The sequence below is a fragment of the Salmo salar genome, chromosome ssa14, assembly GCF_905237065.1.
Source record: "Salmo salar chromosome ssa14, Ssal_v3.1, whole genome shotgun sequence".
In the NCBI taxonomy this organism is placed as follows: domain Eukaryota; kingdom Metazoa; phylum Chordata; class Actinopteri; order Salmoniformes; family Salmonidae; genus Salmo; species Salmo salar.
In genome coordinates, this window is record NC_059455.1 from 10,593,957 (window position 1) to 10,738,135 (window position 144,179).

A 144,179-nucleotide genomic window follows, 5' to 3' on the forward strand; every position below is an offset into this window, starting at 1 on the left:
TCCCTTCCCTCCCTTTAGTAGGGGGGAATTTTTGTTTTGTTGTTGTTTGGGGTTGTTTTTCTTGTTTTTCTTAAGGTGCTTCCGGGGTTAGCACCTTTAAGGGGGGGGGGGGGTACTGTCACGTCCTGGCCAGTATAAGGGTTAATTGTCATTTTAGTTTGGTCAGGACGTGGCAGAGGGTATTTGTTTTATGTGGTTCAGGGTGGTGTATTAGTTAGGAGGGCGTTTGATTGATTCTTTCCGGGTTTTGAGTTATGGTCTATGTTGATGTATTTCTATGTGTAGTCTGGTTGATCTGTTTCTATGTTGAGTTAATTGGGGTGGACTTCCAATTGAAGGCAGCTGTGTGGTGTTGCCTTTGATTGGAAGTCCTATATTAGTTGGGTGTGTTTGTCTGTTTAATTGTGGGAGATTGTTCCGTGTTTAGTATGTGTAAACCTAACAGGACTGTCAGTGTATCGTGCGTTCGTTTTTTTTGTTATTTTGTATGTTCGTTTTGGAATGTATTAAAAGTTCAAAATGAACCATCTCAACTCTGCTGCATATTGGTCCTCATTTTCCGATGATGATTTCGCCATATCGTCCTCCGACGAAGAAATCCCTGACACTAATATAGATTTTTTTTAATCCTCAGCAATCTACACACAATACCCCATAACGATAAAGCGAAAACAGGTTTTAGAAATTTTAATAATAAAACTTAAAAACAGAAAAACAGAAATAACGTATTTAAATAAGTATTCAGACCCTTTGCTATGAGACTCGAAATTGAGCTCAGGTCCATCCTGTTTCCATTGATCATCTCTTACGTTCTCCCCTCGGGTGTAGCTCGTCTGAGGAGGAGACGTAAATGCCTGGGCCTAAACACACCAGGTAACACGGATGAAAAGGGAAGAAATGTGGGGTGCAATGAGCGATAAATAAATCAGACCACAACCAGAACTCAATTTTAACCCTCAGGGGATGTTTAGTGAATTAGTTAAATAAACAATATAAAAACACCCATAAATAAATCAGTAAGGAACAAAACCACAACAAGGGAAGGTAAGAGAAGGGAATGTTTGGGATCGGGGTCCAAGTAATGAAAATAAACAAAAGGTCCCTCCTCTTCTACACACCTAATCCTTCCTAACACATTCTACACCCTAACCCACTGTCCTACCTGGTTCCAAGAAAATATACAAGGGTGACACCCGCCCGGCTAACCTAGTGTATAAAACAATGGGTTATCTACGGGAGAATGTACACCCATGGGCAGATCTACCTTTTCCCTTCTCCAGGACCTAGGTAGGGTGGAGCGCCTCAGGAGGACAGGCTGAAACACAAAGAAATTAACACAAATAGTCAAACAAAAAACAAGTGTCCTCTCTCTCTCCCCCTCTCTCTTCTCTTCTCACATGGCAAACAGATATCCTCTCTGTAATCAGCTACAGCCACGCCCACCATCGTTAGCCGCAACTCGGTACACCTGTAATGCCCAAGACAAACACACCAACAGGGGAAAAATGGGGAACAAGAAAAACGTAACACGTAATATCATCCTTGAGATGTTTCTACAACTTGATTGGAGTCCACCTGTGGTAAAGTCAATTGATTGGACATGATTTTGGAAAGGCACACACCTGTCTGTCTATATAAGGTTCCACAGTTGACAGTGCATGTCAGAGCTAAAACCAAGGCATGAGGTCGAACCAATTGTCCGTAGAGCGCCGAGACAGGATTGTGTCGAGGCACAGATCTGGGGAAGGGCACCAAAGAATTTCTGCAGCATTGAAGGTCCCCAAGAACACAGTGGCCTCCATCATTCTTAAATGGAAGAAGTTTGGAACCACCAAGACTCTTCCTAGAGCTGTCCGCCTGGCCAAACCGAGCAATTGGGGGAGAAGGGCCTTGGTCAGGGAGGTAACCAAGAATCCGATGGTCACTCTGACAGAGCTACAGAGTTCTTCTGTGGAGATGGGAGAACCTTCCAGAAAGACATCAATCTCTGCAGCACTCCACCAATCAGACCTTTATGGTAGAGTGGCCAGACGGAAGCCACTCCTCAGTAAAAGGCACATGACCGCCTGCTTGGTGTTTGCCAAAAGGCACCTAAAGATTCTCAGACCATGAGAAACAAGATTATCTGGTCTGATGAAACCAAGATTGAACTCTTTGGCCTGAATGCCAAGCGTCACGTCTGGAGGAAACCTAGCACCATCCCTACGGTGAAGCATGGTGGTGGCAGAATCATGCTGTGGGGATGTTTTTCAGCAGCAGAGATTGGGAGACTTGTCAGGATCAAGGCAAAGATGAACGGAGCAAAGTACAAAGAAATCCTTGATGAAAACCGGCTCCAGAGCTCTCTGGACATCAGACTGGGTTGAAGGTTTACCTTCAACAGGACAATGACCCTAATCACACAGCCAAGACAACGCAGGACTGGCTTCGAAACAAGTCTCTGAATGTCCTTAAGTGGCCCAGCCAGAGCCCGGACTTAAACCTGATCGAACATCTCTGGAGAGACCTGAAAATAGCTGACAGAGCTTGAGAAGATCTGCAGAGCAGAAGGGGAGAAACTCCCCACATACAGGTGTGCCAAGCTTGTAGTGTCATACCCACGAAGACTTGAGGCTGTAATCGCTGCCAAAGGTGCTTCAACAAAGTAATGAGTAAAGGGTCTGAATACTTATATTCTACTTATATGTAATATTTCAGATTAAAATGTTTATAAATTAGCAAACATTTCTAAAAAACAGTTTTTGCTTTGTGATTATGAGGTATTGTGTGTAGATTGATGAGGGGAAAAAACTATTGAATCAATTTTAGAATAAGGCTGTTACCTAACAAAATGTGGAAAAAGTCAAGGGGTCTGAATACTTTCCGAAGGGAGTACCAGTACCATATCAATGTGCAGGGGTATGAGGTTGATATGTAGGCAGAGATAAAGTGACGATCAGGATAGAAAATAATAAGAGTAAAAAAGCAAAAAACAAAGTAGCAGGAGCGTATATAATGAGTGTATGTATAAATGTGTGAAAGTGAGTGTGTGTGTGTGTTTGTCATCAGTATGCGCGTGTGCGTGTGTGTGTGTGTGTGTGTGTGCGTGTGTGTGTGTGTGTGTGTGTGTGTGTGTGTGTGTGTGTGTGTGTGTGTGTGTGTGTGTGTGTAAGTGTGAGATGTTCAGTGTAAGTGTGTGTGGGTAGAGTCTCGTGAGTGTGCATAGAGTCAGTGCAAAATAGAGACAATGCAGATAATCCGGATAGCCACTTGATTAGCTATTCAGCAGTCTTATGGTTTAGGGATGAAAGCTGTCTCGTAGACTGTTGGTCCTAGAACCTATGCTCTGGGACCACTTGCCTGATGGTAGCAGAGAGAACAGCTCATGACTTGGGTGGCTGACATATTTGGCAATTTTTCGGGCCTCCTCTGACACTGCCTGATATGTACTGGGCCATCCGCACCATCCTCTGTAGCACCTTGATATGTATGTACTGGGCCGTCCGCACCACCCTCTGTAGCACCTTGCAGTCGATGACGGTGCAGTTGCCATACCAAACAGTGATGCAGCCATTCAAGATGCTCTCAATGCTGCAGCTATAGAACTTTTTGAGGATCTGAGGGCCCATGCCAAATCTTTTCAGCCTCCTGAGAGGGAAGAGGCGTTGTCGTGCCCTCTTCACGACTGTGCTGTTGTGTGTGGAGCATGTTAAGTTCTTATGATGTGGAAGCTAGGAACTAGAAGCTCTCAACCCGCTCCACTACAGCGCCGTCGATGTGGATTTTGAGTAGGAATAGCTATGATATCTAACATGTTAAATTATGAACAATTTTGCCCAGGTAACTGTTGGCTGTGTTTTTGTTTGTTGTGATGTACCAAATGCCTTTTACGTGTTAAATTTACTGTTATAGGCTAGCCTTAATATTTGTCTATACGTTTTCCAGTTGACACTATCAGAAAGTGTTTTGAACATTGAGAAAGAATGTTAGTTAAAGTTGTCATCCTTGCCAATGTTTTGTTTTTCACTGAAACCATAAGCACTGACTATCTAATAAGAGTGAGCACACTAACGGCAGTAAATACAATTGGCAAGTATAATAGCATTGCAGATTTTCAGTAAGAAGTGAGTCTTCCAACGCACAAATTGAACTCAAGAGAGAGCTATGAGAAGCACCTGCCTGTCTGGTGCTGCAGACCAGGTCCATGATTGATGGAGGTGATCCACACTAGCACAGTTTACTGAAGTTTCACACCTAATCAAATATTTGCTTTTGTAGTTTAATTATTTTCTTTACACAGTATATCTTAGTTAAAACCAAAAAAACACATATTTACCTAAATAAAGGGAGTTAGAAGTGCCCCGGGATTTATAACACCTCCAACAATTTTTCACCTGGAACCTTAATACATTGCAATAACGTAGCTTTCCGAGTGGGTCCGTGCTATCTGGGATCATTGGGACTTCCGAGGGACATGCCAAGGAACCCAGACAGCAATGACCGTTCCGAATGAGCACTTTCACATCATTCACACATTGTTGTCAGCAGCAACACATTTGATGTGATGGGGGTGTAAAGGGACTTACAAAATATAGTCAACAAAATTTAGATGAGGAATTAATGTCGGAGTGTGATTGAGGAACCACTCCCCCCTAACTGGGTTTTACAGCCATCCAATGGTAAGTGCCAAATGCCATCAAGAAACGTCATGTCCTAGCCAACGTTCGCTAGTAAGATGGCATCAGCAACAACAATAACTGATGCAGTACTAGCTAACGTTTTAAACTCCTACCGTCATGCTCATGTTTTTAGTACCAGCATCTGATCAACCTGGATGTTGGAAACAGTGCTCAAGTGCATGGAGCTTTCTTGGTTTACCTGGATTTTGCTGAACTAAGGTGAGTCAATCATGAATTGGATCCACGATCAACTAACAGTGTTCTGCGTCATCAAAACCCACTAGACCTCTCAGGTGAGTGCTACCGATGATATCAGTTGGATAAACCGAGGCTACATAAAATGTCAACTAAGTACTTTGCAATGACAACCCGTTATTAGCCAGGGGTACCTAGTGCCCGTGACGCATGCCCGGTGACTACCTAGTGCCCGTGACGCATGCCCGGGGGGGGGTGCTCTGAGCTGCGACTGGCGTCGCCGGAGGGAAGGGAGAAGGATGGAAAGCCCAGACGGTGCCCCCACTACCTGAACACAGAGGCCTGATCCACAGATGGTGAGATAAGGCTGGGTGTTTTTATTAAATAACCAACCCGTTATAAGACCTCTAAATGCAAGGAAGGTTTAAAGGAATGAATGTACAAGAAGACAACATAAGACTGATGCAAAGCTATACCGAGAATGAATTAGGCCACAGACTAAAAAATTGGCAACACTTGCGGAACACCCGTGGATCATGACCGCACCCCCAAAGGATGTAGGCGAACTGAAACTGGAGTGTACCTACAGTGTATATTCTTCAGCGTAAGATGATTTCTTTATACACATCAATGATTTGGTCCATCTCTGACCTCTTCTCCTCCCTCTCCCGATATGCAGTCAGTGCTGGTCAGAGGGTCGACCATGCTGCTGTGTGTGTTGGCATCTGACTCCAGCCTGGTGTACCAGAGGATGTGTGACGGCCTGCTGACCCCTGTACTAACCGTGGGCATCCTGGACCAGGGCCGCCGGCAGCACAGCAAGAGACGCCAGCAGGAGTGAACCGCAGGAGAACCAAAGTGACTATGGAAGTGACCGCTGTGTTCTCATTATTCATTCAGCAACGAACCACAGGAGACAGGGACTGTTAGTAGACTGCTATGGTCTGGTAATGAACACTTCAGTGACCAGAAGTGAACCACAGACAATGGCAGGCTGTTGTGGTCTCATAATGATGAACCAAAGTGCATCTGGGAGTTTATTGTTGAGAATTTTCCAGTGTTTTCCCTACCTCAAATTTGGCAGGGAGGGCCTCCCTAGCCTAGCTTTCGTTGCTCCCTACCTGAACTGTTTTTGGGAACCCGGGCATAGCAACTTTGATAGGGTCAATGGGTAGTCTACCAGACCTTTACTTCAACAACATAGCTCAGGCAGTAGTAAGCTCTCTCATCCATTTATATGCAAATGATACAGTCTTATACTCAACTGGCCCCTCTCCGGATTTTGTGTTAAACGCTCTACAACAAAGCTTTCTTAGTGTCCAACAAGCTTTCTCTGCCCTTAACCTTGTTCTGAACACCTCCAAAACAAAGGTCATGTGGTTTGGTAAGAAGAATGCCCCTCTCCCCACAGGTGTGATTGCTACCTCTGAGGGTTTAGAGTTTGAGGTAGTCACCTCATACAAGTACTTGTGAGTATGGCTAGTAGGTACACTGTCTTTCTCTCAGCACATATCAAAGCTGCAGGCTAAAGTTAAATCTAGACTTGGTTTCTTCTATTGTTATCGCTCCTCTTTCACCCCAGCTGCCAAACTAACCCTGATTCAGATGACCATCTTACCCATGCTAGATTACGGAGACATAATTTATAGATCGGCAGGTAAGGGTGCTCTCGAGCGGCTAGATGTTCTTTACCATTCGGCCATCAGATTTGCCACCAATGCTCCTTATAGGACACATCACTGCACTCTATACTCCTCTTCAGTTCGCTGCAGCTAGCGACTAGAAAGAGCTGCTTAAACTTAAACTGGACAGTTTTATCTCAATCTTTTCATTCAAAGACTCAATCATGAACACTCTTACTGACAGTTGTGGCTGCTTTGGTTGATGTATTGTTGTCTCTACCTTCTTGCCCTTTGTGCCGTTGTCTGTGCCCAATAATGTTTGTACCATGTTTTGTGCTGCTACCATGTTGTCATGTTGTGTTGCTACCATGTTGTTGTCATATTGTTTTGCTACCATGCTGTGTTGTCATGTGTTGCTGCCATGCTGCCATGTTGTCATCTTAGGTCTCTCTTTATGTAGTGTTGTGTTGTCTCTCTTGTCGTGATGTGTGTTTTGTCCTATATTTTTATTTCATTTATTTTTAATCCGAGCCCCCGTCCCCATAGGAGGCCTTTTGGTTTTTGGTAGTAAGTCATTGTAAATAAGAATTTGTTCTTAACTGACTTACCTAGTTAAATAAAGGTTAAATAAAAAAAGAAAAAGCCTACATAAAATATAACAGACACTGAGGCTGCGAAAATCTGAAATATGACGGAAATATTAAAACGGCCATAACTGCCTTCACAAGGTGCTACAGTCTCTGTGGGCCTGAGGGTTTGTGTTTTAACTTCTCTGACAATTGACACACAATCGATCATCAAAGACACTGTGAAATGCAGTTGGACATTACCCCTGAGAGGAATTGAATTGAATTAAATGTCCGTACAGTACCTCCATTAAGCAACAGGTTAATGTAGCAGACTGCAGTAGGCCACTACCAAATGGCACCACTCAGAACTTGTACAGTCCACTGTGAGAAACTAGCTATAATAACTGTAACACGACGTTTTGTTGTGTGATGTCTCGCTACCCATTTACTTTGCATTTTTAAACTGTAGAGGGCAGCATTAAACCTGCCGTGGATACTTCATTTATATCATTGCTACGCCATCATTTGACATTGACAGATAAAGACTACAGTAACAAAAAACTTGACTGTGCCTGTGCATCATTAGGCAATAGTAACACCACAAGAACTGTACGTGCAACCATTTTGTTGGACAAATTATAGTACGGTGACCTGAAAACATTTCTTGTTTTTTTAGTTGACTAAAATAAAAAAAATAAAAAATACATTTGAACATGGAAAAACAAGCACACAAAAATGACCATGACAACAAATGCAAAGACCATTGCATGATCCATGCTCCTAATACAGTATACTGCCTGTAGATTTAACACTGAGGTGGTCTTATTAACAGGTAAGAAGAACAGATAGTGACAGTAGGGTGCTAGGGAAATAACTGTGTGTGTGTGTGTACACAAATGGTACAACAAAGCCTAATGAAGAGGTAGGCTCGCCTACAAAAGACAATGACTAGAACACTTCAACCCTGAGCATTAAAATTAAACAAGAATACCCTACATGGTGAAGTAAGTAGACATAGACAGACTATGAATCGCATATGAACATACTGTAGAAAAGAAGATTCAAAAAGTGTCTTGGAATGCAGGAAGTAAGTAACCCCGGTTTCCCCTCCAAGGGTGTGTTCATTGGGGTGGCACGCTTGGAATGTTGCAGATAGATATACACTACATAGAGATAATGATATAATGCAATGATAAGGAGCATCAGCAGCTGTATTCGTGTTTCTATCTGCAATGCTCAACGTTTCAGCCACCTGGATCGCATTCATTAGGGAACACTGTAGAAAAAAAAAACATTTTGCTAATGGAAAATGTCAACTGCCACTTCTTTTTCGAAAGGCCCTCCCTGTTTCAGGACGTTTTCTTCCATTTGGTGCCTAATGAATACGACCCTGGAATAATTCCCAGATTCATTTTCCTCTGCTCTCCATTACCTCCACTGTTCATAATCCAATCAGAATCAGATAAGGATTGACAAATGTTCTTTGAGACCGATACCACCAGTCCATCATGGTGATTTGTCGTGGCTTTAGTCAATGACATGGGTTCAAAATGACTGGAAGTCCAGTGTCTTTTAAAGGACCACAGTCACAGAGTCTAGAGCAGCTGCTGTACTCAGTGTGAAGGGTAACCATGGCGACAGACTTGGAGAGTTGTTCAAAATGATATGCCTGGTGCATGGAAGTAGTCCCAGCCATGACTTGAAACATTGCTCCTTTGGGGGGGGGGGACATTGTCGCAATGGACTCAAACATCTGTTACGGGGAGACGGTTGTAGATATAGACAGTGTGGTAAGCAAAGGTGCTTGATTTTGGGTCAACGTGTCTCCCCCTCCATCCACGAAACGGGCCAGTCCAAAAGGAGGAGGGGCCATAGGGTAAGGTATATGTGGTACAGTCTGTCCATGCCATTGGAAAAATCCAGTGGAGGCAGGTGGAGGGAGAAATGGGAGGATGGGCTCATTGTAACGGCTGGAATGGAATGGCTCATCGTAATGGCTGAAATGACACCAGCCTCCATTGGACAAATCCTTCCTCTCAGGGGAGCAGATAGCGGACCTCAGTGCTATGTCATATCCTCTTCCTCTGAGCAGTAGTCCTGCCCCTGAAAAAGCAAAGCAGAAGATGGAGTTATCCCCAGACACTGACCCCCCCCCCCACATGATTTCAGCTCTGCCCCAGATCAGTTTGGCTGTCTTGCCAACCCCTACGGTCATTGTCATGCCGAAGTTAACAGATCTGGAACCAGGCTCTCTCTACTCACCTTTTCTATCTTCTCATCCAGCATCCTGAAGAACTCTTGCTGGCTCTCTGAAGAATGGATCCTGTGGAGAAAGAAACGAGTCATTCACACTAAAGGGTTATGGTCAGTTGCATTTCAACTCTGTTAGTTCAGGGACGGAAAAGGGACAGCAAACACTGCATTCATTTGTGTCACGATGACAACAAAAATAGTTAGTTCGACTCACTGTGTCTTCCCATTGCCATTTGATCCTGTGTCATCTGTACGTTGGACCCTAGTGAGCAAGGCAGTCTTCTCCTGAAACACACAGGGCCATCAAAAATCACTGGCAGAATCTTTTTGTAGGTGTACAGTATGTAGGTGTAGAGGTTAACCCTCGACTAACTTCCCTTACTAACTTTTAGAGGGTTCATAAAAAAATTGAATAAATAAAAAATATACAATTCTGGCCGTTCTCACCGTGCTGTCCTGGTTGCAGGTGTTCAGTCTTTCCTCTTCTCCATTGATATACTTGACCTTTTCCACTCCTTTTTTGTACTCGTCTGTAAAAAAAAACAAAAAATAAATAAATAAACTGTGAGCTATAGGAGGATGTGGCGCTAGTACTACAAATGAACACATCCCTTTCAGTCCGACTCCTGATGCAGAAGCTAAACGCAGTGTAGATGAGAACGGGTGGGTCTTCTAACGTTGGCATGCGTTAGCCAAGTTGCAATAAAGGCTTTCTAAATGTTCTACACGCGAGTGCCTTTATGTTTCTGTTCTTATGCGATTGTTAACACTACCAGCGACATCAACTTATTTTTGCTTGTGACAATACATTTTTACTCGATAGCTCCATGGAATTAGAGCAGCCACTCATGATATTCCCGATCCATTAGATTGACCAGGAATCGACTTGACAAAAATAATTACTTGATCAAATTAACAGTTGAAACAAAATCCCCCCCCATTGACTCTGTACCGGTACACCCCCCCGGTATATAGTCTCGCTATTGTTATTTACTGCTGCTCTTTAATTACATGTCACTTTTTTTTTCTTATTCTTATACATATTATTTGAAACTGCATTGTTGGTTAGGGGCTGGTACGTAACCATTTCACTGTAAGGTCTACACCTGTTGTATTGGGCGCACGTGACTAATAACATTTGATTATGAAGACTATAACCTTGGTAAGGGCGTTATGAGCACTTACATGTTAACTGTCTTGGAACTGTGGATAGCATGCTTGGGACCGAATGGTTTAGATGTATGACTCTCCTCTCAGACTACTCCCTGAGGTTGCTGCACTATCATTAGCAGCACCACCAGCCACTATTTAAGTAAAGCATGTGGGTAGGTATGCTAGTACTCAAGTGTGTTGTAAACTCAGCAAAAAAAGAAGCGTCCTCTCACTGTCAACTGCGTTTATTTTCAGCAAACTTGACAGGTGTAAATATCTGTATGAACATAACAAAATTCAACAACTGAGACATAATCTGAACAAGTTCCACAGACATGTGACTAATAGAAATTGAATAATGTGTCCCTGAACAGGGGGGGGGTCAAAATGAAAAGTAACAGTCAGTATCTGGTGTGGCCACCAGCTGCATTAAGTACTGCAGTGCATCTCCTCATGGACTGCGTCAGATTTGCCAGTTCTTGCTGTGAGATGTTACCCCACTCTTCCACCAAGGCACCTGCAAGTTCCCGGGCATTTCTGGGGGGAATGGCCCTATCCCTCACCCTCCGATCCAACAGGTTCCAGACATGCTCAATGGGATTGAGATCCGGGCTCTTCGCTGGCAATGGCAGAACACTGACATTCCTGTCTTGCAGGAAATCACGAGCAGTACGAGCAGTATGGCTGGTGGGATTGTCATGCTGGAGGGTCATGTCAGGATGAGCCTGCAGGAAGGGTACCACATGAGGGAGGAGGACGTCTTCCCTGTAACGCACAGCGTTGAGATTGCCTGCAATGACAACAAGCTCAGTGCGATGATGCTGTGACACACCGCCCCAGACCATAACGGACCCTCCACCTCCAAATCGATCCCGCTCCAGAGTACAGGCCTCGATGTAACGCTCATTCCTTTGACGATAAACGCAAATCCGACCGTTACCCCCGGTGAGACAAAACCACGACTCATCAGTGAAGAGCACTTTTTGCCAGTCTTGTCTGGACCAGCGATGGTGGGTTTGTGCCCATAGGCGACATCGTTGCCGGTGATGTCTGGTGAAGACCTGCCTTACAACAGGCCTACAAGTCCTCAGTCCAGCCTCTCTCAGCCTATTGCGGACAGTCTGAGCACTGATGGAGGGATTGTGCGTTCCTGGTGTAACTCAAGCAGTTGTTGTTGCCATCCTGTACCCGCAGGTATGATGTTCGGATGTACCAATCCTGTGCAGGTGTTGTTACACGTAGTCTGCCACAGCGAGGACAATCAGCTGTCCGTCCTGTCTACCTGTAGTGCTGTCTTAGGCGTCTCACAGTACGCACATTGCAATGTATTGCCCTGGCCACATCTGCACTCCTCATGCTTCCTTGCAGCATTGCCTAAGGGACCCTAGGCATCTTTCTTTTGGTGTTTTTCAGGGTCAGTAGAAAGGCCTCTTTAGTGTCCTAAGTTTTCAAAATTGTGACCTTAATTGCCTTCCGTCTGTAAGCTGTTAGTGTCTTAACGACCATTCCACATGTGCATGTTGATTAATTGTTTATGGTTAATTGAACAAGCATGGGAAACAGTGTTTAAACCCTTTACAATGAAGATCTGTGAAGTTATTTGGATTTTTACAAATTATCTTTGAAAGACAGGGTCCTGAAAAAAGGAAAATTATTTTTTGCTGAGTTTATGTCGAAACATTCCCAAAATGTGTACAAAAATGTAACAAATGAAGCTAACATACCATTCAACATTCTATTTTTCACACAAGCATATCTGTTTATTCCATTTGTGGCAGACACTTTCATCCAAAGTGACTTACAGTCATCTGCGCAGAAGCCTACATTTTAAGTGTGGGTGGCCCCATCAGGAATTGAACCCACAACCCTTAGCATGCTCTACCGACTGAGCCACACAGTAAAATACTGTCCCATATGAATGTTCATCTGAACATTCAAAACATTCATTAACCCTGCAGAATAGGCCCCATACAGGCCTCCAGGTGAATGTGTTCCCAGTACTGACCGGAAAGAAGGTCCCCATTACTGTAGGCTTTACTGCGGCCCTCCTCACCACTTGGCACTGCCGACACCTGCTTGGCCGAGGTGCAGCCCATCTCCTCACCCGCTTTCCTCCTCACCCACGCACATCACAGGCTGACCTAGAGGAAAGAAGGGATGGAGAGAGATTGGTTAGATAGGGAGGAGATTTTAAGGATATTAAGGATAAGGGAGTATCTGACCTTGTGTCAGTGGCAACATGCCTAGAAGCATTCCACCCAAATGAACACTCCACCATGATTAATTAAAAAAAAACATAAATATCTAGGAATAACCCACTGGCCAAGGCCTTTCACTAAGCCTGCCTAGTTTTGCGATGCGCAGTTGAGAACTACAATCACAACACACGATCGTACCAGCTGCACCTCACACAATAGGCCTTTCAAAAGCTCTCGCGATGCCAATGGTGCCAACGCACCGTATAATCTTCTGCGAACCGGTTAGATTGTTGGGCACCAGCGAATGGGGGACGTGACAAGTAAGACTATACGTTCGTGACCCAATCCATTTATCGTCCAAGTCTTGACATGGTAGACCGAGAGAGTATGCAAATAATAGCTTGTTGTGTGTGCTATTGAGGCATTATGGTTGTTAGTCAAGAGCAGATACATTTTCATAGCATAAGCCCTCGAATGGAGACTGGTCTGACGACCTGATTATTATTGGACAGACGGGTCTCTGGTTGAGCGCACTGATCTGATGAGCTGTGTCCAGCTGCGATGTCAGCTGACCGATTGGACTGTCATCACGTTCCGATATTCTACTGTATTCTACTGAGTTAGTGCGATGACATTAGAAAGCTATATGAAAATGTAGGCTATGTTATCATCATGCTATTTCAGTGCATCGATGATGCTATCAATTGAGCTTTATTTATAGGCAGGCAGCTGGCAGCATCCATTGCTATTTCATTTCATAACTGAAAACGGAAAAAACGGCACCAATATTGACTCGAATATCATCGAAAAACTGAAGGCTGAATGTTTGCTATTGACTGTAATAACAGAAAATGCAATAGAGCACGGTTCCATTGCACAACGATTCCCTATACAAAGATCCAGGAAACATCCATAAACAAACAAAACGACCAATACAAATATCCAATGTTATCCCAAGTACAAACATTAGCAAATTTACCATTTTTTACAGGATCTGTCCATGGTTCTGCCTGTATTGGTTCTTGGAGTTTCGACCGGATTCAAACGACAGGCGCCCGCATCGGGGACAGCATCTGCACCTCTCAATACACCGTCAGACATTAGCAATCGAGATGCTATCCGCCTGGCTCACTGTCTGGTCCGGTCTGGAGAATAATTAGTGAAAGTGATGACACAAATGGTTGTTTCTTGATGATTTTCAGACATTACCCAGAACATTTTTAAAAATGTAATCGAGCCTCACGAGACTTAACTATATTTTAATATTATGGCTGAAAGAACATTCACATAAAACATCTGACTTGTGTGTAGTTTCGGTGGAGGGTGTCGTTTCGGTGGAAAGAGCTGTGTGGGTCAATTGTGGGGATGCTGGGTATCAGAAATGTCCGGTGCAAGAGAGTCCGTTTGAGGTTGCCAGGTTTCGAGCAGTGCAGTCGGTGTTATGCTGAAGCAGTGAGGAAATTCTCCATGGTAATTAATTGTACCTCGTAGATGGAACGGAAAACCCAGAAGATTGATGAGGTAATAGCAGCAGCAGAGAAGCTTTGAGTGTCAGAGATTTTAGTGAAGAACTACATGGGGTTCTGAGAGAAGGGGTTCCGTAGGATCTGTTAGGGCCAAAAGAGTGGGAAAGGGTGGTGGGTTTGTTGGGGATAGTGGCGTTTATGTAAAGTTAGATGGTGGGGCAATTTCTTTTTCCCATTCCCCTTTTTTTGTGAAATCTGGAGGGTACAATTTTGAACAAATGTGCAATTCACACTCCGACCTGTGAAAGGCAGCTGGAAAACCAAACCAAGAATAATAAGAAAGTTTAGAGCATAGAGATAGATAGAGGGCTCGTCTTTGTATCTGTGCCATTATAATTTATGTGACAGCATGGGCAGCACCATTGAGGCTATCTCCATTTTAAAGTAGTCAATTTTCTTCTTCTCGATTCGCTGATCCCTTCTTATGTCCTGGAAGGACATGACTCCAACAGGGTCACCAGGAGGGCTCAGCCAATGAAGTTAGAAGTCTCACCCAGTTGACTACATTAAAATGGTGGAAGCACTCAATGGTGCTGCTCATGCTAAAAAGGGCTTTTGGCCACTACAGGCCTCTCTATCATTCTCTATGGTTGAGAGTTGCCGTCGGACCCAATTCCAGGGCGCAACAACAAGATCTTCCACTAGTTACCACAGCCACAAAGTCAAATTGGCTACATATTAAAAATGTATTAAAACTAAAATTCTCTTTTTGGTCTTAATTGCAGGTTAAGGCTAGGCATACGGTTAGCAGTGTGGTTAGGGTACGCTTTAAAATCAAAATGTAAAAAGATAAATTGTAGAAATAGGCGGGGTTTATGACTTTGTGGCTGTGATAACTAGTGACGACCTTTCGCGCATTGAGGGTTGTGTGACTTGAGGGAGTACACAGAGATATTGGAGAAATGTGAAGATAGGAATCCAATTGAGCCACAAATTGATAAACGTAACGCCTCACCGAACAGACGGTCGACCAATCGTGTCCACGTTGTCATGCTGCGTCACGCAGTTGCTAAGCTAATCGTATCGCAATCCCTTCTTGAAGTCAGTGTATGAGTCGAGAAACCTGTCTATTATCCTAAAAAAGTACGTAATATCACGATTCCAAAGCTATACGATATTACAGAGAACAATGTAATTATCTCGGAAAAGATTTGTAATGTTGTAATTATTGTAGACGAAATTCATGCTAATGTTGGGTTTTTGAGCTAGCGTCCAATTCACTCCCTGAAGGAGAGCTCTCCTTATCCCAGAATGCACCGCGCGGCCCATTGCCGACGCAAGGGCAACGTTCAGGAGTGAGTTAATACGATTCCAATCTCCTCAAAAGTAGCTCTGGAGTACAGCTACGACCAGAAGTGACTTTTCGTAGCAGGTTAGGAGAGCATTTTAGCTAAGTCTCCTAACCTGCCACGTTAATTGTCCTAACCTACTACGAAAAAGATAATTCCGGTCGTAGCTATACTCCGTCGAGTCATGCAGCGTTCACATGCTAGTTGGGGACTAGAAAAGTCTAAAGTGTTCAACCTGCTAACTGGTTGTAGTTATACACGTGCCGCGTTCAACGAATCAGCAAGTCGGAAATTGTGAACGCAGTATCAGAACCCGCATCGAGCTACCCGGGCGTCAGATTTGACAGCAGAAGCTACGCAGCCAAGTTTATTTGAAGTTTTTACACAGCCAGCAAAAACCTACGACTCAGTCTGTAGTGTGGATTGTAGAGGTTTCAATCAATATGATTTTACTGACAATGATCGCTCGAGTAGCAGATGGTCTGCCGCTTGCTGCATCGATGCAAGAAGACGAGCAGGTTTGAATGAATCACATTTTCTTCCTAGCGAACTTAACGGTTTACAAACACTATTTAGCTAGCTAAATTACATCATATTCTGCTGAATACTACTAACACTTATATTGCCTTGTTTTAGAGGCACTTCTATCAATTTTACATTTAAGTCATTTAGCAGACGCTCTTATCCAGAGCGACTTACAAATTGGTGCATTCACCTTATGATATCAAGTGGAACAACCACTTTACAATAGTGCATCTAAATCTTTTAAGGGGGGGGTTAGAAGGATTACTTTATCCTATCCTAGGTATTCCTTAAAGAGGTGGGGTTTCAGTTGTCTCCGGAAGGTGGTGATTGACTCCGCTGTCCCTTATCATCATCATCGTAGGTGTTTGTTTTAACTGAAAGAATGATTTCATAACCCTTTATCTCTCCGTATGTTTAGTCAGGAAGAGACTTGCAACATTACCAGAGCCAGGCTAAGCAGCTGTGCCGCAAACTAAATGCCCAGAGTCCCAATAGATGTACTCTGGAGGCTGGGGTCATGTCCTTCCAGTGAGTATGAACTCTATGGAGTCTTCTGTGCTAGTCTGTGTCATTAGTGCCGAGTTTCCAGTCCTAACAAGGCAAAACTCGGGTTTAATGCCACTTTAATAATGTTTACATATCCTACACTACTTATCTCATATGTATATACTGTATTTTAAACCACCTATTGCATCTTGCCAATGCCGCATGGCCATTGCGCATCCATATATTTATGTACATATTCTTTTTCAATCCCCTTACATTGTGTGTGTATAAGGTAGTCGTTGTGAATTTAAGATTACTTGTTAGCTATTACTGCACTGTCGGAACTAGAAGCACAAGCATTTCTCTACACTCACATTAACATCTGCTAACCATGTGTATGTGACCAATAAAATTTGATTTGGTTACGTGTTCAGGAAAAACGATAACCCCCTCGTCTGTGACTGGTCGGCCGCTGTGCTGTGTGTAGAAATCTTAATCGGCCTATTTGAGATAAACTGTAATGTATTAAGTGTTTCTTCCCACTAACGGTTCACATCTGTGTTTGTCTCGCCAGCTATGTAATAGAACATGGCGTGTGCTACTTGGCCTTGTGTGAAGCTGTGTTTCCCAAGAAACTGGTATTTGGGTACCTGGAAGACCTCCAGACAGAATTCAATGAACAGCATGGAAAGAAAGTCCCCACAGTCTCCAGGCCGTACTCTTTCATTGAGTTTGGTGAGAACTTTTCTTTTTTCAATCATCAACATCCAATTCAAGACACCCTAGGCAAACAAAACATATTTGAAGTAAGGGTGCATCATAGCTGACGTAAAAAAAAGACTACCATAATTTCCGGACTATAAGCCGCTACTTTTTTCCCACGCTTTGATCCTCGCGGCTTAAACAATGACGCGGCTAATATATGGATTTTTCCCGCTTTCAAATAATAAATAAAAAACACATTCCTTGACGTGCTCAGTTTTTTTGGCGGCATGAAGCTTTCATTAGACCAATGAAATTGCCGAACGGGTTAATGTCAAACAACTTTTTTTGTTTACTGTTTAGATTAAATCGAGTGCTCTCAAACTTCCCATCATTCTGATTACGGTAGTCATTTTGTCACCCTCATCATGGCAAAGACACGGAGAAATGCATATGATGCAGCTTTCAAGTTGAAGGCGATTGATCTGGCTGTTGGAAAAGGAAATAGAGCTGCTGCACGGGAGCTTGGTCTGGAGCAATGACTTTCTTGGTAGGCTACTGTTTACTGCTAATTTTAAAATTTTTGTTACAAGGCGTGTTTCGTTAAAGCCTGTGTAAAGTTAATTTGTTTCAATGTACCTGTGCGGCTTATATTCAGGTGCGCTCAATAGTCTGGAAATTACGGTAGATAAAACTGGCAAAGGAAAATCCCAGTAGACGTCCACCATATTGCGTTTCCCCATCCCTTGTTTTTCAATTCAGCGCAGATGTAAGTAATGACGAGCGGATGCCACATTAGACTTGAGATGCAGCCTAAACCAACACGTAGTGTGTTATGTGGATATTCCTTCCTCAGATGTGTACATCCAGAAGACAAAGAAGAACTACATTGACAGCAGGGCGCGGAGGAACCTGGGCAGCATCAACACAGAACTGCAGGACGTCCAGCGTATCATGGTGGCAAACATTGAAGAGGTCCTGCAACGAGGAGAGGCCTTATCTGGTAATCATCATACCTTGTATAATACACAGCCCCGGCATCAAACCTGCCATAGACATAAAATACACCTAATTCATTTAAAGGGATAGTTTAGCCCAAAATCTACAGTACCAGTCAAAAGTTTGGACACCTACTCATTCAAGGGATTTTCTTTATTTTTTACTATGTTCTACATTGTAGAGTAGTGAACTATGAAATGACGTATATACACAACGTAGAAAATATTAAAAATAAAGGAAAACCCTTGAATGAGTAGGTGTCCAAACTTTTGACTGGGACTGTAAGTTTGTCATGTTTTCATACATAAAGTTGTCAAACATTGAGCTGAGTCCATATTCAATACTATCAGTTGTTGAACCACAATATCAATGAAGGTAAAACTGCAGACCTCAATCCCAAATGAATGGAGAAGATGGGTAACATCTATTTACATATTTTTAAGTGGTGCCTATCTTTCCCATTTAAGATTGAAGCCTGCATTCGGAAAGTATTCAGACCCCTTCCCCACATTTTGTTAAGTTAGAACCTTATTCTAAAATGGATTAAATGAATAAAAAACTTAAATCTACACACAATACCCCATAATGACAAAGCGAAAACAGGTTTAGAAATAGCTTATTTGCATAAGCATTCAGACCCTTTGCTATGATACTTGAAATTGAGCTAAGGTGCATCCTGTTTCCATAAATCATCCTTGAGATGTTTCTACAACTTGGGAGTCCACCCGTGGTAAATTTCATTGATTAGACATGATTTAGAAAGGCACACACCTGTCTATATAAAAAGGTCCCACAGTTGACAGTGCATGTCAGAGCAAAAACCAAGCCATGAGGCCGGCGTCAGGATTGTGTCGAGGCACAGATCTGGGAAGGGTACCAAAAAATGTCTACAACATTGAAGGTCCCCAAAAACACAGTGGCCTCTATCATTCTTAAGTGGAAGAAGTTCGGAACCACCAAGACTCTTGCTAGGGCAGGCCACCTGGCCAAACTGAGCAATCGGGGGGAGAAGGGCCTTGGTCAGGGAGGTGATCAAAAACACGATGGTCACTATGACAGAGCTCTGGAGTTCCTCTGTGGAGATGGGAGAACCTTCCAGAAGGACAACCATCTCTGCAGAACTCCACCAATCAGGCCTTTATGGTGAGTGGCCAGACAAAAGCCACTCCTCAGTGAAAGGCACATGACAGTCGCTTGGAGTTTGCCAAATGCACCTAAAAGACTCTGACCATGAGAAACAAGATTCTCTGGTCTGATGAAACCACGATTGAACTCTTGCGCATGAATGCCAAGCATCACGTCTGGAGGAAACCTGGCACCATCTCTACGGTGAATCATGAGCGGCAGCATCATGCTGTGGGGATGTTTTTCAGTGGCAGGGACTGGGAGACTAGTCAGGAAAGATGAACGGAGCAAAGTATAGAGATCCTTGATGAAAACCTCCCCATACAACCTGACAGAGCTTGAGGATCTGCAGAGAAGAATGGGAGAAACTCCCCAAATACAGATGTGCCAAGCTTGTAGCGTCATACCCAAAAAGACTCAAGGCTGTAATCGCTGTCAAAGGTTCTTCAACAAAAGTACTGAGTAAAGGGTCTGAATACTTATCTAAATGTGATACTTAAAAAAATACATTTGCAAAATTGTCTTAACCCGTTTTTGCTTTGACATTGTGGTATTGTGTGGGGAAAAAAGCAATTTAATCCATTTTAGAATAAGGCCGTAACGTAACAATGTGGGAAAAGTCAAGGGGTCTGAATACTTTCCGAATGCACCCTAATACAGCTTTTATTGGTCACACTACAGTCGTCAAATTTTTGATTAATATTTTTCCCTCCAGCTCTCGACACCAAAGCCAGCAATCTGTCCAGCCTTTCAAAGAAGTACCGCAGCGATGCCAAGTACCTCAACACCCGATCCATCTATGCCAAGATAGCAGCCGGGGCAGTCTTCTTCATTACACTCATCGTCTATATGCGTTTCTGGTGGATCTGATGGATTGGCATAAGGACTTTGAAGTTAGTGATAGTCTGGATTCCCTTTTAAACATATTTAAACTCACTGGTACCTGTTAATTATAGGCTGCCATATTGGTGGTTTCTGTTAACAGCAAAGCTTAAGTTCCCACATTGATGCCTTAGGGAGAGACCTTGTAAGTATTGGATGAAACTGTGCCTTCAGCTTTGTCATGTCTCATGCCTAGGGCACTGTTTGATGAATCATGTCAAATAACCAGGATTTTAATTAGAAGCCTTTCCAGAAATGAGAATTAGACCAAAAAAATTAAAGCAATTGTCTGAGGATGGTGCTGGACCATCTGACAAAAATAAAGGGACAGATTGATTGGAAAAGGTTCAAATCCAGGTCATGTGACATGATTAACCAAACACAGGTTCCTTCACCTGTATAAAGATACTGCCCTGTGGTTGGTAATGTGAGCAAAGTGGAGCGTTCTGAATTCGTAGTGCTTGTATAATCCCATTTGCTGGAATATAAAAGGGATTGAAAATGCAATAGTTTAGTTTCTTTACAATGTCACTTTGAAGGACAATTCTATCTATATGCAAATGGTCATAAGTGTGAAACAACCCTTTACCATGGCAAAAAAGTTGTTTATTGTTTACGAAGGTTACATTACTTGAGAAAGTATTTGTTGAAATGTATATTTGTTTATAAAATTTTAAACACTACATGTTGAACACTCCTTCCCTCCAAAAACATTAGTCCCATACACACTCGCAGTCACACACACACCATGCTTAAACATGGGCTCGCTCATACTTGTAATGCACACACATGCAAGCCTCTTCACATTCCTCTTGTCCTTCCCATGGGTGATGAATGACCCGACCGACGGTGAATACTGTAGGTCTACACCACAAGATCAAAGTCATCCCTCTGGAAAACAAAGGGCACCAATGAGACAGTCAGAATCCCCATTTGTACAACAGGATTTACCATCAGACTAGACCAGCTTATCTTATATCCAAACAAATATGTCTGGGACCTTTGGGCTATTTAAACATAATCAAGAAGTCTGACAAAGATCAATTTGTTTATCTTAGACCGTGGTCTCTCTCACCTCCTCATTGTAGGTCATGACGTGCTGTTTGATCTTTGAAGAGTCAACCCATGTTACAAAGTCTTCCATATTTCTGATGAAATAAAACATTTAGGATTTTGGGGGACCTACGAGATGTCAGAAAGGAAGAAAAGTACCAAAAGTAGTCAGACAAAACCCAACTTACCTAGTGACAAGGAAAGCTGCATCTGTGACAATCTCTGGTCCCACACGCACATCTAAGGTACAGTCAAGGACACAAAGCACTACATAGATAGTCCAACACACAATAACAATCTAATTGACATTTCAGTCTATGATCCCTACAAGAGGGTAAAAAAACCACCATTGCCACAGCATGCGCACAGGCGCTACATCACTATTACTGTGACCGTATGAAGGATACGTCCCTGTTCGATGAAGGTGATGGCTGTCGTCAGGTTCTGAGCCATTCGTAAGCTTACCATTATGGTGGGTAGCCGCCTCCTGGAAATCAGAGAGATGGAGATAGGACACAATTGAGCCAGAAGTATTGCAAGCGATGGGTAGAACGCAACATCTACTTTTACTCTTACTATTGTTATTGAGAGATGGAATGGGTTTATTCACCTGCAGAATGAAGAGGCTGTGACTTTCTCTGTAAGAGCCAGGTTCTGTTTGGTGGGGATCAGCCCAGTACCGTACCTTTCAGAAGAGATGCCTAATGTTAGACACCATCATCACTCTGTAGTACATTTGTGTTACCCACGTTACTTTTAGAGGACAGACAGTTTCCTGTGGGCGCAGGGGCCAAATACGGTCACACTGATACTCACAGTTTCTCAAGTAGTTGACCTGTGCTGTGGGCTCTGAAGCCATCTCTCTCGTCCAGATCACGTATCTTCTGAGCAAGCTCTCTGATGTTACGGCTCAACTTATTGTACCTATGGATATAACGTTAGCAGACTGTGGCTAATCAAAAAACACTGAGGCTGCTGAGTAGGGACAGAGTTCTAGGGATTCTCCGTGTTCTAGGGGTTGTCAATGTGCTAAAAATGCCTCCACATAGAACAAATTTGTATACAATAGATGGAATTATATGATTGGATGTTCGCCCATATCGAAGCCATCATTGAACTAGAATGCAGCCTGTAGGTAGGCCTTTTTAGAATTAGGAATAGTCACCCTTATTATACTATATACCAAATGAACAATCAAAAACTAAACTGATTCACTTAAACACATTTTACATATAGCTGGAGACATTAAAAAAAGGGCCATAAAACCGCATATTCACTTGGTGTAGTCTTCTCTCTTCTCGATGTGATACTTCCGCAATACTTTCACCTCGTGCAGGTTGTTGTCTACCTCCCAGTTGATAAAGTCAACCTTCTTCAAAAGCTTCTGCTCATGAAATTTCAATTTTCGAACCATTTTGCCGAAATAATTTTGTAGCTAGAAAACTAACATTTATTTACCAAGATAAATTTACTTCCACGCTTTCCTGACCGAGAGGAAGCGCGTGTTTTTCTTCTTCGGCGACCTGGTGCTGATTCGCAAAGAAAGAGAATCCTACCGCCAAAAATAAATAAATCAATTGTGCGATACCGCCATCTACTGCGCAGGAGTATGTACTTGTAACTGCACGTATATGTCGCATGTGGCTAGTCGAACGCCGAACTCTTTATTGAGACCATGCAGAAACGCCAATCCTTGGAGGAATGAGTGCCACATTTTCATTTGTGCCAAAATCTAAATAAAAGAAAACGTGATCTTGCTAATTCAGCAGGCTATGGTGTGAAATAGGCTTGTTGAAGTGCTCTCTTCTTTTTATTATTACTTAATGTTAATAACGTGGTTGAGGTCCTTTGGTGTGCTTATCAATGCACAAGCACCCTTTTGCCCCACTCCTATCAATGTAATAATTGTATTAATTCCAGTGGTGTAAAGTACTTAAGTAAAAATACTTTAAAGTACTACTTATGTATTATTTTTGACTACTTTTACTTTTACTTCACTATATTCCTTAAGAAAATATTGTACTTTTTACTCCATACATTTCCCTTGACATCCAAAAGTACTAGTAAAAAAAAAAGGTCCAATTCACGCACTTATCATCAGAACATCCCTGGTCATCCCTACTGCCTCTGATCTGGCGGACTAACTAAACACACATGCTTCGTTTGTAAAGGATGTCTAAATGTTGGAGTGTGCCCCTGGCTATCCATAAATAAATTAAAACATACAAGAAATAGAGTTAGCCTGCCTGGGAGCAGATTATTTCTGAAGGATTTTTTTAATCATAGACAGTTGAGCCACTGTCTTGGTACCGGTTATCCCGTTATCCCGTTATCTCAGAGTTGACCAAAGTTACCTCACTAACTCCTCAAACTACATATTTAGTATAGGGCTCTGGGAATAGACTTCAAGACAATATAACGTGAGAGACTCAGCTACACTGCAGACCAGAGGAGGCTGGTGGGAGGAACTTTAGGAAGGCGGGCAAATCGTAATGGCAGGAATGGAATAAAGGGTTTCCATATGTTTGATTTGTTTGTTACTGTTCCATATATTCCATTCCAATCTTTACAATCAGCCGTCCTCCTATAGCTCCTCAAAGAGCCTCCTCTGCTGCAGACAGACAGTTCATGTTAACGTGCCACTCCAGAGTGGCATACTATAAAGCAAGCTAGATCTACTCAGGCTTTTCTAAAGATAGCCAGCTTCAGTTAGCTTCACATTCCAGATCAGGGTTCATCTGTACTACGACGGTGGGACGGTGGATATTGCTCGTCTGCCTGCTGCTAACTCTAACAGGCTTGTAACTGCGTGTGCATGTCACACATGGCTTGTTGAACGCCTAACTCTTCATTGAGACAATGCTGAAACATCAATCCATGGTCAAATAAGTGCCACATTTTCATTTATGCCGAAATGAAAATGAAAGAATTGTTATCTTGCTAATTCAGCAGGTTATGGTGTCAAATTGGCTTTTTGAAGTACTGTCTTTTGTTTGATTACTTATCGTTAATGCCGTCGTTGGTGTGTTTTTCCCACTGTGGCTTTTTGCCATACCTGCTTTTCACCATTCCTATCTGTAGAACAGCTTGTTGCATTGTGGCCATATACAGATAATCCACAGAAGAGTAGTGGAACCTCTAATCCTGGCAATTTGGCTGATAAACTCATGGTACACTATCAATGGCTACCAGTCTTGATTTGAATGGGAACTGCAATCTATGAATTATATGTGTATGGTTGGTTGTAGCTGTCAGGGCTTCCGTGGCTACCATGGCCACTGCCTGGGGGGGGGGTGATCTCTACTCGTTTCGCTACCAACAGGTTGCAGGAGGACCACAGTGCATCCTTCAGACACGTGAGGGTGGGCCAGAGCTTGGTGAAGGACTTCGGTGGAATAGGCCTGCGGCCCACCCCATACAGCATGAGCTAGGGCGTTAGGTCCTCCCATGCTGGAAGACACGGGGAGATCAGGGGGCCTGCTTCCTTCCACAGGTCCCTGGCGTCTCTGCACTCCCAGAACAAGTGCCCCACCGACTCATCTTTGCCGCAGCCTGGTCAGGGCCACGTGGGTGTCCTCGCTATGCCCCGGGAGTGCATAACGGCCCTGACCGGGAGGATCTCGTGGGCAACCATCCAGGACAGGTACCGGTACCGGTTCAGCAGAGCAGGATGGGCCACGTTGCGCCAAACCGTTGTGGGCTCACCTGTAGCAAGCCAGCGCACTGGACACACTGGTTCCCACTTCTGCACAAGAGAGAAGAGAGCGGTGTTTAATTAAAACTGTGACTGCGTCTTTATCCAGTTTTAAATGTCTTAAAAACGTTTGGAGCTGACGTTTGCCTGACCTCTACTTGTTCCTGGGCAGCCGCTACACAGCATTACATCTCACTCTTGCCACCTCCCCGGTCAACAACAAGACCCAGGCCCTCGAATGGTTCTGCCTGGGACCTTACCTCAGAACCCTGAGGCTGATCCCAGTCGACTTGCGAGCCCCAGTCTCTTTTCTTGCTCCACACACACTACGCCCAGCTCCAGAAGTTAAGACATTTTAAACTGGAGAAAGAAGCAGTCACAGTTTTAACTAAACACCGCTCTCTTCTCTCTCTTGTGCAGGAGTGAGAACCAGTGTGTCCAGTGCACAGGCCCCCTGATCTCCCCATGTCTGCCAGCAGGGGAGGACCTAACGCCCCAGCTCATGCTGTATGGGGTGGGCCGAAGGCCTATTCCACAAAAGACCTTCACCAAGCTCTGGCCCACCCTCACATGTCTGAAGGAAGCAATGTGGTCCTCCCGCAACCTGCTGGTAGCGAAACGAGTATAGAGCACCCCCCAGGCAGTGGCCATGGTAGCCACGGAAGCCCTGGGGTGGAACAGAAGAAAGGGGTTCTCGACCCCAAGTGAAGGGTCCCCCACAACACCCAAGGTCCCGACGTCCATGGCCTGACAGCGCTGCGGCACCTAGGGCGATGCGCCTATGGGAGGGATCTCCTCTGGGCCTGAAGTACAGGACGGTAATTGATTCGGAAGAGCAGGAGGAGGCGAGTTCGATAAGGACTCACCCCGCTCCTGTACAAAGGAAGGAAGATAGCTTTTTAACAAAGTTATTTTTTTTAACGTTTTCATGTCTTAAAAATGTTTTACTTTTGTTAAATCATTTGCACACATTTTAAATGGCTTTTACAGATTTGATGTTTTTACAAGGAAAAGTACTTTTATTAATGGTTGTTTCGATTGTTTTTAACAACATGTTGTCACAAATTAAGTCGTGGTGTTGCAGAGAGGAGGACCAAAACGCAGCGGGTATGTGGATATTCATTCTTTAATGAATAAAAAAACGAAAGCATCCACAGGGAAAAAAAACAAAAACAATGAACAGTACTCACGATACGACAGTGTAGCAGGCTAAACCAAAAAGCAGTGCTCACAAACAATTCCCCACCAAAAAACACAGACAAACACACCCAACTAATATAGGACTTCCAATCAAAGGCAACACCACACAGCTGCCTTCAATTGGAAGTCCACCCCAATTACCTCTACATAGAAACACCCAACCTAGACAGAACATAGAAAACACAACTTCTTCTGCCACGCCCTGACCAACACTTATACACCTACTCCACCTGCTGGTCAGGACGTGACACATGTACTTTTTAACAAATTTAAATGTAATATTCAAATACTGTGTTTAATGCTTTTATGCCATTTTTCTGTGTATAAAATGATGTTAAAAAAAATATGAGTTATATATATATATATTTTTTTTAAATCCCTCCCCATCAATTGGCTAAAAGAGCACTCCCACCAACCACCACCGTGCTCCATCTCACCACCATCTGTGGAGTCTTGATTAAAATGGCAACACCGTCATTTTCATTAAAATTTGATCCGCTCCAAATGGAAGGCCCGTGCTGCCACTTAGCCTCCCATTTCCTGTAAGAGGATACAAAGGGTAGACCACACTCCTGTAATAAAAACAAATCTGAATTAAACCTTTCTAAAAAGGATAAAACCGACTGTGCCCGTGTCTCTGTTTTTACACTCCTTACATTAATAGTGGTGATGTTAATAGCCATAAAAGGGGTGAGTAAAAACAGTGCTAAAAGAAAATAAGGCATTTGAACAGTTAAAAGGGGTTACTTTTCAGGTACAGTTCAAGTTGGAAGTTTACATACACTTAGGTTGGAATAATTAAAACTCGTTTTCAACCACTCCACAAATTTCTTGTTAACAAACTACAGTTTTGGCAAGTTGGTTTGGACATCTACTTTGTGCATGACACAAGTAATTTTTACCACAATTGTATACAGACAGATTATTTCACTTGTAATTCACTATATCACAATTCCAGTGGGTCAGAAGTTTACATACACTAACAGGCTGACTACACCGCTTGTGTCGCGTCCGCGAGCATTGCAAAATAAATTTTGAAATCTATATTATTCATTTATTGCACCTAAACTGCTTGCGTGCGCCAACGAGTGTCTGCGTTGCCAAGGGCTAAAATAGAAGTCAGTTCTATTTCTGACGCAGATCGCACTGCAAGTCCTGCCTCTCCCATCTCCTCATTGGTTTATAGAAGCAGGTACCCACGTGCCATCTCCTCATTGGTTATACCCACGTGGGTGACTGAAAGACGAACGAGGCCAGTGGCAGTAATGCACCTAATTTATAAAAGTTGCCAATCGCAATATAAAGTCAAGAGAAGAAAAGGCCTGGAAGGAGGAGAGATGACTAGAAATGAATCGGTTGACCGTTTTATGTGTGGATTAATTGGTGGAGTAGAGGACCTTGTGGATTTCAGGTAAAATAACAACTCAATGTTTATATCCCAGGACAAATTAGCTAGCAACAGTAAGCTAGATAAATAGGACATAATTAGCTAGCAAGTGCAAGCTTGCTAGCTAAATTGCCATAAATGTTTAATGCTTTTCGACCTGTCCCCCAATTAATATAATTAGATCAGAGTTTGTTTTGATATTTTAACCTGCGTATCGTGATGTTCGGTTTGGGGGGACAAAATACATTTATGCACGATGGCGCACGATTTGGTTTGCGTTCCGTGTAAGTTGACTGTGCCTTTAAACAGCTTGGAAATGGCTTTAGAAGAAATGTCATGGCTTTAGAAGCTTCTGATAGGCTAATTGACATCATTTGTGTCAATTGGAGGTGTACCTGTGGATGTATTTCAAGGCCTACCTTCAAACTCAGTGCCTCTTTGCTTGACATCATGGGGAAATCAAAAAAGATCAGCCAAGACCTCAGGATCTTTTTTTGTAGCCCTCCACAAGTCTGATTCATTCTTGGGAGCAATTTCCAAACGCCTGAAGGTACCACGTTCATCTGTACAAACAATAGTACGCAAGTATAAACACCATGGGACCATGCAACCATCATACCGCTCAGGAAGGAGACGTGTTCTGTCTCCTAGAGATGAACGCACTTTGGTGTGAAAAGTGCAAATCAATCTCAGAACAACAGCAAAGAACCTTGTGAAGATGCTGGAGGAAACAGGTACAAAAGTATCTATATCCACAGTAAAACAAGTCCTATATCGACATAACCTGAAAGGCCGCTCAGCAAGGAAGAAGCCACTGCTCCACAACCCCCATAAAAAAGCCAGACTACGGTTTGCAACTGCACATGGGGACAAAGATCATACTTTTTGGAGAAATGTCCTCTGGTCTGATGAAACAAAAATAGAATTGTTTGGCCATAATGACCATTGTATGTTTGGAGGAAAAAGGGGGAGGCTTGCAAGCCAAAGAACACCATCCCAACCGTGAAGCACAGGGGTGGCAGCATCATGTTGTGGGGGTGCTTTGCTGCAGGAGGGCCTGGTGCACTTCACAAAATAGATGGCTTCATGAGGCAGGAAAATTATATGGATATATTGAAGCAACATCTCAAGACATCAGTCAGGAAGTTAAAGCTTGGTCGCAAATGGGTTTTCCAAGTGGACATTGACCCCAAGCATACTTCCAAAGTTGTGGCAAAATGGCTTAAGGACAACAAAGTCAAGGTATTGGAGTGGCCATCACAAAGCCCTGACCTCAATCCTATAGAAAATGTGTGGGCAGAACTGAAAAAGCGTGTGTGAGCAAGGGGGCCTACAAACCTGACTCAGTTACACCAGCTCTGTCAGGAGGAATGGAGCAAAATTCACCCAACTTATTGTGGGAAGCTTGTGGAAGGCGACCCGAAAAACGTTTGACCCAAGTTAAACAATTTAAAGGCAATGCTATCAAATGCTAATTGAGTGTATGTAAACTTCTGACCCACTGGGAATGTGATGAAAGAAATAAAAGCTGAAATCAATAATTATCTCTGCTATTATTCTGACATTTCATATTCTTCAAATAAAGTTGTGATCCTAACTGACCTAAGACAGGGAATTTTTACTAGGATTAAATGTCAGGAATTGTGAAAACTGAGTTGAAATGTTTTTCGCTAAGGTGTATGTAAACTTCCGACTTCGACTGTACATACTGTACATATCAGAAGCTTTTCTGGAATTTTCCAAGCTGTTTAAAGGCACAGTCAACTTAGTGTATGAAAACTTCTGACCCACTGGAATTGTGATACAGTGAATTTTAAGTGAAATAATCTGTCTGTAAACAATTGTTGGAAAAATTACTTGTGTCATGCACAAAGTAGATGTCCTAACCGACTTGCCAAAACTATAGTTTGTTCACAAAAAATTTGTGGAATGGTTGAAAAACGAGTTTTAATGACTCCAACATAAGTGTATGTAAACTTCCGACTTCAACTCTGAGTTTACGAAACATTAGGAACTGCTGTTTCTATGACATACCGTAGACCGACCAGGTGAAAGCTATGATCCCTTATTGGTGTCACCTGTTATATCCTCTTCAATCAGTGTAGATAAAGGGGATTTTTAAACCTTGAGTCAATTGAGACAATGATTGTGTATGTGCCATTCAGAGGGTGAATGGACAAGACAAAAGATTGCAGTGCCTTTGAACAGGGTATGTTAGGAGGTGCCAGGCACGCCGGTTTGGTTGTGTCAAGAACTGCTACACTACAACAAGTTTTTCACATTCAACAGTTTCCTGTGTGTATCAAGAATGGTCCACCACCCAAAGGACATCCAGCCAAGTTGACACAACTGTATGAAGAATTGAAGGCAACATTGGCCAGCATCCCTGTGGAACGCTTTCGACACCTTGTAGAGTCCAAGCCCCGATGAATTGATGCTGTTCTGAGAGCAAAAGGGGGTGCAACTCAATATTAGGAAGGTGTTCCTAATGTTTTGTACACTCAGTGTATGTCACATTGCACACGGTCTCCCCCCTACATATTGCTGTTTAGGAGTTTGATTGACAAGGGGGATGAAGGAGTGCTTATACCTGTTCAGCTTACACTGAGGAACCATGTTGCGTCTGCCTGAGGGGAAAAGCTGAAACTCTGGGTGGAGTACATGAGAGAGGTCTGATATTACTTTCTTGGCCTGTCTCCGATTGTTTGATCAAAGACAGTCTGCAGTGACTGGTGCTACCTCACACCTATCACCTTCATGGCTGTCTGGACCAGGCCATTGATTTGTGATTTTAAGGTAACTGACAAGAATAGGAGCATGACCTTCTGTTTTACTCCAAAAGTCCTGAACCTATGTAGAAAATAAAGCCGTTGATGGACCCTAGAGCATTTGTAAGACTGGACCTGAGTAATGTCCACATTATAGACCACCACAGGTGAGTGGTCACCAACAGATTTGGGGTCAAAAACCATTTCCTCAGTTTGTTTGACCACTGCACAAACCTCTGTATCTCTGACCTATACACAGTTGTGTCAGTGTCTATTCATTAGACCCAGAATGGCAGTATCATCAGAAAACTGGACAACATAGTTATCAGGGTGTCTACTTGTACATTCATTTGTATACAGTGTGAATAGGATGGGTGAACTCTCAGCCTTGGGGGGCACCTTAATGACCTTGGGGCTCAGACAGGGTCTCATTTACTAGGACCTGCTGGGTCCTGTTGGTCAGAAATGAGTGATACCACCTGATGGTGTAGGGTTTGACTGACATCTGTCTGAGCTTACTGAGGAGGATGTGCGGCTGCAAGATGTTAAATGCTGAACTAAAATACACAAATAGCAGTCGAGCATAGGCCTTGAGGTTCTCCAGATGTTTCAGGACGAAATGCACTACGTTGAGGATTGCTTCATCCGTGCTACGTTTTGTATTTGGACGCGAACTGATACGGGTCCAACAGTGTGTTTTAGTCTGACTGAAGCTTACTCACCGTGATCTTTTCAAGACACTTCATTACAATAGAGGTCAGAGCAACAGGTCTACGGTCTTTGTTTTCTTTGGGAGATCGAAGGCTTTTGGGGAAGATGGGTGATGATTGGGAATGTACAGACCTCTAAAAGACAGGCACCCAGGCTAGTGTAAGTTCCTCAGGATAAAGCAGAGATGCAATCGGGTCCTGTTGCCAGTTTGCTTAAAGACTCTTGTGGCCTCTCTAGGGTTAAATTCTAACTTAGGGTCACAGCCATCTATAACAATGGTGTTGAGCATGTTAACACACTTGGCAGAGAAGTAAATATCAGTCAAACGTTATGTAGAAGTCATGAAGTTAATTTGCCATTGTCTTTTCATCTGTTGTGTACAGTAGTTTTCCGGTGGGAGTCATATTAGTGATGGATTTTATTGTTAACCCTTGTCCTTGAATACTCTTATTCTAAGCTGGTTTTCTGGCCAATTCTACAAGAGTAATTATACTGAGCCAAACACAATTTTATTGTCATCATCTGATTATAGTCAAATAAATGCCATGAGTTATAATAATTGGTAATGCTTCCTTTTAAGCAGTCCTTATTACAGTGCAATTACATGTGTAATTGCACTGTAACAAGTATTGTAGTCGACTGTAACCACTCATAGTTACAATGTAATAACATGTACCTGGTAGTAGTTGCAGTCTGTAATTACAGAAGTGTAACAACTAATGCTTGTTATCATGCTTGTTACAAATGGGCAGGTTTCCACTAAATTCAACGACTTATTGCTTCGCTTATTCTCAGCTGCATCCATTTCATGAACAACTGTGACAAAGGTTGGGATCCATTGTGGATGCGCTGGGTGTCTGAGAGATTATAGCCTATGCTCAATAGACTCTAATTACTTAACCATGAATATGCACTGTTCGAAATATACAGTATCTCCAGTCAACGTTGTTGCTAGCACTTTCCCCAAAAATATAGCATACCATCTAGATTAACTTGGTCGAGTTTATGAAAACAGATTATATACGAGAGTCATCCCAGGTGAGGATTAAGATGCTATTTCAAAGTATAGTACATTTAATGTTTGCCTAAGTACAATGTAATCACTAGTTGTAATTACTAATTAAAATGAAGTGTATCTTGCAGGGTACTTACTTGTAACTAATGTGTACTCATACCCATCCTGACAACCTGGCCTTCATTTTTTACATTTCTGGAAGCGCCATCCAACTGTGAGAATAAACACACTAGTACACCATAGAGTACATGCAATATTCACATAAGTATAATGTAATTACTAGTTGTTACACAGGATTTAGCTAGTTCAGATTAAGTATATCTTGAGGGGTACTTACTTGTAATTATAGTGTACCTGCAAAGTACGTTACCCAACCCGACAATCTAATCGTCAGCTTCTGAAAGCGCCATTCCAAGTGAAAAATAAAGACACTTGTCACGTCCTGGCCAGTATAAGGGTTAATTGTTATTGTAGTTTGGTCAGGACGTGGCAGAGAGTATTTGTTTTATGTGGTTCAGGGTGGTGTGTTAGTTAGGAGGGCGTTTGATTTATTATTTCCGGGTTTTGAGTTATGGTCTATGTTGATGTGTTTCTATGTGTAGTCTAGTGAGTGTGTTTCTATGTTGAGTTAATTGGGGTGGACTTCCAATTGAAGGCAGCTGTTTGGTGTTGCCTTTGATTGGAAGTCCTATATTAGTTGGGTGTGTTTGTCTTGTATTTGTGGGAGATTGTTTTTGCATTGCGTATGTATAGCCTGCAAAACTGCCAGCTACCCGTGGTTATATGGAGGAGCGTATGAGGTGGAGAGCGCCATGTTTCGCTGAGGAGCGCACTATCTCACCCATACGCACGCACAGTCCGGTGCGCGTTATTCCAGCCCCTCGCAGGTGCCGTGCTAGAGCGGGCATCCAGCCTGGTAGGAGGATGCCTGCGCAGCGCATCTGGTCGCCGGTACGCCTCCGAGGACCAGGCTACCCAACTCCCGCTCTACGCACGGCTACCATCAGGCCCCTGCACAACCCAGTCCCTGTACAAGCACCCCGCTCGTGCAGGGCTACTAGTTCCATCCATCCAGGACGGGTTGTGCAGGAGGTAAGATCAAGACCGCCTGTGCGCCTCCATAGCCCTGGGTTTCCAGCTCCTGTCTCTCGTGCGGACCCGGAAGTGTGTCAACCCAGTCCGACTCGTCCTGTTCCCGCTCCCCGCACTAGCCTGGGGGTGCGTGTTCCCAATCTGGTACGCCCAGTACCAGCACCACGCACCAGGCTTCAAGTGCGTAAACCCAGCCTCGCCAGTCAACAGTCACCAGAGCTGTCCGCCAGTCAACAGTCACCAGAGCTGCCCGCCAGTCAACAGTCACCAGAGCTGCCAGACTGGCCAGACTGCCCCGAGCTGCCAGACTGGCCAGACTGCCCCGAGCTGCCAGACTGGCCAGACTGCCCCGAGCTGCCAGACTGGCCAGACTGCCCCGAGCTGCCAGACTGGCCAGACTGCCCCGAGCTGCCAGACTGCCCCGAGCTGCCAGACTGGCCAGACTGCCCCGAGCTGCCAGACTGGCCAGACTGCCCCGAGCTGCCAGACTGGCCAGACTGCCCCGAGCTGCCAGAGTGGCCCGACTGCCCCGAGCTGCCAGAGTGGCCCGACTGCCCCGAGCTGCCAGAGTGGCCCGACTGCCCCGAGCTGCCAGAGTGGCCCGACTGCCCCGAGCTGCCAGAGTGGCCCGACTGCCCCGAGCTGCCAGAGTGGCCCGACTGCCCCGAGCTGCCAGAGTGGCCCGACTGCCCCGAGCTGCTAGACTGCCCAGACTGCCCCGAGCTGCCAGACTGCCCCGAGCTGCCAGAGTGGCCCGACTGCCTGGAACGGCCAGAACCGGAGCCACCTCCTGATATAGGTGGGTTGGGGAGGGGGGGTGTAGCACAGTGCCGTCGTTGACGGCAGCCACCCTCCCTTCCCTCCCTTTTAGTAGAGGGGAATTTTTGTTTTGTTGTTTGGGGTTGTGTTTGTTTTTTGTTTTTAAGGTGCTTCCGGGGTTAGCACCTTTAAGGGGGGGGGGTACTGTCACGTCCTGGCCAGTATAAGGGTTAATTGTTATTGTAGTTTGGTCAGGACGTGGCAGAGGGTATTTGTTTTATGTGGTTCAGGGTGGTGTGTTAGTTAGGAGGGCGTTTGATTTATTATTTCCGGGTTTTGAGTTATGGTCTATGTTTATGTGTTTCTATGTGTAGTCTAGTGAGTGTGTTTCTATGTTGAGTTAATTGGGGTGGACTTCCAATTGAAGGCAGCTGTTTGGTGTTGCCTTTGATTGGAAGTCCTATATTAGTTGGGTGTGTTTGTCTTGTATTTGTGGGAGATTGTTTTTGCATTGCGTATGTATAGCCTGCAAAACTGTCATTTGTCGTGCTTATTGTTTTCTTGTTTTTCCGTGTTCAACGTTCGTTAATAAATTAAGAAAATGAACACCAACTCTGCTGCATATTGGTCCACCTTTTCAGACGACGATTTCGCTATATCGTCCTCCGACGAAGAAAGCCGTGACAACACTAGTACACCAGAGTACATGTAATATCTACATAAGTACAATGTAGTTACTAGGTGTTACACAGGATTGAGCTATTTCAAAAGTATTCAGACCCCTTGATTTTTCCCACATTTTCTTACATTACAGCCTCATTCTAAAATGGATTAAATAAAAACAAGTCTCATCAATCTACACACAAATACCCCATAATCACAAAGCGAAAACAGGTTTTAAGAAATGTTTGAAAATGTATTACAAATAAAAAACTAAAATACCTTGTTTACATAAGTATTCAGACGCTTTGCTATGAGCCTCGAAATTGAGCTCAGGTGCATCCTGTTTCCATTGATCATCCTTGAGATGTTTGTACAACTAAATTGGAGTCCACCTGTGGTATATTTAATTGATTGGACATGATTTGGAATGGCACACACCAGTCTATATAAGGCTCCACAGTTGACAGTGCATGTCAGAGCAAAAACCAAGCCATGAGGTCAAAGGAATTGTCCGAAGAGCTCTGAGACAGGATTATGTTGAGGCACAGATCTGGGGAAGGGTACCAAAAAATGTCTGCAGCATTGAAGGTCCCTGAGAACACAGGGGCCTCCATCATTCTTAAATGGAAGAAGTTTGGAACCACCAAGGCTCTTCCTAAAGCTGGCCGTCCGGCCAAACTGAGCAATTGGTGGAGAAGGGACTTGTTCAGGGAGGTGACCTAGAACCCGTTGGTCACTCTGAAAAAAGCTCCTGAGTTCATCTGTGGAGATGGGAGAACCTTCCAGAAGGACAACCATCTTTGCAGAACTCCACCAATCAGGCTTTTATGGTAGAGTGGCCAGAGGCTAATGGACTCTCAGACCATGAGAAACAAGATCCTCTTGTCTGATGAAACCAAGACTGAACTGATGAAACCAAGATTGAGTCACGTCTGGAGGAAACCTGGCACCATCCCCACCACCAAAGATGTTTACAACTAACCCAAGATAGACCACACCTTAATGTTTCCAATGGGACACTTGTGAGTTGAGTTGGCAGAACAAGCAAGGAGGTGGGCAGACCCAAGCATGAGCTAGCAAGATCCTATTGGCACATTCTAGTATGTATTTCCATATTTCCACTAGGGAACACCTAGTCTGTGAAGTGCACATGCGCAATAACTCAATTCGCTATTGCACTAAAATATTCTACTTTTTCTTTAGCAGCAATATATACTGCTCAAAAAATAAAGGGAACACTTAAACAACACATCCTAGATCTGAATGAAAGAAATAATCTTATTAAATACCTTTTTCTTTACATAGTTGAATGTGCTGACAACAAAATCACACAAAAATAATCAATGGAAATCCAATTTATCAACCCATGGAGGTCTGGATTTGGAGTCACACTCAAAATTAAAGTGGAAAACCACACTACAGGCTGATCCAACTTTGATGTAATGTCCTTAAAACAAGTCAAAATGAGGCTCAGTAGTGTGTGTGGCCTCCACGTGCCTGTATGACCTCCCTACAACGCCTGGGCATGCTCCTGATGAGGTGGCGGATCTCCTCCCAGACCTGGTCTAAAGCATCCGCCAACTCCTGGACAGTCTGTGGTGCAACGTGGCGTTGGTGGATGGTGCGAGACATGATGTCCCAGATGTGCTCAATTGGATTCAGGTCTGGGGAACGGGCGGGCCAGTCCATAGCATCAATGCCTTCCTCTTGCAGGAACTGCTGACACACTCCAGCCACATGAGGTCTAGCATTGTCTTGCATTAGGAGGAACCCAGGGCCAACCGCACCAGCATATGGTCTCACGAGGGGTCTGAAGATCTCATCTCGGTACCTAATGGCAGTCAGGCTACCATGACACCATGACTGACCCACCGTCAAACCGGTCATGCTGGAGGATGTTGCAGGCAGCAGAACGTTCTCCACGGCGTCTCCAGACTCTGTCACGTCTGTCACGTGCTCAGTGTGAACCTGCTTTCATCTGTGAAGAGCACAGGGCGCCAGTGGCGAATTTGCCAATCTTGGTGTTCTCTTGCAAATGCCAAACGTCCTGCACGGTGTTGGGCTGTAAGCACAACCCCCACCTGTGGACGTCGGGCCCTCATACCACCCTCATGGAGTCTGTTTCTGACCATTTAAGCAGACACATGCACATTTGTGGCCTGCTGGAGGTCATTTTGCAGGGCTCTGGCAGTGCTTCTCCTGCTCCTCCTTGCACAAAGGCGGAGGTAGCGGTCCTGCTGCTGGGTTGTTGCCCTCCTACGGCCTCCTCCACGTCTCCTGATGTACTGGCCTGTCTCCTGGTAGTGCCTCCATGCTCTGGACACTACGCTGACAGACACAGCAAACCTTCTTGCCACAGCTCGCATTGATGTGCCATCCTGGATGAGCTGCACTACCTGCGCCACTTGTGTGGGTTGTAGACTCCGTCTCATGCTACCACTAGAGTGAAAGCACCGCCAGCATTCAAAAGTGACCAAAACATCAGCCAGGAAGCATCGGAACTGAGAAGTGGTCTTTGGTCCCCACCTGCAGAACCACTCCTTTATTGGGGGTGTCTTGCTAATTGCCTATAATTTCCACCTGTTGTCTATTCCATTTGCACAACAGCATGTGAAATGTATTGTCAATCAGTGTTGCTTCCTAAGTGGACAGTTTGATTTCACAGAAGTGTGATTGACTTGGAGTTACATTGTGTTGTTTAAGTGTTCCCTTTATTTTTTTGAGCAGTGTATAATATATGGATTTTGCACACTGACCTTCTTGACCCTGTTCTTTTACAAAGGGACATGTTCAAGGTCATCGTTATTTCGAGCATGTTGCACAGATGGGCAGACATTAAGCCTTAATTCCATGACATTATATAATTCTTGGGATAAATAAATTATTTCACCATTGCATCACATCCAAAAGTGATCATGTTCAACATTGCAAGGTTACATGATTGAATAATGAATCGGATGCAGCTGAGAAGCAAAACACTAAGTTGTTGAATTTAGTGGAAACCTGCTCATTTGTAACAAGCATGATAACAAGCATTAGTTGTTACACTTGTTACAGAGTGCAACTACTACCAGGTACATGTTATTACATTGTAACTTTGAGTCATTAAAGTTATCTACAATACTTGTTAGTTTAATTACACATGTAATTACACAGTAATAATGAACCCTTAAAGGGAAGTCTTACCTAATAATCAAACATAGATTTATTGGTAAATGAAAAACCGGTAGGCTGTTTGCTGCCCAATTATACAAGAGTAATTATAATGACCCTTGTTCACAAAACACAACAGATGACAGCCGAAGAGACATCATAATGAGTTATAGGCCTAATAATTAAGATTTATTGGTAATAAATGAACAACTGGTAGACTAATAACTAACGTCAACATTCCTTTTAGTTTCCTGTTCAGGCTATATGTGAGGTGTGTGTTATGTGTGTTTTGTTAACATTCAAATGGAGCAGTATGATTCTCTTATCAAGAATAGTGCCTTTTAGCTCTCCCAGTCTTGTTTCACACGGTCGGGAACTGACCAATAAAAACGTGTTAAGAAATTAAAACCATCTGACCAATTACATAGCACTGGTGTAACGCCTGTCGCTGTTGATCCTCCCACTTTCAGACACTCCACGTAATTGCGGTCAGCCAGCTGGTCCAAACAAATGACTGAAATGAACGAGTCACTCAGAAAAACGAATCATGTCTCTTGAGTCAGTAAAAAGAGTCGTTCAAAAAGAGACGAATCGTTCGCGAACAGAACATCACTAGCGTAACCGTATGCGCGCTGAAATCGACGTCCACCATGACTTTTAACATCGCCCAACATCCGGCGAAATGGCGCGAAAAGGGTGTGTCCCGTGCTCAATGTAGCGGCAGGCGGAGAAGCAATATCCACTTTCGTAGAACGGATGAAGCCTGACCTGGAATGTGAAGCTAATTGACCTCCGTAGCACGGATGAAGCATGACCTGGAAAGTGAAGCTAACTGAAACCGGCTAGCTTAATAAAAGCCTGAGTAGATCTAGCTTGTTTCGCAGTATACCCACTCTGGGTGTCGCTTTTTTAGGGATAAAGTCTTTTCAACCGAATTTACGTTTCCCCTGAAAAACGGATGAGGGAACTCCGCTCAGGCACAGAGTTTCTAAACCTCGGTTAGGGACAAATAAACTGAAACATGTTGATAGTTTGTGGAGGAAGGTTACAGCCAGATTTACAAAGAGAAGTGCTGAGAAAGTAAGCCCACATTCCAGGAATGAATGTCTTGACATCAGCATCTCTGCCATTTAGACTATTTATTTCTGCCAGAAGTCTGTTAGACCAGTCGGAAGAGTGGGACAGTGAGAGAGACAGTTATTTGAATAAATTGTCATCATAAGCATTTTCCCCAGCTCACCTCTCCTACTACAGGTATGTTGGGACTGCATTCAAGTGTTTACTGTAATTCTAAACACTTGTATATGTCAAGATTCGCACGCCAGCAAGAAACCTACTGTTGTATCTGCAAAATGAGTACGGTTACATGCACACAGTAACACGATTGTTGTGGTTAGTCAGATTCATCTCATAGTTCGTTTGAAACGTTTACATGCTTTGCAAGAAGGACGATTTCCATAATAACCCAGTTTACATGGACACATCTAAAATCAGGCTACCTGATGGGACTTAAAGGGGAATAGAAACAGGTTATGGGTAGCGGCATCTTTAATTGCCATAATAAAAACTGATGTTAATGCATCATTGGTAGGAGTGAGAAAATTGTGAGTTTTGGCATGGAGAATGAAACTGAATGCTGCCAACGGGAGGTGCCTCGCCTTTACTCATAGACTGTTAAAAAAAATATGTATGAAGCCATCGATGAAGTCACAGCCAATTGTTTCCTTTTGGAATACTCAGTGGCGCATTTGAAGATCAGGAAGTGTCATTTTAGCATGTCTTGCTACATGGAGGAGTTTTTTGGAACCATCACATGCGCAGTTTGAGCTATAGGAAGTGATTTTACAGGCTAGCTCATTGCTCCGCCCTCTCATTGAGTATCTCAAGTTGAACTTTGTTTTATTTAACCTTTATTTAACTAGGCAAGTCAGTTAAGAACAAGTTCTTATTTACGATGACGGCCTAACTTAGTCTGTGTGTGATTTTAAAGTAATCGGTTCAAGGACATACATCTGGTGAAATAGAAGCAATTATTGTTACCATTATTGTGTTTGATGTTTTTTTGAATATATATATATTTACCTTATATATCTTATTTACATAAGTATTCAGACCCTTTGCTATGACACTCGAAATTGAGCTCAGGTGTATCCTGTTTCTATTGATCATCCTTGAGATGGTTCTACAACGTGATTGAAGTCCACCTGTGGTAAATTCAATTGATTGACATAATTTGGAAAGGCACACCATCAAAGGCCTCCATCATTCTTAAGTGGAAGAAGTTTGGAACCACCAAGACTCTTCCTAGCGCAGTCCGCCCAGCCTAACTGAGCAACTGGGGGAGAAGGGCCTTGGTCAGGGAGGTGACCAAGAACCCGAAAGTCACTCTGACAGAGCTTCAGAGATCCTCTGTGGAGATGGGAGAACCTTCCAGAAGGACAACCATCTCTGCAGCACTCCACCAATCAGGCCTTTAAGGAAGATTGGCCAGACGGAAGCCACTCCTCAGTAAATGGCTAAAGGACTCCCAGACCATGAGTCACACGATTCTCTGGTCTGGTGAAGTATGGTGGTGGCAGCATCAGGCTGTGGGGATGTTTTTCAGCGACAAGGACAGGGATCAAGGGAAAGATGAACGGAGCAAAGTACAGAGAGACCCTTGATGAAAACCATCTCCAGAGCGCTCAAGACCTCAGACTGGGGTGAAGTTTCACCTTCCAACAGGACAACAACCCTAAGCACACAGCGAAGACAAAGCAGGAGTGGCTTCGGGACAAGTCTGAATGTCCTTGAGTGGCCCAGCCAGAGCCCGGACTTGAACCAGATCTAACATCTCTGGAGAGACCTGAAAATAGCTGTGCAGCGACATTCCCCATCCATCCTGACAGAGCTTGAGAGGATCTGCAGAGAATGGGAGAAACTCCGCTAATACAGGTGTGCCAAACTTGTAGCGTCATATCGAATAAGACTCTAGGCTGTAATCGCTGCCAAAGGTGCTTCAACAAAGTATTGAGAAAAGGGTCCGTATTTTTTTATTTAACCAGGCAAGTCAGTTAAGATGAAAAACTTATTTACAATGACGGCCTAGGAACAGTGGGTTAACTGCCTTGTTTAGGGGCAGAACGACAGATTTTTACCTTGTCAGCTCGGGGATTCGATCTAGCAACCTTTTGCTTACTGGCCCAACCACTAGGCAACCCACCGAACTGAATACTTATGTAAATGTAATATTTCAGTTTATACATTTGCAAAAATTCTAAAAACCTGTTTTTGCCTTGTCATTATAGGGTAGGTTGTTGAATATTTTTTAATTTTTTTAATCCATTTTGGAACAAGGCTGTAACGTAACAAAATGTAGAAAAAGTCAATGGGTCTGAATACTTTCCGAGTGCACTGTACTTCAAAATGTTTGAAAGTAATTAATATAGTATTTGAACCCAGGTCTGGTTCCTAAGAAGGCAGAGTGGTGTGTGTGTGTGTTAGGATGACTGCGTGTGCATATGCGTGTGTGTGAAGGTCGGCTTTCTTGCTACCCAGTGCTTTGACATCCCTACACCCCTTCCCCTCCCCTTCCCGGTATACACACACAGAGAGGGATTATGTGGCCACTCCCCACGAGCAGCAGCTGGAGAGTGTCTACATAATGAGGCCACTGTGTTGTTGCCTCGTCACCACTCTGCTCTCTCACCGTTAGCCCGACTTGCTCTCTGCACCTACGTTACCTACTCACTAATAGAGAATGAACACATTTATTTTCCATTTTATGCTACAAAGTAGGCCTAACTAATATTTACTTATGAAATTGCAGTTTCTCTCCCAGATGAAGTTCCAGTGGCTGTTGTGTGCAGTTAAACTGGAGATTACTTAGCCTACACAACTGGGCTTACTGAGAGTGAGAGTGAGACTTAACTGAGATGATTTACAAATAGTTGAGCACTCATTTACATTATTTGCATATACACTACATGGCCAAAAGTATGTGGATACGCCTTCAAATTAGTTGCTGACGAGTGTATAAAATTGAGCACACAGCCATGCAATCTCCATAGACAAACATTGGCAGTAGAATGGCCCGTACTGAAAAGCTCAGTGACTTTTTCAACGTGGCACCGGCATAGGATGCCACCTTTCCATCAAGTCAGTTCGTCAAATTTATGCCCTGCTAGATCTGCCCCGGTCAACTGTAAGGGCTGGTATTGTGAAGTGGAAACGTCTAGGAGCACCAACGGCTCAGCCATGAAGTGGTAGGTCGCACAAGCTCACAGAACGTGGCCACCGAGTGCTGAAGAGCGTAGCGTGTGAAAATCGTCTGTCCTCGGTTGCAACACTCACTACCGAGTTCCAAACTGCCTCTGGAAGCAACGTCAGCACAAGAACTGTTTGTCAGGAGCTTCATGAAATTGATTTCCATGGCCGAGGAGTAGTATAGTGCCAACTTTAAAGTTCGGTGGAGGAGGAATAATGGTCTGGGACTGTTTTTCATGGTTCGGGCTAGGCCCCTTAGTTCCAGTGGAAGGGAAATAACGCTACAGCATACAATTATATTCTAGACGATTCTGTGATTCCAACTTTGTGGCAACAGTTTGGGGAAAGCCCTTTTCTGTTTCAGCATGACGATGCCCCCGTGCACAAAGCGAGGTCCATACAGAAATGGTTTGTCGAGATCGGTGTGGAAGAACTTGACTGGCCTGCACAGAGCCCTGAACCCCATTGAACACATTTGGGATGAATTGGAACGCCGACTGCAAACCAGGCCTAATCGCCCAACATCAGTGCCCGACCTCAGCAATGTTCCAACTAGTTCCATCTAGTGAAAAGCCTTCCCAGAAGAGTGTAGGCTGTTATAGCAGCAAAGGGGGGACCAACTCCATATTAATGCCCATGATTTTTGAATGAGATGTTTCGAAGAGCAGGTGTCCACGTACCTTTGGCCATGTAGTGTATCAGTGGTAACATTTTTTGCCCTTAATCGGCTAAATCTACCACAAACCCAAATCCGATTAGTGTCAGGTGCTGATGGGAAATGCAAAACCTGAAAAACAACAAAAAGTCTCTGCACACTTCCAGTCAGATGCACATTTATTTTAATAGTTGCTACGCTTTCGGTCCGTCGACCTTCATCAGAGCGTCACATTTTTCCCTTGAAATTAAGTCCTCTGAATGCACTCAAAAGAAACCCAAAGCCTGACAATCTTGCTTGGTGACATTGCAGTGGTGGGTTGAGACAGGGGAGCCTGAATAAACTAGGACTATGGGTAACAGAGTTAGAAACAGTGCCTGCCTGTGAGTGTGCTTACAGCTGGCCCAGTCAGCATGCGTAAACAACTTACAGTCCACGACCGGGGCCCTGCCCTTACAGGATTCTGACCTAGCTCTTGCAACACCACTGAATATCCTTCTCCCTTCCTGCTCACCAGTCACTGAGCGCTAAGCACATGGGAAGGAGTGGCAGCCTGCCTCTCTCCTCTTGCTCAAATCTCTTCTCTAGCTGGCCAAGGTGACACAGCTGACTTTACCTCCAGGAGCCACGTTGCCTCCTCAGCCATCCTTCTATGGTTTGTCTTGTTTTATTGATTGGGGGTAGGGAAGGGGGTTGAGCGTGGGGTATTAGCTCAGGAGAGGATGTTCCTTGGTGGGGCCAACAGTAGCCTAAGGTTATGAGTTGATCAGGAAAGGTTTGTGGAGTTTTTGTGGGACAAGTTATAGCTCAAGACGCACTGGTAGGATTGTCAAACATTTGCCTGCCGACAGTACTTAGCACCTCTGAACGGAGGAGTGTTGGCAGTCAATCTCTTTTGTGTTCACGGCCAAGACTTTGAAGTCGTCAGCCACTCAGCCTTGTTAAAATATTCCAAACTAGAAGGTGGCAGTACCTTCTATTATGATACTTAGGTGCCGATACTATATATATATGTATTGCAATTCAATATTGTTTTTATTGCGATTCGATGTTCCAAACAAATTTCTCACCAAATGTCTGCTGCAGAGGGACAAGAGATAGCCAAGTTTTGATCATGAGTCATGGAAATAAGTGCTGAAAACAAATTGGCTCCCTGTTTAAAAAGAAGATTGAGAACAAGCTATGAAGGAAAAATTGGTGCAGGTACAGCCAACTAGCGCAAAAAAAAAGATATCGTATCGACAATATCAAATATCAATATATTGTCAAAAATAATATCCTGAAATGTAACTGTATAGATTTTTTTTCTTCTCCCCATCACAAATGTTAGCTAGCTGTGCTAATGTTGCTATTTTGTAGAAAGCCCTTGTTGATCGTAGCCAGATGGCCACAGCTAGATGTCTACCTAGCAAGATGACAAAGAAACTATTTAATTCACTGTCCATAATCCCATACTGCCAGTGCCAGCCCATAGCCAAATGCTTAGCTAACTAGCGAACATTAGCATATCCGCTAGCTAGCACAACGTGTCGTTAGCTAGCAAAGTACACTGCACTAACTCAGCAGCTAACATAGACAGCTGTTTCATGGAAACTAAATCATTAGGATTTAACAATATCAATACTAGCTACAGTGATTAGCTGGCTTGGGAGAAGTATTTAGTGTGTGTGAATTGCGTCTGTGCACTTAGCTAGCTACCATCCTATAGTCTACATTGCATATGAAGTGTGACTGTCTCATGACATTTAACCATGGATGTACTGAGAAAATGCCCTCTTTTTACCCCTTTTTGTTGTCACTCCTGCTGGCTCCCCCACGTGGGGGTTTGTGCTCTCTGATTGGATCAAAGTCAAGTTGTTGGCCAATGATGAGCATTGCGATTCTGAAATCTCATCAGAAACACGTTGGGTCGTTTTCACAGATTTATTTTTCCTTACAACGGGTCAAACTGATGTCATCTGGACATTTTGCACAGAAAATCTTTACATTATAATCCCCCCTAGTCCTAAACTTCTTTGCTTTGCGAAAGATGACAGAAAACTTTACCGATGTCAACTAGGTCGAAAGAATGAATTCAATCTATTACATTATTCTGTTGAGCAAGGGTTTATTTAATCTTCTAGGGCAACATCCCAGCTAGCAATGAGGAATCGGCTCAGAAGCCGTCCTCTTTCAGGGGACCGGAACTGATTGAATCGGCCCGGAATCGTGTGTCAGACTCGGCCCGGAATCAAAATTAATGACTGCCCAGATAATACATTGGGCCGTTTCCGTCGACCGGAATTCAGCCAACTTTGCCGGCATCTTACCAGAATCCCCCCGGAAGCGGCCAGATGAAAATGTAAATAAATGTATACAAAATTACCTGATTTTAGTAATTTTAAATATTACTATTATACATTTTATACATACTAATTATACCCATCCACAAAAAAAACATATTGTGTCGGAGAAAACACCATACACCTGGTGAATGTGTCAGCGTGCTTGCGCCTAGCCCTCCACAGGAGTCGCTACAGCGCGATAGGACAAGGACTTCCCTGCCGGCCAAACCCTCCCCTAACTCGGACGACGCTGGGCCAATTGTGCGTCACTTTTTGGGTCTCCCGGTCGTGGCCGGCACGGGTCTCGAACCAGCATATGTAGCAATGCAGTTTGCACTACGATGCAGTGTCCATGCCCCTGCACCATGCCTAAACCCGACACGCACAAATTGATTTTGTCCCCCCACACCAAATGCGATCACGACACGCAGGTTGAAATATCAAAACAAACTCATAACCAATTGTATTAATTTGGGGACAGGTTGAAATGCATTAAACATGTATGGCAATTTAGCTAGCTAGCTTGCAGTTGGTAGCTAATTTGTCCTATTTAGCTAGCTAGCTTTATCCTGGGATATAGACGTTGAGTTGTTATTTTACCTGAAATGCACAAGGTCCTCTACTCCGACAATTACTCCACACATAAAACGATCAACCGAATTGTTTCTAGTCATCTCTCCTCCTTTCAGGATTTTTCTTCTTTGGACTTTATATGGCAATTGGCATTTCATAATAAGGTGTATAACCAACCTCAGTTCCTCTTTCAATCACCCACGTGGGTGTAAGAAATGAGGAGATGGCACGTGGGTATATACCTCTAAAAGCCAATGAGGAGATGGGAGAGGCAGGACTTGCATCGCGTTCGGCGTCACAAATAGAAGCAACTTCTATTTTAGCGCCTGGCAACGCAGATGCTCGTTGGCGTGCACAAGCAGTGTGGGTGCAATGATTGAATAACATGTATGTGTACATTTATTTTGCAACGCTCGCGAACGCGACGTGTCCAGTTTGGGTAGCATGTTAGACCGTTGCGTATGGTTCCATAGCTGTGCCAATCGGGAGGCTCCAGCCACAAAGTTTTTAATGCTTATCAATTGCCTTGCACAAAGTATCAAAATACTAAAGTACTACACAGGACTCTTAAAGAATTTTATTTAAATGTTAATTGTATTTTTTGATCACAGAAACAATGAGAAAATATGGAAAAATAATGAAATGTTAATTATATAAAGAAGCCTGTGTAATCATCTGCCAGAGAGTAGCCCCAATCGGCCCGAGGCCCCAAGTAACTCTCACCGGAATCGGCCCGAGCCCCAAGTAATACATTTGGGACACTTGACCCGAGCTCAATTCCCGCAACCTAGCCATAAGTAATTTGGGCCAGAACAGGATGAGTCATACTGGGCTGACGCACTGGAAGCCTGATGCGTGGTGCTGGTACTGGAGGTATCAGCCTGGGAACACGCACCTCAGGGCTAGTGCGGGGAGTGGGAACAGGACGAGTCGGACTGGGCTGACGCACTGGAAGCCTGATGCGTGTTGCTGGTACTGGAGGTATCAGCCTGGGAACACGCACCTCAGGGCTAGTGCGGGGAGCGGGAACAGGCCGAGTCGGACTGGGCTGACGCACTGGACCGTAGAGGCGTACTGGCGGTCTCGAGCGCAGAACTGGTATCGCTCTTACTGGCTGGATGCCCACTTCCCCCTGGCAAATGCGGGGCGCTGGTATTGCGCGTACCGGCCTAAAAATACTTGGCGTCGTCACAGTACCCATTACCCCGAAGCACGGGACCTGTCCAGTCACTGGTTGCCCAGAAAAGGTACGGGGATTTGGCCTGGGGCTCAATCCTCGCCCAGCCAAACTACCCGTGTGCCCCCCCCAAAAAAATTATTGGGGCTGCCTCTCGGGCTTAAACGCCAGTCGTGTTCCCCTGTAGCGTTCCATGTCTTCGCTCCACTTCCTCCATGGACCTTCTCCGGCCATAATCTCATCCCACGTCCACTTCTCACGATCGTCCCTCCGTTGCTCCTTCCTCCGCTGCTTGGTCCTTATTTGGTGGGAGATTCTGTAATGGTTGTCGTCGGGGACAGAGGACAAAAACGCAGCAGGAATGTGGATGCTCATCTTGTATTTATTTTCAAACAAAGAGCACACCAAAATAACAAAAAAAACGAAGAACTCGCGAACAACAAAACAGTCTTGTCATGCTCACACAGGCAAAACAAGAAACAATCTCCAACAAACACTTAACCAAACACATACCCATATATAGGACTCTCAATCAGAGGCAACTAGAAAACACCTGCCTCCAATTGTGTTATTTCATAGTTTTGATGTCTTCACTATTATTCTACAATGTAGAAAATAGTAAAAACAAAGAAACTGTTGAATGAGTAGGTGTGTCCAAACTTGATGTTGATGGAGATGTCATTTTCCTGGCACCACTCCCCCAGCGCCACCACTGTACCAGGGCCCTTATTTGCCTTCTATACATTTCAGAGATTTTACCTTGTCTGTTACCAAAAACCCACATTTTTTTGATTTTTTTCAGGGAGGATAATGTAAAGTTAACATAAGTAACATGTAAAGGTAGACCTACCAAATAGTTATAGTGTTTTTACTGATAATTTGGTGTATGATCTATGAAGTGATTTAAAACATGTAATAACAGAATGACCAAGAAATCAGTAACAGAATGACTGAATTGGCTACAATGGGAATTCATGGTAATCACAAATCACGTTTGGTCACTTGCTACTGTCCTCCCTTCCACTGTAATACTTTTACTGTTATGTTCAGCTCATAGCTGTTCTCTTTCTGACAACCCCCCCCTCTCACTCTTCTCTTTCTCCAGTTAATGTCACCTCTCCCGGCTCTTATTGACACCTACCCATGAGCCCCCCCCCCTTTTTTATGTAACCACCCCTCACCCACTGAGCACCAACTGACCAAGGAAAAGTAGAAATTTTGTCAGTCCAACTTTGAACCAATCATAGACATCTGTTTCACTAGTTTTGACAGCACAGTACTGTACTTTACTGTTCTGAAATATGCTGTACTGTGATCTGTGACACATACTTCAATCTTAATTTGGAGTAGATATTTAAGAGTTTTTGGAAAACATGGTCACGTTAAAAACTGAGGGAGATTTGACCGTCATTCTGTTACCAAACTTCACATCTGCATTGTTTTTTCTAGTCGATGTGTTGTGTAAAATTATCAGTTGTATGGTTTAGCTTTGCAATCAATGGTTCTTGTTTGGCATACTTTTCTCCGGAAAAAAATCTGAGTCTCAGTGTGTCATTCTGTTTCCGTGGAATTGCCCTGAAGTCTATCATTGTATTTATATAATGAAGTTCTAACTCTCAGTAGTTAATAGTTGAATGAATGTCTGTCTTTATATTTTGTCTTTTGACCACTGTACACAGATGAGACTGAATGTTATAGTACTTACTGTGTGCATGTTTGAGTTGGCATGCCATGCATACCGGTATTTCAAGTATGCATATGGTCTGTTTGTATTTTGCCTACTCCTTTGTCATTGTCAAGCCAAACATAGCATGACAATTCCATAAGGAGTTGGAAAAAAGAGCAGAAACAGTCTGGCACCCAGGATAGTCTGTCCTCCATTTCTAATAGCAAGCTCTTTTTTGGTGTTCATCATGTTTATTGTGGGTTAGATTCCTGCACAGTTAATGCATGTGTTTACTGTGTAAGGCCTAAATACAAGTGATTGTTAATCAACCCAAATTGCACAATGTTCCCTGCGAATAAATCTGCAAAATGTTTCATTGAATATTGATGCAAAACGATACCTAGTCAAATCAAATCAGTTGGTAGCACTTTTCGAAACGAACAACGCGGTTTCGTAGTATTCCACCTAACTGTCTTAAAGTCATAATAACATACATTTGATTTTTGGTAATGCGTAAACAAAGAATCTTTTCGAAATGCTATGAAAATTCAGAACTTTTATTTATAATTATCAAGGGATTGCATGTGTTAAATAGCCGCCTTCCAGCCTAACCCAGCCTGTGTCCTCACTGTCCATCTCTCCCACAGCCTAACCCAGGGTTGTCCCCTCTGGCCTCACCCCCTAGCTCTGAGGAGGCGTCCTGCCACGTCTCCATGTCGTTGCCCTCAGCCTCCCAGTCCCAGTCACGCCTGAAGTACGTGTCCCTGGGAGTGCTGGTGCTGCAGACCACCTCGTTGGTGCTCACTATGAGGTACTCGCGCACGCTGCTGGGCGAGGGGCCGCGCTACCTAGCCTCCTCAGCCGTGGTTTCGGCCGAGCTGCTCAAGATCCTCACCTGCCTGCTGCTCGTCTTCTACGACCACAGTGAGTATAGTGATTGATCTGGCTGTCCGTTTGCCTGGCTTTCTGTCTGTGACACAGTGAATGGATAAACAATGACAACAGAGAAAATAGACAAAAATACTATCTATAGTATATATGGTACAGTCTGTCTATCTATCTCATTCTTAGGATTCAGTGTATGGGTGCTAAATCTCTGTTTCTCTTTATGTCAGGCTTCAGTGTTCGGGCATTGAATCGTGTGCTGAATGAAGAGATTCTCAACAAGCCCATGGAGACGTTGAAGCTGGCCATCCCATCAGGAATCTACACACTCCAAAACAACCTGCTTTATGTCGCCCTGTCCAACCTGGACGCTGCTACCTACCAGGTGAGAGACGTGACGTATGCGCTTGTGTATGGCAACATGTATAAGGGGAACAAAAGTGGACCAAGAATGGAGCTGTCGTGTCTTTGGCATCATTAAAACGGAAGACATGTTTATCAAATAACTCTCTGTAATTATTATTATGCGATTAAACTGATTAATCGTGTAACTGTAATTAACTAGAAGGTCGGGGCACCAAGGAAAATATTCAGATTACAAAGTTATAATTTTCCTTATATAACTTTCAGATATTATAATATCTGATCGAATAGTCTCCTTTAATGATGTGTTATTTACCTCGTCAGTCTCATTCCAAACGTCGTAAATTGTTGGTTATCTGCACGAACCCAGTCTTCACTATGAGTCATCCATACATCAATTGTCTTAAAATAATTTATTTACTAATCTAAGTAATTCACAGAAATGCATAACAAACAGATATGGTTACAAGGAAATGATAGGAGAATGTGCCCTAGTGGGCTAAACCGGCATGGCGGCTTGTTACACAAAGAAAGGGGGTTGGGCTTGAATGAAAGAGCGGGAAGACTGAGGAACAAAGACTGCAGCTATGCCATCGTAAATACATTATCGTATGCATTCTAAATTACCGCCCATTTGGAAAAGGAAAATGCAATAAATATTTACTCTGAGCTGCGCTTCGGTAGGTTGGTCGTAGATGCTGGCCGTGTTGGCCAACAGAGGTCTTCCTGTCCTCGGAAGAATGTCACTGGTGGTAAATTGGATACGTTGTAGTATCTTCGTTGTGTGTTAGACTGGGTACGTCGTCCGTCCTTTCCTAGCCCACGTCTACAGTGGCCGCTGCTAACTCAACGGCTAGGAAGTATCACTTCTGTAGTGAATGAGAGTTCAAAGTTCATACCATTCGCAACCAAAGCTCACGCTGAGGTTGGCTTAGTTCTGTACTTGACGTGTGAGTCCTTTTAACGCAGAGGCTGCAGACCTCATGTACCCGGAACAGAACTGGTTACATTTTGTCACTGACTTATATAGTGGCGAGGGGAGAAGGGTGTGTTTCATCGTTTATAACCCCTGTCTCTTCACAGGGGCGGGCCACTGATTGGTCAGGTTTCTTTCCTTATGAAAACCCAATTCTCTCCTTTGGAAGCTAAAATTACATTTAATCTCCTAACAAACAGTTTCAATATCAAACATTTAAATTGCACAACAATTCCATGTGACTCTAAATAACTAGAGGGTGTAGACTTTCCCAGGTACAGTTTATGTCGTCCTGTCATCAGTCATAATGTCTCAGATGACAACCGAACTGACATCCATATTCATTAAGTTCCAACGCATATTTCCAACTGGTTCTATTACCGACATATGGTTCCTTTTCCCCATTTGTTTGATGTTCCCAGACTCTCTATATTTAACAAAGGCTATTCAACAGTCCTTCAGTAGGGTCAGAGAGAGAGGGGAAGGGAGAAAGGTATTTATGGGGGGTCATAAACCTTACCCACAGGCCAACTTCATGACAGAGCCCTGAGGGACTCCACACTGCATTTCATGACCAGTTTTGACTGGCAGGAATTTAAATCGATATTGTTCCCAACCAGGTGACGTACCAGCTGAAAATCCTGACCACGGCCCTGTTCTCAGTGTCCATGCTGGGGAAGAGACTGGGGCTCTACCAGTGGCTATCTCTGCTCATCCTCATGACTGGTATCGCTCTCGTACAGGTGACAAGATTAAACACACCCCACAAGTCAATAACTTCTCATTCATACCAAATCTAATTGGTTGATCTGTTTGGATGTGTTTTTGTCAGATTAGTCATGAATCCACATTAGGGAGGCAGAAGTCTCAAGTTCACAGGTTTTTCCAAATCATTTGCATAAATCAGTGGTAACATGATCTCTAGAAAAGTTTCCAGAATTTTGCAACCATACTCCACATGCACATCCTTGTATGTGGATGTTACATACTGAATGTTGTTGATGTACTGTGTGTTTGTCTCCACAGTGGCCTACAGAGTCTCTGGGTGGGCCATCTTCGACGCCTCGGACTGCAGGCTCCCAGTTAGTAGGTGTGATAGCCGTACTGATAGCCTGCTTCTCCAGTGGCTTCGCTGGAGTCTACTTTGAGAAGATCCTCAAAGAGACCAAACAGAGTGTATGGGTCCGGAACATCCAGTTAGGTCAGCATCACTGGAATCTGTGTGTGTGTGTGTGTGTGTGTGTGTGTGTGTAAGCAATGGAATGCTTTACAATTATTTTAAAGAATCCTCCCACAAAATCTCACCCATTTCTCTCTTTCCCTCTCTCTCTCTCGTTCTCTCTATCACATATTGACGCTCTCACAAACACACACGTACATACACACACACACACACAAACACACAATTACACATGCACACACACTATCACCATATACGTCGCTGCTACTATTTATAATATTATCCTGCTGCTCAGTCACTTCTACCTCTGATTACATCTACATACTGTAACTACCTCAACTATCACCGGTATCCCTGCACATTGATATTGATACTGGTATTGACCTTGTATATAGTGTATATTCTCATTTCTTTTCTTGTGTGTATTTTACCTGACTTTAGTATTATTGATTCTGTACTCTTTTTAAGACACTTTACGATGTCTTTTGTTTTTTATATTGAATACTGCATTGTTGAGTAAGAGCTTGCAAGTAAGCATTTCACTGTACTGTTTTTCACCTGCTGCATCTGCGTCAGATGGTTTAGACCCTTTCTTCTTTAAGGTTGCTGCCCCTATCATCGCAAAGCCTATCTACAATCTTTTTAACCTGTCTCTCCTTTCTGGGGAGGTTCCCATTGCTTGGAAAGCAGCCACGGTTCGTCCTTTATTTAAAGGGGAGAGATCAAGCTGATCCTAACTGTTATAGGCCTATTTCTATTTTGCCCTGTTTATCAAAAGTGTTGGAAAAACTTGTCAATAATCAACTGACTGGCTTTCTTGATGTCGATAGTATTCTCTCGGGTATGCAATCTGGTTTCCGCTCAGATTATGGATGTGTTACTGCAACCTTAAAGGCCCTCATTGATGTCACCATTGCACTTGATTCTAAGCAATATTGTGCTGCTATTTTTATTGACTTGGCCAAAGCTTTTGATACGGTAGACCATTCCATTCTTGTGTGCCGCCAAACGAGTATTGGTGTCTCAGAGGTCTTTGGCCTGGTTTGCTAACTACCTCTCTCAAAGAGTGCAGTGTAAAGTCAGAAAATCTGCTGTCTCAAGCCACTGCCTGTCACCAAGGGAGTTCCCCAAAGCTCAATCCTAGGCCCCACGCTCTTCTCAATTTACATCAACAACATAGCTCAGGCAGTAGGAAGCTCTCATCCATTTATATGCAGATGATACAGTCTTATACTCAGCTGGCCCCTTTCCGGATTTTGTGTTACAACAACGCTTTCTTAGTGTCCAACAAGCTTTCTCCACCCTTAACCTTGTTCTGAACACCTTCAAAACAAAGGTCATGTGGTTTGGTAAGAAGAATGCCCCTCTTCCCACAGGTGTTATTGCTACCTCTGATGGTTTAGAGCTTGAGGTAGTCACCTCATACAAGTACTTGGGAGTATGGCTAGACGGTGCACTGTCCTTCTCTCAGCACATATCAAAGCTGCAGGCTAAAGTTAAGTCTAGACTTGGTTTCATCTATCGTAATCGCTTGTCTTTCACCCCAGCTGCCAAACTAACCCTGATTCAGATGACCATCCTACCCATGCTAGATTACAGAGACATAATTTATAGATCGGCAGGTAAGGGTGCTCTCGAGCGGCTAGATGATCTTTACCATTCAGTCATCAGATTTGCCACCAATGATCCTTATAGGACACATCACTGCACTCTATAGTCCTCTGTAAACTGTTCATCTCTGTATACCTGTCACAAGACCCACTGGTTGATGCTTATTTAAAAAACCCTCTTAGGCCTCACTCCCCCCTATCTGAGATATCTACTGCAGCCCTCATTCTCCACATACAATACCCGTTCTGCCAGTCACATTCTGTTAAAGGTCCCCAAAGCACAGACATCCCTGGTTCGCTCCGCTTTTCAGTTCGCTGCAGCTAGCGACTGGAACAAGCTGCAACAAACACTCAAACTGGACAGTTTTATCTCAATCTCTTCATTCAAAGACTCAATCATGGACACTCTTACTGACAGTTGTGGCTGCTTTGTATGATATATTGTTGTCTCTACCTTCTTGACCTTTGTGCTGTTGACTTTGCCCAATAATGTTTGTACCATGTTTTTGTGCTACTACCATGTTGTGTTGCTACCATGTTGTTGTCATGTTGTGTTGCTACCCTGCTGTGTTTTGCTGCCTTGTTATGTTGTTGTCTTAGGTCTCTCTTTATGTAGTGTTGTGTCTCTCTTGTTGTGATGTGTGTTTTGTCCTATATTTATATTGTATTTATTTTTTTAATCCCAGGCCCCCGTCCCCGCAGGAGGCCTTTTGCCTTTTGGTAGGCTGTCATTGTAAATAAGAATTTGTTCTTAACTGACTTACCTAGTTAAATAAAGGTTAAATAAATAAATAAATACAAATAAAATATCCTGTGCATGTGACAAATAAACTTTGATTTGATCTCTCTCCCTCTCCTAGGTTTGTTTGGTCTGGTGTTTGGTCTTATTGGAGTGTTTGTGTACGACGGAGAGAGAGTGAGGGAGTCCGGAGTGTTCCAAGGCTACAACTCACTCACCTGGACCGTTGTGGCCCTGCAGGTACTGTAAATATGCTTAATTTATAGTTTCAAAAAGCGTATCCATTTTATTATAACGTCGGACAGGGGTCGGTGATCTTTTTTGTGTGGAGTGCCAATTTGACAATTTATCCTACCATTGCTAACGATCTGCGTCCCAGTGATGATTTTCATATGTGCATTACAACTAATTGTGTCTATTGAATATCTAATTGCCTGAAAAATTGAAGAATTCCATAGCTCGGTAAAGAGAGGCGCGCTGTCCATTAGCTCTACGGACTGGATCTTGGAACACAGATTCTCTTGGTGAATGATACAGTGGCATTTAACCACGAGGTGGCCAATCTTATCTTCAATTAGCTTTGCGAATCCTTTGTTTCCCCACCATAGCGGGGGCCCCTGTCAGTTGTAATAGTGAATGTGTTTTTAATATCGACACCTCTCTCAAAATGATCTGTGAAGGCTCTTGCTACATCTTCTCCTTCAGTAGTACCATGCATGGGTTTAAGACAAAGCAGCTCCTCACGTACCTGCTCTGAGTCACAGTATCTTGCAACATCTGTCAGACGTGGAATGTCGTTCACATCCACACTCTCATCAAGAGCCACACTAATCACAGGTGCATCCATTTAATACAACAACAAATGGCTCGGGAGGCGAAGGTCAAGTCATATGTCCTCCAAAACATGACCCACCAAACCGCGCTTCTTAATACACGCCCGCTTAACCCGAAAGCCAGCCGCAGCAATGTGTCGGAGGAAACACAGTTCAACTGATGCCTGGGGTCAGCCTGCAGGCATCCGGCCCGCCACAAGGAGTCGCTTGAGCGCGATGAGCCAGGTAAGGCCCCCCCTCGGCCAAACCCTCCCCTAACCCGGACGACGCTGGGCCAATTGTGCCCCGCCCTATGGGACTCCCGATCACGGCCGGTTGTGATACAGTCCGGGGTCAAACCAGGGAATGTAGTGACATTTCGAGCACTGCCATGCAGTGCCCTATACCGCTGCACCACTCGGGAGGCCCACAGGTGCCTCTTTTAACGCTACAGTTTGCTGTTCCATTACATTTTCAACCATCTCGGTAATTCGCCTTTCAACAGTTCTGGCAGACACAGGCATGTCTTTTATCTTTGAGATGATTGTCTTTGTTTGGCAATCCATCAAATAAAGCCTGCGACTGCTGAGGAAAGCCTCCTTGATATATTCCCCATTAGTAAATGGTTTTCCATGTTTAGCAATGCACTGCAACTTTATAGCTCCCCTCTGTAGCTTGATTTTTGACTGCATGTAGATTTGTAAACACACTGCTTTGCTTTTCATACCTGGACACGGCCCTCTTGATTCCTTCAGCCGTGTCCGCCTCATCCTTGAAGTTTTTCCTCATGTCTCGTTTCAAAATGACGGGGTACACTTAATGCCCAACAAACAACAGTTTTACAACAGAGGTCGCAAACAGACCAGTCCTTCAGTTCAATGAATCCATATTCCTTTGTCCAAGAAGCAATACATTTTTCTTTGCTGATTACATTTTGTGCCCTGAACTTTTTTAAATAACAAAAGAAGGCTTGCTAGTTGCTAGCTATGTGAAAACGAATCTCTCATCTTCAGCGCTGCCTTGGGTTTTGAATTTGGCGGGAGAGGCGTGGTGGGTTGTCTTGCCTTGAACTAATAATATGAACCTCCTGCAAAATCATGAAAGCCCGTTGGCTAATCAGGAATGACATACCTTGGGAACTACTACATTGCAGTGAATACCAATGCAATTTCAAAACCATTGCATTCAATTTCAAATATTTTCTCCAGTTAAAAAAATTAACTGGCAAAAATAAGTGAGGGGAAAAATATCTATACCAATGTTGTTTTAAAAAATATATATAATAATTTGGGGGGTTGCTTGCCAAGCCTTGGTGTGCCAAAGCAAATACCCTCGCGTGCCAAGGCAAATACCGTCTTAGGTTGCCAACCCCTGACGTAGGCCATACAAACGTGATTTACTGTAAAGTGAGGTGAGCGAGCGTAAAAGGAAGTGAACCTCCTTAGAAAAATACTATAACAACCTTTACTCTGACTATTCACTTTAGGTGTGTGTGCACACTTGTGTGTGTGTGAGAGAGAAAGCAAGAGTAAATGAGGGAGAGGCAAAGTAAGTGTATGTGTGTTCATGCATGAACGCCTATGTATTTTTGTGTATTTTTTTATGTGTGACTGGTTGTGTGTATTCTGTCTTTCATCAAATCCATGTCCTGTGTGTGTTTCCAGGCTCTGGGCGGGTTGGTCATAGCAGCAGTCATTAAGTATGCAGACAACATCCTGAAGGGCTTCGCCACGTCACTCTCCATCATCCTGTCAACACTCATATCCTATTTCTGGTTGAAGGATTTCGACCCCACCAGGTACACACAAACAAACTTTCATAAATAATTTGGCCAGGTCCGTATTGGACAAAAGGTTCACGTCTCCACAGACTTCAGGGGTAAAATAGAGATGAGAATAAGAAACAATATAAATCAAGGGCGTTTTCACATATACCTGTATAATCTAGATCCTGGAGGATTTGATACCCTGATCCGTGCTATAAACCATATTTGAAACGCAAACATATCCTGGCCTTAACCAATCCCGGTCCCTGCCCAATATCCAGGACCAGAGTACCAGCAGTTGTTCAAGGCATCCGCACCAGGGAGCTGAATTCATATGTGAAAACGCCCTGATTTTGCATTTCTGCCTATAGCTCTAACAACGTCCTCTTTCTCTCTCTCCCAGTGTGTTCTTCCTGGGAGCAATGCTGGTCATTGCTGCCACCTTCCTCTATGGTTACGAGGGCAAGAGGCCTGCCATCAGCCACAGCAAAGTATAGAGGGAGACCCACCACCCACAGCCCTGGAACCCCAAAGAAGAGAGACACGGGGCAAGATGGAGGGAGGAATATGTTGCTGAGAAGTGGTGCTGAGCAATTAACCCAAATGTCGGTTATTTTTCTGTTTTAAAACTACTAATTGACCCACCTTAGTTCAATTATTTGAATTTTATTCCATGATTTTTTTATTGTTGTTGTTGCTCAATACACACATTGCGCTGCAATTTCTATAGAGATAAATAAGATCATGCCAGAACTGTGCGATGTAGTAAGGAGTTGTAGTTTCCAACAGGCCAATGTTCTTCATAGTTTAGTACAGAAAACGTGATAATTAACTACAAAGACCATAATTAATTTCGCGGCTACTTGTCTGGTCTGTTCCTTTTACGCCTGCAACAAAAGAGACAGAGGAATGAGCGATCAAGAGTGCATACATCCGAGAGCAGTTGCTTCGTGAGGTATTGGTATTTAGCGGTCATAAAAGCATGCCTTATTTACTGTGAAGAACTACTAAAATAGTGATTTTGTCAGACAGCATAGGCAGCAGCTCTATAGAGATGAGATGATGACTTAGAATGAAATAATAAAGTCATCAAATAAAACTAATGTAATATACACAACAACTGAAATATTTTATTAAAGTCATGTGAATAACTGATAGTTAATAAGTGATGGGCAGTCACTACCATCATGGGACATTTAATTGTAACATTCTGTGTTACAGTATTCAACCCAGATAATATACCTGCTAAATATCTGTATGCAACCAATAACATTTGATTCGATATAATGCATAGTGCATTTAATGTAAAAAAAATCATAATAATTGAAAATCTGAAACCATAACAACCTCAAAAAGCAATAATCACTCAGCGCTACTAAGAAGGAGGAGCAGACCTCCTGGAAAAGGAGTGTAGGCGGAAGGAGTCCTAAGATGTTTAATGTACACAACAACAGATTGGAATTGCCTGGTTTCAAAAGGTTTCAAAACAAGGTTTTGATTGCCCAATACTGGTATTAGTAGTCAAGATGGAGGTCATAGCATTTATAAAGCTCTTTATTGAAATTCGAAGCGCTTTACGTTGCATAGGGGTAGTAATGCAACCGTTCTCTCCCATAGTGACGCCATCAAGTTCTTGATCGAACAGGCTCATGAATGTGACTTCTCCACAGTTCACACGTCACACACGGTCACACACGGTCACACACACACGTCATGGAGCTGAAGCTACTATGATGCCTTTGCAGGGCATATGAAGGATTATTCTCACATGTGACCTCTCACCTCAGGGGTGATAGAGCCAAACTCACCAAAGCATGGAATCATGGGAAAATTGACTTTACAGGGAACAACGAGAATTCATCGATGAATCCAAGAATTCACTGCCAACGTTACTGTTTTTTTAATGTTCTATTTTTGATATATTTTATCATGTATTTGGGGAGTAGGGGAACGGGAATTTGTAGTATGAATGTATTTTAGGGGTACTGATGGTCAATAAGGCGGAGGACATTTAAATGAATGTAATGCCTCACAGGTTACCGCCCCTCATTTGTTTTTGAGTGACAGCTCCACCTAGTGGGAGCGTTGGGCTGTAGCACATTTACTGCAGAGGGGAGGGGTAGAGACCAATGACTGTAGAGATGCTGGATGTCCTTTTATTGGGGACAAGGAGGAAAAAGATTAAAGGAAGGAATGCTTTAAACTTGCTGCTTATTGTCCGGCCATTCAGATCCAAAGAATTACACATCCAGTTGCTGATGTTTTTATGCAAAAATGGCTTGTCATGCAAGATAAAATGAATAAATTAAGTGATCAAATGTAAAATAAGGGTCTAAACAGATGTTTTGTATTGAAAGAGCTTGTATTGTGTATGTTGTTTCATCTAGGTATGAAATCCCAAAGCAGGATTGTTTGATGAGTAAGAGGTCATAAATTATTTGATGTTTCTCAACAACTGGGTCATATTCATGAGGCACCAAATGGAACAAAATGGGTGGAAACAGGGACAGACTGCCCGAATTTGTCCAATAAGAAATGCGTTTTGTGTTGGAAAAACATTTTGCTGTGGTGTGCACTAATGAAGGCAATCCTTGTTCCTATCGAGCCGAGTTCAGACAAACCAAACCAGTCTCTATAGCAACAGATCACTGAATATGTTTGGTACCAATTCAAAAGTTCATAAACTATTCATATAATATATTTTCATTTCTTTGTGTGTCTAACATGGAAATAGCTTCCATCTTACCCAAGAATGACAATTGTGAATGTGGATAGAAAGAGACCCAATCAATGGCAGCTATTTTGGGGACACGACAAAGCCGTCATTGTGAATATTACCACCACCCTGTCTTTCCTGATCATGTATCCTTCTATCTCTCTCGTTCAACAGTCCCTCTGTGTTTGCATAGTCTTGAAGTGGAGATGAGGGATTGGAGGCATGCAGAGAGGGGAGAAAATGATGGGAGTGATGAGAGGGAGAGGGATGGACAGACAGATGGGAAGGTGACGACTGAAACTGGTGAGCAGCACAGATGGAGCATGAGTCTTGTGACATTGTGTCATATGGCAGGGGCCCCTCTGAATGAACCCGCTAGCCCAGGCTATTGCCTTGAGAGTGTACTGTGTCGCTATGGCCCAATCCCAAATCAACCCCTAGCCCCTAACCCAAGGCACTTGTGTCGATCTGAAAGGATTGTATAGATAAGCAATATGGTTAGAGGCTAGGTTGGATTGAGACATTGGACATTCATGTGTATGCATGTAGATACTCAACTCACACCAGAAAACCCACACCTTTAACCTTTCTATGTGAGTGCATAGACATGGCATATTTAAATAAGACAACAATCAGCCCATTTCGTTTTAGACCTTTATGCCAAGTAGGTGCTCTTAAACTCAATCATCAATCAGATTGTATTATCTTAAACTAACAGAAAATTCATATAATATGATTTGCCTCATTTAAATATCTTAACAAAGTGTTCTTAAAGTGTTCTATGTTAAAGGCTGTTACGTCCATATTTGGCACTGAGGGAGTTTTCCAGCTTTCAGGATATCATGGCCAATGTAAGAAGTTCCATTCCATGTCCTAAGTGTGATCAGCTGATACAAAATGCTATTCTTATTCCAGTCAAAGACCGTTTTCTCTCTCATGCAATAAGACCTACTGTACGATATAGGATGCAGTTCTGTGTTCAGTCCACCTCAGTAGAACTCCGATAGCTCTGTCCCTTTCTTTCCAAAGGCAGATAGATAGAACTCTAGTACAGCACTGTGGCCGTCCAAAAACAGTCGGGACTCAATCAAACGCTGACGCAGTGCTGAGCCTGCCTCCGAAACCAGTCTAGCTCTGTAGACTTCCGCTGTGTCAATTCCAATACAGTCCAGTCCAGAGAAAATACCTAAACTTTTTCACGATTTCTATCATCCATTGAACCCTGACAGTAGGTGCGAGTGAAGAGCTGCAGCTGCCATGTTTGATAAGGGAACTCATAATTTCCCCTCTTCTTCGATGGGCCACACTTCCTCATTAGCATGAACTAATCACATTGCTCTTTCTCAGTCTTTACAACCTTATTTGGGCGGTATCACCACTAGGGGTGCCCCTCTGCGGGGCCTCCACATCAGCACTTGGGCGTCATTGGCATTGGGTCGTCCCAGGGCGTTGGGGGGTATTGGTTCCTGGTAGTTGAGAATATGGGGCTGCTCCTGGTGAGGACGGCCTACTAGGGAGGCCCGGGAGCCCAGGGGCATGTCAGGGTCCACGGCGATGTCCACCCGCATCCGCCAGCGCACAGTCTGCAGCACGATGCGCTCCTGGAAAGTCCGAAACATAATAGTGAAGTTAACTATTATAGCAACTTACATGTAATATGCTGCAACCCAAAGTGCTTTACAGTTAGCACTTGGAGCATTGCTTCACAATCTGTAGCCTACTTTGACCCCAAGGCTGTACATTTCTGTTTTAGTCCAGAATTAACACTGAGCGACAACAAAAAATGTACAGGGATAGTTCACTTAAAAATCACAGTTTGTCAGATGTTTTCAGACAAAAGTCAGACCTCAAGTATGTTGGGATGAGTCCACATTGCACACCATCCGTTGTGTCGCTCAAACTAATTAGATGGGGCTAATCTTTACCATTCATTTGGGATTGAGGTACATATTGTTGGATCCACACAACAGATGGTGTGGGATGTGGATTTATCTTGAGATTAGACCACTTTAGAGGTCTGAAAACATCTGACAAACTTAGATTTTTAAGTGAACTATCCCTTTAAGATATCAAAAACATATAACTTAACAGAGCAGTACACAAAATCCAAGGAAGTCCATCTTCTGAAGCCTACCTTGGTGACAGAGTTGATGGCAACCAACCAGGTGATGAAGCTCTGGTCTCGGATGATGTGTGACAGCATTGGTGTGTTGCTGTTGCTGATGGGAACGGCCCAGGTCACACTGGGGTAGAAGTTGTCGTTCATGCTGACTGTGAGGTGCGACGGTTTGGACGTGGGACCCGTAAGGGTGACCGTCTCAGTGGTGTTGCCGTACCATGGGTAGCTGACCCCGTCCGAATCGCTGATGGCCTTGACCCGGCCCTCACGGAGCTCTGGTAACTCCCAGCTGGACCTGGGGTAGTGGACATGCAGAATGTATTTAGTAATATACAAAACAATACAACAGAACATGATACATGTGCAAAGACCTCACTTAATGGGACTCTGGTTTTATAGTAGGCCATGCACGGCTAGAATTTCACCGGCGCTCGAAATTCACCAAGGTCTACAACTGATACAAACAGACAATATTACAGCACACATGTCACAGACAAGGATTGCCTGGCCAAGTGACTCAAGACTGTGTTAGGCCACTGAACTAAAGCCTAGGCCAATACACTTAAGTGCTGTGGGCGTAGTGTGTGTGTGTGTGTGTCGGAGAGAGAGAGAGAGAGAGAGAGAGAGTTGTGTGTCAGAGATTGAATGACTGGCACTTCGAGATGACTGATGGTGGATGACATCAACTCAGAACTTACATGCCAATGTCCCCATAAGTATTGTAGAACTCCATTTGTGTACAAGCCTGGATCCAACCCACCACCCAGGTCTCATTGCGGGGCACCGGAGGCATCACGATCCCTGCGGAGGCCCTGAAGTAAGGTGTCTTATACCGCAGCACTATGGGCGAGTTCTCCTCTATCACCGTTGGGCACTGGTCAATGGAGGCCGATACCTCGTAGACTACAATGTTCTCCCTTCTAATGCGAGGCTTGCAGGAGATGCTCTGGATACAGCCCATGGTGCTGGCAAGTAGCAGAGTAAGCAGAACCAGAGACGAAGAGAGAAGACGATACCTGACCAGTATGCACATCAGTCCCTCTCGGATTCCATCCAGCTTTTAAATCAATATCAATCTTTTAATTTACCCATCACTGATACGGTCAAATTACTGGGTTGAAGAAAACGAAATAGAGGCATCATTTTGAATACAGCCATTGAGCCAAAATTCGATATCAAATCAATACAGCAGCAGTTTTTAAGCATTTCTCCGCACTGGGAAAATGGAACGTTAATGTAAGTGCGGTATGGAGAGTGAGTGTGGGGAAGGTACACTGAACACCCCCCTGCAGCCTTCCCCGGTGTGACTGTTGTGTGCCGCACTGCCCTTGGTGCTTGTCCCCAGAAACTGCAATAGGCCCTCCTCCGGGATGCTGCTTACTCTCTGCGAGTCCGAAGTCCCACTTCCTTTTCGAGTCCACGCGTCCGGCTGCAGGTCGGTGCCCTTTGCACCTGCTCCTTCGACTCGGCGTTGTCATGTCAGTGGCGACGGGGCAGCAGGTGCGTCAATGGGGTTGTTCGGGTGCCTTTGTTTGGATGGCTTGCATAGCCCTGTTATTTGTACGGCGCCCTCAAATGAGATTGTCTTGGTCGTCACAACAAGAAGACGTTATACAATGGCTCATATCCTACCTAAAACCAACAATAGTAGGCTACGTATATATATAAATCAACGAAACGGCGCGTGGCAGGCTATGGTGCCCTCTTGAGACAATAAATCGCCTTAGCGCTATTTCAACGTTTTCTTCATGCCATTCTTGGGATCAATGATGAGGGAAGCTCGCATCATGAATGGTGCATCATAAATGGTGAGAGAACGCAACGAGAGATTCACAAACGTGCCCGCGACTAGGTGTGATACCCAGACGCCCAGACATCCCTAAAATGTTTTGGTGACACGAATCATCCATATATACCTCCGTCTTCCGATTGAGCATTATTGCTCCAACTCCCTCGCTTGGAAGAGCATAATTTCCTCAACGACGGTCGCTGTTCAGTTCGGCTAGGTGCTGATGCTGGGAGGATATACAGCGGCAACCACTGAGGGAGAGGCGTCACCAGACGCCTGTATTGAAAAGTTGACATCATGTGGGCGTGATTTACACCCCATGGACTCGCCCCCATTTGTTGCCATTGGTTGGCCACGTCAAACGCGGAAGTGGTGTTGCTTTTGGCGAACTTCCCACTGACACGCATCAACCGGTCATTAGATCTGTTCTTCATTCAGACTCCTCGTCGAACCGGATTCAGTTAGTGTGTTGTTTGGTTGTCGGTTTATGATTTTCCATTTATTGAGTAGGTTATCAGTGAAGGTGCCGAGCGTTGTGTACAGGGCCGCATTGATCATGAAGCCGCAGGTTGTGTTCGTGTTGGGAGGGCCTGGGGCGGGGAAAGGGACCCAGTGTGCCAGAATCGTTGAGGTAAGATGGCGAGAAAAGAACAATGAAAATGACAAAGATAATTTGACAGGGCATTGAATTGTGTTGGGGGGGAAATACTAACAGATATGAGGGGGTTGTGCTCACTTTTGTTGGCATCTGTCCACGGGAGACCAGCTAAATGGATCAACTTCCCTTTCTTGTCCTCTGAATGTAATGTACTTGTTATGTTGCTAACATAGCTATGCCAAGACCACACAAGCTAGCAAGCTAACTAGCTAGCCATGTGAACAATTAATAAATGATATTTCCATCAGTCAACCTTTCAACGAGCAAACTATCTGAAGATTTTTCCTGAATATCAGAAGGGTGTACTACAAAGCAGAATCAATGTGTTAGCTAGCCAACGTTGCTAATCATCCAGAAAAAATAAACACATTTTCTGGTTGTTGAGTAAATTAGACCATGCCCATTTCAAGTTTTTCTTAAAAATAAACTCTTATTTCAGAATATTTAGTCCATTTTATCTGGAAAACTCATTGATCCTGCTTGGTAGTATACCCCTCAGGAGTCGAAGTGGGCTATGACTCATCAAGTGACAGAAGAGGCTAGCCTACTCCTTTAGTCCAAAGACCTGTTATGTTCAGAGGCGAATTGGCAGCCAAATACTCCATTTAAAATGTGATTCTCAATTGCAGTACATCGAAACATAAAGCCCTCTACCTAGATATGACATCAACAATAATTTCACGAAGATAGAATGTACACTTTTTTTTTAACCGGTTTTAACAGTTGCAGCTGACACTATTTTTCAGTTACATGTTTGTGGCGACCTTCATCCGTTACACACAGGTGTGCGGCGCCCCCAGATAGCTAATTAGCAAAGGTAGTCGCCTCTGTCTTCCGTAAACAAGCGCTGTAACGGAAGTATTGCCGCGTGGGACCCTAACCATATAAAGGTGTGTAGGAAATGAACTTTTTTTTTTAAATATTTTTTTTGAAAACATTTCCAAATGTTCTCAAAACTGTATCGCGTGGGAGACGTGTTTACATTTTAGACAGAGCCATTTTGGCATCGGGGCGCTGTCCTCAGCCGGCAGACAGTTTCGTGAATAGACGAATGGGCTAGCTCTATGCTAATTGTGAAAGGCTTCTAGCTACATACACAGAGTAACCTATGCACTGATTTCGATATCACACCAATGTGTAGTCTACATCTTATCAGTTCAGCTGTTGTGCAATTCAAATTATGTAAAGTTCAGTTTATCTGCAATGCACCTGCTCTAAACCTCCAGCCAATGGCCTTGAACAAGTAGTCTAGAGAAATTAAGGCTGACGTGTGTCTGAGTCTGGGTGGGGTTTTAGTCAAAAGATAAACTACTACTGCTATTCAGCTGTCTGACGTATTAACGCACAACATTGTAGCTCCCCCTTGGCTTTCTTCTGTGCCAAGATGAGTTTCCTGCATTTGCCAATTACTTTGTTTATATCTATATTCATACAGAGCTGGGCCACGTGTGTTTGCGCAAGCATCCTGTTCAGGCATGACGAAACACGTGTTCTTAAGCCACCCACCCACTTATAAAGCCTGTCTTCATACAGCTAAATATAAAAATCCCTCCCCTTGCTTTCAGTGTCAATGGAGCACAGCAGCATCATTTTAGAACAATAACCCACAATGCCTATGACCATGTTATTTTCTGTGTATTTTCTACTTAATGCATTGTTACTATTGGATTCCTTAAAAAAAAACGACATTAGTCCCAGACAATTTCATTCTCATAACCAATTGATTCCTATGGAAAGTAACATATTTTGTTAGTACAGTACAGGTATGTTTCTGTACAATGTCCCACGTAAGTGGTTGGATCAGTGATTATTGTTAGAGTGCGTTGTGTTGTTTTAGTAAAAGCTGGCATTAATTAGCGTTTTTCACAGAACTACAGTTACACCCACCTGTCTGCCGGAGACCTGCTGAGGGCCGAGCGAAGCCGAGAGGGGTCAGAGTTCGGGCAGCTCATTGACAGTTACATCAAGGATGGCAAGATCGTCCCTGTCGAGATCACCATTAACTTACTCAGGAAGGTATGCACCAACTCCAGGTACCTATGGCTACAAGGTTTGTGTTAGCTGTTGACGTACAGTAAGTTAGGAATCAGAATTACTATTAGCTTAGATAACATGGGGTAGAGCGTTGTAGCACTATATAGTCATTGTGGTCTAAGTCTCCCCCCTCTTGCTGAAATAGTTTCTGTCATTGTTCCATGGGCTGAATTAATCCATACTTAAAAGGAATAGTTCACCTCAAAATATTTTTGATGTCAGATGCATATAAGAAGGTCTACAGGTGGTGTGTAATAAAGACGCACCATGTTTTAGACATAAAAATGTCTGACTTTGATTTGGGGCAGAATATCCCTTTTAACTTTCACTTTCCTTTGTCCTCAGGCCATGGAGGAAACCATGGAGATGGACGAGAAGAAGTTCCGCTTCCTCATCGACGGCTTCCCCCGAAATGAAGACAACCTCCAGGGGTGGACCACTGTCATGGAAGGGAAGGCTAACGTCAAATTTGTGCTTTTCTTCGACTGTACTAGTGAGGTAATAAAACACCTTAGGGGGAGGGTCTCCAAGAGGAAGGGGAGGGGGCGAAATGGAAGGGGCAAAATCACTGGAAGGGAAAGACACCTCAGATATAAGCCACATTTGGAGTGCGGCCTTCTAGTGTTTATTGCTTAGCTGACAGTGTAATGTTTTATGCTGAGAGCTCTGTGTTTTTGCTTGTCTACAGGTCTGTATCGACCGATGTCTAGAAAGAGGGAAGAGCAGCGGGCGCACCGATGACAACAGAGCGAGCCTGGAGAAAAGGTAGCGTCCAAACACTAAGGCTTTCCATGATCATTGACCTCTAATATGAACTGGAACTCTCAAAAGGAGACACCGCTCTTGTTCATAGAAATAAAAGGGTACTTACATTTCTTGGTTTCTAAAATGTTCGCCTGATTTCAGTTCATACAACACATAAGCAAAGTGTAGAGAATCATTGTACCATCTAAACCGCTGTGAAATATAGTTTGTCACCAAAAATACTGTATTTTCTGTAGTTGTAAGGTGTGGTACAAAACTGAAAGTAATAAGAAGTTAAAACAAGTTACAGAATGGAAGCATAGAAATATTGCATATACAACGGATCTACCATTCATCAGACTTTATTTCAATGAGTGTGACAGAACTATAACATGTATTTCTGTATGAAATCAGTCGGGTTGTACACAAAACGACATAATGGACCTTTTTAATAATGGACTTTCTAGTGAAAAAAAACATTGCTTTTGAGATTGTGATTTTCGTTTTAGCTTGGCTGTATGTACTTGTGACTGTGACCCCATTTTGGGTCTCTTCTGCGTCCTGGGTGCTGGTCAGGCATGTTTCTAAGCCTCCATTTTCTCCCCTGAAGGATCCAGACCTACTTGCAGTCGACACGGCCCATCATCTCACTGTATGAGAAACAGGGCAAGGTGCGCACCGTGGATGCCTCGCGCGGTGTGGACGAGGTAAGCAAAGGAGTATACAGCCATTGAAGGCACACACTCGTTAGTGAAAACGTATTCACCCTCATCTTCTATTTTAGTTTTGTGTTAATTCCCTCTGTCTGAGTTGTTTCTTTCCCTACTGGTTTTCTCGCCGTTCCCCTGCACCCTCCGGCAATCACACACTTGTCAAAAAACACAGTGTCTCTCGTTTTCTCTAATGCATCTCTTTCTCTCCCTCTCCGTTTCAGGTTTTTGACCACGTCAAAGCCATCCTGGACAAAGAGGGTTGAAATTCCCGCCAACTGCCAACAACTGTAACATTCACAGTTACGTTTAATTTGTCTTTGTATCAACTGCAGCAACACTATTACTCAGTTTACATGTCCATTCATATTACTTTTTACATTTAAAAAAAAAAAAAAGATGTTTTTTTTTGTCAGTGCCCGAGCTTCTCGTCCAAGGGTGTGAGTGAGTGAATGTGTGTGTGTAAGAGTGAATAAGATGGGTAGTAAGATGCTCTACTGACCAACCTCACTGGGTTTCACTATGGTAGTTGTACGCCAACTGACAAGACTGTCATTGTAGTCGTGGGGCTTTGTATAGGGACAAGACTAATAGAATTGCTCTTAGCTTGGTGAGGCACTTATTTTTGTCAAGCAGAGGCATATACAGTACTGTATATTATATTAATGTAAACATTTTTTTTGTGATAAAATCTGCGTACACACCATTGTTAGCCGTTCCCTAAGCGAAAACATGCATTTTCACAGACCAACCACTTCTATGGACTAAATCAGAGCTCTCCAACCCTGTTCCTGGAGAGCTGCCATCCTGTCCATTTTCACTCCAACCCCAGTTATAATTAACCTGATTCAGTTTACCAACCAGCTAATTAGATCAAGGTTGCACCCAGGGGGTGCCAGGACCGAGTTTGGGAAACCTTGTGTTAGATTAGGGTTGGACTGAACCTACAGGACGGTAGAGCTTGAGGAACAGGGTTGGTGAGCCCTGGGGAAGGATAATGAAGAAAAGGGTAGCCAGAGAGGGGGGAAAAGAGATGTCATCTCATGTGAATCAATTTGGTTGTACTCAGATATGAACATGGTCTTATGGACTTCCCCTCTGTACTAATAAAATATATAAAACATCGGTCTCATGTTGGAAGAAATATGAATAGAGGTTCCCATAGGACAACAGGGAATCGAAACACAGCAGCCATGATTGCAGTATTACAAATTTGTGGATTAATCTGGCATGGCAACGATCGTTGTTACTGCACATACGGTGCGGGACCAATTTTAAACTTAAACTTTTGTTAAGTCGAGTTTAAACTTGGGACTATCTGCAAGTTTGTGTCACTGCACATGAAAGAGTATTTGGTGTTCTCCCGAAAGCTGAAATACTGACATGTCTTTGTAGTCCCATGTAGTGTGACTGAATATGTGAAGTCCAATGCTTACCTTGTTCTCCACAAGGACTCGGCTGTGTTATGAATGTGTCATTACAAAAGTGCACAAAGATCAGCTCCCGACTGTTAAGTTTCTGTTGTGTGTTATTTGTTAAATCTTTGATTATGCGACAAAGGATGAAGGACCAATTTTGTCGAATCGGAGTATGTTGCCATGTAAAGTGGGAGAAATCGTCAAATACAAACAAACCAAATATACCCCCCTCCATGTCTGTCTGTACTTCATTTTCTTTGACAGGTGAATACTTACGGACCCCCTCAAACAGGTAACTCCAACATTCACAGACATTTTACATTTACATTTTAGTCATTTAGCAGACGCTCTTATCCAGAGCGACTTACAGACGGAAGGCCACACTATTTCAAGGGAATAGTCAACTTTAGAATCTAGACTTTGACAGGTGAATACTTATGGAGCCAGACAAACTCACCAGTAGTTCCAGTCAGACAGGTCACACTTGTTTCAAGGGCGTCTCAACTGTTTTCTGACTGGTCCCTGAGACTAATTTGGCTACTTCTACAGTGCTCAATATAATTGTTCCTCACTGAGATTTTGATATCTTTAACTATTTACGATCTCTTTATTTTGTGCCTACCACAAGCCTTGTACTAACGGTTGTTGTTGGTATAACTAGTTTGCCGTTTCAGACCAAACTCCTTCAACATTGTTTACATTAGATTTATTTGATTTCATCCAAGCTTTCTGTAGGCTACCATGATCACAAATGTGCTAATATAATATATGCCATTTAGCAAGCTTTAGCTAAACTCCTTGTGTGTTATTGCTCAATTCAAGGGTGAGTGGTTATAGCCACAGTTATAGTTACATTTTATTTACGGTCCCGTGTGGCTCAGTTGGTAGAGCATGGTGTTTGCAACGCCAGGGTTGTGGGTTCGATTCCCACGGGGACCAGTACGGATTTAAAAAATATGAAATGTATGCATTCACTACTGTAAGTCGCTCTGGATAAGAGCGTCTGCTAAATGACTAAAATGTACATTTATTTAAAAAAATCTGATGCAATTGTGTAATTTAAGTGTACAAACAGCCATCATAGTAAGTATTATGTAACAATGTACAGTTCCACTGCAACACTACCTAACCATGTAACTACATTGGAAATACTGATGGGTACAGATAGGTATCACTCCAATGTCAGTCAACCCAATTGGCCAGCAGAGGGCAGACTGACATCACCAGTGTTTCACGTGTTGAGAAATGTCACGTCACCATTTTTACTTTATTTGTTATTCGAGTTTTTCCATGTCAATTTCTCAATTTAAACGGGCAATCGGCAGTTGCTACAGTACATCCGTTTTTTTGACTTAATGATATGTACCCATTGTTTCTTGAAGAATATAACTTATAAATGCCTCATGAGCTTAGTTTAACTGTCATACCCTATCAGAACCCCAAATACAAGCTTGTTTTTCTCCAATGTTTTTTAACAAAGTAAATGTAAAACAAAGACCGTAGAGCCTCGACATGGTTAAAACTAGCAGTTTTGATACCCTGGATGGTCAATACTTGCATCCATAGGTCTGTCTATGATTTTGAGAGTGGTTACATTTCTTCGGCCCCATCCCACATTTGAGGGGAGCATGCTTTGCTGTTGTTTCAACTGCTGATTGGCCCTTTAAACTTCCGCATTCACATCATACGCAATGAATTATACACGTCATCGAATTGTATCTTGTGATTCTTTGACACTTTAGCATGCCACTACTTCTGTGTTATGTGTTCAAGGAAAATGTCCATTGAATCATCTTATCTTCAAAGAGCACTAAATGTAATTATTTTATGGAAATACAAGTGCTTTTTCAACTCTGGCCTAATATTAAAACAAAATGTGTTGTCTGTCTGTACATGACCAATGAGGACATTCAATATTGTTACATAATCATAAGTCAACTATAATGCCAAACTGTACCTGTTTCCTTTCACTACCTGTGTCATTCCACGAATAGAGTGCCTTTTGGGTAGTGTCATTTTGTAAAAAATAATTTATTCACCTAATTTTGACATTCTGTCATTAACTTAATTCCACTTAATAACAACTTAATATTAAACATGCTTTCCCATCTCAAAAGGTTAAATTAAGAAAAACTACAATTAAAGTGACAGGGTTGACGATTTCACCTTAAATCAGCCATAAATTCCCTTGTAACAGGGGGAACGGAAGCTTGTGTGCAACTAGGATGGACAATTGAATGCAAGCTTCACAAAACATTTCTAGCCTACTTATCTATGGGTAACAGGGTTGACGTGTTATGCTCGGCACACTCAGTTTTCCACCACAAAACAGATAATTGCCAAAATGAGAAGAATTAGCGCACTTAATTTGACAATGTTCCTTTTGGGAAGAAAAAATACATTTAAAAAAGTGTTGTTCACCTTACAGAGTTGACCTTAAACTTGAGTGACAAATGTAAATGTAAATGAATCACTAATCACATTTAAATAAATACAAATCTTCAGAAACTTTCCCAATGCCACAAAATAACTTTTCAATGATGAAAACTTGGGTTGCCAAAATTGATTTTCTGTGAATGCACATTATTTAGTTTATTGAAACACACTGTGTAATAGAGATTTTAAAAGGTGAATTAAAGAGAAGGCTTTTATTCACCGAGAGGCTTGTAGGAAGTCACATCAGTGGCTACAGAAACACGGTGTCACTGAGACATTATCTGTGTGCCCTTTGCTCAGTCTGGCATCAAACTTGAACCATAACAGTCAACACTGGCAGACATTTGATACTGGCAGAAGAAACAGGTCAAAGGTAGAACATCAGTACAACAAAAAAAACGTAATTAAGTATGGTTCTTAAACATACGTGGTTAACCCGTTTCCCTTCCCCCAGCGTAATACATTGGTGTGCGTCTCCCCACACATACTATCAAGTTTATTACATATCAATCCAGTTCATGTTAGGATGTGATATTTCCGAGACGTTCTTATTTGCATTGTCACACTGACAAATGATACCAAAAGATGCACTCGTGTTTTCATAACAAATTCCTTTATTTCTATTTCACATAAAGCTCTGCAGTTTACAAAGACAAATGCTGATAATGGTCCTGAGGACTTGTAGCTTGACAGCTGGTGTATTTACAGCTTGTTGGCTTGAGACAAAAAGCAGACAAAACAAATACAGTAGAAAGTGCTGACGTAGGACTTTGCGGTAATGAACTGAATGGACAAAAATAAACAAAAAAAACAACTTAGTGTAAGGCACCTTGAATACATTGCATATGTACCCGTGTCGAATAATATATTATTTTGACCAAATGACAGACGCAATAACAAACTTTCACTAGGTAGAAAGACAAAAGCGGCTGTACCTTAGTAATTACAGACATATACTCTGCCAGCAGAGGGCAATCTGGATAGATATTACATATATATATATATATATATATATATATACACAATATACAAGATATAAGAAACTACAAATAACTGGATAATAAATTAGCTTATCTTCAGCTGAACATGCCCCAGTATACTTTATAATATAATTGTACCAATGTAACAGTGTTTCTCATTCTCTAACAGTTTTGAGTGTCTTCTAAAAGAACACTGTCCTTCAATTGAAAACATTCAGGAATAAAGTATTACCCGATATAAGAATTCATATTCCAAAACTATAATTTTCTAAATGTACATTCCATCAACACGTACCGGACTTCTATACAAACATAAAAGTAAAATGGCTATGAATTATACAATATGGTTCTATGTTCACATTTGGAGGGAAGCCATCTGCCATTTGCCAACAAACACAACAATCTCTGACAGTGTGGTTCTAAGACGCTATGATGTGTTACTACGACAACGTAAGACGGTTGTCTGCCAATCAAATTCCATCTTCCCAGTGTCCATTCAGCAGGCCTTGGCCAAGCCAACGAGCATGTCCGTGTTCGCCCGGCGGTACTGAGCCTTGGTGTTGGTGACCGCGCCGTGCTTCTGCCGAAGATGCAGCCTCAACTGGCTCTTGTGGCGAAAGTGGAGGTCACATTTCTCGCACTGAGGAAGAAAAGAATGGAACGCAATGAGTCACTAATTCAATCAAACTGCCTGTCAACGGGTTCATTCAATGAAGGGTTAGCAGGAGGACAGAGGCTATAGCCGATATTCATTTAAGCTGAGGCCCTGGCTTGTATATAGCGATACTCTGCTTATGCTATTGATAGACAGTCACAGGAAGCCAGGAAGGGATTATTGAGGAAGTGGACCAGTCACGATTTAGCCAATACACACTGGGTCAAGTGAACGGAAAGAAAAGGTGTTTACGTGGTAGGGCTTTTCTCCCGTGTGGATCCGTAAGTGGCTCTTGAGGGTCTGAAGATGGCGGAAGTGCGTCCCACAGATCTCACAGGGATACGGCTTCTCCCCCGTATGGATCAGCACGTGGGCACGGAGGTGCGCGACCTAGGAAGAAAATCCATAAGATACTTTAGATCTTGTAGGAGATAAATTCAAGTAAATATAAAAGAATACATGAATTATATTACAATAACACATACAGTTTTGGACATATCTGTCCTTAATGAGTGAATCACAGTTCATAGCTTTTTCCTCACCTGTATGAAGCGAGAGCCACACGTTTCACACTTGTATGGCTTTTCTCCTGAGTGGATGCGGGTGTGGGTCTTGAGGTTGGCCGGCCGGTTGAACTGAGCGCCGCAGATGTTACAGCGGTACGGTTTCTCGCCTGGATTGCAAAAGGTATAAAAAACATGAAACACTGATACCATTCCAGGACCTTGTATGTACTCTTGAGTACACAAAACATTAGGAACAACTACTCTTTCCATGACAGACTGACCAGGTGAATCCTGGAGCATCGCACAGAGATGCACAAATACGATAAAACATTGAAAATGGGCGAATCTCTCCTTTAAGATGTAACAGAAGTCTTACCGGTGTGGACAGTCTTGTGGCTGGCTAGGTTCCCTTTGTAACGGAAGGCAGCCTGGCACCGGTCACACTTGTATGGCTTGTCAGCATGGACCTGGAGCATGTGGCCTTTCAGGGAGTCCGCTTCCGTAAACTTTGAGTTGCAGAAGTTGCAGAAGTTGGAACCATTCTCTACAACAGAAACATTGAGATTTAGTCAATGAAAAGTGTAATAGCGTGAATGAAAATATACTGCGTTAACGTTTATAGCACTGTCCCCACTAACTGAAGTACATTACTCACCACCGCTTGAGTCGGAGTACTCAGAGTGCAGCTCATTGTCCTCCCCGCTGTAGGTGCCAGGGGAGCGGGGACACACCACCAGGTGCTGGGGGGCATCTGTACCACAGGAGGAGCATCTCAGTTGGCTAATGTTGTGATGGCTGGCCTGTGGGACAAGGATCTGTTCTCCGTGCACGTTGACCATCTCTGCAGCCTGCAGCTCCTTCATCGGTCCTTCTGATCCATTAGTCCTGTTAGAGTCCTGAAGAGGGGTGCAGTCCCCAGCCTCAACACTCCCTCCCTGGGCCTCGTCCTCCTCCTTCTCCCTGGAGGTCTGGTTCATCACGATGAACTTGTACTTCTTCCAGTTGCGGGCCTTGGGCTCCTGGGAGCAGCCAGAGGGCTGGGTTGCATTCCTGCTGCAGCCGCTGGACTCGGTGGGGGAGTTGGGCTGGCAGTCAGAGCGGAGGGGGCTCTGCGGGCTGCAGATCACCCCTTTGCTGCAGCCTGGGGACAGGCTGAGGGAGTCTGGCTGGGGGGGCTGGATGCTGTCCTCCTCCATGGGGGAGGCCCCTCGGTGTTTAGGTCCCTGGAGCCCCATGAAGGGCCCCGACGGGCGGTTGGAACAGGGGAGAGGGCGGAGGATCGTAACGGAGGAGGATGAGGACTGGGATGAAAGAGGGTGGTGGATGATGGTGGTGGCCTCTGTGCGATTCGCGGGAGAGAAGAGTTTCTGAGAGACGGAATCCCCTTTGTGGAGGTCACTGAAATTGAGGGCGTCTGGCAGCTTTCCGATGGGCAATGGGACGTGTTTTCCATGGACGTGGTGGGAGCTACCCGAAGCATTGATACCAGTGAATACACTGGGGCAGTAGCTCCTCCGGTCTCTGAGGGGAGACATGGATGTGTGGCTGGGGCTGGTCGCCAACCCATCCAGAGCCCTGAAAGCAGGGAGGTCCTGAGAGAGACGCATCGGGCTGGTCAGTCCCTCATCTCTCTGCAGAGTCACAGACTGCTCTCTAAAAGGGCCAGGAAAGAAGGAGAAACACCCATTTAGTTCCAAACAGATACTATTCAGATGTGCATAAGTTAAAAAAAATAGGGCCTGGAATATTCACCGACCCAACCAAGAAAAGTTCCAGGCACTAGTAGGCTACAAACCAAGTATAAATGGACGAGCAATTATGTAAATGTTGTTTGTACCTGGACTTGATGAATCTGCGGCAGGTGTCCACCACATGTTCCATCTGGAGGTATGACGCTGTGTTCATGGTAACCAAAACCAGGCTGTCCTTCAGGGTCAGGGTGGAGGTGTACATGAAGTCCAGCAGGATGGCAAAACCATCAGGGTCCACCGTGGGGTCCAGGCTGATGGCACTCAGGTTACTCTTCAGGGGGTCGGTGAATATGGAGTAAAAGAGCCCACTATAAAACAGGATTTTTTTTAAATCGCATGTTAAGATTGTGCCTTTTTCTCTTACAATGGCAGTCGCATAGCACAAGATGAACAATTGGCCTACAAACACGTAGTTGGTCTTGAACGAACCTGCAGGCCACGAGGACTGCCCTGTGAGCGCAGAAGCGCTGACCGTCAATCTGGATTGTGACATCTGTCAGGATATTTCTACTGCGGAGTCGGTTGAAGTTGAGCAGAACATCACCAGCATGGCGGGTGAATTGAATGCAGCCATCTGCCAATGAGGCCATGATGTCAGAATCTGGAGAAACATGGAAAAATACAGTATTGATAAAGGACAATCCGCCAAGCTCAGACTGTGTGAGTTGCTGATTAACATAAACATAAAGTATGCAAATCTGCTCTAGTCATATATTTGTCATATGTTATACGCTACATGACCAAATGTATTTGGACAGCTGCTCGTCGAACATCTCTTTCCAAAATCATGGGCATTAATATGAAGTGTGTCCCCCCTTTGCTGCTATAACAGCCTCCACTCTTCTGGGAAGGCTTTCCTCTAGATGTTGCAACATTGCTGTGGGGACTTGCTTCCATTCAGCCACAAGAGCATTAGTGAGGTTGGGCGATTAGGCCTGGCTCGCAGTCAGTGTTCCAATTCATCCCAAAGGTGTTCGATGGGGTTGAGGTCAGGGCTTTGTGCAGGCCAGTCAAGTTCTTCCACACTGATCTCGACAAACCATTTCTGTATGGACCTCGCTTTGTGCATAGGGGCATTGTCATTCTGAAACAGGAAATGGCCTTCCCCAAACTGTTGCAACAAAGTTGGAATAAAGAGAATCGTCTAGAATGTCATTGTATGCTGTAGCATTAATATTTACCTTCACTGGAACTAAGGGGCCTAGCCCAAACCATGAAAAACATCCCCAGACCATTATTCCTCCTCCACCAAACTTTGCAGTTTGCACTATGCATTGGGGCAGGTAGCATTCTCCTGGCATCCGCCAAACCCAGATTCGCCTGATGTACTGCCAAATGGTAAACGTGATTCATCATTCCAGAGAATGTGTTTCCAATGCTCCAGAGTCCACCACTCCAGCTGACACTTGGCATTGCGTATGGTGATCTTGGGTTTGTGTGCTGCTGCTCAGCCATGGAAGCCCATTTCATGAAGCTTCCGAATGCTATGTTCCCTTTCTGTGAGCTTGTGTGGCCTGGCCTACGACTTCACGGCTGAGCTGTTGTTGCTCCTAGAAGTTTCCACTTCACAATAACAGCTCTTACAGTTGACCGGGGCAGCTCTAGCAGGGCAGAAATTTGACCAACTGACTTGTTGGAAAGGTGGCATCCTATGATGGTACCACATTGAAAGTCACTGAGCTCTTCAGTAAGGCCATTCTACTGCCAATGTTTGTCTATATAGATTGCATAGCTGTGTGCTCGATTCTATACATCTGTCAGCAACGGGTGTGGCTGAAATAGCAGAATCCACTAATTGGAAGGGGTGTCCACATACTTCTGTATATATAGTGTATATGAGGACATATTGCAGCATCATAATCCTATTACCATTGTAATCCTATTACCATTGAACTTGGTGTAGGTGGCACCATTTCAATGTCCAACAAAGTAAAAAGCATTACTGTAAATGGGACCACGTCTCTGAGGGAGGCTACAGATCTAAAATGCCATGTCAGCTACAGCTAACTCTGAGGCATTGAACTCATGTCCATGGCATAAAAATAGTGACAAGCCATGATTGTTGTGGAAAAGTAGACTTTATACAGGTTACAGTAAATAAGTTAGGGCATTTGCTGGTACCCAAATATTGGATTACATATTGCTATTAGACCTACCATAGACATTATTAACCCTTACAATAAACGTACAAATACAATATTTGTACTTTTAGAAATTATGACCTTTATTTTACTGCAAATATTTTACTATACATTAGTTAAGAAATTAAGAAACACTTTAATAAAAGACACATTTAAACCCCGTTTCCGATTTGCTTTTGACCTATAGCCAAGCCCATAAATGCTGACGGCTCACGCTTGGAACATGTTTCGCATTTAGTACATTCCGTTTTGGGGTGAGCACAGATTAGGTTGCTTCAAAATACGCTTCCTGTTCTTCGATAGGCCTATACGTGGAAAGACAGCTTGTTTAACATATGACATTTAACACTGGTTATACCCAATTTATTTTAACTATAAAAATAAACTATACAAATTGGAATACGGCAATGCGAATAATAGGTTGTGGGATTTTAGGAGTTTCTAATGCATGTACGCACAGGACTACACATTGCACAGAGGCTCCCACTGTAAATGTAGTACAAAACGAGTAGGCAGTTATTGATAATAACGGTCCATAAAAACAAATCAAGAATGTAGACCTGCATCAAAACATGATTTGTTTTGTCTCAGCATTGAACGAAAAACTATTCGACAGATCATGAGTGGAAATCTACCAGCGAAGTTCAACCACCATCAAGAGAGAGAGAGAAAAGTACAGTGCTCAAAGCTAAAATGTAGTACGCAGTGATCTAACAAGACAGGCTCGCCCTGTTGCGCGAATTTTCTTGCTCTTAGTTAATATTAATATTTAACGACTATTAAAGACACACACTTTTTGAGAATATAAAATTCATATTAAGGCAGAAAAAAAAACTTCGATAAATCAAAAACATTCTGACTATATCAACCCAAAAGTAATCTTTATGTACAGTAGGATAGGCTATAAAGGAACTGCACATTCGGCCTAACATATTATCTCTCGATAATATCTAGATATTCGATAAACCAACATGATAAAAAAAAGTGAGCCATAATGTGGCAATACATTTTTTTTTATAATAGTTTCACAATGACAGAATGAACCACGAACTTCCGACTGAATCTCTGGCAAGCACGCTGCTTGAGCAGAGGGGATACTAGACTACTTGACCATTAATCAAGTAAAAACATCAGCAAGAAGTCTAGCAACTGCAGCCTAAGAAACCCTACTGTTCACAAAACTAAAGAAAACATAAAACAATGTCAAGAATTGAAGTATTTCAAGTGTATCAATAGAGGTCAATGAGCCACAACGAATGTCTACCACTACAAGCAACTTCTAGCATTATACTGTAAAATAATGAGGGGAAAAATTCACCTTATAAAACTTTCCTGGAAACTTCGTGCATCACCAGTTCTGAGAATCAAGTTCTAAGAAACTCAAGGGTTTAATTCTCGGAATTCTACCAGCGGGCCATACCATTTCCAAATCAGTGGGGAGGGTACATGGTCTTGTGTGTGTCTTTTTATCGTCATTACACGACATATATTTGGATATTCTATTTAGTCCGTAAATTAGAGACGATATACTATTGATTAAGTTGAAAAAAATAAAAGGGTGACATGGATTTTAACTATGACAACTATTTAATTATTGCTCTATTATACCTCTTTAGTGTAACTGTCCAAATACAAGGTCACCTGACCATTCTATATAGACCTCGAAGAAAATGAGCTCGTTCACGAGGATGGACACGAGCAAGGTTTTGCGTAAAGAGATTTCATCTATAAATCAGGCGATAGGTAGGTGGCCTGCCTGTCATTAGATGCTTTCTTTTTATTTTATTTTATGCACAACCCTCTACCATCACTACTATTTGTTGCCGAACATGTTCAGACTACTTTTTGGAGACGTCTTCAGTTTCAGCTATCCACTTTGGATTGTAACCTTTTTTTTCCGTTCACTGTTGTGTGGAAGTAGGAGCAATTACATAAATTTTGGTATTGTGGGGGACAAAACAGTTATAATCTTTTGACGGAAACGCACGCTAGTTTTAGGAAATAGTAGCCTATAGCACCACAATGCCCAACGTTGTAGTCTAAGGTGGTTGGATTCTGCATTCGTAGTAATTTTTTAGTAAGTATAGGCAAAAACATGTACAGAAATCTCCACCTACATAGGCGTGAATAAAACTTTTGCGCAAGTACTACAAAGGCAGCAATGGTTATGCGCTATAGGCTAGGCATCATGCGGAACTGCTCTGTATTATTTATCTATTTATTACATTGTAATAATTTGTAATAAACATGTTGGAATGGATTTACACTTGAACTCTATTTTATTTAACCTACTGGTACTTTTACATGACTCGTTTACAATATCCCCTAGCACCCGCAGTCAATAAAGAGATTGGGACACGAAGATGAGATCATTCCTTTGGGATAGCATACTGCCCGACTAGTATGCTTGAGACACAAAATGAGGTGTGAACTTTTGCCTGTGTTTAGGCTATTCCATCTATGTAACTTAAAGGGGCAATCTGAAGTTGATACATCCATTTTTGGACTTGAAATTGATGATATGAACCCATTGATTCTTGAAGAATATAACTTAGAAATGGGGTTAGTTCAACTGTCATACCCCGTCAGGACCCCAAAATGTTTCACTCCAATGCCTGTAAACTAAGTAAATGTAAAAAATGTATGGTCAGTCCTTGCATACATTGCTCTGTCTATGAATTTTAGAGTGGTTACATTTCTCCAGCCCCATCCCCCAGCTTGTTACGAAAACGGGTGGGGAATTCGCTTTGTTATTGTTTCAACTGCTGATAGCTGCTTTAAGTAGCCTAACCTATGAAGTGCAGGTGCCAGGCAAAATGTAGGCTAAACAAAACCTTAGGCCTACTTACACTACATGACCAAAAGCATGTGGACACCTGCTCGTCGAACATCTCATTCCAAAATCATGGGCGTTAACATGGAGCTGGTCCCCCCTTTGCTGCTATAACAGCCTCCACTCTTCTGGGAAGGCTTTCCCCTAGATGTTGGAACATTGCTGCGGGGACTTGCTTCCATTCAGCTACAAGAGCATTAGTGAGGTCGGGCACTGATGTTGGGCGATTAGGCCTGGCTCGCAGTCAATGTTCCAATTCATCCAAAAGGTGTTCGATGGGGTTGAGATCAGGGCTCTGTGCAGGCCAGTCAAATTCTTCCACACCGATCTCGACAAACCATTTCTGTGCACGTGGGCATTGTCATGCTGAAACAGGAAAGGCCCTTCCCAAAAATGTTGCCACAAAGTTTGAAGCAGAGAATCGTCTAGAATGTCATTGTATGCTGTAGCATTACGATTTCCCGTCATTGGAACTAAGGGGCCTAGCCCAAACTATGATAAACAGCCCCAGACAATTATTCCTCCTCCACCAAACTTTACAGTTGGCAATATGCATTCGGGCAGGTAGCGTTCTCCTGGCATCTGCCAAACCCAGACTCATCTGTCGGACTGCCAGATGGTAAAGTGTGATTCATCACTCCAATGAGTCCAATGGCGGCGAGCTTCACACCACTCCAGCCGATGCTTGGCATTGTGCATGGTAATCTTAGGCTTGTGTGCGGCTGCTCGGGCCATTGAAACCCATTTCATGAAGTTCCCGATGAACAGTTATTGTGCTGACATTGCTTCCAGAGGCAGTTTGGAACTCGGTAGTGAGTGTTGCAAACGAAGACAGACGATTTTTACGCACTACGCGGTTCAGCACTCGTCAGTCCCGTTCTGTGAGTTTCTGTGGCCTACCACTTCGCAGCTGAGCCATTGTTGCTCCTAGACGTTTCTACGTCACAATAACAGCACACGGTTGACCGGGGCAGCTCCAGCAGGGCAGACATTTTATGAATTGACTTGTTTGAAAGTTGACATGCTATGACTGTGCTACATTGAAAGTCACTGAGCTCATCAGTAAGGCCATTCTACTGCCAATGTTTGTCTGTGGAGCAACGGGTGTGGCTGAAATAGCTGAATCCACATATTTGAAGGTGTTTTCGCATACACTATATATACAAAAGTATCTAAAATAGGACAGCACTCCGGTGAATAAACTTAAATGAACATTTATATTTCTGCACTAACGTTTGGGGTATGAGCTCTTCTTCAGCGTGCATAAGACGCAATGGCAATCAATGTTACAACAATAACACAGGCCACACACAGGTGGGCATACTTATAGATTCACAAAGTCAGTAATGGCCCAATCAAAAGATCCCAGCAGAGGGAGCTGTGGGGGGGGACATGAAAAATCAAATAAATAAATACAAAATCGATCCACAAAAACACACAATAAAGCCTAAATGTCAGCAGGGTATTTTCAGTCAACCTATTTATAGCCTACAGAAAAAGAAGGAAAGAAACATTTCTCACTGAGACCTGCTGGGGCAAGAGTGCCCAAGTAGCCTATCCAATACATCTCTCTTCTGGAGAAGTCATTTATCCCCATCTCCTCCCCCATGTAGCACCTTCACCGTTCAATATAACGTAAGGCACTTAGTTCCTTATTATGGCTTTTGAAATGCCTGGCAACAGGTGATTTTTCATTATGTTTGCGAATGGAGCTCTTATGCTCGCAAATCCTTCTTAGGTTCACGTTTGGTCTTACACAGATAATACTTGGTTTCAGGAACACTTAAGAAGATATACAACATAGGCCTATTTTGCCTACTTAACTCTCCCATAGGGTTTTCTTGAATTCCCTGTTTAGTAGGCTACGATGTATACTTAAAATCAAGTAACATTGTGAGTGAGTGAGTGAGTGAGTGAGAGTTTCAGATAGGATCCAAAACATTTGGCAACATCAACAAAAACAGTCTCACACTTGGCTAATTGCATTGGGTTCTGTTCTACAGCTCTCAATTATGGCTGTAGGCTCTAGTCAATATAGGACAACTGCATCCATTCATATCACTCAATACTCAGTCTATCAGATGCAGAATCACTGGTTCAGCCATTAGTAATCACTACGTACACAGTAGTAAACTTGATCACACATTTATTGTTGGCCAGAGTCACGGTGTTTCAAATCACAAGATTTCGTCCGGCGGATAAGAACCAAATATTATGTCCATTAGAAATGCTTTGATGATGAGACCTTTCAGCCTTTACAAAAAACAAACAAACGTCTAAACGAAGATGTCTAGCTTTAGTGCCATTCCAGATGTAACTTATTATAGTCAGTGGTGCAGTGCTATTGTATTAAATGTGCCGGAGCGGCAAAAAAAACGAGGTCATAATTCCTCAACCAACGTTTCCACCATATTAGGCCTAACTCATTTCAAAATAGGCCATCATCTATCTCTGTCAGTTGTGAATGATAATTATTCTTGTTTTACAGGTGAAACGTCCAAGCTGCATCTGAATGCCAAATCGTAAACATTTGATCTCAGTCAGTTTCATCAGAATATGCATTCTGATCTTCTTGAGGGATGTGAGTAAATACACTTTGAGCTGATGATATTAACAAGCTTCAGACTAGCCTAGCTGTATTGTTTCCATCAGAGCACATTCATCCTATGGCACACACTGTTTAGTTTTGGCTGCATCATGAGAAAAAAAAACATGACCGTTCAGCACAATCATCCTTAAATCTTATTAGAAATGACATGGTGTTTTTGGTCTTACAGTAACTTTAAAGTATGCTATTATAGTCAGGCTGTTATGCAGAATACTAATGAATCATTCATTAAGCTCTGGCAGCACTACACCACTGATTACACATCGTTTTCCAAAATGACCACCAATCAGCTCCATGGGGCCATATTTGACAAGATTCATATGGTCGTATCTCCATAAATAATTGGTACGCAGACCAATGATGGCTTAAAATGTTTGAAGGGGTCTGGAGAACACAATAAAATGGCCCAAGTATTCCATATCTATGTATCCTTTAGATATTTTATAGAAAAGTGGTGAAGTGCCCAATAATCTACCAAATGTCCTGATTCTTGAACATACTTTCATCCTAATTTTCAATATTTTACATTTAAACACCTAAAACTGTCAAATGGGTGTTCCATAAAGTCTACTAATTACAATTACATAAATTATAATATTCTGTGTGTTGTCAATTTCAAGAACTGTGACAAGAAACCTTCCTTGTGCTTACTTCCCTGTATTTAAAATGTTTAAAATGGAACAATGGACATGAAGCCATTTCAATAGAACTCTACCTTTTTTAATGGGATGTGAGGGACACATACTAAGGCTACCATTATTTATTATGAAGCCCTGTTTTGCCACATGTTATACATCATTCTAATCCACGGATGACACAATATTTAGAAGTCATTAGGAGCATGCTGAAATTTGATCTGCTGGACTATGGTCAAAATGAACTCAATATGACCCCTATTAAGGTCTTAATACTTCTTATGGCTGGAATCCCGTTAACGGGATCGATATGACAACAGCCAGTGAAAGTGCAGGGCGCCAAATTCAAAGAACAGAAATCTCATAATTAAAATTCCTCAAACATACAAGTATTATACACCATTTTAAAGATAAGCTTCTCATTAATCCAACCACAGTGTCCGATTTCAAAAAGGTTTTACAACGAAAGCACACCAAACGATTATGTTAGGTCAGCAACTAGTCACAGAAAAACACAGCCATTTTTCCAGCCAAAGAGAGGAGTCACAAAAAGCAGAAATAGAGATAAAATTAATCACTAACCTTTGATGATCTTCATCAGATGACACTCATAGGACTTCATGTTACACAATACATGTATGTTTTGTTCGATAAAGTTCATATTTATATCCAAAAATCATATTTATATCCAAAAATCTCAGTTTACATTGGCGCGTTATGTTCAGTAATGTTTTGCTTCCAAAACATGCGGTGATTTTGCAGAGAGCCACATCAATTTACAGAAATACTCATCATAAATGTTGATGAAAATACAAGTGTTATGCATGGAACTTTAGATAAACTTCTCCTTAATGCAACCGCTGTATCAGATTTCAAAAAAGCTTTACCAAAAAAGCACACCATGCAATAATCTGAGTACCGCGCTCAGACACAAAAACAAGCCATACATATATCCGCCATGTTGGAGTCAACAGAAGTCAGAAATAACATTATAAATATTCACTTACCTTTGATGATCTTCATCAGAATGCACTCCCAGGAATCCCAGTTCCACAATAAATGTTTGTTTTGTTCGATAAAGTCCATCCTTTATGTCCAAATACCTCCTTTTTGTTCGCGCCTTCAGTTCACAAATCCAAATTCACGACGCGCAGGCCAGACGAAAACTCAAAAAATTCCATTACAGTTCGTAGAAGCATGTCAAACAATGTATAGAATCAATCTTTAGGATGTTTTTATCATAAATCTTCAATATTATTTCAACCAGAGAATTCCTTTGTCTTTAGAAATGCAATGGAACTCAGCTACCTCTCACGGGCGTCCGCATGGCTGAAGCTCATGCCCGAAGCTCATGCCCCTCTGGCAGTCCTCTCACTCAATCAGCTCTTATTCTCCTCCACTTCACAGTAGAAGCCTCAAACAAGGTTTAAAGACTGTTGGCATCTAGTGGAAGCCTTAGGAAGTGCAATATGACCCCACAGACACTGTATATTGGATAGGCCAAGACTTGAAAACTACAAACCTCAGATTTCCCACTTCCTGGTTGGATTTCTTCTCAGGTTTTTGCCTGCCATATGAGTTCTGTTATACTCACAGACATCATTCAAACAGTTTTAGAAACTTCAGAGTGTCTATCCAAATCTACTAATAATGTGCATATCTTAGCTTCTGGGCCTGAGTAGCAGACAGTTTACTCTGGGCACCTTCTTCATCCAAGCTACTCAATACTGCCACCCAGCCATAAGAAGTTTAACCTGTTGGGGGTAGGGGGCAGTATTGACACGGCCGGATAAAAAACATACCCGATTTAATCTGGTTACTACTCCTGCCCAGTAACTAGAATATGCATATAATTATTGGCTTTGGATAGAAAACACCCTAAAGTTTCTAAAACTGTTTGAATGGTGTCTGTGAGTATAACAAAACTCATATGGCAGGCAAAAACCTGAGAAGATTCTGAACAGGAAGTGGCCTGTCTGACAAGTTCTTGTTCATCTTGGCTCTTTTTATTGAAGACTGAGGATCTTTGCTGTAACGTGACACTTCCTACGGCTCCCATAGGCTCTCAGAGCCCGGGAAAAAGCTGAATGATATCGAGGCAGCCCCAGGCTGAAACACATTTACGCTTTTGGCAAGTGGCCGATCAGAGGACAATGGGCTTAGGCGCGCGTACGCAGTCGACCCCGTGCTTTATTTTCTTTCCTCTTTTTACCTAAACGCAGATTCCCGGTCGGAATATTATCGCTTTTTTACGAGAAAAATGGCATAAAAATTGATTTTAAACAGCGGTTGACATGCTTCGAAGTACGGTAATGGAATATTTAGAATTTTTTTGTCACGAAATGCGCCGTGCTCGTCACCCTTCTTTACCCTTTCGGATAGTGTCTTGAACGCATCGAACAAAACGCCGCTATTTGGATATAACAATGGATTATTTGGGACCAAACCAACATTTGTTATTGAAGTAGAAGTCCTGGGAGTGCATTCTGACGAAGAACACCAAAGGTAATAACATTTTTCTTATAGTAAATCTGACTTTGGTGAGTGCTAAACTTGCTGGGTGTCTAAATAGCTAGCCCTGTGATGCCGGGCTATCTACTGAGAATATTGCAAAATGTGCTTTCACCGAAAAGCTATTTTAAAATCGGACATATCGAGTGCATAGAGGAGTTCTGTATCTATAATTCTTAAAATAATTGTTATGCTTTTTGTGAACGTTTATCGTGAGTAATTTAGTACATTTTTAGTAAATTCACCGGAAGTTTGCGGGGGGTATGCTAGTTCTGAACGTCACATGCTAATGTAAAAAGCTGGTTTTTGATATAAATATGAACTTGATTGAACAAAACATGCATGTATTGTATAACATAATGTCCTAGGTGTGTCATCTGATGAAGATCATCAAAGGTTAGTGCTGCATTTAGCTGTTGAAAAATTGGGTGTCTGATTATTTCTGGCTGGGTACTCTGCTGACATAATCTAATGTTTTGCTTTCGTTGTAAAGCCTTTTTGAAATCGGACAGTGTGGTTAGATTAACGAGAGTCTTGTCTTTAAAATCCTGTAAAATAGTCATATGTTTGAGAAATTGAAGTAATAGCATTTCTAAGGTATTTGAATAACGCGCCACAGGATTCCACTGGCTGTTACGTAGGTGGGGCGATTTCGTCCCGCCGGCCCTAGAGAGGTTAACAGTACTTTATGATCAGAATTAATATCTATATTATCTGCAGGTATCTAGTATTAGAAAGTATCTAGTATTAGTGTACCAAGTTTGATACTTGTATAATTTAATGGAGCAATTATTTAACCTATCCGCTGGACTAATTGTTCTCTGATGTTCATCCTATTAGCCTTGTTGAGGTGAAGGATGCAAGACTTGTCTTTGAAAAAGGCCATAACTAATCAATGTTACGATCATATAGCAATGTTCTCTCTCTAACCACACATCCTCTAGATACATTTTCAAATCTTTACATGAATGACAACAGCAACAACTGTGGCCTATTTCATGTTATTAGATCACATTCATCTACCTCCGGTATCAATTTCAAACGTGTTAACTTTATTAGTAATGAAAGCTTTATTACATTTTCATTTGGACAACATGCATTATTACGCATTGTGACAGAATAATAGAAACAAGAATACAATAATGCTAATTGTAAATTATTGCAAAGTAAAATACTAGAATCAATCTATTCAGATAAGCAGATAGCCCAATAGGAAAACATTTACATATTTGTACTAAATATTTTTTTTAATAACTAGGCCAACCCAAACAAAAATACAATACAATTGTGTTTTATCATAGATTTATGCTGTCTAGTTAAGCCACTAACATTTTAGTCATTTAGCAGACACTCTTATCCAGAGTGAATTAGAGGAGCAATGAGGGTTAAAGCCTTGCTCAAGGGTGCATCAAAATATGTTTCATCTATTGACCTCACTCCGGTATCGCAGAGGTTTCATTTTTGGTCAAATCTTTAAAAAAAAGAAAATTGTCCAACGGGACTCCAAACATGCTTCCGCATTCTTTAAAACAGATTTAATATATGTTTCCATTCAAAGCCTTTGGCAAGAAGCTGCATGCAACGTATGGCAGTGATGCAATTGTAGCTGTGAGTTATGAAACATTTGGAAAAGCACTCTCTGGGTTGTCAATTTTATTTGCATTCTAATCTATATTGTGATTCCTGAGTAGGCTAATCTAAGCCCAATGATGTGGCAAGACTGAGGAGGTGAAGGAAATGCTACAGCCATGTGAAAGGGGTATTTACTTACATAATGATGTAAAGAATAAACAATATTACATACCATTTCGTACCTGTAGTTAACTGTGTTTTAAAGCAACTAATAGCAAGTACTCATTGTTACTACATTATTGCTTAGTTAATAACAGACAAACACCAGCTGAAATCAGACTAAAATAAAACGCTACCCTGTAATATCTTAATTAAATCATTTGAAGCTGGAACACCTCCAGCTGTTCAAGCCTACAGACTTAAAAGGGTAAAAGAGGTTTAGGTGACCATGGCAACTAAGAGGTCTATTTTAGGATGTGATGCCTAATCTGTAGGTCTGTCGCACTCGCTGTTATCTTCAGTAGTTGAAATATCATGTGATGTAATCATCTTAGCAGCATCGTTCCGAGACTCAATGTACTCTTTGGTGTAATTGAACATGGGAAAGAAGAAACCCATACACACACACAGCTTGTGGTAAATACTTAAGCAAAGACAAATTGTCAGGTCTTCCCTTATGGAAAAACCACATGATTTCACGTGACATTTCCACTTTTTGCACAAGTGAAATCATGTGTTTTTGGCAGACTTCAGAAGTGTGCTCCAAAAAAAAAGTTTTTACATGATTTCATATGTGAAACTTCATGTGGGATATCATATGATTTTCCATAAATGAAATCATGTGATTCAACTTGTGAAGACATGAAACTACACCATCAGCCATTTTACAGTCATTTAGTAAATTTGTACAGTAATATAATACTGTATTAGTGTTTTGCTACAGTGCTTTCGGGAAAGTATTCAGACCCCTTGACTTTTTCCACATTTTGTTACATTACAGCCTTATTCTAAGATTAATGAGGGAAAAAGATTATTCAATCTACACACAATACCCCATAATGACAAAGAGAAAACAGGTTTAGAAATTTTTGCACATTTCTAAAAAATGAAAAACACATAAGTATTCAGACCTTTTATTCAGCACTTTGTTGAAGCACCTTTGGCAGCGATTACAGCCTCGAGTCTTCTTGGGTATAACGCTACAAGCTTGGCACACCTGTATTTAGGGAGTTTCTCCCCTTCTCTGCAGATCCTCTCAAGTTCTGTCAGGTTGGATGGGGAGCGTCGCTGCCTCTCCAGAGATGTTCGATCGGGTTCAAGCCCAGGCTCTGGCTGGATCACTCAAGGACATTGTCCCGAAGCCGCTCCTGCGTTGTCTTGACTGTGTGCTTAGGGTCGTTGTCCTGTTGGAAGGTGACCCTTCGCCCCCAGTCTGAGGTCCTGAACGCTCTGGTTCCAAACTACTTCCATTAAAGAATGGTGGAGACCACTGTGTTCTTGGAGACTTTCAATGCTGCAGAAATGTTTTGGTACCCTTCCCCAGAGCTGTGCCTCGACACAATCCTGTCTTGGCGCTCTACGGAAAATTCCTTTGACCTCTTGGCTTAGTTTTTACTCTGACATACATTGTCAAATGTGGGACCTTATATAAACAGGTGTGTGCCTTAACAAATCATGTCCAATCAATTACATTTACCACAGGTGGACTCCAATCAAGTTGTAGAACCATCTCAAGGATGATCAATGGAAACAGGATGGACCTGAGCTCAATTTCGAGTCTCATAGCAAAGGGTCCGAATACTTATGTAAATAAGGTATTTCAGTTTTAATTTGGAATACATTTGCAAAAATGTCTAAAAACCTGTTTTTGCTTTGTCATTATGTGGTATTGTGTGTAGATTGATGAGGGAAAAAAACTATTTAATCCATTTTAGAATATGGCTGTAACGCAATGCACTTGGGTAGTTTTTGGCCCATCCTTGCAATTGCATTTAAACTTATAGGATACTTTAGATGCTCTTACGGCACAAAATTGTAAAAATGGTAAGTTCCTGTAATCTTGTAGTAAGAGTTGCTGTGAAAATAGTGGAAACAACTTTTAATGTATTTTTACAGCTGAACTATATTTTGTTAGTAAATATACAACAACAAACTGGATTCAGGAAGTACACAAATATTCAAATTCTAATTCAATTATTTTCAATACCAGAACAGTAGGAATTGCTCCTTCGTTTACTTTCTGAATTGACTGGGACACAAATGGAATTTCAGAATATGGGTGGGACTTGTCCATAGTTTATGCCTGCCCATACCATAATCCCACCGCTACCATGCGGCACTCTGTTCACATCAGAAAACCGCTCACCCATATGTCGCCATACACGTGGTCTGTGGTTGTGAGGCCGGTTGGATGTACTGCCAAATTCTCTATAACGACATTGGAGGCAGTTTATGGTAGTGAAATTAACATTCAATTCAAGAGTGAACCAATCTGTGGGAAAAGCGACGATGCGCCTCGAACCCAACAAACCATGGCTTCCCTTAGATGAAAAGACAAAAAAACTACTTGGAGATGCAAATGAAAGGAACGAACAGCTAAAGGATATTCAGGAATACATAGCTAAAGTTCTCTCAATGTTCACCAAAACAAACAAACTGTTACAATCGAAACATTTTGATTTGCTCGAAAGGAAAGTAGAGTCTATCATGTCAGATATGCATATACAGGGCCAGCATGTGGATGAAGAGGACAACAAAATACAAACTTTAGATGAATTGGACCAGCAAGAAAACAGAATGAGACAACACAATATGAGAATATTCTACATACCAGAAGATGAGGCAAGAGGAGACCTTTCCAGTTACGTGATCATGCTGCTATCGGAGGAGCGTGGCATGGATGTATCACCAAAGGATCTGGAGCGATGCCATCAGATCAGTGTGAAACATAAGAAAGCTAAATACCCTCGCATGGTAATCTTTAAGATGTGGAACTATCAGACCAAAGTCAATATTCTGAAAGCACAGGAAGGAAAGGAGATTAAAATCCATGACCAGTCAATTTTATTAATCTAGGATCTGTCTGCTAAACTGAGGAAAAAATATAAACAATTCATTCCGATTAGACAGTTACTCGAGGAAAAAACAATCAAGCTTCAACTCCGATTCCTAGCAGTGCTGTGGGTATGGAAGGGAAAGCAGAGGATGGGCGACAACTGGGAAGGGGTGGTGGAAAAGGATGGATTTGGTTTGGGAGACAGAAAAAGAAGGACTTAATTATACTACAATGTCATTTTATTAAATGTTTTTGTGACATGGTGAGAATGGAGAGGGGCTTTAGCCGGGGGATTAGGATGGGGTGATTGGCCTCCACTCATCCCATTTGTCACTCTCCCCAAGTAGACCTTCAGCCACTATACTTTAGTTTAATTTCTAAGGTAATATAAATCCACCACAGTACTCGAGTGGCAATCTTTGTACAATGTATGTATAATGACATAATCCACTGTTTTTGGGGGGGTACATTAGGAGAAGATATGGATCTTAAAAGCACAAAAAGGGCATAGCACCTCAAGTATAAAGACATCCTTTGCTTTATGTTTTTTTGTGTGTTTTTTGTTAAATGTCTGCTCAGTCCACAAACCAGCTGTGGACACCTGAATATTATTGTAAGAAAAGCTATTCAATAATTGACTACATTGTTACTTCCAAAAATTAACTTAACAATTTACTGGATTCAAAAATTCATGATAAAGTGATATCAGATCATTGTCCAGTATCATACTTAATTGCACCAATAGAAAATACAATTTGGAGAATGAACAGAGTGCATCTTCAGGACCCGAAATGTACGAAAAAATTAAAACCTTTACCATTACAAATGTAGTCATAGAGGATAGAGAAAATCCGACCCGTGAAATAATCTGGGATGCCTTTAAGGCGTACATTAAGGGAATGATAATCTCATACTCAGCAAAAGCTAAATCTGGTTTAGAAATGAAAATTAATGGAAATTAAATACTATCTTATAAAAAGCCCATAAAACATCTTTAAAAATAAAATGTCTGAACTTGGAATAGTATATTTTACTTTGAAGAGAGGCAACAATTACAGGTTAAATTCAATGGCAAATAAACTTGACAAATATCTTGCAGCTCTCACAAAACGAATACCATTAAACCAGTTATAATTTTTAAAGATAAAGATACAAATGGAGTAATTACAAATAACAACAATTTTAACGGCTTCTATGAAAATGTATATAAATCAGAATAAAACAACAGTTGGACAGATACTATAGCCTTCTTAGACTCAACAACCCTGAAGCAATTATCAGCAGATAAAAAATGTGTAGAGAAAAACAGAGATCACCCAGAAATAAATATATACTGTTAAAACATTTGCGCAGATAAAAGCACCAGGAATGGTTTGGTTTCCCATAGAATTCTATTCAACATTTTGAGAAAAATTAGAGCCCCTATTTACACAAATGACAACACATCGCTCAATTCAGTACTTCCTAGTTCCATGTATCAAACAGTTATTTCAGTTATATTAAAATCTGGAGAGTCCCCTACTGATTATAGACCCATGACTTTACAATAAAATAATAACAAAGCTTATACGCAATAGAATGGCAAGTCTTACCAGACTTGAAACATACTGTATCAATCAAAAAGGGTTTATTAAAAACAAACACTTACAAGCAAATTCAAGAACATTTTTCAGTTTAATACAATACGCAAAAAAAAACTAAACAAGATATAGATTTATTAATAATGGCAGTTGATGCCGAAAAGGCTTTCGGACGTCTTGATGCCCTTTTCTATTCAAAACATTGTAAGCTTTCAACTTTCCAGCTGAAACAATACATTTAACAAAAACATTATATAAATGTCCTAAAGCGAAAATAATACATTATCTCATGAAATTGCTTTAGAAAGGGGCACAAGACAGGGATTTCCCCTCTCCCCCCTCCTGTTTGCACTGGAAATTGAACTGCTTGCAGAAATAATTAGACAGGACCCAAACGTAACACATATCAGTATTAGTAAACATATAAACTTAACTTATTTAGAATACTCTAAAATCTCAGGATAGAAACATAAGGTGGGAAAAAAACGGACATAATGGTAATAGGAAAAATAATAACTCACCATCTACAGCCCTCTACCTCTTTTTCATTGCTCCCCTCTAATCAGGGACTGATTTAGACTTGGGACACCAGGTACATGCAATTATCAGGTAGAACAAAAAAACCAGCGGGCTCAGGATCTCGTAGGGTAAGAGTTGAATACCCCTGATCTACAGCAATCCTTTAAGTGGACAACAACAAATATGAAATACTTAGAATGATTAATAAGCGACAACTAACAACAAATACACTATATATACAAAAGTATGTGGCCACCCCTTCAAATTAGTGGATACGGCTATTTCAGCCACACCCGTTGTTGACATGTGTATGAAATCGAGCACACAGCCACGCAATCTCCATAGACAAACATTGTCAGCAGAATGGCCTTACTGAAGAGCTCAGTGGCTTTCAACGTGGCACTGTCATAGGATGCCACCTTTCCAACAAGTCAGTTGGTCAAATTTCTGTCCTGCTGCCTCCCGAATGGCATTGCGGTCTAAGGAACTGCATCACAGTGCTAGAGGCATCACTACAGACCTGGGTTTGATCCCAGGCTGTACACACTGACTTCGGTCGCCAGTTGTATGGTGTTTCCTCCGACACATTGGTGCGGCTGGCTTCCAGGTTAAGCGAGGAGTGTGTCAAGAAGCGATGCAGCTTGGCAGGGTCATGTTTCGGCTCTCAACCTTCGCCTCTCCCTAGTCCGTGCGGGAGTGTCAGCGATGGGACAAGACTAACTACCAATTGGATATCACGAAATTGGGGAGAAAAAGGGGTAAACAGTACAACAGAAAATAAAAAAGATCTGTCCTGCTAGAGCTGCCCCGGTCAACTGTAAGTGCTGTTATTGTGAAGTGGAAACGTCTAGGAGCAACAACGGCTCAGCCGCGAAGTGGTAGGCCACACAAGCTCACAGAATGGGACCGCCCGAGTGCTGTAGCGTGTAGCGCGTAAAAATCGTCTGTCCTCGGTTGCAACACTCACTACTGACTTTCAAACTGCCTCTGGAAGCAGCATCAGCACAATAAATGTTTGTCCGGAGCTTCCTGAAATGGGTTTCCATGGCCAAGCAGGCGCATACAAGCCTAAGATCACCATGCGCAATGCCAAGCGTTGGCTGGAGTGGTGTAAAGCTCGCCGCCATTGGACTGGAGCAGTGGAAACATTCTCTGGAGTGATGAATCATGCTTCACCATCTGGCAGTCCGACCGATAAATCTGGATTTGGCGGATGCCAAGAGAACGCTACCTGCCACAATGCATAGTGCCAACTGTAATGTTTGGTGGAGGAGGAATAAGGGTCTGGGGCTGTTTTTCATGGTTCCGGCTAGGCCTCTTAGTTTCAGTGAAGGGAAATTTTAACGCTATAGCATAGAATGACATTCTAGGCGATTCTGTGATTCCAACTTTGTGGCAACAGTTTGGGGAAGGCCCTTTTTTCTTAAAAAAAAATTATTGAGTTAATAAAGCCGTAATCTTCTCTCGTTGTGCCGTGATTGGCTCAGTGTTCTGTCACTCATGGGGACACTACGTCACCGCAAAATCTACAGGGAGCTAGAAAGTTCAAGCCCCCTTGGGTGCTGCCATAAATATACATTAGAAATGCCCATCCAAGAAGGTTCAAGGTCATTGGCCAAAAATAAAATAACTTAAAATCACGTTATATCTACCGTAGCTAGCAAGCTAGACATGCAGTCATCATCATGAATCATGTAGACAATCTACTGGCAAATTCTTTTCAATCCTTGTCATATGAAGAGAAATTATAGATAAAAGTGTATCTGTGTTCATTGGCCATTGGACAAACATTACACAACAAGTTGAAAATGACAAATTCAACAACGAGTGGTTTGGAAGGAATCAAGCGTTGCAAAGCAATCCCTATTTTGCTTCCCCTGCCTGCTCTTTGGTGGAAAATGTGTGTGATCCAAGTCTGTGTTTAAAGGTCTCTTTTCCAAGCTTAAAAGGAAAATCATGCACACGCAACACCATGGGCCAGAAAATGTTCAATACATTGGCCATGCTGTCAATACAGCATGACTTCTGCCACATTCAAAGCAACTGGAAACTCGGAACTGATAAATCTCAGGCTTCAGTGAGTTCAAGACACCTGGGAACTCGGGGAAAAAAATGAGCTCCGACTGGAAAAATACATTTTGAACGGTCATCCAATTCCAATATTGTAAGAGCTTTCATTGTCTGCTTATATGCCCAGTTTATTTATCCTACAGTTCTGACTTAGTGTACCGGGAGTATACTGTAAGAATTGCCCATGTTCTGAATTCTGTTGCTGTACATTTCAAAGTGCTGAGCAAATAGTTATATTGACTACGTCCGTCTTTGCTCGCTCATTAATGTCAATCGAATTTACGGATTGCCACTTATCCGCTTCTCATCCCTTGTCATAGTTTGTACATCTCAATTGTCAGTAGAAACCACATTTGTTTAAGCAAGTCAGCCATATCAGCTATGTTTTTTAAAAAAGGCAGTAAATGAGGCTGAATTAACTGTTTAGCTGCCAGACAAGGCTCTGCTGATAGCCAGGTGTAGCGGTGGTAAGGATTCACTCCATTGTGCTGAAAAGAAAGCTCTGCTGTTGGGACAGCTTTACGTAGGCCCTAACGGTTTGTGGGCACTGTTTATCACCGTTATAGTGACATTAATGTATTGTTTAGTATTGTGTTGTGTAGTGGGTTTGCTGACATGCATCTAAAACCTTAGATTTTTTTGGGCCTCACCTTAACATGCTTAAATCGCCACTGCAGAAATAGTTTGTGGAGATCGGTGTGGAAGAACTTGACTGGCCTGCACAGAGCCCTGAACACCTTTTGGATGAATTGGAATGACGACTGCGAGCTAGGCCTAATCGCCCAACATCAGTTGCCAACCTCACTAATGCTTGTGGCTGAATGGAAGCAAGTCCCTGCAGCAATGTTCCAACATCTAGTGGAAAGCCTTCCCAGAAGTGTGGAGGATGTTATAGCAGCAAAGGGGGGGACAAACTCCATATTAATCCTCATGATTTTAGAATGAGATGTTTGACGAGCAGGTGTCCACATACTTTTGATCAAGGTTGTGTATATAAAGATAGCTATATTCCATTGCTCAACTATATGAAAGCAGATCTTATTAAATGGAACAATCTTCCCATAAATCTTACAAAAAAATTAAATAATAATTAAACCTCATGGCATGGCTCCTAACGTTTTTATATTTATTTTCGGTAATACCAATTACCCCACCGAAGACATTCTTTAAAAAAGTATACTCTATCATAACAGACTTTATATGGGTAAATTGAATTCATAGAATAAAAAGGAAAGTATTACATCTTCCTAAGTCTGAGTGTGGATTTAACCTTCCAGACTTGACCTTGTATCAACTCACTACTCAAGACTTTTACTTGCGACATATAGTTAAATGTATTAAAGAGGAACAATGGGTACATATGGAAGATGCGCATGCTCATCCCCAGAATATTTTTACACAATATGGAGGGAAAGTTGGAATATAACTAATGACATTACAGTTAGCCAAAATGTATGCTTAATCCAGTATAAATTAATATATAGAATGTATTATACAAGAGACAAAATTCACAAATTCTACAGCACAACGGCAGAGTCATGTCTGAGGTTTAAAACAAAAAATGACTCAATAATCCATGCCTTCTGGCAATGTTATAAAGTCTAAAAGTTATGGGCTGAGTTAGAAAGTTGGCTGTCCGACGTATTATAATGTAAATATACATTTAATCCGTCTGTCTGCGTATTTCAAGAAATGTGCAGTGAGATACCCGATGGGTTGGATGATACTTTTCTTGTCAATCATCTTAAAAATATATATATATATACTTAAAATCTGGAAGTCAACAAATCCTCCGTTGTTAATGCAATGGAAAGAGCATAGCCTCCAGAGAGAAACTAAATGGTGCAGGTTTTAGGCCATGGAATGGAAAGTGATGTGGGTGCTAGAAATGGGTGTGTGTGCTAGTGGGTCTGGGCAGGTGTGATGTAGTTGATGTTGATATGATGTTGTTGTTTGTATTTCAATGTTTTGTGCTGTTTATAAAATAGCAAATAAAATCACACCAAAAAAACAAGAATAGATTGCTTTTTATAAAGAATGTTTTTACATTAGAAAATGTGGTTATTGAGGTAATTGCCTTAGTAGGTTACGTCAGAGGTCAGTATGTGTGAGAAGTCGGACTTCAGGGATGAGAGACACGTTTCCCAATAGTAATTACGAGTTGGAGGAACATTCAAGTGGATTTTTCCCAGTCGTATGTGGTAAATCCCCACTTGGTTACGAATGCAGCATTAGGTACAATCATTACTGCACTTTGAAATGTAGGTAGGGCCGGCAATGTGCTGGCGGGGGCTCATTAGCATATTTTGGGGTATGGTCTAAAATATTTTGTATTGTGCTATCCATTAGTGGAAATGTTGTAAGTTGTTAAGTTGTTTGATTGTTCTATTAATCAAGGTTGAGCATATTTTTTGACATTGCCAGTTCCTTTGTCTTTGTACGAACTTGTAACAATCAAGAGCGGCACTTTTACAGTTCATTTTCCAGAAGCTTAATTGCAGCTTGTTCACATGAAGTACATTTTCAATAACCTACTGTCAACATCTGGATTATTGTAAAGTTCACAGTAATTTACTGTCGCTAATCCATCACACTCACTTACCTGATTGTCTGGTAGGAAGGTGAGTATTACAATTACATTGTGATTAGCTATAAATTAAACATCAAATGGTTCTTTAGTATCACATGCACCAACCTTAATGTTTATGAACAGACCACATTAACTGGGATGACATTCCCGCTTATGGGAGACCAAACAGAGCTAGCTGAAAGCAACGGCTTCGAATAAGCCATGCCTGCAATCTTCTGATTGGCAGCATACTGTAACAGTGACTATCAGCAAGTGATGTGTATGTTGTAAACAAAAGCGTCAGTGAAGGCACAGTATGTTACTGGCAAGTGTGTCCTGTAGGTTACTGATATGATTTTGCCAGGAAGTTAATGTGACTTTTACAAAAAGTTACTAACAAGTAGTTTCCAGTTAAGAGATGACAAATTCACAGCAAAGTTACAATTATGTTACTAGAAAATGCACAATTACATCTTCACAGTGCAGCTCGTTACTGACATATTCTCGTACAACCCCCACATGTAAGCGCAACCCCCACCTGTGGACGTCGGGCCCTCATACCACCCTCATGGATTCTGTTTCTGACCGTTTGAGCAGACACATGCACATTTGTGGCCTGCTGGAGGTCATTTTGCAGGGCTCTGGCAGTGCTTCTCCTGCTCCTCCTTGCACAAAGGCGGAGGTAGCGGTCCTGCTGCTGGGTTGTTGCCCTCCTACGGCCTCCTCCACGTCTCCTGATGTACTGGCCTGTCTCCTGGTAGCGCCTCCATGCTCTGGACACTACGCTGACAGACACAGCAAACCTTCTTGCCACAGCTCGCATTGATGTGCCATCCTGGATGAGCTGCACTGCCTGAGCCACTTGTGTGGGTTGTAGACTCCGTCTCATGCTACCACTAGAGTGAAAGCACCGCCAGCATTCAAAAGTGACCAAAACATCAGCCAGGAAGCATAGGAACTGAGAAGTGGTCTGTGGTCCCCACCTGCAGAACCACTCCTTTATTGGGGGTGTCTTGCTAATTGCCTATAATTTCCACCTGTTGTGTATTCCATTTGCACAACAGCATGTGAAATTTATTGTCAATCTTCCTAAGTGGACAGTTTGATTTCACAGAAGTGTGATTGACTTGGAGTTACATTGTGTTGTTTAAGTGTTCCCTTTATTTTTTTGAGCAGTGTATATAAAATAGACAATCAGCATTGAGCTAAACTGAGCGAGCTCAACTGTGAATTGTCCTGGTGCACCCAAAAAAGTGTCAAGGGAAGCCAGTTCCAATCACATCAACAATAAAAAACATCATTGACAGAAAGAAAAACTTGAATTGTTGCGTCTCATTGTCGTTGTCCTCCGGTGGCTCGCTAGCTTTTCTAAATTAGTCATGGATGGTGATAGGGATTTGGACTTGTGGATTTACTTAATTCTCTGTTCTGGCTAATTATTATAACGGCGATTCTGATCCAACCATAAATTCCTACATTGTGCCCCTGGCTTAAGAGGATGGAAGTTCAATATGTAGCTAGATGTAGTGGGCTAATGTTAACTAGCTGACTCATCGTTGCCTATGAAAGGAAGTTAGGCTAGCAAGCAAGCATTTTAGGCAGGTGGCCTAGGACAACAAAAACTGGTATCTTTTAGTTGTCACTGTATTAGACTAAGCATAGGTGATTTGATGATGTTGAAATGCTGCTGGAATGGTGGAGGCAGCTCCTGGTTTCTTTGCGACTTGCGGTAACTCTCTGTGGTTCTAAATCAATAGTTGTTAAGTAGTACGAAAATGTTGAAAATGTTAACTTCACCATGCTGTAAGTTTGTTACATACAATATGCTTTGTGAACTTCACCAGACAGAGGTTAATCTCCGTTTTTTTGATTAAACAAAGGTGTGGTTGAATTTATTCTGCCACTGTATTCAAATTGTGTTGGCCTTTACTTTACCTTTATTTGACTAGGCAAGTCAGTTACGAACAGTGGGTTAACTGCCTTGTTCAGTGGCAGAACGACAGATTTTTACCGGCCTTAGGTCTATATATCACAGTGGCAAGGCATATGAACTAACAGGTTATAGAGCAAACAACTCAATTATCACATCACATAGGTTGGCTTGGCTTCCCCAATTATTTTACCCACACACCGCTACTGCCCAGGTGCATAGTTACCTGACAGGGGTCAAAGGTCATGTTTGCAAAACACCTTGGAAAAACCCTGGAAAAAGACTACGATTGAAGCGAGATCTACTCAGGGTTTTCTAAAGCAATCCAGCTTCAGTTAGCTTCATATTCCATCTCAGGCTTCATCTGTACTACGGAGGTGGATATTGCTCTTCCGCCTGCCGCTAACTCTAGCAGGCTTGTAAATGCACGTGCATGTCACATGTGGCAAGTCAAATGTCAAACTCTTCATTGAGACAACGCTGAAACATCAATCCATGTGCGATTCAGTGCCACATTTTCATTTGTGCTGAGGTCAAAATGAAAGAAAAGTTATCTAGCAAACTCAGCAGGCTATGGCGCGAAATAGGCTTGTTGAAGTGGCGTCTTTATTTTATTACTTATCGTTAATGTCGTCTTATCAATGCACAAGCACCTTTTTTGCCTCTCCTATCGATAAAATAATTGCAATTGTCATACACAAGTTTTACTGTGCTTGAAGTTTCAAACGCATTCTGTCATCACTAAATGGAAAATGTGATCGGTACTTTAACATTCCTATTTTTCAATACAAAAGAACATTTGATTAATAAACTATTTAAATCAGTCCTCTTCCTCAAATGAAGGGGATGATGACGCAATCTTTGCAAGGGGGGAGAGAATCTGATTTCATGGGTCCTCAACTTCATGGGTCCTTAGCCCTGAGTTTGTCTGCCCGGGAAGAGGTAAGTTCTGAAGGATTCTTTGCCATAAAAATGTACCTGGCTAAAAGGTGAGCCACTTTTGTGGTACCGGTAATCCTGAGTTAAACTCAGAGTTGACCAAAGTTAGCCTCGCTAACTCCTCAAACCACATACGTAGTATAGGGCTCAGCTCAGTCATCGCAGATAGTGTGAAGGTAAAAAGTCCAACGTTTCAGAGCAATGCTTCTGCAGAGGATATTCAAACCTTTCAAAATTGTCCAGTGGCAGAATTATTGCATGCATTTGAAAGTGATATGTTGTTTAATTAATTCTCTTGATAAAATTGGACCTCATGAAGCCACAAAGTTGATCCGTTTTTCTTTTATTGGTAATGCTTCTTTTACCTAATATTGTATTATAATTACATGAAATATATTTCTATATAACTATATTTCAGACATTCAGGTAAGTACCAGAAAGTATACATTGTTAACATGCAAATAACAATTAAGTCCTACCTTAAACTGGGCTGTAAAAAAAATACATGTAAAAAATGCCGGGATTTAGAGTAAAATAAATAAAGGGCAACAGGCACAAAAAAAAACATTATAATAGTGTATCATTATGAAGAATGCCAGGGGAGGCAAAATACTTTGTTCAACTTTCTTTAACAGTTACTATAGCCATAAAAAAAAGATATTGGAAAGATATAAACTCAGCAAAAAAAGAAACGTCCTGACGAAGAACAGCAAAGGTAATAAAAATTTTCTAATACTAATTCTGAGTTTAGTGTGCTCCAAACTTGGCGGGTGTCAAATTAGCTAGCCGTGATGGCTGAGCTATGTACTCAGAATATTGCAAAATGTGCTTTCGCCGAACAGCTATTTTAAAATCTGACATAGCGATTGCATAAAGGAGTTCTGTATCTATAATTCTTAAAATAATTGTAATGTATTTTGTCAGCGTTTATCATGAGTAATTTTGTAAATTCACCGGAAGTTTTTGCTGGGAATGCATGTTCTGAACATCACATGACAATGTAAAAAGCTGTTTTTGGATATAAATATGAACCTGATTGAACGAAACATACATGTATTGTACAACATAATGTCCTAGGAGTGTCATCTGATTGAAGATCATCAAAGGTTAGCGCTGCATTTAGCTGTGTTTTGGGTTTTTGTGACATATATGCTTGCTTGGGAAATGGCGGTGTGGTTATTTGTGTCTATGTACTCTCCTAACATAATCTAATGTTTTGCTTTCGCCGTAAAGCCTTTTTGAAATCGGACAATGTGGTTAGATTAACGAGAGTCTTATCTTTCAAATGGTGTAAAATAGTCGTATGTTTGAAATATTGAAATTCTTGCATTTTTGAGGTTTTTGTATTTTGCGCCACGCTCTTCCACTGGCTGTTGAATAGAGTGGGACGCTAACGTCCCACCTAGCCCAGACAGGTTAACTGTGTTAGGTGGCTTTTGGGGGCATCGCTAGATTGAACATCAGGCCTGTCCTTGGAACAATTGTATAAATAAGGGGTAAATGTGTTAATGGAAATGAATGGCAGCTCTGTTGGCTGTTGTAGGGGTCATGTGTTGGAGTGTCATGCTCTCTTGGAGGGAGGTGTATGTGTGTGTGTGTGTGTGTGTGTGTGTGTGTGTGTGTGTGTGTGTGTGTGTGTGTGTGTGTGTGTGTGTGTGTGTGTGTGTGTGTGTGTGTGCATGCAAACACATGGAAGCCAACCCTAATCTATGGCATCTGATTCTTATAATTAGCTGGTTGATAAGCTTAATCTTGTTAGTTACTGCTGGAGTTTGAGCAAAACAATCTACAAAATCAAGTCTAATCACATTTTATTTGTCACATATGCCAAATACAACAGGTGTAGACCTTAGTGAAATGCTTACTTACAAGCCCTTAACCAACATGGGTACCACAGCATTCTGCAGTGATATGCCATCTCATCTTGTTGCACTTAATGAGACTATCATTTGTTTTTCAACAGGACAGTGACCCAACACACCTCCAGACTGTGTAAGGGCTATTTGACCAAGGAGAGTGATGGAGTGCTGCATCAGATGACCTGGCCTCCACAATCACCCGACCTCAACCCAATTGAGATGGTTTAGGATAAGTTGGAAAGCAGCCAACAAGTGCTCAACATATGTGGGAACTCCTTCAAGACTGTTGGAAAAGCATTCCAGGTGAAGCTGGTTGAGAGAATGCCAAGAGGGTGCAAAGCTGTTATCAAGGCAAAGGGTGGCTAATTTGAAGATTCTCAAATATAAGATATATTTTGATATGTTTAACACTTGTTTGGTTACTAAATGGTTCCATATATGTTATTTCATACGTTTGTCTTCACTATTATTCTACAACATAGAAAATAGTAAAAATAAAGAAAACCCTTGAATGAGTAGGTGTTCTGAATCTTTTGACCGGTAGTGTATATATACAAAAATATATATACCTGTGCTGTGAAAAAGTATTTGCCCCCTTCCTGTTTTCTTATTTTTTTGCAGATTTGTCACACTTAAATGTTTCAGATAATCAAAAATGTTTAATGTTACACAAAGATAACCCAAGTAAACACAAAATGCAGTTTTTAAGTGATCATTTTATTTATTAAGGGAAAAAAGCTATCCGGACCTTCATGGCCCAGGTGACAAAGTAATTGCCCCCCCTTGTTAAATCATGAATTTACTGTGGTTAATAACATATTTTGGAAAGCTGAGTTCATTTTCACTAGCCACAACCAGGCCTGATTACTGCCGGACCTGTTGAATCAAGAAATCACTTAAATAGAATCTGTCTGACAAAGTGAAGTAGGCCAAAAGATCTCAAAAAGCAAGACATCATGCCGCGATCCAAAGAAATTCAGGAACAGATGAGAAACAAAGTAATTGACATCTATCAGTCTGGAAAGCGTTACAAAGCCATTTCTAAAGCTTTGGGACTCCAGCGAACCACGGTGAGAGCCATTATCCACAAATTGAGAAAATTTGGAACAGTGGTGAACCTTCCCAGGAGTGGCTGGCCTACCAAAATGACCCCAAGAGTGCAGCGACGACTCATCCAAGAGGTCACAAAAGAACCCACAACAACATCTAAAGAACTGCAGGCCTCACTTGCCTAAGTTAATGTCAGTGTTCATGACTCAACCATAAGAAAGAGACTGGGCAAAAATGGCATCCATGGCAGAGTTCCAAGGCAAAAACCACTGTTGACCAAAAAGAACATAAAAGCTCGTCTCACTTTTGGCAAAAAACATCTTGATGATCCCCAAGACTTTTGGGAAAATATTCTGTGGACTGACGAGACAAAAGTTGAACTTTTTGGAAGGTGTGCGTCCCGTTACATCTGGCGTAAAAGTAACACAGCATTCCAGAAAAAGAACATCATACCAACAGTCAAATATGGTGGTGGTAGTATGATGGTCTGGGGCTTCTTTGCTGCTACAGGACCTGGATGACTTGCTGTGATTGATGGAACCATGAATTCTGCTCTCTACTAAAAAAATCCTGAAGGAGAATGTCCGGCCATCAAGTTCGTGACCTCAAGCTGAGCGCACTTGGGTCCTGCAGCAGGACAATGATCCAAAACGCACCTGCAAATCCACCTCTGAATGGCTTAAAAAAAAGTAAATGAAGGTTTTGGAGTGGCCTAGTCAAAGTCCGGACATGAATCCGATTGAGATGCTGTGGCATGACCTTAAAGGCGGTTCATGCTCAAACCCTCCAATGTGGCTGAATTAAAACAATTCTGCAAAGAAGAGTGGGCCAAAATTCCTCCACAGCGATGTGATAGACTCATTGCCAGTTATCGCAAATGCTTGATTGCAGTTGTTGCTGCTGAGGGTGGCACAACTAGTTATTAGGTTTAGGGGGCAATTACTTTTTCACATAGGGCCATGATAGCTTTTTTCCCTTAATAAATACAATTATCACTTTTAAACTGCATTTTGTGTTTACTTGGGTTATCTTTGTTTAATATTTAAATTTGTTTGATCTGAAACATTTAAGTGTGACAAATGTGCAAAAAAATAAGAAATTAGGAAGGGGGCAAATACTTTTTCACAGCACTGTATTTTAAAATAATAACAATATAACAATGTGCAAATGGTGCACTTGTCTTTAATATTTTATAGTAATTCACAGACAATACAGATACTGTACCTATCAACCTTTTTTGTATCCCTTTTTCGCCCTAATTGGAAGTTAGTCTTGTCCCATCACTCCAACTCCCGTATGGACTCGGGAGAGGCAAAGGTAGAGAACCATGCGTCCTCCGAAACATGACCCTGTCAAGCCGCACTGCTTCTTGACACACTGCTCACTTAACCCGGAAGCCAGCCGCACCAATCTGTCGGAGGAAACACCGTACAACTGTTGACCATGTCAGCGTGCAAGTGCCCGTCCAGCCACAGGAGTCGCTAGAGCGCGATGGGACAAGGACATCCCGAGTGGCCAAACCTTCCCAGAAGACTCCACGACCAAAGCTTCTATCCTGTCCTCCATTTGTAGAAAAATGATTACCTGCTGTATTCAAAGGTAACCAACCTACAGCACTAGACTAAACTCAACTTGCGTCCTCCTTGTGGGAGAGATTAACATGGTAATGCTTTCACTGATTGCACATAAAGGAAGATAGTTCCTACATGATCGAGTGCTTGCTTTGTTATCCAACTGATCTTGTATCCTTTCTGTCCTCCTGTGAACCCCGTTCATTGCTGCTCGCAGCTATATTTATTAGTATGATTTTAAAAGGACCACTTTTTTTTTTGGAACTGCCACGAGGATGGTAACAGCCTAGTAACAGGCGGTGCTAAGAAACCATCATTATGAAGCATCAAATCTCAGATTTAGCTACGACTTGTCTTATTTTTATTTGGTGCAACAGGTGTAAATTCTGATCTCAAAGTTAAACGTAGTTACGCCGACCTAGCATTTAAGACCATCTTCTTTACGCCCAACTGGTGCAACCGGCCCCATTTGTTTTCTCACCTTCCTCCTCGCTGTATAGTGTGCCTAATTGCCAGTGGAAAACCACCAGGGGTGTTTCCAATAAGATGATGAGGGTGGAATGTGACTGGCACAATCTAGCATGGCTGTCCCGTAATTCAAGTCACTTAAAGCAGCCTGACATCTGGTAAAACAGCCTGAAGACCAGAGACCAACGCAAGTTGGACATTTGTCACTTGTGTGTGTAGGAATATATGTCAGCGATATGCGTTGGCCATAAGTGAAGGTTCTTCTAGAGTGGAGTGTGGAACGTAGGGTGACAAATCAACTCCAAAACAGGTGTGTCCACACTCTATGCATACAAACAAGACGAGGAGGAACTGATACATTCTTGGTCATAAGTTGCTCATGGAATTCAACTATGGCCAGGATTCAAATCAGTTCAGCAATAACCCTCGACAAGCGGCAAATGCATAACATATCATTGTGGCGTTATACCTATTACGGACATTGCCATTGGATGCACCGAGTTGCATTAGTGGAAATCTCATGCAGCCGTATTGCAAGTTTGAACATTGGAATGTGTGATGTAATCTACATTTCAATTAGGCTGATATACAGTGCCTTCAGAAAGTATTCATCCACATTTTGTGTTACAGCTTGAATTGAAAATTGATTAAATATACATGTATATTTTTTCTTACTCATCTACACACAATACCCCATAATGACAAAGTGAAAACATGTTTTTGAAATGTTTGCAAATGTATTGAAAAATAAATACAGAAATATCTAATGTACATAAGTATTCACACCCCTGAGTCAATACATGTTAGAATCACCTTTGGCAGTGATTACACCTGTGAGTCTTTCTGGGCAAATTTCTAAGAGCTTTGCAAACCTGGACTGTACAATATTTGGCCATTATTATTTTCAAAATTCTTCAAGCTCTGTCAAATTGGTTGTTGATCATATCTAGACAACCATTTTCAAGTCTTGCTATAGATTTTTAAGCAGATTTGCACTGAAACAGTCAGAAAACACAACATAAAAACATTAGGATACTGAAAACAATTGCCAAAAAAATCATTATTTATTTTGGCATCTTAAAATGTCGACTCAGAGGCTAATGGGAGGGTTTGGCTTTGGAAAAACGTGGTCAGCTGTTACAAAGTTGCATTTATGTTTTCAGCAAGGAAACAATGTTTCTGCCTTGTATACAATGAGTGTACAAAACATTAAGAACACCTGCTCTTTCCATGACAGACTGACCAGGTGAATACAGGTGAAAGCTATGATCCCTTATTGATGTCACTTGTTAAATCCACTTCAATCAGTGCTGACAAAGTGGAGGAGTCAGATTAAAGAAGGATTTTTAAGCCTTGAGACAACTAAGACATGGATTGTCTATGTGTGCCATTCAGAGGGTGAATGGGCAAGACAAAAGCTTTAAGTGCCTTTGAACAGGCTATGGCAGTAGGTGCCAGGCGCACCGGTTTGTGTCAAGAACTGCAACGTTGCTGGGTTTTTCACACGGAACAGTTTTCCGTGTGTATCAAGAATTGTCCACCATCCAAAGGTGGACCGTCAATTTGACACAACTGTGGGAAGCATTGGAGTCAACGTGGGCCAGCATCCCTCTGGAACGCTTTCAACACATTGTAAAGTCCATGCCCCAATGAATTAAGGCTGTTCTGAGGGCAACTCAATATAATTGGCCATATACCACAAACGCCTGTGGTGCCTCCTAGCTTTCATAAAACGGTTACTAACATGACATTTTTTTTAATGAAATGTATGTATTCACTATTGTAAGTCGCTCTGGATAAGAGCGTCTGCTAAATGACTAAAATGTAAATGTAAAAAATATTAAAACATATTTGTATTCTGTATTGATGAATTTAATTTTCAGCTTACTAAATTCTTCCCCTTAGTTGCAAGTCATCATGTGCCCCAAATAGACAAAATGTTAATTGAAAGTTACTTGAAGGGGAAGTTCAGCATTTAACGTTATGTTAGATAGTTATTCACACTGAAAGTATTCTATGGGCCAGGTCAGCTGTAATCCATGGTTTGGTTTTCTTTAAAAAGCCACTACAAATGTCAGCCAATTTTAACTATTGCTGGCTAAGATTCAATTGGAGTCATGCCGCCTATGTTAAAAATATCATGGACAAACCAACTGAAAATCAACTCAATTATTTGAATTGACGTTACTTAAAGGTGATTTGTGTGTGTGCCGCATGCCCCTTTCACTCGCATTGATTGTTATCTAGTGGTAGCTAAAGTTAGCTGACGTTTGCTACCAGTAGGCATATAGAGTTGGTTTTGCATGTTTACAGACAAAAATACATGTACCTTCTCGTTAGTTTTTCCAAAAAGGAGGCTTTAAAGTGATCCCAATCAATAGGTTGTTACCAGAGTTTAGAATAACCTTTGCTTAACCTAATAATAATAATAAAGGTCTGTAATAAAAAAAAGTTTAAAATTAGAAAAGTGATTGATAGAATTCCCAATGTGCTCACCTGCCCAGAATCACTTTCCCCTGTAATTATTCCTTCACATTTCCAAATGAGCTATTAATAGTTTGCACATTTTTTCAAGTGGTACCAGGGGACCTTCAGACGAGTCTTGTGAGGCCTGTGAGAGTCTCACCTTTACAGAGGGGTCATAATATTAATGTGTAGCCCAAACTGTTCAGACGCTACGGACAATTGTGAAGATCCTTCCCATAAGCAGTGCGCAAGATGGCTGTCACAGGATATCCAATCTTACGTCAATCCCCCAGATCAGCAGTTGCTTTCCACTCAGTGATACCAGATTAACTTGGCCCACTCACAGTTGCCTCACATGACACTCACCAAGATATCAAGTTATCCCATCCATTGACCTGAACTTAAAAAGGGGCGATCAGCAGTTCCTGCATCCCTTTTCTTTACTTATGAATGAATGATATATACCCATTGAGTCTTGAAAAATATACAGTGAAGTCAATTTTTTTTTTTGTTGGACAGTGACACATTTTTATTGTTTTGGCTCTGTACTCCAGGACTTTGGATTTGAAATGATACAATGGCTATGAGGTTAGAGTGTAGACTATCAGCTTTCATTTGAGGGTATTTTCATCCATATTAGGTGGTCGGCCGAAGTCGAAAAACGTGAAAATGATCAATCCCCGTCGAGGGAGGAGCTGATTTCTTTGTATATGACAGTGAAACATTCTTATGATGACTATAACATTTGTTGGCACTTTCAATTCTTGCACATTTTTTCATAAAAAGTATATTTCAACATTTTGTTTGCTCAGGAAAATTTGACAAACTGCTAAATCAAATCAAATCAAATGTTATAAAAAAATGCTTGTGTAGCGAAATGCTTGTGCTTCTAGTTCCGACCATGCAGTAATATCTAACAAGTAATCTAACAATTTCACAACAACTACCTTATACACACAAGTGTAAAGGAATGAATAAGAAGAATATGTACATATAAATGTATGGATGAGCGATGGCTGAACGGCATAGGCAAGATGCAATAGATGGTATAGAGGACACTATATACATATGAGATGAGTAATGTAGGGTATGTAAACATTATATAAAGTGGCAATGTTTAAAGTGACTAGTGATGCATTTATTACATCCAATTTTTTATTATTGAAGTGGCTAGAGATTAGAGTCAGTATGTTGGCAGCAGCCACTCAATGTCAGTCTGATGGCCTTGAGATAGAAGCTATTTTTCACTCTATTGGTCCCAGCTTTGATGCACCTGTACTGACCTCGCCTTCTGGATGGTAGCGGGGTGAACAGGCAGTGGCTCGGGTGGTTGTTGTCTTTGTTGACCTTTTTGGCCTTCCTGTGACATCGGGTGGTGTAGGTGTCCTGGAGGGCAGGTAGTTTGCTCCCGGTGATGCGTTGTGCAGACCTCACTAACCTCTGGAGAGCCTTATGGTTGTGGGCGGTGCAGTTGCCGTACCAGGTGGTGAAACAGCCCGACAGGATGCTCTCGATTGTGCATCTGTAAAAGTTTGTGAGTGTTTTTGGTGGCAAGCCAAATTTCCTCAGCCTCCTGAAATCTTAAGTGTTATTACATACAGCTGGGAGGAACTATTGGATGTAAGAGCAACATCAACTTACCAACATTATGACCAGGGATACGACTTTCCTAAAGCGGATCCTCTGTTTGGTCCACCACCCAGGACAATGGATCGTATCCCAGCAGGCGACCCAAAACAACCGCGCCGCAGAAGGGGTAGACGGAGCGGTCTTCTGGACAGGCGCCGTAGACCGGCACATCGCCCACCGCTCCCGAGTATACTACTCGCCAATGTCCAGTCTCTTGACAACAAGGTAGACGAAATCCGAGCAAGGCTTGCCTTCCAGAGAGACATCAGCGATTGTAACATTCTCTGTTTCACGGAAACATGGCTCACTCAGGATATGTTATCAGAGTCGGTACAGCCACCTGGTTTCTTCATGCATCGCGATGACAGAAACCAACATCTCTCTGGTAAGAAGAAGGGTTGGGGTGTATGCCTTATGATTAACGAGTCGTGGTGTGATTATAACAACATACAGGAACTCAAGTCCTTTTGTTCACCTGACATAGAATTCCTTACAATCAAATGCCGACCGCATTATCTACCAAGAGATTTCTCTTCGATTATAATCACAGTCGTGTATATCCCCCCCCCCCCCCCAAGCAGACACATCGACGGCCCTGAAAGAACTTAATTGAACTCTATGTAAACTGGAAACCACATATCCTGAGGCTGCATTTATTGTAGCTGGGGATTTTAACAAGGCTAATCTGAAAACAAGGCTCCCTACATTTTATCAGCATATCAAATGCGAATGCGGCCAAAAGTGCTTCTACAAATTATTGACTGTGAAAACTTATGTAAATTATATATTTCTGTATTTCATTCTCAATAAATTAGCTAAAATGTCTGAAAATATATTTTCACTTTATAATTATGGTGTATTGTGTCCAGATGGGTGAAAAAAAATCTATTTAATACATCCTGAATTCAAAATGTAACACAACAAAATGTGGAATGGGTTGTATACAGGAAGTATGAATATTTCAAAAACGAAAATAAGATAAATATCTGTTTGAGTGCACTTGTAATATGCAGCATGCAATACAAATTGTCTTAATCGTATGAAGAAGTAAGTCCATTAATCATTAAACCAATTTATTGAAAGCAAGCCAATGTTACAGTTTGAATAGCCTAGCCAGCTCCTGTAAATGTCAATTTGCCAGCTCAGGAGGCTAGTGTTTCATTAGCTGTCTTTTTGTCAGTGAATTACATTTTTGTATCATGTTTTGGCTGACTATATGTTTCATTTCAAATAACTAGCTGCAGGCTTAAATTAACATTTGATCATATACAGTACTTTGCATAAAAACCAAATAAAAGCATGTAGATAGATCGCTGCGCCACTCAGGAGCCTAAGGCACTGCGTCTCAGTGTAAGAGGCGTCACTGCAGTCCCTGGTTCAAATCCAAGCTGCATCACATCTGGCCGTGATTGGGAGTCCCCATAGGGCGGCGCACAATTGGCCCAGCGTCTTCTGGGTTTGGCCGGGGTAGGCCGTCATTGTAAATAAGATTTTGTTCTTAACTGACTTGCCTAGTTAAGTAAAGGTTACACAGGTAGAAAGATGTGTGTGTGTGTGTCTTGTATGCTACAGCTTGTAAAATTACAGCTGCATATGCATATTAGCCAACACAGTTTATCATACACATAACATACCTTGCAATACAGTCTTCACAAAAAATTGCTCGGCAAAATGTATACAATGTGCTCTGCAATAAGATGACCAGAATTTGATTTCTAGAATCAGATGAGTTCTCAAATGTCAGCAGGTGCCCAATACCATGTTGGATGCATTGGAATATAAGGTACGGAGAATGATAAAGAGAATGTAGGATTATCGAAAAAGGGAAATTCATGTCTGAGTTTCTAATACTAAATGTTCAGTGCAATACCGTTATTCTAATACTAACTATGAGCGAGTAGGATTTGTGTTTCATGCATATACGTTTGAACAAAGAACTCCATTAAATTGAGTAACAAACTATGTAAACTAGATATTTATTTTATTTATTTTTTAATACATTTGCAAAAATGTCTAAAAAAGCTGTTTTTCGCTTTGTTATTAAGGGGTATTGTGTGTAGATTGCTGAGGGAAAAAAATAATGTTATCGATTTTAGAATAAGGCTGTAACGTAACAAAATGTGGAAAAAGTCAGGGGTCTGAATACTTTCCGAATGCACTGTAAATATAATGTGACCTACCCATCAATTTATACAGAGAGAGAAGTGACGTGGGGGGCGCAATCTTACAATGTTACACTCTATTCCAAAAGCCTGAGCCTCTTATAGAGACAGTAGAACTGTCATCAATGCATGCTTCAGTATTCCCCCTTCTCTCTAGGACCATTCATGTGCCCAAGCCCCATAGGTGTATCGAAAGGATCCCACCCTGGTCAGAGACAAGAACTCACCCATATATGGCAAAAGCCTGGGCTCCTGATGGGGACAATATAAATCTCATCACTGCATGTTACAATATTAAAACAGTCTGTCACCTCGTTAAACTGATTCTGTATTTAATTTAGTCATCGAGTAGTCTTCTGTAGTTGGTGCTCTTCAACTCTAAAATGCAATAGACTGTGTAAGACTAAACCCACAAAGAAAAGACAACAGGAAAATGCATATGTGGTTTCAAATAACAACAACTAGGCTAATGAGAGGCAGGTGCTCTGCATCCTACTTCAACTAGGCCTATTTTTTTATAGATTTTTTTAATTTAACCTTTATTTAACCAGGTAGGCTAGTTGAGAACAAGTTCTCATTTACAACTGCGACCTGGCCAAGATAAAGCAAAGCAGTGCGACACAAACAACACAGAGTTACACATGGAATAAACAAATATACAGTCAATAACACAATAGAAAAAGTCTATATACAGTGTGTCCAAATGAGGTAAGATAAGGGAGGTAAGGCAATAAATAGGCCATAGTGGCGAAATAATTACAATTTAGCAATTAAACACTGGAGTGATAGATGTGCAGAAGATGAATGTGCAAGTAGAAATACTGGGGTGCAAAGGAGTAAAACATGTTTTAAATAAATAAATAACAGTATGGGGATGAGGTAGTTGGATGGGCTATTTACAGATGGGCTATGTACAGGTACAGTGATCTGTGAGCTGCTCTGACAGCTGATGCTTAAAGTTAGTGAGGGAGATATGAGTCTCCAGCTTCAGTGATTTTTGCAATTTGTTCCAGTCATTGGCAGCAGAGAACTGGAAGGAAAGGCAGCCAAAGGAGGAATTGGCTTTGGGGGTGACCAGTGAAATATACCTGCTGGAGCGCGTGCTACAGGTGGGTGCTGCTATGGTGACCAGTGAGCTGAGATAAGGCGGGGCTTTACCTAGTAAAGACTTGTAGATAGTCAAGGATCGGCAGGATAGTCAGTTTTACGAGGGTATGTTTGGCAGCATGAGTGAAGGATGCTTTGTTGCGAAATAGGAAGCCGAGACATGCTATTGACAGGGATAATGGGACATTTCTTATTTGTCTGTATGAATGAAATTAGTGAGTCATGCCTTGATGACTATTAGCTTTACACTATTTGTCCAATTGATTTTTGTAGTCTTAAATTATTACTTGGAATAATGATAGCTAAAGCTCCCTGTCCTCAAATGACATACTAGTGATAAAGCTATCTGGTCCTGCTAGCTAGCAACAGATCTACTTGTTGTAGCTAGCTAGGTACATTGCTAAGGTTGCTGCATTCTAAGTAAAGTTGTGAGTTATTTTACAGCTTGCATTGAAGGTATGTTTCTAAAACTAAATAGATTACAAATATAAAAAATACTTTACCCATAGCATTTTGCCAGAATGGGATATCTTTTGAGCTGTCACCAGCTGTGTTTAGTACCTTAGGTACAGAGAACGGGATCGGACAGGGATAGTACCTGGATAGTACACAAGTTTTGATTGGTTTGTAAAAAAATGTTTGGAACTTAGCAGCGTTTGCGTATTTCAAAAGAATTCCAAGAACTCCACCAACAAAACAGAAATCTGTTCATATAATTTTGACTTTGTGGTAACTAGTGACAACCAAGATCTTTTTAATGCTGTTTTTTGTTTACACTTAATTTACAGTAGCACCATGAACTGACCAAGTGCTTTATGATATACAACATGTATGCAAAAGATAATGTTCTTGAAAAAGTGAGGAAATAAGTTTTCTTAAGGTCTCTAAACGCATGAATAAAGTTAAAGAAGTTACAAACCAGATGGTTACAGTCAGATCACAAATGTTCATACAAAATCAAACCAAATCACATAAAGTTCAGGGTTTAAAGCATTACAGTTGATTGTGACATAGGCTAAGCACAATTTACAATCAAATCTGCGTGTAAGAACCTTTAGTAAACAAATTGATTCACACAAGCTTTCACACTGAATTGTCTCAGGTTACTGAGGAAAGACTCTCAGATGGAAACCTATGTTGACATGAACACTAACCTATATTTGTGTGCTCAAACATGGTTTGTTTATGTAAACTGATACTTGCTCACAGAGCTCGATAAACGGCACAAGGCCATGTATTCCGTCCATGACTCCAGCATGCTCTGTCCAACAGCTGTCACATGGTAGACGTATGCTTGTAAACCAAGGCCCAACTGATTTAGCTGGGGGTGAAATCAGACAACAGAGGTAGCTTTATGATGAATGGGGGAAACGAGGGGTTATTTGTGGGGCAAAATACAGATTCAGGATGATCAGGGCCTCATTTGGATAAGGAGGCCTGGTAGTTTCACAATATTAAATATTTTGTCAATTGTTCTCACTGATATGTTTCTTCAAAGATTAAAACTTTGGAAGTCTAGGAACTTATCAATTGGCCCATTGCACAATTTGAACCCCCTTCATGTGGCCTGTAATCTCCTGACAAAGTTATCAAATAAGTTACTGCAACATGCAACTCATCATGTACACTATATTTCCAGGTTGATAAAGGTATATAATTCTGACATGATGGGCTTAAGATGAAATCCAAACACTGGGAAACATATAGAACATATTGGTTATTATCATTACTCAAGTGGAATAATGTGTGTTTGATCCCTCTTGAAACCAGCCAATGCTAACGCACCCTGAAACATGTTGTGACTAAACAACCTTGCCTCAGAGCCAAACGGAGCGTACTTGACGTATTTCTGTGCAAAGCTGTCATCAATGCAAAGGGTGGCTACTTTGAAGAATCTAAAATATATTTTGTTATGTTTAACTTACATCTAGCCGTTCCGCTAGTGGAACACCACTCCAAAATCCAATGATTGGGCGTGGTGCGAAATACAAACTCCTCGAGAATCCGAAAACTTCAATTTTTCAAACATATGACTATTTTACACCATTTTAAATACAAGACTCTCCTTTATCTAACCACACTGTCCGATTTCAAAAAGGCTTTACAACGAAAGCAAAACATTAGATTATGTCAGCAGAGTACCCAGCCAGAAATAATCAGACACCCATTTTTCAAGCTAGCATATAATGTCACAAAAACCAAAACCACAGCTAAATGCAGCACTAACCTTTGATGATCTTCATCAGATGACACTCCTAAGACATTATGTTATACAATACATGCATGTTTTGTTCAATCAAGTACATATTTATATCAAAAACCAGCTTTTTACATTAGCATGTGACGTTCAGAACTAGCATTCCCACCGAACACTTCCGGTGAATTTACTAAATTACTCACGATAAACGTTCACAAAAAACATAACAATTATTTTAAGAATTATAGATACAGAACTCCTTTATGCAATCGCGGTGTCCGATTTTAAAATAGCTTTTCGGTGAAAGCACATTTTGCAATATTCTGAGTAGATAGCTCGCCATCACGGGCTAGCTAATTTGACACCCACCAAGTTTGGTACTCACCAAACTCAGATTTACTATAAGAAAAATTGGATTACCTTTGCTGTTCTTCATCAGAATGCACTCCCAGGACTTCTACTTCAACAACAAATGTTGGTTTGCTTCCAAATAATCCATAGTTATATCCAAATAGCGGCGTTTTGTTCGTGCGTTCAAGACACTATCCGAAGGGTGACGAAGGGTGATGCGCGGACGCGTATCGTGACAAAAAAATTCAAAATATTCCATTACCGTACTTCGAAGCATGTCAAACGCTGTTTAAAATCAATTTTTATGCGATTTTTCGCCCGACCGGGAGAGGATCCTTTCCGTTCAAAGATTCAAAATCTAAAATGGACTCTTCACGTGCACGCGTGTGCCCGTCTCATTGTTCTCAGATCGACCACTTACCAAATGCGCTACTGTTTTTCAGCCAGAGACTGCAAAGTCATCATTCAACGTTCTGGTGCCTTCTGAGAGCCTATGGGAGCCTTAGAAATTGTCACGTTACAGCAGAGATCCTTTGTTTTGGATAGAGATGACAAAGAAGGCCAAGAAATGGTCAGACAGGGTACTTCCTGTACAGAATCTTCTCAGGTTTTGGCCTGCCATTTGAGTTCTGTTATACTCACAGACACCATACAAACCGTTTTAGAAACTTTGGAGTGTTTTCTATCCAAAGCTACTAATTATATGCATATTCTAGTTTCTGGGCAGGAGTAATAACCAGATTAAATTGGGTACGTTTTTTATCCGGCCGTGAAAATACTGCCCCCTATCCATAACAAGTTAACACTTTTTTGGTTACTACATGATTCCATATGTGTAATTTCATAGTTTTGATGTATTCACTATTATTCTACAATGTAGAAAATAGTCAAAAGAACAGAAACCCTTCAATGAGTAGGTGTCCAAACTTTTGACTGGTACTGTATATTATACTAAATGGATTGTCACAGATTTATGTACAGAAAAATACAAATTGCCCTGAGACCACGTTGGGGTAAAGGTGATTGAAAATTTGAACAAGAACACTATATTTCCCTTGTCGTCTTGTCAATCAGTAGAATCACCATCTTCTCAAAGTGAGCCAAACAAGCAAACAGAGGTTAGCAATTAAAGTGGAAGAGAATTGAGACAGACACAAACACGGGCCTGTGAGAGTTTAAAGAATGACTGAACTCATTGATTCCCCATGTGTTTTTCTGTTGCTCATAAAGAAAAACGAGATTTCAGTCTTGGGGATGTGGTTCGATGTGGGTATGTTATCATACCCTGGCAGTTACTGTTGTTGGTTTCTCTTGAGACATCGTAGCAACAACATAGCCACTAGCCTACCACTTCCTCAAAATAGTCAAAATGAATCTAAAATAAATTAAAAAAACTCTAATTCCTTTGGATGTTTTTGCCGAGGAGGTTTTAGTCGTGCAATTTTACATCTAGCTAAGGTGTTTGATGCAGTATATCTCAAATGTGCTTGAAAACTGGTAGTGCATTGCAGACTATTGAGCAAGCTGTGAAACTATCCTAAACAACACACAAGCTACTCGCTGTTTATCAGTGCCCAAAATCCAACATACTATCACAGCTTATTGTGAAATAGACACAAATTACTTATTCAAAATTCTTGACAGGCACACGAAGAAGTCTACATTTCCGTGTGTATTACACAATTTTCTTCATAACTAATTTTGGGTGTATAACACAATTTTTCTTTCTTCATAAAGCATTTGTGTACATTACACAAATTCAAATTTGTTGTGGCTAAGCTCGGTGGCTAATGTTAGCTAGGCTAGGGGTTAGAGTTTAAGGTTGGGTTAACGTTAGCTAGCATGATAGCTAACCCTAACTCTAACCTTAACCCTTATAGACTTAGCTGGTGTCATGCCGTTGCCCTGTTGGTGAGGTTTATGACCCCCATAAATACCTTTCCTCCTTTTCTCTCTCTACTCTACAGAATGGACTATTGGAAAGCCCTTTGTTACCACAGAGAAAGTATGGTAACATCAAAATGTTGGGAACGGAACAATATTTCAGTAATCCAACCAGTTGAAAGTATCCGTTGGTACTTAAAGAATATGATGTCTGTCACGTCCTGACCATAGTAAGTTGTTATTTTCTATGGTAGAGTAGGTCAGGGCGTGACAGGGGGTGTTTGTCCGTTTTTGTATTTCTATGTTTAGTTTCTAGTTTTGTATTTCTAGGTGGGTTTTTGTTTGGCATGACCTCCAATTAGAGGCAGCCGGTTGTCGTTGTCTCTAATTGGAGGTCATATTTAAGTTGATGTTTGTCCCACTTGTGTTTTGTGGGTGATTCTATTTTGTGAGTAGTGTTTGTTCCTCCTGTGTCACGGTTTGTTGTTTTGTCCTTCAGTTTATTTTGGTAGAAGAGACTGCGAGTGCAGCAAGGAGCCAAGGTAAGTTGCTAGCTAGCATTAAACTTATCTTAGAAAAAACAATCAATCTTAACATAATCACTAGTTAACTACACATGGTTGATGATATTACTAGTTTATCTAGCTTGTCCTGCATTGCATATAATCGATGCGGGGCCTGTTAATTTATCATCGAATCACAGCCTACTTCGCCAAACAGGTGATGATTTAACAAGCGCATTCGCGAAAAAAGCACTGTCGTTGCACCAATGTTTACCTAACCATAAACATCAATGCCTTTCTTAAAATCAATACACAAGTATATCTTTTTAAACCTGCATATTTAGTTAATATTGCCTGCTAACATGAATTTCTTTAACTAGGGAAATTGTGTCACTTCTCTTGAGTTCATTGCAAGCAGAGTCAGGATATTTGCAGCAGTTTGGGCTGCCAGGCTAATTGCGAACTGTGTGAAGACCATTTCTTCCTAACAAAGACCGTAATTAATTTGCCAGAATTGTACATAATTATGACATAACATTTAAGGTTGTGCAATGTAACAGCAATATTTAGACTTAGGGTTGCCACCCGTTCGATAAAATACGTAACGGTTACGTATTTCACTGAAAGAATAAACGTTTTGTTTTCGATATGATAGTTTCCGGATTTGACCATATTAATGACCTGAGGCTCGTATTTCTGTGTGTTATTATATTAGAATTAAGTCTATGATTTGATATTTGATAGAGCAGTCTGACTGAGCGGTGGTAGGCAGCAGCAGGCTCGTAAGCATTCATTCAAACAGCACTTTCCTGCATTTTTCAGCAGCTCTTTGCTGTGCTTCAAGCATTGTGCTGGTTATGACTTCAAGCCTATCAACTCCCGAGATTAGGCTGGCAATACTATAGTGCCTATAAGAACATCCAATAGTCAAAGGTATATGAAATACAAATGGTATAGAGAGAAATATTCCTATAATAACTACAACCTAAAACTTCTTACCTGGGAATATTGAAGACTCATGTTAAAAGGAACCACCAGCTTTCATATGTGCTCATGTTCTGAGCAAGGAACTTAAACGTTAGCTTTTTTACATGGCAAATATTGCACTTTTAATTTCTTCTCCAACACTTTGTTTTTGCATTATTTAAACCAAATTGAACATATTTCATTATTTATTTGAGACTAAATTGATTTTATTGATGTATTATATTTTGTTAAAATAGAAGTGTTCATTCAGTATTGTTGTAATCGTCATTATTACATATATATATATATATATATATATATATCATCCAATTGATCGGTATCGGCTTTTTTTGGCCCTCCAATAATCGGTATCGGCGTTGAAAAATCATAATCGGTCAACCTCCACTTCCTACTGCCTAAGTTATGTTGTTGAAGTAAATTGCGAAGAGCGTGGGTCCGAGGATCGAGCCTTGAGGTACTCCCTTGGTGACAGGCAGTGGCTGAGACAGAAGATGATCTGACTTTATACACTGCACTCTTTGAGAGAGGTAGTTAGCAAACCAGGCCAAAGACCCCTCAGAGACACCAATACTCCTTAGCCAACCCACAAGAATGGAATGGTCTACCGTATCAAAAGCTTTGGCCATTTCATGTCCAAAAAAACATTGCAGTTGTACTGTAGCCTACCATTCAATGAGGCCTATGCACTCACAATGGCCAATGTGCTTTTTACACGCTCCATATCTAAAAACCATATCAAATATCTTCCTGTAGGTATAAAAAGTATACCTACAGAAAGCTGAGGACATCCTCTCTCCATCTGCCACAACAGGATTCCCAGCAATTGGATTTGAAAATGTTATACAATCAGAACACTTTTCTCCCGGAGCATTTTTTTGCCCTGGAAAAGCAGAGTGGCTCGCTAAACACAGCAGCAGGCCCAAGCGAAACAGAACCTGGGGCAGGCTGGCAGACACTTTCATAACAGGAATCATAATGATAGTGTTCTTTACTGTTTGATCAAATCATGGTTTCAGCCTCCTAAAAAAATATGATGTTTCAGTGAGGTGAATGGATGCGCAGCACGCACTGATGCAACCAATATTTGTTTTACTTCCACAGCCAGGTGTCAAAGGGTCGCAAAATGTGACAAAATGATCGCAGTCTAGAGCCCTACCTTGTAGGCTTTTCACTATAGGCATGCTCTAACTTTTGTTTTACTTTAATGAAAAAGGCATCCATCATCACGATCAACAGTAGCCTAGGCCAAGGTTTCGCTTTCACTTTCTCTTTCCTCAGCAGCAGGGAAGCCCTGGACAATTTGGCCTGCTACAATTTTATTTATCGGGCTTATCATTTATTTTATCTGCCAAAAGCCAGAAATTACCGGCTAACGGAAACCTTGCGCCCCAGTGGCATTCCATAGGCCCCCTACACACACCACTGTGTGCTATGTCCATTGTGCTGACACAGAGCAGTGGAGAAACAGATTTTGTGCCAACCTGTCACTCAATCATTTCAACTTTTTTGCTAATTTTATAAAAGGACATTAAACTAAAACTGAGGTGGCACAAGTTTCAACTGAGACGATCCGGGTACAAGTTGGGATTCAAGTAAGTGGGCATTGTCTCAGTTGATTCTCATTTTGCCCAAAACGGTGGAGGACTCAGTGCTTGACTTGGGCAGGAAGTCATAGAACTGAATACCGACACCACAATTTCTACCGCTGGACTTCCTGCTCCTCTTATAGAATGTTAGCTAATCGGTATTATGGAGTTCTTGCACCTAAATGTAAACAGTACCGACACCCAAAATGAGTAGGCTACCGGGCTTCCACCCATTTCAGTCCAAGTCAAGCACTGGGCAGACTGGAGTGATCCCTATCAAACACATCAACAGGTGGCCACTCCATAAAGGGTTTAGGGGCCAAGTGTTCTTTCAACATAACATTGGCGACGTGTTACATAAACAAGTCCGTGGCACTGCGTAATGTGGACAGGTCTTTCTAACTAGCTAGGTATCAATCCAATTGGCGCTAAGATTTTCATGCAGATATTCCAAAATCAGCATAAAGAAAATATGCACACTTTCCCTCCACCAGGGGCGTATTTCCACCGAATGGACTTGTTGTTGATAAAAAAAAAAATCCGTGCGTGATGACGTAGTGCTCAAAAAACATTTACTTCTTCGCTTAAGTTCTCATGCACCTGTGTTTCCATGGCATTTTCACCTCTACTGATAGTTTTGTCACACAAACTGTTGCGTTAAATAACAAATGTACCTACTCTGGTTTACACGTGTGCTCTTGCCAACAGCTCGCAGATACAGTGCGGGTAGACTAGTCTACATGAGGTTATTATGAATAAGAGTGAGAATATTTTTTATTTGTCAAATGGCAGCCAAGCATCTACAGTATCATCATGTCACCGTGCACTTTCACCGGCCTGTGAAGTTCATCATAAGTTATTTCATCTGTAGCCAAATAAACTGTATGGTTTATTAGACCATAAAGGCGTTTCCACCGGCCTTTCTCGCATAATTAATTTAATGTCGTTTCCATCAGCCCAGTCGTGACTTTTTTTCATGCGTCAGGTAATTCATCTGCATGAAATGGTTGGATGGAAACGTGGTTACTGTCTGTGTTCTGCCGTAGCATTGGATAGAACACAATCAGCACTGCTGTTTCTCTGATAATTCTCCCGAGACGTTTACAATCCCAAGTGGGCATGCTCAAAACCCAACCCCATGTAAACCGTGACAAACTCAGTTACCCAAATCTGATATAAATCACGGTCCCGTGTGGCTCAGTTGGTAGAGCATGGTGTTTGCAACGCCAGGGTTGTGGGTTCAATTCCCACGGGGGACCAGTATGGGGGGGAAAAATGTATGAAATGTATGCATTCACTACTGTAAATTGCTCTGGACAAGAGCGTCTGCTAAATGACTAAAATGGAATATAATGACAAATTATCCTCCTTACACTTTGGCACTGGAATAAATATTTCGGACTAATATTGATCCCACAGACCATTTTGAACCAGAGAAGTTGGTTCTTACATTAAGTTGCCCTTTAAAGCGCTGACATTGTCCATTCATTCATTATGTACATTGTTATGAATATTTTCCAGATGTAATTTGATGATAAGGTTACTGTGAATGAAGTCTGTCCTCAAGCAACACCACTAAGCTGCTTGATGGGATGAGATCAGAAGTGCTAGCAGGGAAGCCAAATCTGGATTTTACCAGGAAGTGGAAACGTGTATCTGTCACATGACCCATGAACTAGATAGGCTAAGTGCAAAGCCACCTGTGATCTCAGCATTAGACTGGCCATTGACCTATGAAAGGCCCCGACTGATAATTGATCCCATTTCAGTGAGCCAGTGAAACACAGTATCCATGCTCCACATGTTTCAAGATGAACTGGCTTTGCACTACGAAAGTAATATAGCCTGCCAGGGTACATTTTACATTTTAGTCATTTAGCAGACGCTCTTATCCAGATGCATACATTTCAATTAATTTCATACATTTAAAAATAAAAAATAAAAAATCCCCCTGTACTGGCCCCCCGTGGGAATCGAACCCACAACCCTGGCGTTGCAAACACCATTGCAAACACCATGCTCTACCAAGTGAGGGTACATGCTAGTCTACATTGATGTAGACCAGTGATGGGCAACTTTAATGGTGGTGGGAGCCACAAAATATCTGCACTCATCATGAGGGGCTGTGTACCCTCACCCATACCCACATATGCAGTCAGAACCAGCCCTAGCATTTTGGAGACCCAAAGTGAAATCTTGACAGCGGAGATCTTTTTTTAAATTAAATTTCCTGCAATTCTACACATTTTCCCATTGGGCGGAGTGAAGAATTAGTAGTTTTACCACTGTTTGCCTGCAATTCTATCCAAATTAGTCTGTTTGCACATTTTGCCATAGGGTGGAGAGAAATGTTTAAAGTTTTTAATATGATATCTGAGTGAGAGTGACTAACAAAATCAATGGGGCCCTCCGGTCGGTAATTCGACCATGATTACTACAAGTTTAGATGGCTGCTGGCTAGACTAATTTACCAATCCATTTTTTTGGTGACATGGGCTAATTGAGTGACTGTTAGTGACTGACATAAGAGAAAAACTGCTGATGCACAACCAAATTTCAAGTTGCACCTTGTGTATTCTACTATTGCAACTCTCAACAGTAAATTGAGACCCAGACTGAGCTCCAAATGTATTTATTTATTCTTTGGGGAAATGGATCCTCAGGCCTACAAAAGAATGTACAAAAGAATGTAGACGTGGACTGGGGGAGGAATGCAGCGCTCAGACGGAGTAGAACTGATCTCAGCTTGTTTCTTCACATAACTAGACTACGTGCAGTGCAGAACACATTTAGAAGAGCATACGAGCTTGATATTAATTTTGGTTTCAAACCATTTTTTTTTTTTTTTTTAGCACTGACAAGTGACAACATTCTGAAATAGGAAAACACGTTGGTTGATACACTTATGTTAATTCCATTCACCTCTCAAGTTTCCATAAGAGTGATTTTTTTCTCACAAGGACAGACATGTTCATGCCACATGACAGCGCTGTCCCATGTCCCCGACCCAGAGCGTCAGCCATTCACCAGACTGCATTTGGATCCCCCACACCTAAGCCCCTTAACCACGCCTTAAGGCCATTGTAATTCTAACGGCTTTAGAATGGCTACTGCCAAATGCTGCTTTGTAGTTGTCACAGAATGTGCCGATAGAGGATCAATGTGTAAGTTGGACTTGAATGCACATATTCAAGTGGTCAGGATGTCACAATAAATCAATGAATTGTTCTATAATTCAACGTTAATATACCAAGTATGATGAGATAAACATGCCTTTGGATTTTCCTGATATCACATTCACTCACTTCCATCTCATAACACTATTGGAATCTTTAGGGTAGTCCCGGTATCCACAAAAAGAGCATTGTTTGGTATTATCGTATAACCGAAGGGTATGCTGTGTCCTACGATTATAATGCATTACACTTCACTGTGCCAAATTGACATAAAACAATTTCGGATTTCAGATTTTAGTAAGATTACTTTGATTCTCTTTTCTATGAGAGCAAAAAGTTGCAATCGATGAAGTACCAGGCTACTAAACGTCTAAGAATGTAGTTCACTCTACTACTCACATACAGTAAGCAGGTCAGGGCTTTGGCAGTCGGAATACCGTACATAGTGGTCATTCCACAAGCATGGAGAGAATGACTGGAGAGGCTAAACAGATGGGTGTAGCTACAGTTGTGTTAAAGTACGTTAGAAAATATGGCTGTTGTAAAACCTCAGACTTTTGAGTGTCTTCAACGAATCTGATTTATCGTTAAATATCATGTTTTCACAAGGGAAAACAAGAACTTATTTTCACAAAGCCCCTTTGTTTTTGAGGGCTCCTGCAGATGAGACCCTAAATTAAAGCTAGAATCCTTAATTGAAACAATAACAAAGCTACACCTCACCTGTGTTTTGGTGAATGCTGAGGGATGGGCCTGGAGAAATGTAACCACTCCAATTCATAGCTATGGATGCAAGGGTTTGTCCATCCATGATATCAACATTATAGTTAATCATGTGGAGACTGTACAGTGTTTGTTTACAAATATTGGAGTAAAACTAGCTTGTATTTTGGGTTCTGTTGGGGTATGACAGTTGAACTAAGCTCACAAGGCATTTATAAGTTACATTCTTCAAGAATCGGTCAAAAGTTTTAGAACACCTACTCATTCAAGGGTTTTTCTTTATTTTGATAATTTTCTACATTGTAGAATAATAGTGAAGACATCAAAACTATGAAATAACACATGGAATCATGTAGAAAACAAAAAAGTGTTAAACAAATCAAAATATATTTTATATTTGAGATTCTTCAAATAACCTTGATGCCTTGATGACAGCTTTGCACACTCTTGGCATTCTCTCAACCAGCTTCATGAGGTAGTCACTTGGAATGCATTTCAATTAACAGATGTGCCTTGTTAAAAGCTAATTTGTGGAATTTCTTTCCTTCTTAATGCATTTGAGCCAATCAGTTGTGTTGTGACAAGGTAGGGGGGTATACAGAAGATAGCCCTATTTGGTAAAAGACCAAGTCCATATTACGGCAAGAACAGCTCAAATAAGCAAAGAGAAATGACAGTCCATCATTACTTTAAGACATGAAGGTCAGTCAATCTGGAAAATTTGAAGAACTTTTAAAATTTCTTCAAGTGCAGTCACAAAACCCATCAAGTGCTATGATGAAACTGGTTCTCATGAGGACCGCCACAGGAAAGGAAGACCCAGAGTTACCTCTGCTGCAGAGGATAAGTTCATTAGAGTTACAAGCTTCAGAAATTGCAGCCCAAATAAATGCTTCACAGAGTTCAAGTAACAGACACATCTCAACATCAACTGTTCAGAAGTGACTGTGTGAATCAGGCCTTCATGGTCGAATTGCTGCAAAGAAACCACTACTAAAGGACACCAATAAGAAGAAGAGACTTGCTTGGGCCAAGAAACACGAGCAATGGACATTAGACTGGTGGAAATCTGTCCTTTGGTCTGATGAGTCCAAATTGGAGATTTATGGTTCCAACCGCCGTGACATTGTGAGAAGCGGTGTGGGTGAACGGATGATCTCCGCATGTGTATTTCCCACCGTAAAGCATGGAGGAGGAGGTGTTATGTTGTGGGGGTGCTTTGCTGGTGACACTATCTGTGATTTATTTAGAATTCATGGCACATTTAACCAGCATGGCTACCACAGCATTCTGCAGCGATAGGCCATCCCATCTGGTTTGGGCTTAGTGGGACTATCATTTGTTTTTCAACAGGACAATGACCCAACACACCTCCAGACTGTGTAAGGGCTATTTTACCAAGAAGGAGAGTGATGGAGTGCTGCATCAGATGACCTGGCCTCCACAATCCCCCACCCTCAACCAAATTGAGATGGTTTGGGATGAGTCGGACTGGAGAGTGAAGGAAAAGCAACCAACAAGTGCTCAGCATATGTGGGAACTCCTTCAAGGCTGTTGGAAAAGCATTCTAGGTGAAGCTGGTTGAGAGAATGACAAAAGTGTGCAAAGCTGTCATCAAGGCAAAGGGTGGCTATTTGAAGAATCTGAAATATATCACATATTTTGATTTAACACTTTTTTGGTTACTACATGAATCCATGTGTTATTTCATAGTTTTGATGTCTTCACTATTATTCTACAATGTAGAAAATAGTAAAAATGAAGAAAAACACTTGAATGAGTAGGTGTTCTAAAACTTTTGACCGGTAGTGTATATCATTCATTTCTAAGTCCAAAAATGGATGTAGCAACCAGGGATTCCAGCTTTAAGGTTAATTTACCTCTCAGAAAAAAATATATAGTTTGATTACTATTGCTAACCTACAAAGCATTTCATGGGCTTGCTCCTACCTATCTTTCCGATTTGGTCCTGCCGTACATACCTACACGTACGCTACGGTCACAAGACGCGGGCCTCCTAATTGTTCCTAGAATTTCTAAGCAAACAGCTGGAGGCAGGGCTTTCTCCTATAGAGCTCCATTTTTATGGAATAGTCTGCCTACCCATGTGAGAGACGCAGACTCAGTCTCAACCTTTAAGTCTTTACTGAAGACACACCTCTTCAGTAGGTCCTATGATTAAGTGTAGTCTGGCCCAGGGGTGTGAAGGTGAATGGAAAGGCTGGAGCAACGAACCACCCTTGCTGTCTCTGCCTGGCCGGTTTCCCCTCTTTCCACTGGGATTCTCTGCCTCTACCCCTATTACGGGGGCTGAGTCACTGGCTTACTGGTGTTCTTCCATGCCGTCCCTGGGAGGGGTGCGTCACTTGAGTGGGTTGAGTCACTGACGTGGTCTTCCTGTCTGGGTTGGCGCCCCCCCTTGGGCTGTGCCGTGGCGGAGATCTTTGTGGGCTATACTCGGCCTTGTCCCGGGATGGTATGTTGGTGGTTGGAGATATCCCTCCAGTGGTGTGGAGGCTGTGCTTTGGCAAAGTGGGTGGGGTTATATCCTACCTGTTTGGCCCTGTCCGGGGTTTCATCGGATGGGGCCACAGTGTCTCCTGACCCCTCCTGTCTCAGCCTCCAGTATTTATGCTGCAGTAGTTTATGTGTCGGGGGGCTAGGGTCAGTCTGTCACATCTGGAGTATTTCTCTTGTCTTTTCCGGTGTCCTGTGTGAATTTAAATATGCTCTCTCTAATTCTCTCTTTCTTTTTCTTTCTTTCTCTCTCTCGGAGGACCTGAGCCCTAGGACCATGCCTCAGGACTACCTGGCTTGATGACTCCTTGCTGTCCCCAGTTCGCCTGGCCGTGCTGCTGCTCCAGTTCCAACTGTTCTGCCTGCAGCTATGGAACCCTGACCTGTTCACCGGACGTGCTACCTGTCCCAGACCTGCTGTCCCAGACCTGCTGGAACCCTGACCTATTCACCGGACGTGCTACCTGTCCCAGACCTGCTGTTTTCAACTCTCTAGAGACAGCAGGAGCGGTAGAGATACTCTCAAAGATCGGCTATGAAAAAGCCAATTGACACTTACTCTTGTTTTACTGACTTGTTGCACCCTCGACAACTACTATGATTATTACTATTTGACCATGCTGGTCATTTATGAACATTTGAACATCTAGGCCATGTGCTGTTATAATCTCCACCCGGCACAGCCAGAAGAGGACTGGCCACCCCTCATAGCCTGGTTTCTCTCTAGGTTTCTTCCTAGGTTTTGGCCTTTCTAGGGAGTTTTTCCTAGCCACCGTGCTTCTACACCTGCATTGCTTGCTGTTTGGGGTTTTAGGCTGGGTTTCTGTACAGCACTTTGAGATATCAGCTGATGTAAGAAGGGCTATATAAATACATTTGATTTGATTTGATTATAACGTAAATATAACAACTGTTGAAAACAGGCGGCAGGTAGCCTAGCGGTTAGCGTGTTGGGCAGGTAAACGAAAGGTCGCCGTCTCGAATACCTGAGCCGACAAGCTGAAACCTCCGCCGATGTTCCCTTGAGCGAGGCATGTAAGTCTAATTTGCTCCAGGTGCGCCGTTCTACAATGACTGACTCAGTAAAACCGCACATTTCACTGTGCCTATCCGATGTACTGTATGTGACAATCCAACTTTTTTTTGTTACATCACTCAGGCTGTCATTTCACAACTTTCTATAAACTAAACAACTGATTGTCCTGACGGGATTAGCCAGCTATTACTGTCACCTTGAAAGATTACCATGCCTCCCTCTGTCTCTGTTTGCCCATTGGACATCTCTCCACTGGGGATTTATGCTGCTTTGTTTGGATTGGCTTTTCATTATGTTCTAGAGAGGCTGAGCTGGAAAAAGGACAACAGGGAAATGTTATGACCCTTCATCATGCCTGTCCCTAGGGTAGGACACTCGTTTGGTTCTTTGATTGTTACAGCGTGACATGAGTTAAGCAAAATTGAGACATCCTTTCGGAAAAATCATATGGCAACATGGCCCATATTGAGTTTAACTTTGGGAAGTGCAGAAGATTGAATCACTGTTAAGTGGTTTGAACTGATCAAAAATGTGACCGTCTAATATCTGTGGTCTTTCATGCATTTTATAGCGGTTCTTCGTCGTTAGTGAACAGTTTATGTAATCGCTCGCTTTAGAGCACTGTGTTCCTAAAGTCGTTGTGGCAAATTTACGTAAACGGTTCATGCATTTTGACCTAATTCATCTAATCAAGCAATGAGTAGGAAAACTGTGTCCCGCATGAAGGCATCATTTAACAGTTCACTCAATGTATGACAATGATGGGTGGATTTAGTCACTGAATGATCCAAATCTAATGTTCTGTGAGTTGGAGAGCGAGTGAATTAGGGACAAACAGCATTGCTGAGGCAGTGTTGTTGAATGAGCAAACCAATGAGCGAAGGGGATAAATTACAAGCTGTAAGGCTTGTAATCAGGCTTAGAAGAGCTTAATTTAGCAAACAATTGGGGTTTCAGAACACAGATTGTCTAATGATAATGATGAACCAGCTTAAACTAAAGGATTATTTTCTAGCTTGATGTCAAGACAAAAGTTGCTGTGCAATTAGGTTGATCTCAGGTCGTCATCTGGTGACCTCTTGATTTTATTAGGATCCCCGTTAGCCGACGCCAATGGCAACAGCTAGTCTTACTGTGGTCTGACAAATAACAAAAAATACATTAGACAAAATAGTTGACATACATTTTAAAACATTAACATGTAGTGAGTGTCCAGAACAAATTCAAGGAAACGTACGGTATTATACAGAACCATGAGTGCATGGAACTCCCATCTTAAATAGCGTAAGTGAACAGAGAACCTGGTTTCAAAAAACAAATAAAGCAACACCTCACGGCACATCGCCTCTCCCCCATGTGACCAACTGGTTCTGTGTGTCTACTGACATGTGTAACTGATAGACGCGCACACACACAACAAGTAGGTCACATGAGAAAGAGGCGATGTGCCGTGAGGTGTTGCTTTATTTGTTTTTTGAAACCAGGTTCTTTGCTCACTTGCACTATATAAGATGGAAGGGAGTTCCATGCACTCATGGCTCTGTATAATACTGTACGTTTCCTTGAATTTGTCTGTGAAAAGACCCCTGGTGGCATGTTCGGTGGGATAAGTGTGCTGTGAGTAAGTTGACTATGCAAAAAATGTGGAATTTCCAACACATTGTTTCTTATAAAAAAGAAGTCGTCAGTCTTTCCTCAATTCTTGGCTAAGAGAGACTGGCATGCATAGTATAAATATTAACCTTCTGAATACAACGAAGAGCACTTTCTGTTATGTCCGATTCTCGTTCCACTAAAACAAACATTTCTTCACCAGGTGCGAGGATGGAAGAACTGGTTGCTAACATGAGCAGTAAGCCATTAGCCACAGCATGGCTCACAAAGGACTGCACTGTACCTGAGCATGAATGTTCACAATCTCTCTCCTTTTCATCATGAACTTTCCCACTGACTCACAGTAGCTTGCTGTTTATTGAACTGTCTCTTACGTAACTCCAGTAACCCTTTTCATGTGCTTCTAAGCCACACAGGCCCAGCCAGTCTGTAAGGTTGATTTCTGTGTTGGTAAACTATCACTCAGATCACCCCACAGCAGAAGGTCCGTCAACTAATGCCTTTGGAGCTGTTTTTAACCTAACGGCAGTCAGTAGGTTTCTGAAAAACTATTTTAGCTATTCTTATGTTCTTATGTTTTCAACAAACCTGTGTGAAAAATGTGCCCCGTCCAAGGTTTTTGAAATAGATAGCTGTTCCAATGAGTGTCATGGTTTATGTAAACACTACAGTTGTATCCCGTTTCACAAAGCACAAGTTGGCGCTACTGTTGCATGTGCAAATATGGCTAACAACATTGGCCCTGCATGAAAGTGTTTTAACGACACTATGTTGGCTCAACTTTTGGAAACTATTGTTAATATGAAAGCCTTTCAAAGTGAATGGTTTGAACGTTCAGTGGGGCGGCGGCGGAGTAAAAAGAAAAGGTTAGATGTAGGCAAACGTTGACGTGGGGGTGCCTGTCTCGCCACAAGAGTACCTTTCACGTGTCTCAAAGTCAAAGGATCAAATTCCAGGCTCCCTCTAGTTTCACAAGACACATGCTGCCAAAATAGCTCAACTGTAACCCAACCCCCACAGTCCAGGAGCGGGCTGGAAGGGGAGAGAAGAGAAGACAAGTCAGCAGGCTTGTTTGGGTCCCTACCACATCACACAAGTGGCTCCCTCCTGGGGCTTGTATTTGAAAGCTGTAGGTGACAGATTTTCACTACTACCCTTGTCTGGTCAGTTTGAACCTATTAGAGAGAGTGGCATAAGCACATTACAGTAACGTAATTTTGCTTTGTAGCGTATAGAATGCCACGCATTGAAGTGAGGGATGCCCCTGTTTGCAGTATGGATATAGTACATTTTCTTTCTAGGAAATCTGACAGACATGGCCCAAAGGCATTTAGGAAGATGATACCTTTACACATTCCACATTGAACCCTGTTTCACTATATTTTAAGTGGTGTTTGGTAACACTGAAAACAAGTACAAGAGAATGAATGTTAACCTTTAAAAACACTATAGTACTGGAGTCTGGTCAAATGGTAACGCTCTCGACCCCAGACCACCAATGGCCCCTGGCAATGGGGGTTTGATCGTCGGCAACTGTCTGTGCCCTTACTACCTGTGACTCCTTTCATTGTCTATCCCCCTTTTCTGACTGTCCTGTCATTAAAAAAAAGTACAATTACAAAATAATGTTCTTTCTCCTTAAAAAAAAAGATGTAAAATGCAACTATTATGATAAGGGGGGGAGGTTAGTGTTAGGACATAGACGCGCTACCATGATACACTTCCACACTCCATCCCCAGGGGGCAGCAGCAACCGGGTATTGATGATGAGCCAAGCCTTTATTGGCACACAGGTGCTGCCGGTTAAGGGGATTGTCAGTCAGTGTCCCAGTTGCAAAAGTTGTGAGGCTGCTGGTTCTCTTTGGTAGCCATGAGTAGGACTGTTACAGTGAGCATATTACCGCCACACCAGCAGTCATGACTGCAGTCAAATTCCATGTGACCGTTGAGTCACCGGTAATTAGGCTTCTCCAAAACTGCGCTCTGATGCCGCTGATGGTCGTTAGTAGCCTACCCAACTTGCTAACGGCCAGTTGCTAATGGCCTGGTACTCAGGGCTCTATTGTCCCTCTAATCACTCTGACGTCAATGCAATTGCAACAGGAAAAATGTAACACTTCATGAGAGCCCTGGCACTCAGAGTTTCAGCGTAATAGGTTGTGCAGTGAGACCCATCTCCTCATAGCTGGTTGATGCATGGTATGAAATAAGTGTTCCTATAAGCCCATGTTGCGCAACATTTCTATAGGCTATGCAATTGCGTCAGAAAGCAGACTTTTGATGGCCTCTATTAAAAAGAAGAGGATCCCATCAGCTTTCTATAGGCTAGGCCTACTATATTTATTTCTCAACTTTGCTAATATTAAGCACATTGCTTTGCTTTACAACCGGAGTAGCCTACCTGACTGGCATGAAAATGAACCACGGGAAAAGCACCCTCCATTCGCAAGTCAAGTGCATACGGACGACATTTTTTTTCCCTGAACCGGTTCCGACATGTTCATGATAATGGTCCATTCTAAAACAAAACAAATTTTACACATGTAATACATGTAAAGACAAGATTACATTGAGAATAGGCTGATGGGTGAGAATATTATCACTTAATGCCCAGGGTGTGCAGTCTAAGGCAAGAAACAGCATATGCGTTTTTTTTGCTTCTTTTTCAAATCATAGACACATGCATCATGTAGCCTAGCCCATAGGCCTATATGTTTCATAAGGTTTGTATCTCAACTAAAGTGGCCAAATGACTAGGCATAGGACCCCTGGAACTAACCCAAAGGCCTGCGGATGGTGATATTGAGTGGCGTCATCTTACCATCCAAATGCATTGTATGCAGCCGGCAATACATTTGTATCCCTCATTCTCCATTCAGGCTGCATAAGCTTCAAGGTCCTCAAACTTTATTTAATGGCAAGAAGGCAAAAAATTACTTTAAAAAAAGGAAAATACACATACAGAATTTTCCAACACCATACTACCACCGTATCCATTGTAACATAGACACATGGAGTCAGGTGCGTTTAATAGTAACAAACATGGCACGTGCAAAACAATCATAGCATCTGGACATAAAAACTCAACCAATACTGCCAGAGGAGTGATGCTAGGGAGTGCTAGATAAAGGGGAAGTAATCAGGGTAGTGATGAAGTCCAGGTGTGCGTAATGAGGGTTGCCAGGTGTGCGTCATGATGGGTTGCCAGGACCGGTGGTTAGTAAACCGGCGACGTTGAGCGCTGGAGCGGGGGAGCAGGAGAAGACATGACAGCCTTTCTATTTTATTTGGCTAAGTTCAATTGTATTCTTCTTACTAAAAAAATAATGCCACGCGAAATATAAGCAAATCTTGACTGCTAAATGAAAAAGTGTAGCCCACAGCTATATGGAATAGCCAGACCAGGGCCTAACATAAGGACAACTCAGAATATATTATTCTGTTCTTCTGAAATAGGCTACGTTTTCATCATATCATAATGTTTCTTTAGACCTGCCTAAAATAAATAATGGATTTATTGTGATGTGTAGGCTATATTAAATTAGTTTATTAGACTTTTTCAAATGTTGATGTTCCAAAGGTCCGCATCAGTGGCTTGTAGGCTATGCGTGGAGGCCCACAGATGCTAAATGTGTTTATGTTAATTAACGGTCAATTACCATGAGACTGGTAAGTTATTCGCATGACTGTGACCGGCTGACAAAATATCATGACCGCCACAGCCCTAGCAATTAGACCTTTCGTTTGGTTTGGAGTCTTTAGTTTGGGCATGCCTTTGGTATTTTGTCCTTTTTGTACATACAGGGTATTTATGCTTCGTCACCATCTGAACAAATAATGATCTGCTCAGACTGGCTGACCAAGAGGGAGCAGGCCCTGGAACTAAGGTAAGATGGCTGTGTTCTGGGTATTTTTATTTATTATATTTTACCAGGTAAGTTGACTGAGAACACATTCTCATTTACAGCAACAACCTGGGGAACAGTTACAGGGGGATGAACGAGCCAATTGTAAGCTGGGGATGATTAGGTGACCATGATGGTATGCTGGACAGCTTGGGAATTTAGCCAGGACACCGGGGTTAACACCCCTACTCTTACAATAAGTGCCATGGGATCTTTAATGACCTCAGAGAGTCAGGACACCTGTTTAACATCCCATCCAAAAGACAGCACCCTACACAGGACAGTGTCCCCAATCACTGCCCATGGGATATTTTTTCTGCCAGAGGAAAGAGTGCCTCCTACTGGCCCTCCAACACCTCTTCCAGCAGCATCTGGTCTCCCATCTAGGGACCAACCAGGACCAACCCTGCTTAGCTTCAGAAGCAAGCCAGCAGTGGGATGCAGGGTGGTATGCTGCTGGTGTGATATTAGGTTGCTTCTTGTGTAAATATTTTCCGTCTGGATTTTAATGATTTGTATGTCTACATACATTCAACGCTTAGTCGCACACGCTTTACTTCCCACTTTTAATGCACACATCAAATCAGATTACATACCATGTAGCTAGGCCTAAGACCCCTAGACATAATGAGTGCAGCAAAAATCAGTAGATCAGTTATTGGTTTCGTAACGCAACAGATCATTCAAGCACTAACAGCTATATGTGTGTTAGTTTTCCACAACCCCAGTGTTGCTGTTCATTGGCAGGGTCTACCCCACAGTTGGCCTATGTGTATAGATGGTCCATGTCCGGGTTCCACGGTTCACATACAGGCCACAGTCAGGAGGATCTCACAAGAGATCTGGGTGGATTCCCAGAGCTGAGAACATTCCTTCCAGGCCTACTGTAGAGAAGGCTTAGAGGCATAACATCTCCTCTCTCTCAGAACTGCTTCGCTTGGCCACTAGCCAGCCAAACATGAGTACAATCAAAGTGAGGGGATAAACTGGAAAGGGCTGTGTGTGCTCTTGTCTGTCTGTGTACGCGCACGCGTATGCACTCTCCTATTGCAGTACATCCCCACAGTATTGCAATGAGAGCAAGAGAGGATATAGAGGTGAAAGGATACATTTTTTATGAAGCCTCCAAGAGTCAACTAGGTCAGGACTTCACGTACTGTTGTTGCTCTATTATTACATATATATTTTTTTACATATACAGATGAAAGCTTAAACTTATTTATGTTACAACTGGTTTTCCAAAGTCCATTTATTGATCATATCTGACACGGTTACGTAACAAAAAATGTCCCCTTTCCAGTGGGAAAGTGTACTAGCTGATCCACTGGGTGGTTGGTTTTGCCATTCGAGGCAATAAGCAAGACGTTTATGTACAACACAGTGGAAAGACACTCAAAATGTCTCTAAGGATTCACTCAAGAACTATACCAGAACAGATTTTGATGGTCGCCTCAGCGTTTTTTGCTCTGAGTATAAAAGTTATTCAGGCAGGCCTGAGGCGTCAAGGACAAAAAAAGAAACAGGTCTCTGGACCACAAACAACATTATGTTCAGTCTCCATATTATTCGCATGAGATTTCTTTTTTTATTACAAACGTCATTAACAGGCAGGAAATGTAACCCCCATGTATTTCCTGTAAAGGGATCAGTTGTGTACACAGCTACAGCAGCCCTTACTGTAGCTGGGCACTGTTCCCATGGGAACACTGCTCACACTGTGATTGGACACAAGTTACACAACATGTGCACTCCTCTTTCACTGTTACAATCCCCATTCACTATTCATCACTCATAGTCATTATGAGCCCTCTTGATCTTTGTCTCAGTCACATCTGAATGACCACACACCTTTAGGTCTCACCTATAGTTTATCATTTGGGCTCCCGAGTGGCGCAGCAGTGCTAGAGGCGTCACTAAAGACACCCTGGTTTGATTCCAGGCTGTATCACAACCAGCCGTGATTGGGAGTCCCATAGGGCGGTGCACAATTGGCCCACTGTCGTCCGGGTTTGGCCTGTGTAGGCCATCATTGTAAATAAGAATTTGTTCTTAACCGACTTGCCTAGTTAAATAAAGATAAAATCAAATAAATCAGAATGACTGATTATCCCTTTAAAGTCCAGCCACACCTTCAAAATCTAGTTTGCGTCCTCAGCAACTCTAACTAGCCTTTAATGCAGCATTATCATCAAATAGCTCGGTAGATAGAGCCCCAATGCCCAACAATATCCATCCACATGAAGTACATACTTTAAACTGAGACTATAAAAGAGACGGTTGCATTACTCTTTCTGTCTGAAACAGCCACAGTGGGTCAATAGCAATCAGTGATCACTCGAGCCCACACAATACCACATTCCTGCCAGTGCCAGACCAATTCAATAGCAACTGCATCTACATAGTCAAATCATCAGTCGCATGCTGCATGTAGCCTAGCCCATAGGCCAATATGTTTTGATAAGGTTTGTATCACAACTAAAGTGGCCAAATGACTCTAAGCGTAGCCTATAGGCCTCGGACCCCTGGAACTAGCCCAAAGGCCGGCAGATAATGATATTGAATGGTGTCATCTTAAGGTCCACGTGCATTGTACGCAGCCGGCCAAACATTCGTATCCCCCCGTTTCGTACCTAAAACTTTCTGCATAAGCTTCGTGGTCCTCATGAGGGGGGGGTCTGGAACTCTATTGGAGGGATGCGACACCATTCTTCTTGGTGTTTGTTGATGGTGGTGGAAAACGCTGTCTATGGCACCGCTCCTGAAGTGTTAAATTGGGTTGATATCTGGTGACACACACACTTAAACCCCCTATGCTCACTTGAGACCCCTCTTTCAAAGTCAGAGATCTCTTCTGTTAGCCATAGTAGCCAAAATAATGGGCAACTGAGCATGATGGGATGTTAATTGCTTAATTAACTCAGGAACCACACCTGTGTGGAAGCATCTGCTTTCAATATACTTTGTATCCCTAATTTACTCAAGCGTGTCCTTTATTTTGGCAGTTACAGATATATATCAGGAGAGTTCTATCTTACATATGATGTAAACGCTCTACTAACACAGAGATATGACAGTATTTGAACTACCCTTAACATTATACTGGCACATTGAACTTGGTAGATATAGAGTGCATTGTGATCAACACTTCTGACTTTTATGAGTTCACACTGTGAGGCCTGTCTTCTGAAAGTAAACCGTACAATTCATTTGGATTGGGATGCCTCCTTTGGCTCTAAAAGTCCAGCAATGCTGCATTGCCAGCAGGGCAGTGTAGCTAGCCCCCTTTGATTTTTCCATAGAGATGAATCACATTGAGCAACACACTTAGTGACCCGTGGGTTTATTGCCTGAGATGGGCCTTGGCAACAGAAGCTCTCTAGGGTTTCCAGTTGATGCTGAAGGGGCTCAGGCTCAATAGTCACCGGCTGTTCACCTGCGCACTCTCCTCTGATCACCGCTGCAGCTCTCAGCAAGGAAGGGACAAACAAAGACAATGTTAGGGTAGTAGCCTGCAATTTATTCATGTCAGCAGACAGAGACCAAGAAGACCAGCATGTTACAGGGAAATGATCACAGAAAATTACCTATTCCCCGCTGGTAGCGACAAATACAGCTCTCCAAACAAGCTTTGCATACTTACCCAATCTTCGACCACGCTGGTTTCCCTCTTTGTCAGGTTCTTGTGAGAGCACAGACGGAGACAGATGGCGGGAAAGCCACAGGTAGCGAGAGGTTGTACTGTGGGGGCTCTCCAAGTGGCGCAGCGGTCTAAGACACTGCATCTCAGTGCTAGAGGTGTCACTACAGACCCTGGTTTGATTCCAGGCTGTAACACAACCGGCTGTGATTGGGAGTCCCATAGGGTGGCGCACAATTGGCCCAGGGTTTGGATGTGGTAGGCCGTCATTGTAAATAAGAATTTGGTCTTAACTGACTTGCCTAGTTAAGTCAAAATAAAATACTGTTTCAATGAAACAATGTCTATTTCCGTTCACAATTGGCTTCCTCTAATCCCCCTCTTCCCCTTTCTGTCCCCCCTCTCGACGTGCCTCTGAGTGCTGCACGATATGCCTACGTTGCCTGTAAATTAAGTCAGCTGGAAACACTGTCCACATTCTGCACAGCGTGAACTTAGCTGGCCCCCCCGAGCTTCCTAGCGCCTCTAAACTCATTGGAATTGACATTTTTCTATCGCCCGTTAACCCTTTCCTGCCTGAGGAAAGCTAAGTGTTTACATTCCATAATCTACACGATCTACACATGACTTCTGTTATGGAAAGCGGAAGCTTGGGCAAATCACTGTACCATGTTTGGCTCATCTATCTGCACATGTTGTGCTGTTATCTTCAGCACGGTAGTAGTGGCAGTAGTCCCACAAACAGGGTGCTTGAATTGTACTTTATCTCAAAACAGAACGCCATGGCAGCCTGGCATGACACATTCTCAAGATATAACTCTTAAGTCATATGACTCTTCCGTCACAAGTAAAATGTCCATAGCCAGGTTGCACCTGCTGCCGTTTGTTGGAGCACCCTTTGAAATCTTATTTCATGGTTTCACTAAAGATTTTCCTTTTACATTTCTGCCACGAATAATCGACGTTGATGGATACAGTATGCACATTTTGTGCTCCAGGTGCGCTTTCCGACTCGACCCAAGAACTATGTAGATAGATTCTAATCATCCATTAATAAAATAAGCCTACCTCTTTGGTTTTCTGTGTCTCATCATAGGAGCCATGTGCTGGCAGGGCTCATTTAATTCATTAGATCACGGCATGGTGGGAAACCGTCCCATGCTTTTAGGATAAAAGAAGTGCTCCGTGTGAACAAGGAACACCTAGTTAAAACAAGCACGTTATATTATTTTAGTATACTGTTACAAAATGGTCTGACAAGATGAGAGAGAGAGAGACACACACACACACACACACACACACACACACACACACACACACACACACACACACACACACACACACACACACACACACACACACACACACAAACCCATGGATATACACACACACACACACACACACACACACACACACACACACACACACACACACACCGTGCCAAACGGACAGAGACAATAACATCCCTGCCGAGGTAAATAATCACAGTTCAAGGGATAACGGATGACACACGTGTTGCCATGGTAACCCATTCTCAGTTGGTGTACAGTGTGATCCCGTAGCTTGTTCAGGTCAGTGGTATGTATGATACTGTTGAGAATGAGATGGGAGCTTTATGGCCATGCTGTTTACTGGAGATGCTGCTGTTCAGACTGTTTCCCAGCTAGCACATTTGGTTCCCTGGAAGTTGTGGGTACGTATGTTTTTCGTTTCACATTGGTTGTGAAACGAGCTTTTGAAACATTCTGAGAACATAAGTGAAAATGTCGTTAGGTTGTGGGGAGGTTCTGAGAATGTTTTCCTCTGGTTCCTTGAAAGTTTCCCTGGGAGTTTTTATTCATGCTCTGAGAAGTGAAAATTATAGGTTATTATATATATATATATATATTATAACTTCCTTAACTTTCACTGAATGTTTCAATAAGACTTGTAATAACACTGCTAGCACATTTTGAGTTAACTTGTTTGAACCCCCGAGTACATATTTTATAGGACTCTACACACTCATGCACACTGACACTCCAACACACATATAACATGCACAAACATTTACACTGACTCTACACACATTCACAATCATAATTTACACTGCTGCTACTCTGTTTATCATATATCCTGATGCCTAGTCACCTTACCCCTATACATATCTACCTGTATCACTCCAGTATCCCTGCACATTGTAAATATGGTATTGGAACTGACCATTACTTTCTCGTGTTCTTCTTATTTCCTATTTTTTATTACTTGTGTGTTTTTGTTCTACCTTATGTTATTTTTTAGTGCTACATTGATATTGATTACTGCATTGTTGGGTTTGGAGCTTGCAAGAAAGGCATTTCACTGTACTTATACACGTGACATTAAAAGATATAGAAATTCATTTCCTCAGGCATTAACAATGCAAACATACATATGTTTTTTGTTTGTTTTGACACAGCATCAGTGAGATTGGAACCTATAATCGTCTGTTCTTTATCAATGGAATTAATCCACTGCGCCACCAGGATGGAACTAGCATGCCATGTTTTTTTAAACTCATACAAAGCTGTTTATCTCAGTCTATTCAAACAAACCCCATTTCAAAGGAAACAAGCTCTCATTAAGATCAGGTGTGGCCAATTAGAGGGCATGGCCAACACCTGAACACACTTAACAAGATAGAGGATAGAAATAATTTTGATGCTGCAGAGAACGGAATGTATATGTTTCTCAAATACCATTCTTAGAACATTCTCAGCCTAACCACTTCTGCTAGGGAGAATAAAATGGTCAGAGTGAGGTGTTCTCTCATTTGTGTCTGGAAGTAGCTAGCCAACTTTAGCCAGTTATCTTGGGTGCTTGACTGCTGTTGTGAGGTCAGAAGGCTCGGATCAACCCTACTCCTCGGCCAGAGTGTCCAGTCTACGCTCTGAACGCTCCGAGAGCAAAACGCTCTGAATTTAGAAACAGACAATCTGACAATGCTCTGAATTTACGAACACCCTGAGCACACTCTGGCACTCCAGAGTAAATTTATACACACCCTAAAGTGTTCTTGTGGTTTTTATGGAAAGTTTTCTTCACATTCTGAGAACGGAAATGTATGTTTTTAGATAACATTCTTAGAACATTCTCTGAACTTTACTAAAGTTGTGTTTTTAAAGAAGTTTTCTTAATGATGAAACCTGTAGGAAACGTTATGCTGAAGTATATAGTACTGTGAAATAATTTAGTAACCAAATATATTTTCAAATAACCACCCTTCGCCTTGATAGCTTTGCACACTCTTGGCATTCTCTCAACCAGCTTCACCTGGAATGCTTTTCCAACAGTCTTGAAGGAGTTCCCACATATGCTGAGCACTTCTTGGCTGCTTTTCCTTCACTCTTCCTTCCAACTCATCCCAAACCATCTCAATTGGGTTGAGGTCGGGTGATTGTGGAGGCCAGGTCATCTGATGCAGCAATCCATCACTCCTTGGTCAGATAGCTCTTACACAGCCTGGAGGTGTGTTGGGTTGTTGTCCTGTTGAAAAATAAATGATAGTCCCACTAAGCCCAAACCAGATGGGATGGCGTATTGCTGCATAATGCTGTGGTAGCCATGCTGTGGTAGCCTTGAATTCTAAATAAATCACAGACAGTGTCACCAGCAAAGCACCCCCACACCTCCTCCTCCATGCTTGACGGTGGGAACCACACATGCGGAGATCATCCGTTCACCTTCTCTGCGTCTCACAAAGACACAGCGGTTGGAACCAAAAATCTCAAATTTGGACTCACCAGAGCAAAGGACAGATTTCCACGAGTCTAATTTCCATTGCTCGTGTTTCTTGGCCCAAGTAAGTCTCTTCTTCTTATTGGTGTCCTTCAGTAGTGGTTTCTTTGCAGCAATTCGACCATGAAGGCCTGATTCACGCGGTCTCCTCTAAACATTTGATGTTGAGATGTGTCTGTTACTTGAACACTGTGACGCATTTATTTGGACTGCAATTTCTGAGGCTGGTAACTCTAATGAACAGATACTTCCTTTTGATTTACATTTGGACTATGTTTTGAAGTGTTTATCCTATATCTGAGAGATCTAAGAAATCTCAGGAAAAAAAACGATTTTCAAATTATTTTTATGGGGAATCTTTTATTATGGGGGTACGGACATCGACTCTAGGGGGTTCTCTGAACTATTTGAGAACATTCCCAATGTCAAAACAGTTGGAGAACGTTCCTATTACCAAAATTGAAATGTAACAATATTTGAACTTTTAGAAAACATGCTGTTAAAGTTATGAATGTCACGATTGCCGTAAGGAGAGGACCAAAACACAGCAGGGACATGTATACTCATCTTCTTTATTGACGGGAAAAGAAGGAAAAAAACAAACACGTATACAAAAATAACAAAACGATGAACGACAAAATAACAGTCTTGAAGGCAACACAGCAATCCAAGAACAATCTCCCACAAACACTTAACCAAACACATACCCATATATAGGACTCTCAATCAGAGGCAACTAGAAAACACCTGCCTCCAATTGAGAGTCCAACCCCAATAAACTAGACATAGAAATACAAAAAACTAGAGACCACATAGAAATACAAACATAGAACATAAACCCGGAACAAACTAAACCAACACCCTACTAAATAAATCACCACCCCGAACCACATAAACAAAATACCCTCTGCCACGTCCTGACCAAACTACAATAACAAATAACCCTTATACTGGTCAGGGCGTGACAATGAAATGTTAAGTTCCTTAAATGTGCTGAGAATTTTCCAAAGCCAAGCAACTATCCTGCACCATTCCCATTCCCATGTAAAGATTAAATATTCACTTATTTTTTTTTAAACTTCCTCTAATTTTTAATCCAAAGGGTCCCAGATATAACATGTAGTGTCGTTTTGTTAGATAAAATAATTTTTTATATCCCAAAAAGTCTGTTGAAGTTGGCGCCATCGATTTGAGTAATCCACTCGTTCAACTTGCAGAGAAATGAATCCAAAAATCTACCACTAAACTTTGTTTCAACAAGTCAAAATGCGTTTCTATTTACTCATCAGACACCCTAAAATGTAATCAAACTATAATATTTATTTTGGAAAGAAGTATGCTCAATAGGAAACCGATTTTAGCAGGTGCTATGTTATTTTAAGCAGCAGATTAGGAGAATTATCTTAATCTGCTACAAAAAAAGTCACTCCGGGTCATAGCTGTATCGAAGTGGCGTGAAAATTGTGTTTCTCCATACTTATTAGTTAGCATCACGAAAACAGAGGCTAAATAGCTACATTTCAATGGGGTTAGCAATCTATGCTAAACACAATACAGTTTTGGCAAGAAATATTTTTGATGTGGTAAAAAAATTATATAAAAAGGGCTTTATAAATACATTTGATTGATATTAACAAGCCTGTGTAGTAAAGTTGTAGTGTTTTGGCTACTTATTTACTAGCAATATCAAGTAGTAAAAATCTCTACCTGATTACTAGTCGAAACACTACTGTTTTTGGACTGAACCCAACAAAACTCTATTTGTGTATCTTGAGTAGTGCATAAACTACCCATTCGCTACACAATCTCATTCACTAAACCCTAAACCTCCTACTAAATCTTGCAATGAATAATGTGGTTAATTGAGCAAATTGAGGAGACTAAATTGCTTGGAGTAACCTTGGATTGCATTCTTAACAGCACTATCAACAAGGCAGGTCCTACAGGCCCTAGTTTTGTCACACCTGGACTACTGTTCAGTTGTGTGATCAGGTGCCACAAAGAGGGACTTACGAAAATTGCAATTGTCTCAGAACAGGGCAGCACGGCTGGCCCTCAGATGTACAGAGAGAGCTAACATTAATAATATGCATGTCAATCGAGTGATATATGCAGATGAGGATGTGCAAGTAAAAAGGCAGTGAGTTAGAAGGCTGCAATGCAGGCCTCATCTCCATTTTCTTTTGCTATTTTTCCCAGACTGCCATATGTGATTGTTTGAGGTTTGATTTTCTTCAGTGTGAAGTGAAGCATACTGAAGCCCAGGAGCTCCCGAACTTGTTCACTCAGGGTCCCCCTTCCAGCATTGGGGAACATCCCATGCACCTTCTTCGCACGTGCCACGACTATTTATATTGGCTCAAGCACTGTTCACATCCTTGTTGGTGCAGAGAATTTTGCACATTTAAAGCTTATTTCATGCAATTCTACACATTTTGTCATGGGGTGCAAAGAACATATTGCAGTTTTAAAGCATATTTTCTTGCAATTTTATACATTTTGCCATGTTTAACCTCTTGGGCAGGTGGGACACACTATTCAACAGCCAGTGAAAAATCAGAGCGCCAAATATAAAACAACAAAATGTCATAATTCAAAGTTCTCAAACATCCGACTATTTTACACCATTTTAAAGGTACACTTCTCCTAAATCTAACCACATTGTCCGATTTCAAAAAGCCTTTACGGCGAAAGCATAAAGTTAGATTATGTTAGGACAGGTACAAAACAAGAAAAACCACACAGCCATTTTCCAAGAAGGAGAGGGGTCACAAATACCAGAAATTCAGCTAAAATTAAGCACTAACCTTTGACGATCTTCATCAGATGTCACTCCTGGGAGTCAATGTTAGACAATACATGTATGTTTTGTTCGATGAAGTTCATATTTATATCCAAAAACAGCATTTTACATTGGTGCGTGATGTTCAGAAAATATTTTGCCTCCAATACTGCCGGTGATCAGCAAAACAATTTACAAAAATACTCATCATAAACGTTGATAAAATATTAAACTAAATATTAAAATATCGAACTACTCTCCTGGCTCAAAGTGGAGGAGAGATTGACTTCATCACTACTTGTATTTGTGAAAGCTATTGACATGTTTAATGCACAGAGCTGTCTGTTTTAACTACTGGCACACAGCTCAGACACCCACGCATACCCCACAAAACATCCCACCAGAGGTCTCTTCACAGTCCCCAAGTCCAAAACAGACTATGGGAGGTGCACAGTACTACATAATGTGGAGCCATGACTACATGGAACTCTATTCCACATCAAGTGACTCATTGCAAGCAGTAAAATTATATTTAAAAAACATATAAACATACACCTTATGAAACAGACATATGCACAGACACATGCATACAAACATATGATAACATACAGACTATACACACGTGTACACATGGATTTGGTGTTGTAGATATGTGGTAGTAGAGTAGGGGGCTGAGGGGGCACACTTAATATGTTGTGAAATCTCATGTGAATGTATTGTAATGTTTTAAAAAATGTACAACTGCCTTAATTTTGCTGGACCCCAGGAAGAGTATCTGCTGCCATGTCAGCAGCTAATGGGGATCCATAATAAATACAAGTACAAGTCTCTATAGTCACTACTGCAAAAGTAGGTTTTGTGTAGTAATTTAGTAGTACTTTTTCATGAGGGTTGGTCAGTGATGACGATTGGATGCCCAAGCAAAGAGGTCAAGATTACCCCGACACAGATTCTTGTTGACTCTCACTAATCAACTAAGCCATTTACGTGAACTAATCTCACTAATTGTCAAAGGGAGATTCCTGGCGGTGTTTCTGCCTGGTTTAACCCTCGGTGTCCCCACATGGTCTTTGGCCTAAATGCCAACTC

At 42.0% G+C, this 144,179-nt stretch overlaps 7 protein-coding genes, 1 non-coding gene and 1 pseudogene across 10 annotated transcripts; 5 read left to right on the forward strand and 4 right to left on the reverse strand.

The window, feature by feature from the left end:
- The window catches only part of LOC123726913 (tRNA-splicing endonuclease subunit Sen15-like), a 12,340-nt pseudogene extending 6,646 nt beyond the window's left edge, over positions 1-5,694 (forward strand).
- A 1,835-nt stretch (positions 5,695-7,529) lies between these two features.
- LOC106568758 (uncharacterized protein C1orf21 homolog) lies at positions 7,530-15,393 on the reverse strand. The gene is made up of 7 exons (XM_014139392.2): positions 15,129-15,393; positions 13,627-13,792; positions 12,455-12,590; positions 9,745-9,827; positions 9,512-9,582; positions 9,307-9,367; positions 7,530-9,147 (listed from the first exon to the last, which is right to left on the reverse strand). Exons 3-7 carry the CDS (start codon positions 12,543-12,545, stop codon positions 9,109-9,111), a joined length of 345 nt encoding a protein of 114 aa, XP_013994867.1. The 5' UTR covers positions 12,546-12,590; positions 13,627-13,792; positions 15,129-15,393; the 3' UTR covers positions 7,530-9,108.
- A 14-nt stretch (positions 15,394-15,407) lies between these two features.
- s22bb (Vesicle-trafficking protein SEC22b-B) lies at positions 15,408-26,127 on the forward strand. 2 transcript variants are annotated; one of them, XM_045693618.1, is made up of 6 exons: positions 15,408-15,980; positions 16,406-16,515; positions 17,048-17,208; positions 18,032-18,178; positions 20,015-20,192; positions 25,349-26,127. In XM_045693618.1, the coding sequence occupies exons 1-5, from the start codon at positions 15,906-15,908 to the stop codon at positions 20,167-20,169; spliced, it is 648 nt and encodes a 215-aa protein (XP_045549574.1). In that variant the 5' UTR covers positions 15,408-15,905; the 3' UTR covers positions 20,170-20,192; positions 25,349-26,127.
- On the reverse strand, positions 20,769-22,751 carry imp3 (IMP U3 small nucleolar ribonucleoprotein 3). The gene is given in 7 exon segments (NM_001140652.2): positions 20,769-21,072; positions 21,257-21,329; positions 21,423-21,474; positions 21,642-21,721; positions 21,845-21,919; positions 22,051-22,158; positions 22,512-22,751. Coding segments are annotated over 7 exon segments (552 nt in total). The 5' UTR covers positions 22,649-22,751; the 3' UTR covers positions 20,769-21,045.
- Positions 26,128-38,228: 12,101 nt separating the features above from the next.
- LOC106568759 (UDP-N-acetylglucosamine transporter) lies at positions 38,229-58,971 on the forward strand. Of its 2 annotated transcripts, none has more exons than XM_014139397.2 (8): positions 38,229-38,930; positions 48,964-49,240; positions 49,432-49,586; positions 51,161-51,283; positions 51,567-51,741; positions 54,191-54,309; positions 56,546-56,679; positions 57,050-58,971. In XM_014139397.2, the coding sequence occupies exons 2-8, from the start codon at positions 49,030-49,032 to the stop codon at positions 57,141-57,143; spliced, it is 1,011 nt and encodes a 336-aa protein (XP_013994872.1). In that variant the 5' UTR covers positions 38,229-38,930; positions 48,964-49,029; the 3' UTR covers positions 57,144-58,971. The 2 variants fall into 2 exon arrangements, with proteins under 2 accessions (XP_013994872.1, XP_013994871.1); XM_014139396.2 differs by lacking the exon at positions 38,229-38,930 and adding an exon at positions 42,961-43,231.
- A 1,031-nt stretch (positions 58,972-60,002) lies between these two features.
- fam78ba (family with sequence similarity 78 member Ba) lies at positions 60,003-63,545 on the reverse strand. Its single transcript, XM_014139398.2, has 3 exons — positions 62,180-63,545; positions 61,497-61,776; positions 60,003-60,963 (listed from the first exon to the last, which is right to left on the reverse strand). The coding sequence occupies exons 1-3, from the start codon at positions 62,512-62,514 to the stop codon at positions 60,721-60,723; spliced, it is 858 nt and encodes a 285-aa protein (XP_013994873.1). The 5' UTR covers positions 62,515-63,545; the 3' UTR covers positions 60,003-60,720.
- Positions 63,546-63,615: 70 nt separating this feature from the next.
- On the forward strand, positions 63,616-69,063 carry cmpk (cytidylate kinase). Its single transcript, XM_014139399.2, has 6 exons — positions 63,616-63,901; positions 65,798-65,944; positions 66,308-66,460; positions 66,651-66,727; positions 67,317-67,413; positions 67,641-69,063. Exons 1-6 carry the CDS (start codon positions 63,758-63,760, stop codon positions 67,680-67,682), a joined length of 660 nt encoding a protein of 219 aa, XP_013994874.1. The 5' UTR covers positions 63,616-63,757; the 3' UTR covers positions 67,683-69,063.
- A 635-nt stretch (positions 69,064-69,698) lies between these two features.
- Positions 69,699-69,773, forward strand: trnaa-ugc (transfer RNA alanine (anticodon UGC)). Its single transcript has one exon. It is a non-coding gene; the product is annotated as a tRNA-Ala (tRNA).
- A 2,088-nt stretch (positions 69,774-71,861) lies between these two features.
- On the reverse strand, positions 71,862-78,683 carry LOC106568762 (B-cell lymphoma 6 protein-like). The gene is made up of 8 exons (XM_014139400.2): positions 78,622-78,683; positions 75,592-75,763; positions 75,249-75,470; positions 74,067-75,064; positions 73,788-73,955; positions 73,448-73,578; positions 73,158-73,295; positions 71,862-72,890 (listed from the first exon to the last, which is right to left on the reverse strand). Exons 2-8 carry the CDS (start codon positions 75,750-75,752, stop codon positions 72,747-72,749), a joined length of 1,962 nt encoding a protein of 653 aa, XP_013994875.1. The 5' UTR covers positions 75,753-75,763; positions 78,622-78,683; the 3' UTR covers positions 71,862-72,746.
- Between the last annotated feature and the right edge of the window lie 65,496 nt (positions 78,684-144,179).

Excerpts from the sequence above, each read along its gene's own strand:
- LOC106568758 (XM_014139392.2), bottom strand. The coding sequence starts at position 12,545 with ATGGGCTGCACCTCGGCCAAGCAGGTGTCGGCAGTGCCAAGTGGTGAG. Across the intron at positions 9,583-9,744 it reads CCTGCAACCAGGACAGCACG|GAGAAGACTGCCTTGCTCAC; the intron begins GTGAGAACGGCC and ends TGTGTGTTTCAG. Across the intron at positions 9,148-9,306 it reads TGGATGAGAAGATAGAAAAG|GGGCAGGACTACTGCTCAGA; the intron begins GTGAGTAGAGAG and ends TTGCTTTTTCAG.
- s22bb (XM_045693618.1), top strand. The coding sequence starts at position 15,906 with ATGATTTTACTGACAATGATCGCTCGAGTAGCAGATGGTCTGCCGCTT. Across the intron at positions 16,516-17,047 it reads GCTGGGGTCATGTCCTTCCA|CTATGTAATAGAACATGGCG; the intron begins GTGAGTATGAAC and ends TTGTCTCGCCAG. Across the intron at positions 18,179-20,014 it reads ACGAGGAGAGGCCTTATCTG|CTCTCGACACCAAAGCCAGC; the intron begins GTAATCATCATA and ends TTTTCCCTCCAG.
- LOC106568759 (XM_014139396.2), top strand. Across the intron at positions 51,284-51,566 it reads CTGGTATCGCTCTCGTACAG|TGGCCTACAGAGTCTCTGGG; the intron begins GTGACAAGATTA and ends TTGTCTCCACAG. Across the intron at positions 54,310-56,545 it reads GGACCGTTGTGGCCCTGCAG|GCTCTGGGCGGGTTGGTCAT; the intron begins GTACTGTAAATA and ends GTGTGTTTCCAG.
- fam78ba (XM_014139398.2), bottom strand. The coding sequence starts at position 62,514 with ATGTGCATACTGGTCAGGTATCGTCTTCTCTCTTCGTCTCTGGTTCTG. Across the intron at positions 61,777-62,179 it reads ACTTATGGGGACATTGGCAT|GTCCAGCTGGGAGTTACCAG; the intron begins GTAAGTTCTGAG and ends CCACTACCCCAG. Across the intron at positions 60,964-61,496 it reads CCATCAACTCTGTCACCAAG|GAGCGCATCGTGCTGCAGAC; the intron begins GTAGGCTTCAGA and ends CGGACTTTCCAG.
- cmpk (XM_014139399.2), top strand. The coding sequence starts at position 63,758 with ATGATTTTCCATTTATTGAGTAGGTTATCAGTGAAGGTGCCGAGCGTT. Across the intron at positions 63,902-65,797 it reads AGTGTGCCAGAATCGTTGAG|AACTACAGTTACACCCACCT; the intron begins GTAAGATGGCGA and ends CGTTTTTCACAG. Across the intron at positions 66,461-66,650 it reads TCTTCGACTGTACTAGTGAG|GTCTGTATCGACCGATGTCT; the intron begins GTAATAAAACAC and ends GCTTGTCTACAG.
- LOC106568762 (XM_014139400.2), bottom strand. The coding sequence starts at position 75,752 with ATGGCCTCATTGGCAGATGGCTGCATTCAATTCACCCGCCATGCTGGT. Across the intron at positions 75,471-75,591 it reads GCAGTCCTCGTGGCCTGCAG|TGGGCTCTTTTACTCCATAT; the intron begins GTTCGTTCAAGA and ends CCTGTTTTATAG. Across the intron at positions 73,579-73,787 it reads CCACAAGACTGTCCACACCG|GCGAGAAACCGTACCGCTGT; the intron begins GTAAGACTTCTG and ends TTTGCAATCCAG.